The 135,304-nt window shown below is 39.2% G+C and overlaps 1 protein-coding gene across 6 annotated transcripts; it reads right to left on the bottom strand.

Annotated features, from left to right (window-relative positions):
* Nucleotides 1-23,544: 23,544 nt before the first annotated feature.
* On the bottom strand, nucleotides 23,545-100,236 carry LOC122632768 (discoidin domain-containing receptor 2-like). 6 transcript variants are annotated; one of them, XR_006327944.1, is made up of 11 exons: nucleotides 99,707-100,236; nucleotides 50,189-50,286; nucleotides 44,114-44,247; nucleotides 37,928-38,033; nucleotides 34,553-34,784; nucleotides 28,608-29,063; nucleotides 25,779-25,986; nucleotides 25,141-25,692; nucleotides 24,769-24,866; nucleotides 24,089-24,366; nucleotides 23,545-23,996 (listed from the first exon to the last, which is right to left on the bottom strand). XR_006327944.1 is itself a non-coding variant. In XM_043819935.1 (11 exons), the coding sequence occupies exons 4-11, from the start codon at nucleotides 44,223-44,225 to the stop codon at nucleotides 24,199-24,201; spliced, it is 1,932 nt and encodes a 643-aa protein (XP_043675870.1). In that variant the 5' UTR covers nucleotides 44,226-44,247; nucleotides 50,189-50,286; nucleotides 73,569-73,740; nucleotides 99,707-100,236; the 3' UTR covers nucleotides 23,545-24,198. The 6 variants fall into 6 exon arrangements, 5 of the variants coding, with proteins under 5 accessions (XP_043675870.1, XP_043675872.1, XP_043675873.1 ...); XM_043819935.1 differs by adding an exon at nucleotides 73,569-73,740 and having other exon boundaries at nucleotides 23,545-24,366; XM_043819937.1 differs by adding an exon at nucleotides 71,592-71,695 and having other exon boundaries at nucleotides 23,545-24,366.
* Between the last annotated feature and the right edge of the window lie 35,068 nt (nucleotides 100,237-135,304).

Below are 135,304 nucleotides of genomic sequence, written 5' to 3'. Positions count from 1 at the left end.
CTCTCTCTCTCTCTCTCTCTCTCTTTTGGACGATTTAAATTCAGTTAGCGTAACGCGTCTGATTTGATGCCGGCTGGCCACCTGCCGGTAAGTGGCCGCCGATTTTAAGAATGAAATTCTTAACAAGCCTGGAGTGCTCCACTTCGTTCCTTTCCTTTTATTCCTTCTTCTTCTTCTTCCTCTTCTTCTTCTGCTTCCTGCCACTTCGACAAAAACTCCCGTCGGATTCGTGACCCCTAAATTACCGAGTAAATTATACGCTCGAAAAGAGAAAGGAAAAGAAGGAGAAAGAAAGAAAGAGATAGTATCCTTTGGAAACGTATTTTTCTTTCCTGGGATTTCGCTGTCAGCATTCGTAATGCGGTTATATTTATTCGAAGCGCGTCTTTATATTAGTTAGAAAAGAAGAACGGAATGATGAGAGAGAGAAAGGAAAGGATAATTACGCTTGATACCATTCGCGTTTTTATCGATTGAAATTATTTTTAATACCAACGAAATATTGTGTTATATCTACTATTCGTTAAGGACTCAATCAATATGATTTTAATGAAGTTGACTATCAAGTTGCTCGTTAGTTACTGGGTATCGTTGCCTCTTGCAATGACGTATGTTGCATAAGGGCTGTTGAGTTAGCTCTTGGTATCCAATATCGTTGTCTTTCGATCATTATACATTTCAGAGTATTAATAAACGTTGATAAAGCAAGATGATGGGTATCCATTTTCTGAAGAGCCAAAGGGTCTGCATGTGTGGACTACCAATGTCCTCTTATCAAAGATCTAATTTATTATGGTGTGAACTGCAGATTATCGCAACCATTGATTTAAATATCTACTCATCATAAGATCTCATGTAAATTTTTATACGGAAATAAAAATTCCTTTAATAAATCTATTTGTCTGACATTAAAGATCTCTTCCGAATTCTTAAATATTTCTTCAAAAAGCAATATAAAAATAACAACGATTTAAGTGGATTTCGAGAGAATCGTAAAAATTGTGATAATCAGAGTCGAATGAAAATTGAATAGAAATTCTTAACGGCTTCTTATTTCACGATTTCTCGAAATGTTAAAAATAGTAAGGGTTGATTCTTGTTTACTGGTTGCGCATCATTGCGCGGCCGTATTCCTAGGAATAAATCTCCTATAAAACTGCCATTACGTCGATGCTTATTCCCCAAGTTCCGTCGTCTCAGACCGTTCTAAAATATACAGAAGTTTTCTCCAGTCGTACTTATTGTTTTGTCGATCGTAGTAAAATATCTCCGATCTACCCACCCTCGACTATCTCTCCCCTTTTCTCTTTGCCCACCCATCTCATTTTCTGTCCCTTTATTCTATTGACTTTGCGCTCTTACCATTTTTTTTTTCAACGTACCTACTCTTACTCGAAAATAGCATAATCGTTCATATCTTAAAAAGAAATACTCCGTGCAAACGTATTTAATCTTATTTATAAATTATCCTTTTCTGTGAAGTCTCACGTTGTAAATTTATTGATCCATTGCTTGGTGTAATTCTTTTTTAGCACATCATCTTCAAATCAGCTCTCCACTGTCCAAAATGAATATTACAAGAAAGTAGATGGACGTATGAACGTAAATCCCAGAGACTAAAAGTTCACAATGAAACGAAGAAAAAGATTCCCGTTCTTCTTTTCGCCGGCCCTTTTCTTCTGAATTCCCTTATCCCTTCTTGCCTTTCTTTTCTTCTACTCGAAGCCGTCATTGCAGCGATGTTGCTACTTCTGCTACTGCTGCTTGACTTACCCAACGTCGAAGTTCACTTTATATCTACGTTCAACAAAGCCTCTGGCCCCTCCGGGGCTTTATTAAAAATTGAGGATGCAATTTACCTCGCGGCCCACCACAGAGCTCGCGTTCTAAATAAAGGAGTGGGCGAATAGGCTGGTCTACCCATTCCCCTTCTCTCACTCTCTCTCTCTTTCTATTTCTCTCGCTTTCGTCATGGATCGTTGGTAACAACCCCCTGTGAAACATCGTGGAATGAATCCACGTTGTAAATGAACTCGTCGCAAATTTTATCCGCTCGTTTATCTTGTCTTCATTTGTTCTGAATGAAGACAGAAATGAAATATGCTTAAGGTTAATCAGTTTTAGATTGATAATAAGAAAATATACTTAAAACAATTTAGAAAAATATTTTTAAAAATGTCTCGAGATTCTTTATCAAATTATAGTATGCTATTTGCATTTTTAACAATCACATCTGATAATTCGATGTTAAGAATTATACTTTTTTTAGCTAAATATAGCATTAATATATATCTTAAAAATCAAAATTGTACATTTGACGTATCCGCAAATAATACCCAGGTAGGTAAATTAATATCTATCAAGATTAATTTATTAATATTCTTGATAAATCATCGAAGGCGGTTGTGGAGGTTAGCTTATCTGGCTGCACGACTTGATCCAATTATGCGAACGGGTTTGCTGTCTTCCCGTGTCTCTCTTTTAATTAGCTTATCGAGAAAAGCCCGAGGTAACGAACGATATCTGTCGGTTCTTTGCGAGTTTTGCGAACGTAACGATCTGTTCGCGTGCCGATGTAAACCAGCTGGAGCTTCCCTCTCACTTTTTTTTGCGAACGATATTCATTAGACGAACAAATGAACGAACGGTTTTAAAAGGGTGCAGGGTGAAGGCCATAGTTGGTTTTCGAAGCTGTCCGATGTGTATCACGATATCGAACTTCGATTTATGCCAGAAGATCTTCACGGACTCGCTTGTTTTAAAGCAGATGTGCGCGATAGGATAGTTAAGGAGAACGTTCGTATTATAACGAAATTTTAGTGTCACGAATGGATCGTAGATAATAAAAAATACATGGCAAATTTTATACTACTTTTATATCTGGCAAGCATTTTATAATATCCTTATGCGCGTTATATTTCATGTAAATGAATATTTTAAAGAGATTTTTTAATGACAGAAATATAAATGTATATAGTTTTACATTTTTAAAATAATATCTCGGGTATGTAAGTTGTTAGCTACGCGCGAGTAACTCTTTTATATATCATTTCGATATTTACCTGGCTCACGAATATGAATGCAAGAAACTTCATGCAAGTTCTCTCTCGTTTTTCTTTCTCTTCTTTCTTCCTGGTTTCGTCGCGTTAAATACATGTAATTGAGATCCTTTCAAAGCGTCTCGTGCGTGAGGTCGTTTTCTCCGTTTAGTACTGAATTAAAAAGCGAGAAATGATCCCAGTTGGCTAGATTTTTAATCCTTCTCAAAAAATAAGATTGCTAAATGTTGAAATGTTGAAAACTGACGAGAATAAATTAGAAATATTGTGTTGATTTTTCATCCTTTCCTATTCATTTTTTTATCTTTTCAACAAATTTTTACAATTTGTCATTTTAGAATAATTTCAGCGGATCGATCCTCAACATTTTTTTTAAATAATTATATCCAATTTTAGAGCAAGTTATAACGCGCGAAGACGAAAAGACAACTTATCTCGGATGACAGGCTTTGGATGTTTCCTTCTTGTTACACATCGCTCGTTGCTTTCTCCTTTCGTCTCTCATCCATATTGGAATTCCCCGCGGTGTTTCTAATTTACGATAAAGCTCGCACCGTCGTCGTCCTCGTCCTCCTCGTCGTTGTCGTCATCTTCTTAATCGTGTGGATGGCGAGCGTCGGTATTTTAAAAGATCGTCTATATCTTGCGATATCAAATTCACGGAACGCCGAACGACATTTTTGTCAAATTTTACGGAAAAATATCAAAGATTTGTAGTACACTCGTTACCGAAGAAACTTATTCAAATAAAAATGAAACTCCTCGTTTTCAAGACGTCTCTATGGTCATCTAAAAAGTTAGGCGATACAAACAAGTATCCCGAACGTTCGTTCTCATACCAATCTCTTCATCGTTTCTTTCTATTTTCTTTTCTAATAACACTCGCGATCTCCGGCCAACAAAATCTCAGTTGTTCGAGCACGAACTTGGGCATTCTCTTGGTAACGATATACTACGCAGAAGTTCAAGAACTCGGGACGTCAGCGTTAACTTCTTTTCGACGAGACGACGACAAAATCATTTCCCGTCATACGCTAGAAACTAGAAACTCGAAAATTGCTGGAATTCCATGAAGAGACATCGACTATCTCAGTCCATATTTTATGATTTTCTTCGAGGAGACCACGTAAATGTGTAGAAAATACAAAGAAGGAGGAAAGATGAGAAGGAACGAAATGGTTGATAGTTAAAAGGGTGAGTTGAAGATGGAGGAGAAAGAAAGGAAGAAATAGGATAAGAAACAATATGGTAAAGAAGGAAGTTCGGATTTTCCACAATGAAATCCAGACATTTTTGTAACGAACGTCGCGCCGAGCCATTTTTTACGAGGAAAAGGGCCGCGACGCATAAACGTTGGCCCATCTGTTAGTAATTTGTAAGACGAGTCGGGTAATTAAAAGTTTGATGCGCGCATTAAACTCGTCAGGTTATAAAACGAGGGGTGGTACTAGTGGTGGTGGTGTTGGTGGTGGTGTTGGTGCTTTCAGTTGGTGGAAGTGGGGGGAGGGTGGTAAAAGGGGGAGTGCGCACTGGAAGTAAAGCGCCTACCGTCAGCTTTTGCTGCACGAGAGAGGAAGAGAGAGAGAGAGAGAGAGAGAGAGAGAGCGACAAAGAAAGTCTCTCGATGCATACGTTGGCTCATAAGAGGTACGCTGCAACAGCCATAAACTGTTCTATAGTGCATCAATTTTTAAATATCTTTATTACATCCCGCGTTCTAGTCTATAAATATAGTAGAGATAATTAACTGGCAACGGGAAAATTTATCTTTTCTAGTGCTAATAATAATAATTATTTAACAGGATATTAATTACAAAAATAAGGGTTTATTTAGTGACAGAATAAATATAAAATTAATACTTCAACTTGCTACTCGAACTAATGCACATGTGATAATACATGCAAATAACATAATGCAAATGAATCCACACCCGTTTGGTATTCCCTCGCAATAGTATTTGACAATTAATACTATTTTTAAAGAGCTTACGCCTTCGTTACTTTCTATCGATATTACGTTTCTATATGTTGCTTTCGAATAATCGATATTTTGGACATTTGGTATCCGGGTAATCGGACCCTCGGTTAATCGACATTTACACAATTAACGCTTTACTGTATTCACAGTAAAATACACAAATACCTCTCGTAGTTTTCCGGTCGTTTATCGTTCGTTACCTATCTACTATAGCTTTTAAAATATATTTCGCTTAATTTCGATTCAACCGAGTAAATCTTTTTTTCGAGTAAATATTGTTTCGAAAACACGAATGCAGTTTTAATTACCTTTATGCGGATTTGTTCTATACATATTTCAATGCGCCCGCTTCGAAACCAAAAACGATATTATTGTTAAAAAAGTAGAGAGTGCAAAGCAATGTTTTTTTCTCCTCCCATCGAAATGATTGATATTCAACGAGTATTATTCGAAATAAAATTTTTCATTTTTTTACTCATATATGCGAGTAAAAGCAAAAATAAGCAAGAATTCATCTAAAACATAATAATGAAATATTGAAACAAATTGAAAAAAGTAATAAATTTACACTTTCTTCCTCAAATTTAAATGATTCTGATACATATATTAACACGAACAACATTTTTTCGATGCAGATTCTTAATGCATATGAAATCATTCTACCATGCTTTTACCGTAGAACTCGCAGCTATGGGCACCGATAACATCGTTAATTAACAACAAAATTCAATCGCGTAGAAACGTAATGAGAAGAAAATCGCGTCTCCCTCTGTCGACAGATAATTTGTTCTTTTGCACGCCAGAAATTGATAGTAAGATATTAGGAATATCAGATAAAAGAGAATTAATTGCGGCTCGAAATTGATAATTACGGTTTATTGATTACTATTTGTTCGATATTCGAAAATTCAATTTTCTATGACCGAGAAGCAAAATTTTTTTCTAGTTTGGCTTTTTTGTTTTATAGAAAAATCAATAATATTCAATATTCTTTTATTACATGAATATCATTTAGAATTAGTGCAATTAATTATATTTCATTTATCTAAGATATATTAATAAATTAACGGTACTTGTACTTTTGCCAATATCTGAATATAATAAATATCGATCGATTGCAGAATTAGCGAGGCATGAGAAAATTGAAAAATAAAATACTTTTAATCGACTCGAACGGTGGCGTAGTTATTAACCCTTAGACTAGTTGTTGGCGTTGCCACCCACTGAATCCCACCTTCGTTAATCAAAACGTTACGGCTTACTCCTGGGATCTCTACGAATCGAAGCGTTAAATTCACATATATTGAATCGATCTTAGTTTCGATTTTTTTCAATTCCCACGACTTTAATCGATCCCATAGATTTATCTAATTATTTCTAGTTCGATCATAGATTTAGTACCTTTAGTTAATCGTTTTAATCTCGTTCATATAATTTTGTTCGTAGATCAATTTTTTTCTAAAATTAAAAAACCAATTTCATCTAAAACTTTCGGACACAGGAGTGTTTCGATATTACAGGAGCATGATAAGAAGAAAAAAAAAATAAAGAAAGAGGAAGATATTTCATCGCGTTCAATCGTTTCGACGCTAATGAGATCGAATTTCAAGCAGGAAGTTTGTTTCGAAGTTTCGAAAGCGGCCTCCCTCGCAAGAGTACCCCGATTTGGCAGAGAGTAGCGTCTCTCGGTCTTTAAAGGATCTTTTTGAAAGCCGAAGAGGGCTCGACCGGTAACAAGCGGCTCCCTTTGTGTCTTCTGTCTTTCTTCTTCTTCTCAGAACAAAAAAACAAGATCGATCGTACTCCTCCCCTTCACGAAGAAAAATAATTCCCGCGGCTGTTTTAAGTAAATATTGAAATATTTCGACCTACGAAGAGAGTTCTCTCTTTCTTTTCTTTACACGTATATTCGAACACACTTCTACATCTACTCTCAGACACATACACACATATATCTAAAAGGAACTGAACGGCGCCAAGTTAGACAGAACGAAACGGGACTCGAAGTTTTCTACGAAGGATACTCCCCCGCGGCGACACTGCGCATAATCTAATTTGTACTTTGACGACCAACTGCTTCTCCCATAGAGGCTCCTTCGTTTCTTTAAATTTCTATCCCCCGTTCCTTTTCAACAAATTGATGTTATCAGTCTCATGTTATCCCATCGTATTTATCATACGTGCAACATATGAGCTCACACTAGTCATTTAATGACATCCTACGGTTCATGATGTATTCATATTAATTTTATGAATAATATGAATTAATTCATATTAATTACATGCTATATACTTACGATACTACAGAATGTATTGAAAGTTTCTAAGTGATTTTCAAAATCAATTACTTTTCTTCGGAACATTGTAGGATCACAATTTTACAATATAAAAAAAATGAAATCTAATTTATGGCTGATTATGACCGGGAATTATATTAAATAAACTCAATCTACTTTCTTATTTAATAAAATGAATTGATACTTGAAGATCATAAAATATCAAGAATAATACTTTGAATTAAATTATTCTGTTTAAGGCATCATTAACTTTTTGAAAAATTTTTGAAAACTTTAAAAATATGCAGCCATTCGCCCGGTAGTACTTACGTTATATAATCAAGATTTAAATTTATATATATCGCAAGTAATACCGACCCAGGTCTCACCACGTGGAGGTTGCTGCATCTGGAGACCCACGGGCTAACGGTGACTCTACTCTAAAATCTGCGTTCGCGAAGTGATATGAATTAGCCGAGAATTCAGGCCACAACGTTATCTGCAAGAGGGCCAGTCTTTTCTTACGGATAACACGACAGTTCAATGTTGTTGTTAAACACGACCGATCATTTATTCGTTTCGAGCAATCAAACAAAGTCCATTTATATTATAGACACGCGCGCGAGTGTTCTTCCTATCCTACCCGTATTCGCGTGTAAAAATCAAAAATGAATCGAACCATTCAACAATACATAGAACGCATATCGACACACCGAATCACTGGCCAAACACCCGATCACAAATTAATTCATCCCTCGATGATTGAGATTTGAAAAGAAGAGAAAGAAAAAAAGAGAAAGAGAAATATATGGCACATATTTAAGGAAGCTTACTTTATCCTCCTGTACACTACAATTACTATTTTATATTTGTTTCGTAATTTTAGAAAGCTCTAATTTAATGACTCTTATATTATTTGATTTTATAGGAAATGAAAGAAACAAGACAAGAAATGTGGAAAGAGAAACAGAATATGTATATATTTTGTGAGATAAAATTTATTGCTTGTTACTTATGTGAGATAAAATTTTGAATTTAATTTAATTTAAAGCGGAAAAAGCAAAAGTAAATGAAAAATTCTCGACCTTAATGTAAACAAATATTCATTCCCCTAACGTGTAGCAAAGGGAGAACTTAGTACACATTCCATCGTGTACCGTTTCAACTACAAATGTATCTCCAAGGTGCAATCTCAAAAATTGCTATATCTTATACGTTTCGCGACTATAACTTTAATATAGATTTTGATTTTATAAGAATAAAATTATGAATTTATTGAATCCTGAAAAATTATTTACTTAAAAATTCACTTACTACTTCAGAAGTTCTGCGATGGCTCCAAAACACTCGTCCGCGATGTAGGTCGAAATTGAGGGTGGATGATTTGTAGTTGGTTGAAAATGAGGTAGGTCGACATCGAAGTTGGTCGAGATCCTCTTCAATGATGCACTGACTCTAATTCGCAGTAGTTATTTATTAACGAACGGTCACTGAATTTATTTCGCGAAACTCTACTTTCTTATATAAATACAGTCTGTGCGACTGTTAAAAAAGCAAAAATCTGTACGAACAAACACTGACTCTAACGACTGCATTGTACTCAGTCGATGCAAATACACTTGTTTAAATCGCGAACGCGAACGAACAAACACTGCTTCTACTTCGCGATATTTTTATTTTAGCGATACAAACACTCGATTACTTCATTGCCACACGCGCGATTGCAATAAAGTTCTGAAACAGAAAAATATAAACAAAATAATTAATATCACTGTTAGAATAAAAAAGTGTACAAATTGTTCAAGAAATATATGATCGATAAATATATTTACTTTAAGTCTTCGTTGATACTTACAGGAAAGACATCCTAAGGGATCTTCGATGTTCACTCGTCGAAATATAAAGAAAGATTGATCCCTGTAACTGTGTCATAATCAATCGAAAGTCCAATTGTGTTGACGTCATATATAGCCAAGAATTGCCATTTAAAAATTGAAGTCTGAAACAAAATAATTTGTATAAATTATTACATTGTGTGAAATGTACTAATGAAATGTGTGATATAAATGAATAATAAATGAATATACTTGTTTTAACTCCTCGTTATTACTTACAGGAAAGAAATCCTGAGGGACCTCCGATGTGTACTCGTCGAAATCTAAAGGAGAACTATTGCTATAACAGTATAAAATCAATGAAAAGATTGTTTTTGTTGACGTAAAGACGCGACGACCTCGCGTTCGTACTACAATTCTATTTCAATATACATTTAATTTTAATTTATATAATTTATATTTAACGCGTGTATCGATCTAGTAAATGTTTAAATAAATGTGCTATTGTTTAAATATTAATTTTTTATACTCCGCGTACATTTTAAATTGTTTAAATAATTTTAAACTAATCGAAAATATAATTTATTTAAGCTTACCCATGTGGAAAGACTGCTTCGATCTTGACTCGTCGAAATCCAAAGGAGAACTATTCCGATAATAGTTAAAGTCAATGGAAAGGTTGTTTTTGTTGACGTAAAGACGCGACGACCTCGCGTTCGTACTACAATTCTTTTTCAATATACATTTAATTCTATTTTATATTTAACGCGTGTCGATCTAGTAAATGTTTAAATAAATGTGCTATTGTTTAAATATTAGTTTTTTATACCTCGCATATATCTCAAATTGTTTAAATAATTCTAAAATAATCGAAAGTACGATTTATTTAAGCTTATCCATCGGAAAAGAAGGTTACGATGTATATTACTCGTAATGCGAATATCGTGCAAGTCGTTTCGATAACTGTTCATGTCAATAAAAAGTTCATATGGTGAAGCAGCCATATATTACTTCTATAAAAACAATTTGTTGGCATGATAGTAAGATAAGAAATTATTAATCAACATGATGAATAATCTTCGTGTCTGTTCATTTAACTAGAAAGATGCACTGGTGAAAGTATAGTAACATTATTCTCTATATGTAGTATAATCATTCCATTAATAAAATAAGTTAAAAATTAAAGAAAGATTATTAACATATACCGTATTTAGAAATCGTCTTTGCAAGTGAAGACTACTTCTTTCTGAAATATCGATCGTTTAATAAATACGAAGATTTACATATCCATCGACGTTGGATCACACAAAGAGAATATTATATTCTTACTGTCGCTTCTTCTTCGGTCGCGAGAAATATGAATAAAACATAATAGAACGTATTTCGTTTTGCCTTTACGGTTCTAGAAAAACTAATGTTATGCGTTCGCATATACGAAGACGGATTTTCGCGTAGATACATGTATACGTACATACGTAGAACATCGCCGTGTCATATTCGTTACTAAAATATTCAATTACATCTCATATGCAAAGTCGAATTTAAAAGTTTTCTCCGAGTTTTCCCAATGAAAGCAGCTCCACAGATATTTGTAGAAATTATTACTATCATACGATCTTAACAATGTTATTGAAATACATACATACGTATAATACACGATGAATATTAAAGAGCCTCTATAAGTCTAATCACGTGCTTGTACATATCACCAAAAAAGGATTCTTACAGCTCTTAATTTGAAAATCGAGTGAACTCAAAAAAGAGAGCTATTAAACTCGACGAAAATACACGCGTATCAAAAGTTGAAGTATAAAAGTATATGCAACTATATAAGTATTTCATTCGTGATTATCGTCTACGAATTTCTAATTTACGATAATATTAGCGAATATAAATGAGAAGAAGAATAAAAACGCAAAAGAGTAAGATTCTTGACTGGTTAACATTTTCCTCCATTCGAATGAGAAATAACTTTAACGGTGGTAAATCTAGCGCGTTTAGTTATTCCCACGATTCATCTGCGTCTACCATAAAGTTCGATGGTCTGTAAAGCCTACTCTCTCTTTCTCTCTTTCTCCTTCAATTTCTCTCTTTCTCTCTCTCTCTCTCTCTCTCTCTCTCTCTCTCTCTCTCTCTCTCTCTATTGAGTCCTATTCCTACCCAACTCTTTCATCCTTTACCGATTTCACTCTTTGTCTTTATCCTCGCTGAAGCGTATGAAACGCGACGCTCGTTCGACTGCTCTTTCGTCTTCTCTTATGCGAAGGAAGTCCTTCGAAGAAGAAAAGAGAAGGGGAAAGATTAGAACGATTAGCCGGTTCTTCCGTAGTAGTTACCGTACGAATGTTTCTCCTTCGAGGGGATGAGTTTTCAATGTTTTCGACCCTCAAAAGTTGTCTGTTTCAGAAGATTTTCAGACGATGAACTCCGTCTATTTTCTGAGAACATACATGATCCTTTCGAAATTTTTCTCAAACGTAAAATATCCACGATCAATAGAATTTCATAGTAAAATAATACTATTCTTTCTTTCCTCTTTCAATTGAATTAATTCGAAAACTTCAGAATGGAAATAACCCAGTTATTACTTATTATTCCTAAGATATATTTTAGTCAGTCCTAAGTTATTAAAGAAATTTTAAAGAACTTCTTGAATGATTATTCGGAATTGACTGTCCATTGTGTACTCACTTTCTAAGATAAAAGGTTCTAAAAAGAATAAAAACTTTCGTGTACATGTTATTCTTTGATTTAGAAACAAAAATGAAATGAAAGTTCCAAGAATACCGAAGGGAACCAACGTCGAGTTAAAGACAGGATATACACGCTGATATCGAGCCGGGATCGTTCGTGGCTCGAAGTGACAACTTATTTCCTTCGCGCGTTAGCCACTATCCGAACGCGGGCTTTGTTCGATGAATAATATATGGCAATGGCTGTCTGCATTGTTTTGCGTAAAGGCATGCACACATTTACACTCGCTCGTGTACTTTAAATACATACACGCACACGCGCACGCATACGCAGGCACGCAAGCACGCACGCTCACATACGTTTTACACGCACCGGATGCTGAGCGTGTCCCCTCCGTCGTCTACGCGATTTCCCGCTACGTGTCGCGTACGTAACGACGTGTATTCGTCTCGTGCAAGGCAACGGGCTCTAACGCGTTGGAGATCAAAGGAGCCGACGATCTTGGCAAACGACTTCGAATTTCGTGAAAAATTCGCGGCCCTGCTCAAGCCGGTAGCTCTTATTCCGACGTTGACGATCGTTATCGTATTTATGGCGCGTTTTTGTGCTTTTAAAATTGCTTGGCGATGTTCCAAATGTTTTTTTTTTGTTCCCCTAAAGCGTTTCGAAAGACTCGAAAAGATTATGGTAATTTCGCTTGATTTATTCGTCACTTTTTGTCATATATTTCACAATGTGTGTGCGCGCGTGTATTTGCGACAAGAAAAGATCTTTAATTATTTGGATATGTATATTGATAGAAATGTTGAAACAATTTCACGAGATCGTTCGTATCATTTTTTAAACAATCCAAATATTGTCCTTTTTAGGACTTACACATTACGTGGCTTCCCAAATTAATCATAATTCAAAATTAAATTCAACATCGCTGTACTACCTTAGTGAAGCGAGGTAAAAGCCGGTGTGTTACGTTGAATTTTGCAAAGCGATGGGGTCGAACGAGCGAAACGAAATAAATTTTGCGTTTCCCTCTCCGCTCAAGTAAAATGCTTTTTCGCATTCCCTTCTCTTTACTCTTCCTATGTGAACCTACCCCTTACGTAAGTCGTAGACTGAAGAATTCATAAGACCCAAGTGAGCTTTCGTTTCCTCAGGAAGAATCGTAAAATTCAGGGCCCTTCTTGAATTCTTCGTTTCAAGCAGAAGTCTCTCAACGATTTCCTCTCTTTCTCACTCTTTCGAGCAACGTCTTAATCGTGTTCCATGACTTAAAGGTTCGTAAGATTTCATTTAACCCTTTTCGAGGAATCCTATAAAGCATAAGCGGTGCTAATTAACGTTGGCATATTAATGGGCCTGTAAAAGTCTTATCTCTATGACGGCGTTTCAACGTCGTCCCTCCTTCTCTGCGCTTTCTTCTTATTTCTTTCAATCGCTTACTGTCTATTATAAATATACAGAAAGAATGTCGAGAATGCCTTCAATGTGCGTTGGTAGATTTCAGACAAGTTCATCGCGACGTTATTTGCTATTGCCGCATTTTCTTATCGGTGATTTTATATTGTCTACTTAATCGTTTAAATCCTTCAGTAGATAAAATTCAAACGTATTCATGATTATTCTTGACAAGGATGGAGTATATTAAGAATAAATAAAATACGGATAAATTATCATATTTTATTAAATAAATATATGGAATATTAGTACAGGATCAAAGTGATTATCTCAAAGTCACAGATAAATCATCAATTCCACGCGATCGGGCCGCATTTCGCACTCGAGCCGTCATCGTTGTCAATCTTTCTCGCACGAGTTCGCCATCTTCGACGCAATACGTGCATAACAACGAGCTCGAATTGGTGATCGTTCATAGGCTGAATGAGCATCGAGTGGAAAGGGTTAATAGACGATTAAGCGGCCAGTGAAACGCGCAGGAAGTGATCGGAAGCAAGTGAATGGAAGGAAAGGCTTAAATGCTTGTATCAGAGAGAGAGAGAGAGAGAGAGAGAGAGAGAGAGAGAGAGAGAATGTGTGTGTATGCGAGAGAGAAAGAGAAGTACTCGTGATTGAACGAACGCTCATTGTCGCAGCAGTAGGTTTGACGATTGGCCAGTTAGATGCTCGAGAAGAGACCGCAAGTGCAACCACAGCCGCGCGACTTGCGGTTGTCGGATCGAAAGTACTCTTGGACTGATTCAACTTTGCTTGTCCATTTCAATGGCAGTCTCTTTGGAAGAGCCCAGCCCAACGAAGGGTGAGCGATTAACCACCAAGTTCTCGCTCCCACGCGAATCCGATCGGTCGATTAAAAGGATCAACGTCGTTTCCTCGATGCCTCTTCCTCCGTTTCAGGAAGAAACGAGTGTTCTCGCTTGAGAACACTTGAAATCTTTCCTTTCGTTTCCGAAGTAATTGTCAGGATTAGCAATACGAATAGTCTAACATAGCGGTACATTTTCTTTTAGATGTTTCTAACGCTTTAATGTTTGCAATAGGCTTAACGAACTTCGATCGAAAAAAAAGTGTAAAGAAAGAATATGATTCAAATATGAAACATTAAGACATTTTTTATAAAATATTGAACCCGTTAAGATCCATTTCTTTCCCAACAAACAAATTCAACGATTCACTTCCGGATGTACTAAATTCATCTTTTGGCTCGTGTTCAACCTCCGTTACGGACACGTTCTACGCCATCTTTCTCATCGTTTCGCTAACCATAAATGTATTTACGTTCTCATAATATTTTACATTTGCATGTTTTTCGTACAGGAATGATAATATAGGTAATAAAATGTATCCGCGATAAAACGATCTTCCTTCGATGATCTCAACGCGTTTCGCTTTTATGTTTCTGCCTTTTTACGATTATTGCATGTGTTCTTAGTTTCATATAAGTAAGAATGTTAATAACGACATGTATAGCGATAGTAATACAATCAAGTCATTGATTTACATCATTCATTAAAATACGAATAGTTGTAATTCATAAGAATAAATATATTATTCACTTGATACTTATTAAGAGATACCATAGACCATTTTGGTAAATCTCGACTGGTGGACAAAGCAAAAGAAATTACGTGCAATTAAAGAGACAGTTATTATGAATTTGCCGGATAATTTGACTCTCTTTGAGAACGTGACCGCATGCGTAGACCAGTGAAATATCGAAGCGGGAGATCTTACGGGCAACGCTGAGTAGTGGCTTCCTGCTGGCAATTAAGAGGGGAAGAAGCGCGAAAGTATGACTCGAAATAAGCCCGTCTCTTCCCCTTTTCTTTAACGACGAATCGTCGAGAAAGAGAAGAGGAGAGAAGCATGAACGTATGAACGCGAGCGAGTTTCTCGTCCGGTAGCATCGCGACAGAATTATTTGTCTTCGAGCGTTGCCCATTTGACATCCGATACCGGGTGACATCAGGACTCCAGAGGAATTACCAGAGTTTATGACGATACAACGTGCTCTACTTGAATGGCCATCCATTTCTTTCCTTCTCTCGAAACGTAAGCAACACGAGCGATATTTTATTTTTCTTTAAAAAAAGAACGGAAATGAATTGCTAACGCGATTTTTAGATCAACGGATTATTTTTTAAACAAAGGATTAATGAATACGCATGTTTCCCATAAGATATTCGTGCAATGATACAAGTGTATATGCAATACAAAAAATAAAATTGATAAAAAATAGGACTATACTAATTTGCAGATAAAATCAGTTCGTTTGGATAACGAGGTTTCATCAGGAATACATGAACTGCATAGATGTCATTCGAGAACAAAGTATTAATACTTCGTTAAAACTACATCGGCAACGAGATTAAATAAATGTGATTTGGAAATATATGAATAGAGAGATTTTATCGTCGATATACTCGATGTCGTCGGACTCTCGGATTTATGACGATTCTATCTGTTTTAAACGAATAAAATATGAAGTCCTGCATTCATTTCACGTGGACCGTAGCGTAGTAGCTATATATGTAAAAGCATTCGCTTACGCGGCTTTTACTTTTTGACGTACAACGTTTGCTTAACGATGTCGTCGTTCGATTGAATGTTCGAAAACGATTAAAAAATCCAAGGAATTAATCAACCAACTATATTTTCTACTTTTATAATTTACAATAAAAGAAATGTGAAATACGATAATTCTTTGGACTCACGAATATTTTAATTTGACATATTTTTTCGAGTTTAATATATGAATCATGTTATCGCGATAAACGAGGCCTCTATAAAAAGACGTGGCATTGGCGTTCTTTCAAATCATCTCTCTCTCTTTCTCTCTCTTTCTCGCGTTGAATGTATGTAGAAGTTCCATACTAACTTTCGTTAGTCGAAGCTTTTACACACTGATTTACCTTTATGTAGACAAGCATAACGCGATATCACGCGAATACGCGATCATTATACTCCGGACTTGACATCTGATTCTTGGAATACCGACATCGGCGTCGTCGACATTAGAAATGGTTATATTTCTAACGAGCTTTGTTATTTTCATGTTACTTTTATGTTACTTTCATGCAAGACTCTTTAACGATTACGATCGTTAAAAGATATTCTTTGTGTTTTTTATTATTTCTTCATGAAAAACCTTATCAATGTCGTTTAGTTCCGCCCAGAAAATAAAGTTACGTTCGCTAACGATTTTATGTCTCCATCCAGAAATTATATTATTTTCGAAAGAGATTTTTGATAATATAAAATCATAAACATTATCAATATCGTGTTAACCAGCATAAAATAACTCAAAGAAAATACTAGTACTAAAAAAACATTCTACCGTACAGTTATCCTCAATTCTCCTACTCTTCCTCACGTACTACGAAAATGACCGGACATCCTTTATATCCTAGAACAATGGACAACGAAAGGTGAGATAAATCGAATCGTTCATAAAATGTACTCACTGTAATATCCATCCTTAAATCAAATTCGTGTCGAGCTAGAAATTTGGCGAGGGACATGACCAGTGAGAAAGAGAAAGAGAAAGAGATAGATAAAGACAGAAACAGATAGAGAGAAAGAGATAGATAGAGAGAGAGAGAGAGAGAGAGAGAGAGAGAGAGAGAGAAAGAGAGAGAGAGAGAGCTAGGGCAGACAGCTAATCGTGGGCCGAATTAGGGCGGACGATAACTACCACAGTACGGGCCAAAAGCGGAACTCCAAAGCGACGTTGTACAAAGCAAGCCTCCGCACCCCAACTAACACACCACCTCACAACCATCCTCACAACGTTGGGATTCGACCGTAATTTCGGATGTGATGCGGCAACATTTTCAGAGGGTGAGATATATTTCCCGTGGCAACGGCGCTCACACGGCAGACCGACCGTGATGGATGGGAAACAATAATGGCACAGGTTAAAGGTTCTCGCAGGAAGCGCATTAGCTAGCCCACACCTTTCGCGTGTCGTTCCCTAAGAGGGTGGAAAATGGAATCTAGGACAATTCGTTAGACCCAACGCGATACCTTTCTCTTCCTTTTGACATACTCATGATCTTGACCATAGGATCAATTGATCAACTGATTATTAATTAGGAATGATCGTAGCAGTGGCTTTTCTTGTGTTAAACAAAGGATTTGGACGAATCTTTAATTAATATCGAAAGCAACGATATGTCAGATCGAAGAATCAAATTTAAATCTTTCAGCATTTTGGTAACTGACCGATTTTAATGGTAATATTACCATTTTACGTACCATTTTAATGTTAATATTTTTTTTATTTTAGACTAAGTATATTGTGTATAATAATCACGATCTTTAACAAAGAGAAAAAGTCAAGAGTTATAAATCCAATTTTAATTTAAACGCAAAAGCAGTTGACAGACGTCGGTCCATGGTTCCACGTGGAAACTTAAAGTGGTACAGAGAAAGTAACTCGTGGCATAGAAGATGGGAGCACAATAGGACTGTCTCGGTATGTCAAACTTTGAGTAATTTCGATAGAGCCGAGATTGGCGGGCCTAATGGATCGTGCCTGTCTAATGGAAGTCCGAATCGATGGGTGGGGTGAGGAAACATTTTAGAGAAGAAAACGTTCGAATGGTCGGGGTGGTTCTCCCGCGCCTTTGCATTAGCCTCCTTGAAAAGAAAATGGTGAACCGACCTTCTCAGGAAGAAAAAAGGGGGAAACGGACGATAGAACGTAAAGCACCGTGTCGAGGACAAATTAAAAGAGGAACTCGTGCAAAAAGGAGCCAGTGAGTGAATGAGAAAGAGAAAGAGAGAAAGAAAGGTATAGAGGGAAACTGAGAAAAAGAGATGAACGAGGGTACACTGGTTAGTGGGGGTAAAGGCTATGACGGTCTCAACCCTCGAGTCATTAAAAACGCGCTCGTCGTTCTGGCTATTAGAATGACAAATGACATCGTTGACGGCGCCAAATTAGTACGATGAAAGGACGACAGCCATCGCGAAAGCCAGCTTACGTTGGTACCACTCGTGAAAAGTCCATGCTAAAAGAGGCCGCATAGTCTACGTCGAGGTTCCCATTGGGACTACCGGTAGATTAATAATTCTTCTTAGTTGAGTTAAACAATTCCAAGTATTCTTGGTATTTCAATGTCCTCGATGAAAAAAGTCTGAACAGTATGACTCACTGTAATTGAGAAACTGGGAGCCTTTTTAAAAGGTTTTATAAAATAAATGAAACCGGTCGTTGCATTAATCAAATAATAAACGATGTCATTACTAATTAGGGACTTTGGATTCAACAGTGAAAAAAGATATCGTCAGGATCGTTTGATAAAAATTACCTACCTGAGGATTGAGTCTTGTACTCGGACAGCTTCTTAGCGATCTTGAATATCTTCCTTATGTTTCTTTTTCTCTTCTCAATTTTGATGACAAATGGGTATGGGAAGAACGATGAATATTGTTCTATGATTTCAAATAAAAAAGAAGAAAAAGGATTGTTCACTTCGCTAAAAGTTTTATTTTCGTCCATTTGGACAGAGATAGTCTTATGTCTGCATATGTATAACATGTGTACGTTTTGTGTTGCATGTCTTTATGTTTATGTATCCTGTGTATGTATACGTATATTTGCGTGTATTTGTGATACATTAGACCTCACACTCGCAATCTCCTACGTCCCAATAATATAATATAATATATATAGTAGTGTCTATCTCGGTAGCATACAAAAGAATACAGGCACACAGATATCAAATATGCTTCCGGTACTTGTTATTATATACTAGTCGACCAATATAATTACATTCATAGTGGTACCTCTCGTCCTTTACGATATAATTATTATTATTTTAATTATAATAATCATTATTATTATTATTATTATTATTATTATTATTATTATTATTATTGTTGTTGTTGTTGTTGTTGTTGTTGTATTATTATTATTATTATTAATATACAATTTATGTACAAATGGTCACTGTTCGCTTCTACCCCACGCGAACATATCAGCGATCTTTCACGTTTACATATATATTATGTATAAATTACAACGTTATGTACATAAAGAGAGAAAGAGAGAGAAAGAAAGAAAGAGAGAGACAGATCATATCATTTTCACGATAATTCTATTACAATAATGATAATATTCTAATAAACGAATTTAGCATAAGGGATGACAAAAATTTAACACGAATTTCGGAAACAATGGAACGAGTCCAACATCGAGCGAGCGTTAACGAAAAAAAGTTAATCTCCCCGACTGAATCTCTCGAGAGGTATTCGAGTGAGTGCGAGAGGGTTGGAGAGGGAAGCAGGGGGGAAGGGAGTAAATGGTGAAAGTGGTACGGCCGAAGGACTTAAAAAATGCAGACGGGTGTTCTTCGAAGCGAGGGCCACTAGAAGATCGCATGCAAAGAGTTTCGAGCGTGGCAGACATCGTGACTGCCTCGATACGGCCGGCTCGTTCTCTCTTTCTTCTTCTTCTTTTTTCTTTTTTATTCTTTTTCTTTTTGTCATTCTTTTTATATTTTTCACGTAAGCTCGCCCTCGGTACAGTGGCTCTCGTTATATTCCATCCGTCAGAAGCGTGCCGTATCGCTACGATATATCGCATTGTCGTAGACACGTCGCGTCGCTGAGGTCGACGCGATGTTTAACCCTTCCTCTAACCCTTCCTCTTCCCTCCCAGTCTCTCTCTCTCTCTTTCTGCGTTCCATTTTAAGGGTAGCATGCACGAAGTGCATACTCGCGAACAGATATGGCAAAACTCGAGCAAAGTGCCTTTCTTTATTTCGAGAGCTTAGATCACAAGTTCTCGACGTACAATTACAAGCTATATTTTTCGTTGTTTCTTTCTCCCTCTGTCTTTCATTGTTTTCTATTCTGTTCCCGCTCTCATTTTTTCTCTCACATTAACATTCGATAACACTTTATCATCGTTGGACCTTTAACATTTTTTCCCGATATATCATATAAACAATTGATGCGACAAATTTGTCTGAAAGAAATTAGTTGTCTTTTTTATTTTTTATTTTTTATTTTTTATTTTTTATTTTTTTTTAATAAAGATACAACTAATTTCAGTGTTAGAGATATAATACATGGAAAAATTTTGGAAAAAAAGAAAAGATAGAACAATAACGAGAAAGTCTTATGTAACATCTTCGCAAAATCTTATAGCTCGTTCTTAAATATAAATCGATGATTGTCGTCAGAGAGGAATCGACAGGTTTATTGGAAGTGCAGGAGAATAGTCCTGGAACGAATAGTCCTGGTGAAATTGATCCTTTCGATTCCTCGCCGTATCGAATCATGAAAAATGATATTCTTCGTTTCGTAACAAAGACACACGCTGTTATTGCGATTGAAATTATTTATTTGCTCGTGCCTCCTATGAACTTAAGGCGCTTGAGAAGATCTGTATATGTTTTTTGTTTGTCTGTTTGTCTGTCCGTATGTTTGTATGTATGCGTAATATATATGTATGTATTTATCTATGTATTACATTTACGCGTTTCCCTAACAATTAATATTTACATTCCGTCGAAGCACTTTGAAGCACTCTTATCATTATTTACCATTTTTTTCTTTTCCTAATACCTTTCCTTTATCCGATATATCCTATGAGGCGACGATGTCAACGATTATTATACACTAAAGATATACATTGCTAAGATTTTGATCGTTGTAAAACACTATATATATATATATATATATATATATATATATATATATATGTATATCCTATATATATACGCGTCTCTGTGCCTTCCCCTCCAAAACAAAAAAAGAAATAAAAAAATGTAAAATTAAAAATAAAGAAAAGAGATAAAAGAAAAAGAAAAGAAAACAAAAAATAAAATATAATGGACATACGCGTCCAAGGAACATAGAGTTTTTTCTTGATCTATAAAAATTGTATTACTTCGCGAGCATGGTTCTCACGATGGTTTCAAATTCATTAGAAGAATCCTGGCTACGTAGTAACAAAAACAATTTAATTACACATCGCTAAAATCCTTTCGTGTTCTCTTTTGTTTCTTTCTTTCTTCTATTTTTTTTTCTTCCTTTCCTCCACACCTTTGGACCACAAAAAATCGAGAAATAAAAAAAGAAAACTTCTCTCCGACGAGACGTGTTAAAGCACATACACGCGCGCGCGCTAAACGAAGAAATAGAGATAGAGGAAAAGAGTGTTAGAAAGAGAGAGGGAGAGTGCTATGCGCGAGAGCCGCAAGCTCTTTCTTTTTTTTTCTTTTTTTTTTCTATATCACAATAAAGTCGCGTTAACGTTCTCTTTTTCCTGTACTCAAGTCCTCTTTTCCTGTTCTTTTCACTTTTCTACTTCTTTCTTATCTTCTTTGTTAGTTACTTAATACACACGCAATTATTATTGTTGTCTCATCCTGTATTGTCTATTCCTTACGTCAGTATATTTTATTTTGTTTAATCTCGTTGCTTAAAGGCGTTTTGGTACAGATAGAGAAATAATCTTGGGTTTATATATATGTATATATGTATATATATATATATATGTACTATGTACGTTAGAGTCCGTTTTGGATAATATGCAATCATTTATTTAATCTTTATATATATATGTATATATATATATATATGCATACACATATTCATAGTTTCATTTCTCGTGAGCATACATATGTATATAAATAAAGAGGGTCTTTTAGGGACTTGAAAATGGGAGAAATATTGCTACGTACATTTAAAGGATTTTGCAAAAGAATATACAGCGTAATATCTATAATATGTATGTGTATATATATATATATATATATATATATATATATATATATACACATACACACTCACACACAGGGTGTCGCGCAAAAATGTCCACATTATTATATTTCAACCAGTACATCTTTCTCCTGTAATATTTGTCTATGCAAATGTTTAAATGTTCCGTTTTATATAGGACATCCTGTATATAACACGATAAAGGAAGCGCGCGCGCAAGCGTCTCAGCCCGTTGTGTCGGGAAGAGGATCGGATAAAGTTCATTATTTTAATATAATATACATATTCATTATTTTATCCCAACGTCAGTCTTAGCTAAGATTCGAGATCAAAGCTCGCTATATCGTGCCGACGCTTTTTCGATGGATCGAACTGGTCCACAACGCTCGTAAAAGCGCTCTAAACCGAGCGATTAATTATCCTTCGCTCGTGCCGACGTTCTTTCGAATAAATATTCGATTAATCAAGCTCGACATTACTTTTTTTACTCTCTTTCTCTCTCTTCTCTGTGTAATTGTAGACACATATATACACGTATTATACATATATGAATATATATGAATATGATATATATATATATATATATATATATATATATATATATATAAGCGTGTGTATATCCTTCAGTCGGACTCGAATCGATAGTGAGCTCGATCTTGTTGCACATGCGTGCCGAACAGAGCGAATCATTAGCTTTACTCGTTCTGGAAATCCGTCAGTTATTTCGCTTAGTTTTATTATTACGCGTAAAGGTTCTTTCTCCTTTGTTTTCTTTCTATTATTATTTTCTTTCTTATAAAGTAGATACGTAAAATATATACAAATGGCCTACGTCCTTCCTCGCATCTCTAATCAACGCGCTTATAGCGTTTAAAGCGAAAGATCAAGCGTATTCCGATCATCTTGATATTAAGATAAAGGAGAAAGAGGATTAGGAACAAAAGTAAGGATTTTATGATAATAAAACTGATCGTGTGATATTCGGAATACAATGGCAGTGAGCGAGAGAGAGATAGAGAGAGACAGAGAAAGAGAGAGAGAGAGAGAGAGATCTTCATGAGTAACGAGAAACGACGTAACCTTATAAAAAATCGAAGCAGACCGATATTACAATACGAGTATGTATTTTCATTCTACAAAAGATATGTTTTAAGTATTCGAATAACTCGAACGATTTACGTTCGATCTCGATTGGCTGTTCTTTGTTCGATCCGTCGATACTACGAGCATATCTATCATTATCTTATTCTCTTTCTCTTTTTCTTTTTCTTTCTTTTTCTTATACAAATGATTGGATTTTCTCTCAAAATCCATTTACAAAGGAAACCTGTCGCGACGCTGAATTTCCAGAAGAGTCAAGATCGGTAATTATCGCGATTATCATTATTAAAATCTGATATGCTAATTTCGTGTAATACAACCATGAGAATTAAGCCCGTTTTATCTAACTACATGTATAGTATGTATACACATATATATATACACTGTATAGTATGTATACACACATATATATACACACACATATATATATATATATATATATATATTTACATACATACTATATTCTTGAATATTAACTCTTAACTACGATTACATTGTTTATAGTGCGTCAATGGCAGTGCACGTCGAAGGAAAACGAAATAAATCAGAAATTTGTTAAATCTTTCATGCGAACACACGATTTCATGTGTTTCCCATGGATTCTTCCTGCGAAGACGCATTTGAGAAAGTAAAACGTATTGCTTGACCTTCATTGCTTTCGTCGTGTTATTATATGTTATATTTGCTCCATCCCAATTGTTTTCGTATCAGAATTTATATTTCAATAATAACTACGCAGTATTAATTAACTTATAATTAGAACGATTAGAAACTATAATAGTAAGTAAAAGATCAACGGGTCACTGATGTAGAATAGTATATACACATGTTTGTTTTTTCCTTATTAGAGATTGAACCATTACTTGAAAGTTAAAAAAGAAATAACTTTAATAAGTTGAAATAGAAAGAAGACGAAAGAGTAGTGTAATAAATCAAGTATAGCAATTAACGTACCTCTGTAACCTTCGACACGTTTTGCGTATGTCCCTGAAGAATGCGCGCGCGTGTGCTTCATGTTTTTATGTATATGTATGTGTGTGTGGATGAACGTGTGTTATGCGATTTTACGCATATCTATGAAGAGAGTGTTCTCTGCGTTTGCTTCCTCTGCGTTCACGTTCGCACACTGGCTCTGGACTCGGCGGATTGGAGTATGTCAGATTGTTCGAGCCGCGAGGTGGTGGAGCACTCATCGGTGGTGGGGGGGGTGGAAAAAAGCTCTGTAAACACGCCTAAGAAGACAACGGTGATTCATTAGAATTCTTTCTTCTGTTTGTTTTGAAACTTACATGATCTATACGACCGAAATATTCCGAGAAAAGTAAACGTAGTCCAAAAAAATGTTATCATTCGGATAATAACAAAGAAATAGAGAATGCGTACGTACGTGCGTGCATGTGTGTGTTTGTGTATGTGTAAATTGTTATTTTTAACAATACAAGTATCACAACAATACAAGTATTACAATACAAGTATCGATCTTTCAAATAAAATTGAACATTAAGATGAATTAATATATTTTAAGAAAATCTTATTTTTAAAGAAATTTTATTAAATTCTCTAGTATGCCTACACGATTTGATCGAACAACGTCGACTATTGTAAGGTTAAAATTCGGAAAGACCAATGCTTACCTTCGCACTGCCTCTGGATGACGACTTGGAAAATACGCTATCTTGATCGCTGCTCACGCTAGGCACAGGCATTGGTACCGCGTAATCGTAGGTGGCATCTGCACGATATAGACCACACGAATCTACTTTAATGACTCGAAAAGGAGTATCACGAATACGGTGAATTAATCGTTGGTGGTTATGAATATTATTAAGAAGGAAAGCAGTAGAATAAGAAATTATTTAAAGATTAAGATAAAAATGGGCAAATGTTAAGATAAATTTTTTTTTCACTTATTTGCAATATAATAATTGTAAATGTTGTAAATAAAATATAAAATTCTATTGGAGCCAGAAACGTATGTTTGCCAACGAAGAAAAGTTTCCACTCACCAGATTGTTCAACGCTGTCGTGAAGATCCTTGTTGTCTATAACGACGGTGCTGTATCCGTAATAAGCAGCATGAGGAGGCTCTCGATATTTGTTCTCGTGAAAGGGTTCCTGATACTCGTCCAACCTAACATCCCCCAATAACCGATCATTGAGATCACGTGGTAGGGTCGTTAATTTCGTTCCAGCATACCGATCGTCTAGTTCCTCCACTCTATACGTCATCAAAGAAGGATCCTTTTCCGTTGTTCCATAGGCTGATTCAGGTGATAAATGTTGATGGTTACTCGAAGGAATTGCACTTTTGGCACCCAAGGGACTGGCAAAGTTTTTTCTCTGTCGATGGCGCGACACTATGAGGAAAATAGCAACTGCTAAAAGCAAAATGACTGCTGCTAAAACTCCTATGATTACAGCCATGTATGTAGGATCGTCTTGTTTAGCGACGGGAACTTCGGCTTGCAAGGGATTGTCTCGAGCAGAATTTCGATCACGACTTCGTGGAGCTTCGGTTGTAGGTGGAACTTCTGGAGTAAAATTACCATGTGCGATATCTGCAACATTTGAGGTAGACGATAAAGTGATTAAAAGATTGTAAAAGTTTTGAAATTAGGCGAAGAATAGAATTTGAAAAGCTTACCGGAATCAAAAGTGATTTCACTGATCATTATCCACTTGGCAGCAAAGCTAAACCTTAACTTGACGAATTTTCCAATTCGATGATGAAGTTTGATCGTGATGTTTCTCGATTGTTCAAAGATTTTATCTTCCATATACGAATAGACGATTGGATCGCCAGTGTAATACTTGCCACCCACGCTGAACATGATGCTCACTTCGGAGAACACCTAAGCGAGAAAGAACAAAACGTTGGTGAGTTCTCTTATTCGCTTGTAATCCGCCTACGCCGCTCGCAAGGACGTTAGCAGTCTCGTCGCGTTAACGCAGTCAATCTCAACTCTCGTTAAATCGGCAAATATCGCTTATTAACGCTATTACGAGCGCTTAAAGCGCACTCGATTATGGATATAATCAAAGGCTATTATCGTTATCACCATCGAGCAAGAGAGGGAGCGAATGAGTGAGTGAGCGAGGGAGTGACTGAGAGAAAGAGGGAGAGAAAACGGATAACGACCTTAACGCTGATGCATCAGGATCGAAGAAGCGAATACGCGCGGAATGCTAATTCGGGTCTCTTACTAGTTGAAGAAGATCGTGAAGAGGAGGAACCGACGGATAAACGAAGAGAGATAGCACGAGAACTGGGGCTGGTACGTGGTACACGAAAGCGAAGATTACAAAACCCAGATTATCAAACTCCGTCTAAGATGAGGTTCATGGATTTTCGTCTTCTCCTCAGAAAGATAGAAACACGAACTCGAAGAAGAAAGAAAGACGAAGACAGAAGACTACTGACTACGCTTTGAAGTGCAGTGTCTTTCAGGAGACGTGTCCTATCCGTGCAAGTGGGCACTCGCTTGTTAATAGAAGGAGTTGTTCAGAAGTGGAATGGGTTGAGAAGGTTGCCAACTACTCTTCTCTCTCTCTCTCTCTCTCTCTTTTTACTCTAGGCTCTCCTATACATCTAAGTACTGCCGATTTGCCAGACTACCGGTATTGTATTCGAATACGTGGCGTATCTGTACTCTCCGGGTCGTTGCTTGCCACCATTGTGTATATGAGAGAGAGAGAGAGAGAGAGAGAGAGAGAGAGAGAGAGAGAGAGAGAGAGAGAGAGAGAGAGAGAAAGCTCTCGCGATGCTACCTTACTCCCTTCGAACCTACTCTTCCACCCTTCTTGAAGCCACGTTGCTGAGCGTTCCTACTGCCTACCCAACCTACTAGCTATCCTCCTCCCCTCTTCCACTCATCATGCTCGTTCCCTCTCGCTCGCTTGGTCGCGGCTATACAATCGGCTCCCGGGCTGGGTAATGAGGCGCTCCATTCAAATAAATCTTGATACCGGTAGAAGAGTGTTTCGCGGCCCATTATATAGAGAGATCCCAACGTGAGCTGGAAAATTTTCGCGGAAGGGCCAACCACCGTCGCGGAGAATCCCTACGCGTTAATGCCAACAAGCAAAAGAAGCTTTCTCCTAACTACGGCTCACCCTATCTCTCTCTTTCTGTCTGCCTCTCTCTCTCTCTCTCTCCCTTTCTATTTCGCTCTTTCTCTCTCGTTCTATCTCATTCCAGCTAGCAAAGCCAGAGGCTAACCGTTGTTGCGCCTCGTTAACCATCCTACAACCTCGACCTTGACTCCAACGTGAAAACTGGATTCTATGCCGTACATACCACCCTCGTCTTTTCCGGGCACGGATTAAAGCTCTGCTCTGGATATCTCCTTCCTTCGTATGGGTTTTCAACCCAAGTCTATATTTATGGTTCTTTCTCTTTTTTCTCTCTACCTTCTTCCTTTCCTCGAACTATCATTCTCGCGTAAGCTCCTCCTCCTATTCACGTTTTTCCTTTCTTTCTTTCTCTATTCTTTTCTCTCCCTAGTCCGTTTTCCTTTGGTCGCCATTTTGGTGCAAACGGAAAGTCGCCCGAGGGTCTTCCAATTTCCTCTTCGTCACGCGCATATTATATACTTCTACGTCTGCAGACATTTCTGAACCCGCTGTTATCCGGAAAGTTTCATCGTTCGAATTTTTCGATATTTCCAAGACTTCCGAGGATTGTTCGAAGCAACGACGACGAGCTAGGAACTTCGTCTAACGATAAAGTTTCGTGAAAGTCATGGAAATAATAGGTTCTCTGTGTACGGCGATGGTAAGACGGACGCAAGTAGTATCTTTAATAAGTTAGTAACCAGTGTGAGAATGTACGCGGGTGTTCATTGTTGAACGAGCAAAAAAATGTTGCGTTTGATAGAGAAGATTCGTAAAAAATATTAGAGAAAATACGACGACGTGGAGTTATACCGTTCGTTCTCGGTAAGCATAAAAAGTGGTGGGGAGAAACAGACAGTAAGTTGGTAATAGAAGGCAAAAGGCAAAATACATCAATGATCGTCACTATACGTTCAGGAATTCACTATACGTTCATGAGTCGCGTGTATATTATGCGCGATGTTATCGATCGAAAAGAAAGTTAGCGGGGCAGACATGCGAGAACTTGGAAAGAACGATGAAGTCATCGTGTATATTAACGCGACTAGGAAAATTTAATACATAGACAACCACTTTCGTAATATTTCATGGTTGCGCATGTGACATCATTAGACGTTTTGTTCCTAACTTTTCTTTAGAGTATTTCCCTAATTACACAACTTTGGGAAACATAATCCGATTATTAATTTAACGATAAAATTCATTAACGTTCTAATTAATGTTAACAAACAACTTGTTGTTTTGGGTATTAATTTATAGTATTTTCTATGTCGTGAGAAGTTACTAATATTTTATAATTTTTTGAATCTTATTAAAATTGAAGTTAATCTTCAAGCATGTAATATAGTTTTGAACTCACCTGTACTTCCTTGGTGAACTGATTATTGCAATAAATGTGAACGGCTGAAAACTCTCTGACGTGGTCGAATTCGAATTTGATTTCGAGCGGATGACCCGAACGAGTATCATTCCTCCAGCCGACCCAACCTTGACCACGATCGTAATCGTAGTAGCTCATCTTGAAATTATCCGGGCCGATCTTGCCGTCGGTTAGTTGACCTAATCCTCGTAGAAGCTGACCGTCCCAGTAACCATCGTAAGTAGCATCAAAGAACTCCCAGTTACTTCGCTTGTCTCCTTGAGGCATCGAGTATGAAACGATACCGTCGTTCCAAGGACAACCATATAACTCGACTCTCATGCAAACTGTACGACGATGATAACTATACGGTAGGAATCGCACTTTACTCGCCCACATTGGTGGGTCTAGCTCGTGCTTCGACTCCAGGTAGGTATTCGTGTTACCTTTTATCACCTAAAAAATAAACAACATTTCATCGTTTCACAGTCTTGAATCTATTTTCTGAATTCAATTGAAATTATTTTTCTCAATATTTGTATTTTCTGAATCTTTATAATTATGACTTATACTTGATTTGTTAAAATTTGGTCAATTATCCTTTTAATTTTTTATCTTACCCCAGACAATATTACTTATACCCTATCCTATACAAATTACTAATCACTTTAGTTCGATACAAGGGACGATCGAGTTACGATGTTGTGACAGGGGATTCGAGCAAAAAGATGAGACATATCTCATATATAAAAGAGAGACTCGGATCGGAGCGGCATCACAAAAGATTCTCTGAACTATGTCGGTTATTTCATTTTGAGGATAACGCATCGTTAGAAGAGACAAGACCCGTTCGTAATATTCTTTGAGCGTTCGCGACTTCCCCACTGTCTTCTTACAGAGGAGAAGGATGAAGAAGGAGGAAGGAGAAGGAGGAGAGGAGATTTGTCCAGTTGGCGGCGAGCTGCTTCGAAACAAGGCTCGTTCTATTCGACCGTTCGACCGCGAGCAACGACGAAAAGACTCGCCCTCGCACTACATGAGAAAGGGAGAGATAGAGAGAGAAAAAGAGAAAGATAGAGAATGAAAAAGAAAGAGATAGATAGAAAGAGAGATAAAAATAGTGATGGAAAGAGAGGGTTAGGGCAAGGAGGGAATATCGAGAATTTCTCGAAGAGCGAGAGACCCTTCGAAACAAAGGCTCTCTTATTTCCCACTTACGGTCGACTCGTCGACTCGCTTCTCAGCTCTCGCGTAATACCTACAACCTTCTCACGTATGGTTAATTACGTGAGCGTACTGCACATTACGAGGAGTATACAACCACGTACACGAGTGTCCTCCCTCTCGTTTTCTCTTTCTCTCTTCTTTTTTTTTGCTTTCTTTCCACCTACTCCTAGCACATCTTTCTGTCTATTTCTATCTCTTTCTTCTCTTTCTCTTTCTCTCTTTAGTTCGTATCTTCTCTTTCTCTTTGCCAGTGTTAACGACCCTATTATCGTCGTTCGCGAGACATCGGTATTTCTACCATTTCCTCTCTCTCCTTTTAACATTGCCATTCGTACTCGTACATGTAACACATTTCGATAAGATTCCAATTGAAACGTTTCGTACATTTACTTCAAAACATTATCGTTCTTTTTTCAAAATTCCTGTTTTTTATTTATTTTATTTGACTTTATCCAATGCAATCGAACACTTGTCTTATAAATTATTGGAAAATTGCAAGAATTTTAAATCATGATACGTTCGAGTTGATTTTTATCTTATTAGAAATAATGCTTATATTTAATTTAATATGAACGTAAAGAAAAAAAAATTATTGAAAAATCTACATCCCTAACGTTAAAAAAAGATCTTTATCCTTCTCCATAGCTCGATGTTCGCTTCTTGTAAGGTGTTTCGTGCTCACGAGACTGGTTCGTAGCAAATTCCGAACAAGTCGACGACAGGAGCTACCGTCAGCTACCTGTCCTCATCGATGCAGCAGAAACGCGAGGAAAACATTAACATAAAATGGGCGTTGGTCTTGAGCCACGCCTACCTCTTTGTCGCATCGGCACTCTTTTTCTCTGGAATTTGTCTACCGAAAATCTCGGCGAAGATGGAAAGAGAAAAAAAGAAGAATAAAAGATTCAAGAGGAGGAAGAAGAAGAAGAAGAAGAAGAAAAAGAAGAAGGAGGAGGAGGAGGAGAAGAAACGTCAAGAAACGCGAGGAGAGAAAGGGGAGGAAGAAATAATTTAAGAAGCGATATCAGAGGAAAGTCTTTTACTCTGAATCCGTTTGCGGCTTCCCTCTTTTCATCTCTTTCTTTCTTTCTTCTTCTGGCTCTCGCACTCCTTAGCGTGGGAGGGAAGATAAATATCGAGATTATTTATTTTTCCTGGCGGCCGCGCGAACGGCCCGACGACTCGTAAATGCCGTCGTATTTTTGCTCTCTCGTGCAAGTCCACCCTCTCCGAATTCGCGGTTGATATTTACGAAATTATCTTCCGGGAGAAAAAAGGAGAGAAGTAGAAAAAGAACGGAGAGTGTGTATGTGAAAGAGAGAGAGAGAGAGAGAGAGAGAGAGAGAGAGAGAGAGAGAGAGGCAGAGGAAAGAGAAAGGAAAAGAGAAGAAAAGAAAAGTGATACAGGGACAAGTGAAACTTCTCGATTGGTATCTTATCGAGATATCCCACAGGTACGAAGTAATGGCTCGAAAAGAATAAAACAAGTTAAACGTATCTCCGTTCTCTGAAGCACTCTCCTTTCACAGAATCCACTATCGATTCTCGTCTGATTCCAACCATGGATAAACATGTGAAACTAAAAATATGAAGGTGCAGTTGGGTCTCTAAATTGTGTAACCGACGAGAGGGACATTACATCGATTTTAAAAGAAATATCTATTAGTAAAAATATATGTTTCTTTAAGGGTAATGAAAAAATTAGATAAAAACTTTTAAAAAATCATTAACATTCTGGCTCTTCAGAGAAAACACACGAAAAAAGTACGTACAGTACCTACATCTAAACTTTTTTCATTGCAATTAATGGCAAAAACTACATTTTAAACTCAACCCTCTTTTTTCCCTTCATTTTTTATGTAATACATAAATCGAATTCATACGGGTTTCAATGGAAACGGCTCGTTTCTTTTGACACGTTTTTACTTGGTGTATGGATCGATATCGCGCGACATGAATGTACTCAGTCTGAATTAAGGTTTCAGAAGGTATTCGCTGACTGAAGACGCACACACAAAGTTTTTACTCGTGTCAGAAAATAATTACCGAATTGCCGTCTCGGACGCCTACATGCGGACCGCCAGGAATGAAGTCGTTTTCTGTATTTCTACTTTGCCTTCGTCGCACGTGTATGAGTATCCGCGTATGTAGGTATGTGCACAAGTACATACCCTTGCCTCGTAGATTTTTCTTAATTTCCTTTAATAGTCCGTGAACACGACTCGCTGACAGCCGTACCGGTTATATTCTACGAAGGTCGAGCGTCCTCGAAAGAACGCTCGACGATCGTACGTACGATAAGGACGAACGTCGTTCCGTAATTAAGCGACGAGAAACACGCACACACACTGAGAAGGATGTTTCTCTCAGCGGGAGGGAACGTACCGCGGGGACGCAAATTTCTGCGGATTTATACTCGTACTTTTCTCTCTCTCTCTCTCTCTTTCTTTCTTTCTTTCTTTCTTTCTCTCTCTCTCTTTCTCTCTTTCTTTCTTTCTCTCTCTTTTTCTTTCCCTCCCTCTTTCTGTTTCTCTCGTATCAACCACTTGGGTGGGCCCAACCTTCTTTTATCCTTTCGAACTGGTGTCCTCGAGAAAGCCATACGGACTCCTGCAGGTCGTATCGATCCTTGATAGAGACCGTGCCCCTAACTCCAAGAAAACATTTTACTATCTATCATGTAATAAAAAGAAGCAATCCCTATATTCTTGTTTTGAGGAAAGTATTTTCAATTATTGTCGAAAGTTTTTGCTTTTCATTCAAGCGTAATCGCGTCTTTATGATTAAAAATAAATTATTATTTACTATAAGATAGATACACAATAATTGGATCCTCGTTAATTGTTGCGCGATAGAATTCATTCATGGAAATGATCTGAAGTAATGTAACAAGAATATCAGATTTGAAAACGTTAACGATTCGAATCATTGAACATGTAAAATAATTATTGAGAGAAATATTGTTTAAATATAATTAGTACATAGTTACATGCTAATTAAAATTATTCGTCATTACTTAAGCTCGTAATTATTCTGCGAAATAATTAACAGATGATTTTAGAAATGAAAATAAATATGCTTAACTGAATCGACGGATGAAAGACCTTCACCGAGTTTATGAATAAATGAGAAAAAAAAAAAGGCGTGGAAACAAGGAAATCTATATCGAAGCATAAAGGGCATCTCTGGAGAGTCGTGATCCCTTTAGAATTTCGCAGTTCGTGAGATTCGTGGAGTACTTCGGTATGGCCTCGCCTATTCAGACAGGTACGTTCTATATAGGTGAGTTGAATATCGTCTGACCCGTGTGCACGCGACGACCTTCCCTTCCCTCGTTTTATTGATCCACCCTCCTATACAAATAAGCTCGAGGCAGCCCTCTTTCGTACTAACTCCCGAGGAAAACCTCTTCAACGATCGGACGCTTTACGTTTTTTTTTTCTTTTTTTCTTTTTCTTTCGATACGAATTTCGAGATATCTCATGAATTCTGCGCATGCGCAAAAAATAATTCCTTCCAGCATGAATCTAATCTAATAAAGTCTCTTTGTTATTTTACTGTTTGATAAGAAAACGTATGACATGAGAGTGCACAATAATGTTATTTCTATGTTGCGTGGATTATGAATAAAATACAACATGAATAATTTTCCAATTCATCCTCTGGTTTTGATATCGATGTATAAACTAAATTTTATCGATGTAATGGACGTATTTTGCTTCAACAAATATGGACACCGTAGAGCGAATATGTAGATTAAGCTCAGTGAGAATTGCGGAACAATCGGATCCATTTACAAGCTCGAGTAGAGCAAGATCGGCTCAGTGAGTCCACTACACTTCTACGAGATTGAAGCGTTGTCCAACCAAAAGCTGATAAGATCTCTTCTATATATTCATGATACATTGCAGACTTCCCACGAACAAATCGATACGAAGTATCGTTCCTTTGGTATTATAGAGAGTACAATAAGGAATCGTTATTTCTAGTACGATATAAAATCGTGGAAGAAGTTTTCAGCTTATTTGTCAGATAGTGCTTTTAAAATTGCTGGTAAAATCACGGGATATTGTATTGTCTACTTAATTAAGGAGCTAGTAGATTTCTAGTTACAAATCTATTCCAGTTAAATGTTGAAAAAAAGACAGAGAAAAAAAGAGTGAGAGAGAGGGAGAGACAGACAGACAGAGATAAAGGAAAAGCGTACATCTCTGGAAAATAGCGTATTACATTGAAGATTTACGTCTTGTTAATGTCACGCTTTAGTTGCTGCCCGTGGTCGGCCTTTAGACTCGTGGACAACGCTACAAATCATTCTCCATAATCCGCGCACACGTACGCACGCACAGCCATTTTATGCACATTGCCCTCGACTAAATTTAACCTCTATCGTACTCCCTCTCGCATTTAACGTGACTCTATTCGGATAAATTACTATAACTTCGCCGATCGATTTGAATTATTCGTTCGTCATAAAAGCTTGTGGTCACTTATTCGAAGTATGGCTACCGAATGGTCTCTAGAGGGACAACGATAGTAATGCTAATAGGATATAAAGAAGACGATAAATGTATTTGAAATATTCAACAAAATTATTCTTGAAATAAATATTTGATCGTACGAATAACAATGGTATGAAATTTAAACAATTTTTCTTAATGATCATCATAAACTATGATCTATTAAACAATAAGAAAAATATTTCACAAATGACTCACTTCCTCGCCACGAACATCCCTATAGCGGACCCATTTGCCAAGTTTAGGCCTCCAATATTCCAGAAGATAGGCTTCCGAATATTCCACGCCTTGTCCATTTCCAAATCGACCTTGAGTACCAGTACCCGTGATCATATGGACTGTGTGTAAATCGATTTCCAGCCATTCGCGTGGTTCAGTTGTGATCTGTTGCTTCGGGCACCAAGCACCACCGTGACTTTCTTGGCGTAACCTGGAAAAAGCAAATATTTTCTTTTAAGATCAAGATAACCTCTTATTTTCTCATCTCCTCTGTCTCCTTTTTACTTGTTCGACTTAAACGTTTGATCGATTGGTCTAAGACAATGTATCTTTTTGCGAGAAATCGTGGATAGAAAAATAAATAAAGAAAAAAGGTTGAATAAAAGAATTGCGAACGGAAGCGATGTGTGCATCATCGAGAAGAGGAAGTCGCATAAATACGTGATCGTCTTCCTGGCCGACGGATAACCGTCACCTTGCTGGATGAGGTGGAGTTGATACGGGGGAGTGAAATTATAATTTATCGATCGTGCCGAGCCACCGGATGACATGAATTAAAGATGAGGTGGCACCATCGCGAGAACGACGACGACGACGACAACGACTACGACGACGACGACGACGACGACGACGACGACGACGACGACGACGATGGTGAAGCCACTTCGAGCTGGCTAATAATTGTATTCGCACATACCTTTCACGACACTCAGACACTCAGAGGAGCGTGCTCTTTACCGAAGAATCCTTCGAACGATTCGAGTACCTTTGGAATAATCCTTTGACAAACGATTGGAATGTCCTTTGTGAAGTTAGCAGTGAATAATCAGCAGGTACTCATATGAAGTATCTCTTCGGAAGAATTTCACTATTCAAAATGAAAGAATACGTTTACAATTAGTTCGATAAGATTTATATACATATTGACAAATATATACTTATTCAATTTTGTGGAATTAATAAAGAAAATACAATGTGAAGACAAGAACGAATTAGACGAATTATTCACCGCAAAATTCTTTTGCTCTGAAGAAAATTAAGCATCATTCTTTCTGTTTCTTAAACTTTCTCTTCCTCTCCATCTCTCCGTCTCTCTGAAATGTAAGAACTTGAAATTTTGCTTTGACGAGAAGGGCAGTAAAAGCGAGTACACGGTGCGAAGTCGCGGAGTTGGAAAGGAAGGAAGAAAAAGGAAAAAAAAAGAGAGAAAAAAGTGAAGGAAAGCGGTGAAACGGGAGGGATGGTGGATAGAACGAAAAAGAGAGAGATACACAGAGGGAGAGAGAGAGAGAGAGAGAGAAAGTAAAAGTGAGGGGAGAGAGGAGATACAGGATAGAGAGTGAAAGAGAGATAGATAATATGCACCACCGTGAAGGACCATAACTCATAGCCCATTAAGAGAGCTCGAACTGTCTGGCTGCCACTTTGATACAGTCCAGGGCATCAAAGACATTCCGCGTACGCGGCACCCGCTCCACGATAAATCTCAGAACGGACGATTACGTTGCGAGTAGACTCTGCCTGGAGCTGCCACGTTGGCGAAATCGGTGCGAGAAGCTTTTGAGAGAACTAGAGAGAGAGAGAGAGAGAATGAGAAAGGGAGGGAGAGAGAGAGAGAGAGAGAGAGAGAGAGAGAGAGAGAAAGGGAGAAAGAGAGAGAAGAGTGGAGTGAGTTACTCGATTATCGGGAGAAACTGTTTGTCGAAAGCACGAACGTGCCAGAAGTCGAGCATACGCTAGGATATATAATGGACGTCGAAATCCAACGTGTTTCTCCACCAGTCGCGAAAACTTCGAATCCGTCTGACGAAGGAGAAGAGGAAGACAAGGTATGAGAGAGAACTTTCGAAAACAGAAGGTACGTTTCTAGCTGAAAGGATTTATATAGTATATAACGTCGAATCCTCGTGATTTCGTTTATTTGAATAAACGGAAAAGTTAGATCGAAGATTTTAATTTCTCTATTCTTTTTAGAATGTGTAACGTATCGTTTCATTCATGGATTGTCCCGTTTAACTAGAATACACCGAGCAGTATCACCACATGAATAATCCGGTCGTGATACAATAAGTATCGCTCGTTAACACGTTAAGTTTGCTCTCGTAGCATCATGTAACTTTAATGAAGACATCTTTCCTTATCATGAAAATCATTACCTTTATGGACTCGTTTAGGCTAAAAATGATGGGAGGAATGGAGGAGCGAGGTATTGGTAAAATGGTGTGGCGATCAAGAGATAGTATTAAAGTGTGTACAAACAAAGTTTAAATATGGGTATTTTAGGGTAAATGGAAGGCGTAGAGGTAAATAGGGTATTCACCGGGAAGCCTGTAGCATCGTAGAAGCCTTATAAGGGCTCGTTGAAGGAGGTCTAGACGGGTCTAGTAGGAAAAGACTGCGTAGGAGCGAACGATATCGGTATTGCATTCACGGGGCTTTCTTCGTGTCGCCAATACGAGTGCCACAAAAAACGTCTTGTCCTTCTTTTTCTAACGCTACCGCATAACCTACTAATGCGCTTTCGAGCTTTTCGAATAAAAATCGACGAGCTTTCCAACGATAGGATAAAAGTACTTCTCGTTTGCAAGAAAAAATTCAACGCGGATATGTGTAATAAAATGGACTTAGGAAGAGATTAAAATTTGATATATTACAACGTACAAATATATATACTCTTTTGAAAAACCGTATGAAAAAAAGAAAAAAAAAAGAAAAGTGACATCACACAATTAATACATATAATAAATTAAACTTCAGTAATAAAAAATGGTCAAATAAATGGTCGATGTAAATAAAAGTACGAGCCATTGAGAGAAAACACACCACACCGTAGGTGGTCCAAACGACCCTTTGTATCACGTAACGGACTTTGTTGCGTTCCTTCCTTTTTTTTCTTTCAATGGTAATTAACTCGCACGTATAATCAAAGGACTAGGTATGAGGAGGGTATAAGCATTTAGGGCGTCTAAAGAGCTTTGAAGCTGGCCGATACAAATGATTCAGCATGCGGGACTCAGCATCCCAGGCGTCATTAATCCTCATTGCTAGTTGACGGCCACAGTAGACGTGCAGTTTACTAGTATGTGATTGATATGATAACCGACTCTCAAGATAGATCCTTACCTATTTCGACGACGTTAGAAGGGTATGACGAACGTGTCATCGATGAAGCGACATCGTTTCTCACATATCTATACCGGCTAACTACCGACCAAGTAAGGAAAGAAGTGCTTCTTGACGGTCGATCGATAATACGATATTCTTTTTTTATATCTTATTGTATTGCTTCGAGCAACGTGAGCGTTCTATAAGAAAGTATCGAAGAGGGAAAAAAGAATATACTACTCTACTCACCGACCATGATGGGGTCCAACGTTTCCGCTATCAAAACTCGAGCTGGCTGTAATGTCGGCATCTGGGATCGCCCTGGACTCCATTCCTAAGGGTGCGATGCATTGTGCTGAAAACGAAAAAAAGGGAGATTCGGTTACGCACGCTTCCGCGACACTCCTCCTTTGATCAATATGATTTTCTGAAAGACTTTTATAACACGCGATACCTATGATCGATCTTGTTCTAAAAATAGTCACTATTTCTATAGAAGGTATCGTTCGAGAAGGATGAGAGAACTTTGATTCGTTAACGGTACTTTTAAATCGCCACTTATCCTAGCTCGAATTTTCAGTACATCAAAGAGACGTTGATTGCTCCGCACGTCGAGATTACCGCGCGAGAAAGTTCTCAGGAAAAACGGATAATATTGGTGGCGTCGGCTCAATTCGCTCTCGTAAACTCGATAAATTCAAGTAGGAAATCCAACTCCGACTGGCTGTAACGACAGCTGTTTCCTGAATCATCGCCAGGCACGTCAACGATTATCGAGCTCGTTTACTCGTGCAACGACCTTAAATCCACAAACTTTCTTCCCTCCCCTTCCCCGTGCACTTTCTCCTACTGAGTTTTCTGTCCCGTCACGGAAGGCTGCCGAGACCACGTAAATAAGTGAGCTTGTAAATGTCTTTTTTTTCTTCTTCCTCTAAGAGAGTCGCCAAAAACTTGGAATGCGAAGAAATAAAATTTCATTACCACTTATAACATTTCATCTTTTTTAAAAAAAAAAGTATCATCATTTAATAAAACCCTTTGAATTAGTTCTCTCTATTTTCCGACGTTTACTCTGCGGAGGAGGCTCTATTTACGGTTTACTTTAAACGACGCTGAAAAAATAAATCCAGTATTAAAATTCTTGACAAAGATGATGAAAAAGAAATAAGAACTTTGGTTCTCTTTGAAAGGCAACCAGTAAAAGTACAACTTCTGAAGTATCGTAGTACGACAGGAACATCACAAAATTGCTTGTTTAACGTAATTGAAATTATCCTGATGTATTTTACGGGGTTAAAAATTCCAGGGGAATACTACTTCTTAGACAATTTTCTTAAGCCTCCGTACAAAAATGGGATTTCGCTTAGGGATAACAAACGAACTTGTGTCTTCTTGTGGAAGGCAGGTTCGATTCCTGTATTTATAGACATCCTGGAAAGGAGGTAAAGAGAGAAGGGGAGAGAGAGAGAGAGAAAGTACTAGAAGGAAAAGAAAAAGAAGAAGTAAGTTATGCGACGTTTGGCCCGCCTCAGCCACTCGTTCGGTCACCATAACTCTCGAGAAGTGACAGCTCCGAACGGAAGGGTGGGCACCGCCCTCATCCATCCGCGAGAAGAGGGAAATTGAATGCCCTTGCAACCCTCTTCGCGAGATTCTTCTTCTTCCTCCTTCTCTTCTTCTCTTCTTCTCTACTTCTCTTCTTCTTCTTTTTCATCTTTTCTCTTCCGCTGTCAAACTGATAAGCGCTTCCCTCTGAAGAAGGCTTTTCGAATCTTCGTATGTTCTCGAAGAAGGCATTTTCTATGAGACAAGAGCACCCACTCTTTACTCCCTATTCTTTTTTTTCTGTTGTACAAAAAACTGATGTACAGAAAATCCTAGAGTAACAAAATATACCTACAATATTTTCGACAAGGTTCATTCAAATTTAATTGCTAAGTCAACCATTGCTAATTATTAAGTATATTTATTAAGTTGTTCGTTAAGCTCGAATCGATCGAATATTGAAAATAAATGATATAATTTTACTGATAAATTTTGAACTGAAAAATGTCTCGGGACAATATTTGTTTTCCTCCTGAACAAATTCAGAAATGACGAAGTCAGGAATGCGATATACTAAGAAAACGTTTATGAAGGTGCTAATTATTTGAAGCAACAGGATCGCCGGCTTTGCGTTTTCTATGCCACGAAGGAAGGTGCCCTTTTTCTGCCTGCGTCAGAGTAAAATGGCTGAAGGAAATGAAGTGAGGGAAAATTTTCACAACGCCCTGGGTTCTCTTTTCCTTTCTCTCTCTCTTTCTCTCTCTTTCTTTCTTCTATCTCAAGCGGATTTAATAATTTCGCCTTGGCCCCTTGCCTTTGTTAACTCGGTGATTATTATTAATGACTGTGTACGCGGTCCAGACCGTGGTCTTCGTTCTCCGTCTCTTTCACCCTTCCTCCTTTTACATGTTTTCCTCGTTCAACGGCGTGAATGTAAATTAATTACCTACTCTCTCGATCTTAGCGAAAAACATATTAAGCGGCCTGCCTTATTACGCCGTGATATTAACGTATAAATCATGTCTTGCTTTAAATACTACCCACAAATGTTTTCTCTTTCCTTTTTTGAGGTACAGAAGAAAGTTCCTCAGGCACGAAACGTGCACGATCGATCGGCTCTGTTCTTTGCGATAATGCGCTTTCACTGTTTCACAAAAATTCATTAAGATTAAAGATAACTTCAATTTTTTTCCATCTAGGGATAACATTTCTTAAATTCAAACTCTTAGGATATAATGTATTAGCACGAATTCAACAACGAGAAAGAATGGAAAAGTTCTTTCTTCGGAAACAAAGAATAAAATCGTTCGTTAAAAGAGACACGAATTTTTTTCTTCTCTAATATGAATAATAGACGTAATGGCTTTTCCTCGGTCGTATTATGCTACTGTCTAACACTTTATTCGCTTAACAAAATTAGCAGGTGCCCACCTGCTGCACTGTATTTTCCATCTCCCTTTCTATCTCTATCTCGTTCTGTTTCACCGAGAACACGGAACCCCTTTCGTGCGGGCCAGTGAAATTAGAATGAATGTTTGGAAGAGCGATGACCTCAAAAGAAGTTCATGCTTTCCCTCTGGGCAACGTGGTCGTGTTGTAGTGCTATCTCTCCCTCTCTCTCTCTCTCTCTCTCTCTTTCTCTCTTTCTCCGTGTGTCTCTTTCCCTCACTTTCTTTCTCTCCATTCGTGCCCATTGTCGAGGTCCAAGGGAGCCATTTTCGCCTCTTTCAGGAAAAACAAACAGCCTCGGCCGTAGGTTGTTGGAAGGGAAAGGTAGTAGTGGCGTTAGGTGGTGAACCGAAGGCGCATGCTCTTTGTCGTTTCTCTTTCTGGCGCCGCGACGGCTGGAAAAACGGAAGTACTACTTTTACGCGACCCTTCCGTCCCTCCTCAGGCGTCCTGCTGCCCGAGCCTTTTCTTCCATCGGTCCTTTTACACCCTTCTCCACAAGATCCCTTGGGCGAACCGACCCGCCCCTCGTCAGACTCGAAATCACCGTCTCGAGTTGCATGCGTTGCTTACCTCTCGAGGGGACGCGAGACGCCAACCCCTTTGTGCCGAGCGTACCATGTGTTTTGCGTTTGCCTTCGTGGCCTGGATTTATGAAAATACTCGCTCTACTCGCGACGTAAATCGTGCTTATTAAGAATACCGAGATATTGTATCTTCCTCTCGGGTATTCTCTTGAATATTTTTTTTTATTGAAATTGTTGAATTTATTTAGTCCCATAATATACGAAGAATAATAGTTGCGCTAAAATTGTGCTCATGGAAATACGGAGTTAATAGAAGTTCGAATTTAGTACGAAGGTAGTGCTAACAGTCAACTTTCACAATTAAATTAGGCCTACTGTTATCAGGTAATTACGTAAGAGTCTCGGGAGTCATCTAAATAGTAATCCAACTACTTGCTCTAGCTTGGAAACTTTCCTAATTATGATTACTGATAATATTCCCAGCGCAAGAAACTCAGCTAAAAGCTAAGATCGACCGGTTGACCCGGATCAAACTGCTATAATGTCAGAGCGAACGGTCGAACGATAACGCTATAATCGTCAGATTGTTATGTTAATGCGTCAAAGAGCAAGCTGATAATTTCGTATCCAACGGCTGCGGATCTAATGGATTTGCGAATAATTGAGGAAGGAGACTGGGGAGAGTTGGAATGAGAGGACGACGACTCGAGGGATGACAATAGCATAACGTGCGCGTGCGTACGTGCGAGAGAGAAAGAGAGATAGAGAAAGGGCTTTTCGCGTAACGGTTCTCCATCCAGGACACGCGCTCGTCATGTCAGTCCGACTGCGTGTCGTCGACGCGATGGAAACTCCTATGCACGTTCGTGCAATCATCCACCGCACCGTGCACAAGCAAACATAAGTATGTACGTGTATGAGTATTGTTAGCCCAAGTACATGCTCTGTCTCGGTCTAAACCCGTGCCTCATATCTAACCTACGCCTACATTGAGATTTACTTGGTTGTACCACGACACTAAACAAATACGCTTACGAATATGGATACCCATATCTACTTTAATATTTACCGTGCGTGCTCACACACCTATAAATCTATAAACAATATTCTGGAATCTAATGAATTTCTATTCATGTTTCATTGATTAACGAAGAGTAATAAGTACCATTGAATCTTCGTGTTTGAGTTTGATCCGATTAGAACTCCGCTTAAAGCTTTCCCTATTGTGAACCACCATAGTACTGGATTTGTGTTTCGTGTATAACTTCTCTCACATCTATATTTCTGATGGCGGACTCATTTTCTGATTTGATAAGAAAGATTTATCGAAGTATCGCGAAACATAAAGAATAATTTGTAACGCGGAAGATCAATGATAAATTACGAAAAATATCTACTGCCAATTATTCTGAAATCGAACACTCCATTGAAAGATTCACAACAGAGGATGATGAGTAATAAATTCATATTAGTGGAGCACGTAGAGGGAAGCAGTTCGTGTCCCCCGAAAGCAACAACCCCTCTGAAACGTTTCTGCACGATGTACATGCATAGCAGAACGCGTTCGCCGCTTGCAGACCGCAATCCAACCGACGGACAACATGTTTATGTATCGCCGGTAACATTAACATTGCAATTTATGCGCGCTTTAACTGCGTACCCTTCTACCCGAAACTCCTCCATTCTCCCGTCTCTCTCTCTCTCTCTCTCTCTCTCTCTCTCTCTCTCTCTTTCATGTATGCATAGGCGTACTCACTTTTGCTCGATTTCTTTCTGTCTCTTTCCGAACCGAGTTGCTTAACACGACCGCGAACTTACTATCGTGGTTCAACGTACAACTTTACTCGGCGTGGGTTGCTACGGGGGTGGGACAGAGGATGGAGGGTGAAAAGCGAGAATCACACTCTTTGGGTTGTCCGTAGTGTTTCGGTTCTTCTCGCAAAGCCTTTGAATTCGTTTCGTCGATGCTATTTATATTTCGGCATACGCGCGTGCCACAGAGAGTTCGTTTAATTCGTCTTCCACCCCCGCCCTCTTCTTGTCCGGTTAAGCGTTCGCCTCGACCGAAATACGCCGCCGGCGACGATAATCGTGACGCGTTTCGTTCGTCGCTGAACGAGGCTTTCAAAAGTATCTTTCTTTTATTTTCTTTACATTTCTTTCCTTTTCGTTTTTTCATTTGTGGAACTAATACTGAAAATATTTATAGGGATGTAAATTTCACGGAAGGATATCTTTACGAATAGACCTCGTTTTATGCTTATTTCAATAAATAATACTTATTCTTACATGTAAAGTTGGATGAGTAATGAAGCAAGAATAAATAATAAAAAAAGAATAATAAAGAAAGAATACTTCTTCTACATATTCAAATGAAATAATTTCGTTTCCTTTTTTAAAGCCCATCGGGGATGTAAATAATCGACATATGAAACATTTTCAGTCGTTCAAATTGTTCTTTCAAGAATGTTGCGCATATGGAACAACTTCAACTCGATCGATCTCCATACTCTTCGATATCTAAGTTTCCAGCACGATTTTGTGATGGAAAGAATCTAAAAAGCCTTTTTCACGTGCGACTTGACTGAATGCCCGTCGAATACTTTACAAGTTTCCCAGGTTGTTTGCTTAATGCGTACGAGGGTGGCTCAGCGAGAGGAAGGTTCTCGTTGCCCATGAAGTCAATGGAATGGAAAGCGTGTAAAAGCCCGAAGCTGAGGTTTAAACGCAACCCACAAGGATCACCCTACAACGAGCCACTTTTGCCTGTTTTTATCGTATCGAAGGAGAATGTTAAAGGCAGCTTCGGAATTATGACTTTAAAGATAAACACGGTGTTATAAATTTGGTTAAAAATGGAGAACTCTAGTAAAGATAGTGATCGCTCGTAAAATCTTTCGATTCCACTACTTACATATGTCTATAGATCGTCCAGGCGAACAGGATAAAATAAGAAGTAAAATCTGTAGGAGCCAGGTTCTCAGGTAACGCGAGTCCATATTGATGTCACTAAAACTCGTAGTCATCGAACCTTCATAACCGCTACTCCTGAAAAAGAAAAGTAAAGATTAAAAATATATAAGCTTATATAACATGAATATAGGTATGCGATCATTTTCCGTGCTCTGAGCAAGAAGTAGACTATGTATTTAATTTTTTCTTAATATCGTTACTACTCAAACTTATTTAAATTTTATTGAAAAATGTCATGTTCAATCTGATTTCGATTCAATACATATTGTCTATCGGCAATCTTTATTACTCGCAGGAACCAAGCACGATTAAACAAGTAAGATGCTTCTTCCTGTATAACTCAAAGGAAGAGGGAGAGTTTAGCAGTTTCTTGAGGTCAAAAAAAAAAAAGAGGTAAGGGGCCCCTTCGGCAGCCCTCGTACTTTTGCCAGGGTGAAATGGTACGCTCGGTATCGGACAGATATACGAGCGGCGTAGCAGCTATGGACAAAGAGCTACATTCACGCCAGCAGCCATTACGCATCATTATCGAGATTAGGATCACCAGTTCGAGAAAAGAAGAGAGAAAGAGAGAGAAAGAGTCGAAGAAGCGGGTTGCAGTAGAGCCTGAATTCTTCTACGAGCTTATATGTATTCGAACGGAAGAAGAAGGAGAAGGAGAAGAAGAAAAGAAGAAAGATGGAGAACTCAAGAAGGAAGGCCAAACTGTATTTTATTCTTGGTGGTGCCGTCTTGGCGCGGACTAAGAAAAAAGTCACAAAGTAGGAGAGTGAGTCAAGGGAGGTACCTTCAACGGGGAATGGAAGAGGTCTTACTTTTTGACCAATTAACTTGAGTTTCGTTGGCCACGTTCATTCCGATGCTTATCCACTGAGTTTAGGAAACCGCTTTCTATGTGTTTCTGTTACCTAACATGTCAAGAAAAACATGTCTCAGACGATGTGATCTTTCTTTTTTTGGATCGCGAATTCGTCGAAAGCAAAGATTTACGAGACACGTCCGGTAGTCAATCGAGGCAATTTCTCACGATCAAAATCAGACATCGTTAAGTGACAATAGTCAATTTGCACTTTTTGACAAGAATTTGTACGACGTGACTATTGGGATTTGCAGGAAATATCATATAATATTCTGAGACGGTCGATTGAGATATCGTTTTGCAGTGGTGGTTACTCGCGTCGGTACCAGTGTCGACGATGGCGCGATCACAATGCGAAGGAGATCGATTAGCCGACACGGTAATTAAGGTCCTAGGGTTCATCCAACCTAGAGGTCTACTCGAGTAGACTAGTCGCCTCTGTTGGAGACGTGCGTTCCACTTGGAACCGGTTGAATCAGCTCGCAGACGATCGATCCTTTGCTTCTGCGAATATCGTTCCTGTTATCCTAACGATACTACGACTGAATTACGACTCTTCTCTCTATCATTTTATCAAGATCGAAGAAACCAGTCGACAATTTTGCTTTGATGGAATTTTACCGAATACTATCACGATCGTGAACGTTAAAATGAGATTTTTACGATCGTTGAAATTGCTACGTCACATTGCCATTACTTATGTGTTCCATTCATTTCAACGAAAACACGACACTTTCAGAAATATCCAAGATCGAGTACTCGGAACAGAGAAAGAATTTTTCCTAATGCCACCTCTTGAAACGGCGGCGACGTTACGTCTAGCGTAAAACGTTCACGCGATATGCTTCAAGAGTGAGGAAGAAATTACGTGGATTTAGAGTCCCGTTTGTTCGAGCTTCGTAGCACGCTTCGTACGAAACGTACACCTCCATCTTTCATCCGCTCGAGCAAGTCTTACCGTTTGCTCTACCGCTTTACCACCATCGCGACTACCAACCAGCACTGGAGATTACAAAACCTTTTACCAAAAGGCTCTTACTTACATAGTAAAAACGCATAAAAGACTTTAGATGTATGTTTAAGTGAGCTTACTTAGACATTTTCAAAGAAAAAAAAAAAAGAAAGAAAAGAGAAAGAAAAATATCGACGTTGATAAACGGAAATAAAGTTTACTAGTATTCGTAATTTTTCAAGAATCCAAAGAGACGTAAAATAAAACCGCAAAGTCTAATTACGAGTGGTCCTTTGACTACCGTATGGCATAGGTGTGGATACTATGGTGTGGTACCGCTGCTGGCACTGATGTTTATCTTCAAGCACGAGCGATGGGATGGCCAAGATGGCAGAGCGTGTCTCTCCCATTTATTCCTCGCGCAAAACCGGTACGGCTTGTCCACCGGCAGGACGAAAAAATGAAAACGCAGTAGTCCATGATCCAGCCGGAGGATAGTAACTCCCTTTCTACCATCCCTCTTTCTAGATTCACACACCGTATGGTGCAGAGCGTTAGATCAAAGTCTCCTTCGTATTAATTTTCACGAAAGTCGGTACTTCGAGTTGTAGGTAATTTATCGAACAGACGTTCTCGACTAAATCGTTGGAAACTCTTTCATACGATCTCTCTCTTTCTCTCTTTACCTTAACGCCAGCATAGCCATTCCATAATTCAACCCAAATATTCGCCTACATTCCTTTGCACCCTTGCTTTTAGAAGGCTAGCTACAACGAGCGTGTATGTGTGCTTGTCTGTGAGCCAAACTTTATCACTATAGAAGTCTCTGTATTCTCCAGCATACTGTCTTTCTCTTTTCCCCTCTCTTACCAACACATGCTAGTCTACAGATGCGGGTTATAAGAACGTCGACGTACAATGCACGCGACTCCAAGGCTGACCCTGGAGAAGGAGAACGAAGAGAAGAAAGGTGGTGGTAGTGGTGGAGAGGTAACGAGGGTTGGGTGTTGGTGTCCCTCTGGAAGAGGGTCGGCTGGGGAGGCGGTCGGTGTAGTAGGGCCATGAATTATGCAGTTCGCCGCGGGCTAGAGCCTCGCAGGAGGATAGACCGAGGGATGGGGGGGCAGGTATGAGGCCGTGCTGTAGTGGTAGGGGTTGTTAGAAAGAGAGAAACGTTGAGAACGAGATAGAAGAGATAGAGGAAGAGAGAAGAGAGAGAGAGAGAGAGAGAGAGGAACAGAAAGCAAAAGGTTGGTACAAAGAGAGAGAAGGAAAAGAGAGAAAGAGAAAGATAGAAAAGTGGAGGCTATACTTACTCGGTCCAGAGCCACTTTACCCTTACCACTCTCCCTACTACCTTTCGGCTCTTTTACCCGACAAACTCCACCTGCGCCTCTAGCTTCCAACGCTTTCGACCACGTCCGACCCCATCATTCCCCCTTTTCCTTCTTCTCCAACCCGACACTTTGACTCGGCCGATTGAAATTTTCATACCGATACGTCTGCCGGCCCAGTTTATGTTCCGAATAGGGCTGAAATGCACGTCCGCAGACACTTATAGCAACTTCACGTACTCTTTTTCTTTTTCTTGCCTTCTTTTTCTATAGACTTCTTTTTCTATAGTTCTTACCTCCTTGCTTTGCACTTTCCTTGGATTGGTCTGTCTGCTTATCTCTCTCTCTTTCTTTCTCCTCCTTTCTTCCTCTCTCTCTCTCTCTCTCTATCTATCTATCTATTTCTTTTTCTTTCTTTATTCTTGTCTGTATTTTGTGTCTGTTTTTTTTTCCCGCCACGCTTTATTGTGCAGAATAAAAGAGATAGGGTTGAAGTTTGCATCCTAGAAAGTACACTCTCCTGCTTTTTAGACTCTACGCGAGAATCTTAGACTCTTCTTAGAATACTCGAGAGGTGTTCGTAGATACAAAGAGGAAAATGTGAGATGAAGAGAAAATATAGATTATTTCGACCATTCTTCCTGAAGTTTTATTTTTACGAACAAAAGTGTTATAGACGAAAAAAAAAGGGGGAAATGATTAGCATTCAAGTACTTCACCTATCTTATCGAGTGAAACCTTGGTTTGAGTATCAATTCTAAATATCTGCACATTAAGGTTGAAACGTTTTCTCTAGGAAAACAAAGATCAACCCTTACAGTTGAATGCCAATCGAAGTCGTGAAACCGACGTCGAAGGTAAACTGCATGGGCCCGACGAATCCCCCGTAGACGAAAATCAAACAATCCGGAGAAGCGAAACGGCCTAAGGGATTAATCCGTTATTCGGTGTTCCACCAGGAGAAACCAATCGATCGAAGCGAACCCAATGGAACGAGTTGCTCGTTCGCAACACCGATCGCCGAAGAGTTATTATCCGGTGCGATGACAAAGCGGAGATAGGAAGACTCGAAGAACTCGTTCGATTCTTGCTCCTGGCCGATTAATTATTGGCGAGTAATGAGCAAGGTGCGTCGATATCTCCAAAAGGAAATGAAAGAAAGAGACAGAGAAAAAGAGAAAGAGAGAAAGAGAGAGAAAGAAAGGGAGAGAAAAAATGAGAACCGGAGAAACTCGATATCTTTAGCGAGATCTTTTTTCTCTCTTCTTCGTTTTTTCTTCAACAATCTCTCTCTTTCTTCTGTCCTTAGAAATCGTTTATTCGTGTTTAACGGAGCCCCGACAGTTCGACGAAACTTTTCGAAGCTCTCAGACGAAAGGCGTTACCTTCGGAGAAAAACCGATGGGCGAAGCGCTGCAACTTCGTACAAGGGAATGCTTTTGCATTGCGACGCTTACAACGTCGTTGAAAAAAAAAAGAAAAGAAGAAAAAAGGGAAAGAAAGGAAGAAAGAAAGGAATGGAAGAGATCCGGAGAAAGAAGGAAAGAAAGAAAGAAAGAAAAGAAAAAAGACAGAAAGAAAGAAAGAGAAAGAGTTAGAGAGTTATATTTATATAATTCTTTTTCTCACACCCGAGCTCTTATTGAAAAGTAACGCGATTAAATTGCGATTAATGACTTTTTAATTACTATACAATTGGATTACACATTAACTGATTAAATTTCGAAACTTAAGAAATATCAATGAACGCCCGGTGTCTCTTTTAATGAAGTAAGAAATCAATCAGTACCTCAGAAACGCATCTATAACTAGATCGGATGCTTCTAAGATGATGAAAAATATCAAGAACCTACTGAAGCATAGAAATTATCGAGAGAAAAACAGAGAGAGAAAGAGGAAGAGAGAGAGAGAGAGAGAGAGAGAGAGAGAGAGAGAGAGAGAAAGAAAGAAAGAAAAGTACAGAAAGAGTTAAGCTAACCAGGATAAATTGGGTCGAAGTCTCACGGCCTCTTTAGCCGCGTGAATGGTAGAGCTGACTAAGCTGGTGGGAAAACTCTTGCCTTCCCTGAAAGATCGTGTCGACGACGTGTTCCGATCAACCTCGGCATCGACTTTGAATAAACGTGGAATAAATTACGATTGAGTCAGGAGTAAAAAATGAAATGAAAGGAAAAGGATGGAGAATGATTTCAACAAGACGTAGGATCATATCTTTGGAAAAGTTCGACTTATATCGGTCTTACGAGTACAGAATCGAAATGCTCATGGAATTGGAAGGAACGACCGATCTACCCCGTGTGCAAATACTGTGTGCAAGACTCTCGAAGGTATGGAAATTGAAGGAAGAGAAAAGGAAAAGAATAGAAAGAGGAAAAGAAAGAAAGAGGAAAAGAAGGAAATGCGCACGAGTGGCTCTAATCCGTCCTTCAGGGAAGCTTAAGCCCGTCTTCGTGTACCATTCTCGGAGAATACCGTTTAAGTGTCGTCCGTCTGGGGGTCCTCCACTCGAGTAAATATTTAGGAATTTTTCAAGAGCCCCGGAGTGCCTAAGAAAACAGTTTATTTCGTAGGAAAGAGGGATCCTTCCCTCTCGCCGTTGAGTACGTATACGCTTGGGAGTCCGACTCTTCGAAAGCTCGAATCCTTCCTCGTCATTGTCAAATGGCCACGATGTGTGCTACGCTACTATGCCGTTAGCAGTACGCCTTTGCGTGTAAAAAATATTTGAGAGTGAAGGATGAGCGAGGAGGGAAAGGGTGGAAGGAAGGGGAACAAGTAAAAAAGGGAACACACGTGGGGTGTGCTTCCTTCAAAGATTATCCTATCTCCTGACTCCCTATAAAGCTTTTGTAGATCAGCCTACGTTCCTACCTTTTTTATTTTTTCTAAAGCGCTTCGTGTTTATCGTTCCTCGGGCTCCTCCACTCGACTGATCTTTCAACGTGGAAAGGATCTCCAAACTGGCTTACCTGCAACAAACGAATTCCGTTTTTGTTACCGGAGTAGGTAGATATTTTTTTGCATTTGCAGTGCACGCCACAGTTGTTTCGTGATACGTTGCTTTTAAGGGGAGTATTATAAGGGAGTATCTATTTAATTTAACTTTTTTTTTTTCTTTTTATTTATTTATTTCTTTTCTTTAATTTTTTTTTGCTAGTCTATTCAGTGCTATCATCTTTTATGTTGAGACGTCGAATGAAATTTCGAAAATGCTGACCGATCGAATGGGATATAAATAGAGACGAGACAACCGGCAAATAGTTTAAAATTGACTCGATGTTTATGATCAAATCGATTTTCTATTCGCAGCTGCACCGTTTCGAGCTTTCGGTTGCGTACGAGAGAAAAGGGGAAAGGGAGAGATCGAATAGAAAGGGCGATAGAAAGGGAGAGAGAGAGAGGGAGAGACAGAGGGAAAGAGAGACAGAAAGAGAAATGGAGGAAGAGAGAGAGAAAGAGTGATAGGCTGATATAGAACATCGTCGCCGGTGTAAATCATCGAGAGCGATCCCAGAGTAACTGCAATAAACGCTTAATTACGTGCAATAAGTAATCAAAGCGATTAAGCTTTATAATGCCGTGCGTGCAATTAGTAACGCGCTCGTAATCTAAATTTAGTTTCACTGAGCGTCGAATGGTCACGCTTTCGTTCATGAAATTCACGAGCGACTAGACCGATACGGGTTTTCACATAGCTTTCATCGATTGCTCTTATTGCATTTTAATTGCAATAGCTTTTACGATTTTCCATTTGACCGCACTGTCGAGAAATTAAAATTAATAAATTACATCATAAATTCGTACCTAAAATTTAATAGCAAATTCTTATGCTAAATTGTAAAAAAAAAAGTTTAAAAAAGACTCGATGTCCTTGAATTCATCGGGTCGTATCTTTGGTACAAAACGATGAAGGATTCAATAAAAAGGAGTCTCCTTAGGAACAATTTTAGTGGCACTACAGGAGGTACTCTCTGTCTTCCAAGAAGCAACGTTTTTATCGTTGATTTCGAACGACTCCGAATCAGTCAATACGTGCGCGCATCCTCAATGAAAGTCGCGCGCCCGTTGAATAATGCCGAGAATTCGTGGAAGGGGAAAAAAGAAAGAAAAAGGAGGAGACTCGGAGAAGCCAAAAGAGTAACTGAGAGAAGAATAATAAAAAGAAGAAGAAGAAGCAAGACGGTTGCCAAAGCAGCCGGTGTCTCAATGAACTCCCCCGAGGAGTGGGTGTCTCGTTAAAATGGATCTCGCGACACCGTAGCGACCGCCATCTTTGTCCTTCGTCCTCATAGAAGCGCCAGCTGTTCGAGAAAGCGAAAAGACGCGACTTCTCTGAGCTTGAACTTACTAATCCTAACCACGCGCCTTCTCTCTCTCCCTCTCTCTCTCTCTCTCTCTCTCTCTCTCTCTCTCTCTTTTCTTTTCCTTCTTTTCCTTGTGCAAAGTCTCATACTATATTTACCAGCATAATAAATTTCAAGTTAGATTTCCGAGATGGAAAACTCGTGCAGATTTCCCGTCGTTGCTCCCTTATCGAAAGTCCAGTAAACAAGAGTAGGACCAGATTAGAAACGTGAGACGTAAGTGCTGTTTTCTCTGAACTCCATTCGTCTTCTGCTTCTTTCTCTCTCTCTCTCTCTCTCTCTTCTTTATCTTGCAAGAGAAAGACAGAAAAAAGATGTTACAACGAGGATGAGGAAGAGGTCTTGGAACCTATGAAGGTTCATCTTCTCAAGTAGAGTCGTTACTTTCTTTTCCTTCGCTTCCACGTTACGTTTCGGTCCACCCTTGTAAACATCCCTTCGCTCAAACACGTTATCTCGACGAATGAAGGATATTACCTTCGTACGGTGAACTCTCTATTCCCCGGACCGCTTTTGCTCGTTCAACCTTGGGCTTTGGGTTCACTTAATTCCTCTTTGCTCAAAGTGCGCATCGCCGATTGCTCGACCCTTTCCACTCTTTTCTCTTTTCTGTCTTTTTTGGACCGTTGCTTTTCATTGTGCCCTCGAGGAAAAAATCTCGAATATCTGCTCCCTTTCCCTCTCTCTTCCTTTGCTTTCATTTACGAATCGTAAACTCGATCGACGTGCGTCTCAGTACGTATCGTTTGAAATAATCTCTTTCCGTGGAGCGTAATATTTAAATACGAATGATTCTAACAAGTAAAACTCTATAAACACAGTATCCCAAGCGAAAACCTCAATTTCAGAACCAAGATAAATTATAGGTCTTACGATCTTCAGCAAAGCATTTAACCCACTAACCTATCGATAGTCCGATCACGAATTATCATAATTTCAAGCTTCAGCATCGTTGAAAGATTTTGATCTCGAAGGAACGAGAGTATTGGATGCGTTTGATGACTAATGCACGTTCTCGTTTACCAGGACGAAATCCTGGATGCATCGAGACTGGATGGAATCGCGGTTTGCGTGCGTGCTCGTACACACGCACTTATACACCAATTCCCTGAACAATGCGCGGATCCAGGAGGCCCGCCCGAGCCGGCCCGTAAGGCACGTTATATGCGCTGCTGAATGACGAGCATTCGAGCGAATGGGACCAATCAGGCTGATTGGCCGAGCGGTATTTACATTTCTGCGGGTGAGGGCCGCTTGAGGCTGCCACCAGGAGATTCGGAGAGAATGTTGAAACCTAGCATAGACGTAACGCATCGTGGTGTACATGGTGCTGTACAAATCCCAGAACGACGAAGGCTTCGAAGTAGATGAGATGCAGGAAAGCACTTCGACGAATATTACTGATGCGCATGCATTTCCCGATATCGCTCAACAAAAGCTGCTCTCGTTTTAGAGTTCTTTCTATCTTCTTTTTTGCTCCTAACATCCGTTCTCTTGTTTTTAATTTTTATCGCATATGCTGAATAGCTTCGAATGCTCTCGTCGATGTCACTCGAGTCGCGTTCGACAACCCCAAGTTTACCGAGTACCAAAAAGCGGCTAATTAATAACCCCGGGTAACAAGGAACAGATGGAACGGTAGAAAGTCGACTAGCGACAGACGCTCCGTACTATGCTTGATCGGTGGACCGATGTACAAGCGTAGGTACACGTGTATGTGTGTCTGTTTGCACGTGTACAAGTTCTCTACTCAAACGTCGTTCCTATTATTGCGCACGTGTGGTCCGGATGGTCGCGTGCATGCTATTAGCGAAAAGGAGTGTCTAGAGGGTAACCGGTCCATCTACCGAAACGTCTGCTATAAATGACATCTCGTCGTGGTTAAACGGAGGAATCTTCCTTAGTCAATGATGTTTCGTTTCCGGTTGACTAACCTTTAGTCAAATTTTATATTTCATTTTCCAATTGGCTGATATATGACGTATTTTTTATTCACTTTGTTTAATACAATATATTAGTCATGCGGAAAGAAAAAAATTTGTTTTGATTTTATTGAGACGAAAGTAGAAGGATTAAAGTGATCGTGACTCTGGATGTTGCAAAGCAACAAATGCCCGACCCATCTCAGCTCAGTAGGATGCCGAAACTGGTCCGTTCGGATCATCGTCTTTTCAACAAAAAAAAGAGCGTCACATCTATTGTATTCGCGTTCCAATTTTGTGTCACGATTAACGTTCATCCGTGATATCTTCACCACATAAGCCCCGGGCATTGTGTTGAAATAATTCTTTTACCTCTTCTTCTTCTTCTTCTTCTTCTTTTTCTTCTTAATCTTCTTCTTCTTATTCCTATTCCTTTTACTTTCAGAGCTGACGGTTTATTACGTGTCAGAAAAGATCACACAGCTTTTTTATTCTTGATACGGTCTCGTGCTCTCGTCGAATTTCATTTATCCGATCGGTGATTTTAATAGATGTATATTTTAAATTGACTTCAGGTATTATAAGTATATATATCTTTATATAAAATTAAAAACAAAAATGTGACTTCATTAGACTTAATTTAAGTGTAACTATTTTTTAAAAAACCTTATATAAGAGATTTGATCTGCCCAATCAAATGTTATTGAATTTTTTTGTTTGAAATTTACGTAACGGTTGAAAGAAACATTTCAAAGAAATTCAAAGTCGGTAAAATAAGAAGAGTAAGTCAAGAACTCTGCTGATGTATTCGAAATGATCTTACGCGGCGTTTTTTCATGATACTTATCAAGTGCAAATCCTACTTTATCGCAAGTAGCATTCTTATTAGGAGACTCCGGTTTTCCTTACTCTGCCTCTATTTCCTCATTTTCCGTCTGCCCTTGTCTTCCTCGTTCCATTTCACCATATATAAGAGGATTTAGAAAAGTGCTACCATCGTTAGAATAACAGATCATGTTCATTAATGCAAAACCCTCTTCTTGTGATATGCTCGACTATAGTATCTCACTCTACTCCCTTTATCAACCATCTAACTTTCCATGCTGACCTGAAAAAAACTTTGGAACAAAACCGATAACGGAAGAGACACCAGGAAAGTTCGTTGGCACGAGAAACGTCGTATCGAGGAATCAAGTTTCAATTCGGTGGTGAGAGAAACAGATAGAGACCAGAAGATTTTGCAGATTTCGAACACAGTTACTCGAGTTCGTACACGTTAATAATCCGTTTATAGTATCGATCGTAAGGGGAGAGTTATAATAATCTGTGTGACGGGGAGTCTCTCATAGAGAGAGAAAGAGAAAGAGAGAGAGACAGAGACAGAGACAGAGACAGAGACAGAGACAGACAGACAGACGCTTTTTGGAGGCTGTATCCAACTGGAATTTCAGTCCTGCCAACCCCTGCCGTCCTTTCGTCGGTTGGAGAAAGAGAAGTAAAAGAGACGAAGAGAGGAGAAAGGGCTAGCGCTAGCAGAGACAGAGGGGTTGTTTTCGTGCAATGGCACGACGTGTCTACTACGGTGTGTATGGGTTGGTGCTCTCGGTATCAAACCCTCCGCGTGCCTAGAATTCCCTCGGTAATTGCATCGCGTGGCGCCACGCCAGAACGATTGCATTTTCCGTAAGCGCGTCACACTATAAATGGTAAAAAGATCGTATTTCTATTCTTCTTCTCATTTACTCTTTCTCGATATCCATTCTTCCTTTCTTCATTTTAACTTTTATATTTATTTTCAGGTAGAATTTTACGAGGCCTTTAGCGAGGCCTGATATGGAACCAAAATGTCTGTTTAAATAATTGTGATGATATCTTTCAATAAAAATAATATTTCTTAAAGTCAGAAAGATAATTAGTAGATTTTAAGAATGATGACAATGTTTTTATCCGTAAGACGTAAACTTTCAAGTAGCAGAAATCATTTGAAGATCTAAAATCTTTCCAATCCTAACTAACCATTCGTCTACTAACAACTTGTGAATTTTCTGGTACTTAAAGTATATTTGAACGATCTATAATCGTAAGCGACTTAAAGACACCTTGAATGCACTCCTGAGAGCTGTTTGTGGAAGGAGTACTTTTAAAAGTATCTCTTGTTATTTACAACTTCACATTGAGCGTTTAAAGGAAACGTCGAATTAGAAAGTAGGTGTGACTTGGAACGACGTTTTACAACTTCTAATCTTTAGAATTCTCACGAGTTCGTGTATATTGTCAAATTAAATTTATACCTCTGAGTTCATAAAATCGTTAAAATTCTTAACGTCGCATTAAGCGTTATTTATTACGTAATAAGTATATATTAATTTATCTACTTGTCTTTAACTTGTGTGCTTTATTTTTCTTTTGGCACAGCTTTGGAAAGACGAATCCTGTCGATCTCACGTTACTACTCTATATAAAGGAAAGAAACACTTTGAACGTGAAATGTCTAGGGGTTCTGTCGAGGGATAAAGCGACGAGTTTCGAGTTACTAGACAAGCGCAGTAGTTTGCCAGACTGACGAACTTCGAGGTGTCGATGTATTACTGCGATTTCGATGGACAATACCGTTCGATCTCCTGAAATATTATACGGACGATTGTCTGAAAGAAAAACGAGAACGCCAGGGTCTTTTCGAAGTTACGAAGGGTTCGAAAAACTCCCCATTAAAAACTTTTCTATCAACGTATTTTCTTTCCCGATTAAAAAATGTAAATCGGTAGAGAGACAAGAAGATTCTCCTCTTTGTTAATAGTTCTCTCCATTCCGAATGAGGTACACTCGGTGACTATTAAAATCGAGCAGTAACCGTTTCTAGTTAAATAAGGCAAATCCTCGACGATGGTAGAATTCTTTTCCATGCCAAGGAAAGCCATAAAATAGAAGAAAAGGAAAATCGTAATTTGTAGAAAATTACTTTCTCTGTCGTACTTTTCAATTTCCCTTAAGACTAGGAAAATTGAAAAATCTCTTATTCGAGCAAAGAAAACATTCGCATTATTTCGTTGAAACAATATCGAGCATTGTTCGAAATGATTATATAATAAATATATAAATATTAGCTTATATGAATGCGTGCGATGAATTAATGTTATCGTTAGAAAATTTATGTTACGTTATTTTTACTCGTACAACTATTTCATATTCATTGCTAAAAGGATCCGAAAAATGATGGTGGTGGGGATGACGAGTCCAGCACAGACGGAAACAAACGTTTGCGATTCGTTTGACGCGGGGCTCACCTTGCAGGGATATTGCGAGCCGCGGAGAGCTCGACGAGCGGTTGCAATAAAAATGCCTCGTGCAATAGAAAAGGGAGGATACAATGGGAACACAATGGGCACGAGTGGATGGTGGCTATGCGACGTGGGGGATGAGAGTAAAAAGGTGTGGGCCACGCTCCTCGACGTTGCAACAATTGGCGGTGTTCCTGTACCAGCTACGGTGCAATCTCATTCGCGTTCTCTCGCATGAACGAACACAGAGAGGGTGAAAAGGAAAGGAAAGGTGGTGAGGGAGAGATTTAGGACAGACAATTCTTGCCCGTTTCTTTATTGATTTTACTTTTACTTCGTCGTTGAATCGTCATAATCTTATCGTCATTTTTAGCATAGCCGACTCACTCCTATTTATCAATAGTCGAGAACAAGATCTTTCGTATTCAATCATTTTCTGAATATTAAATATCAGTTTATCATAGAAATAATTCCATTAAATATCAGTTCATATCACTTGCACAGTAACAGTCCGTTTTTGAAAGAAATGCGATTTTAAATAGCAAAGGGTCGAAATTAGAGGGTTGGGAATGCGATAAGCACTCGATCAAAGGCTCGTTGAACGCGTCAGAGACGTAAACTCGAGAGACGAATAGATATCTCGCGGGGAGGAAACTGGAGCATAGATAAGCCGGCCGTCAACCGCAGAGGAGTGAGAGGGAGAGAAACGGAGATAGAAGCAGAAGAGAAGGAGAGAGAGAGAGAGAGAGAGAGGAAGAGGGAGAGACAGCAAGCGTTCGCGGTTGTCGGTACTCGTGCGAACCGTCTGCCCGTGAATGTTACGCTATGTCGAGGGCTTTCTCTGTCGTTTACATGAAACACAGCAGTAAATTTAGATCAGAGTCAGCACACTCGTCGCAAGCCCTACGTCCTCCTACAAAGATTCGTCCGTTTCGGCGAATTTTTCAAAAGTAATTTTAGATGTAATAAATATCTCGAGGTTGTTCCCTCCAACACTTTCGCTAATCGTTTCAGGCAAATGTTTTCTTCGAATTCGTAGTCGAAACTACCAGAGTCTACGACGACTGTACCAGCGAAGGAGTAAGATAATTGGCAAGCCGACTCGGCAGAAGCTTGAAAACGATATTCCCTAATCCGACAGGGGACAATTATCTGGTCCGTCAGAGCAAGACTCACGAATACACGTAAGACAAGCGTGTAAACTTGAGGAACGGTGAGTGACGGTGCATACTTAAATTTAGTAACAACTTGCTAATGCCGGCTTTTCCGACATGACCTTGGCTCGAACCCATGAACCGTCCCAGCTATCTGTCCGTCTGAATAAATAGTATAACAGTGGCGCCGACGAATTATTCTGATTTAGTAACTGTGCTGACTTTTTCTCAAAGTCAACGAAATACAGAATTATTTGTACGCGATATTAATACAGAGATATTCAATTGAGATAAAATAATTAATACGCTACTGAACAGAAATATGCGAATCAGAAACTAATACATTTATGATTCAATAGATCAATTTCTAATGAAATTTGTATATCCTATAAATAACCAAGAGATACCTCCACGCCTAGATTATGAGTACGATACAAGTAGAAGATGAATCTAGTATGAAGCTGTTAGTGCGTATACCGATCACCTGAACTCGATCGACAGATCGATAGACTAAGGGACAAACGATCGCGTCTAGACGCACGATCAATTAGTCTCGAGAGCCGGCCGATGCCGTAGGAACACGTCAGTTTCGCGGCATGTCTCGTGATCGGAACATAAACGACGCGTCGAACACACATCTTGCCAAGACGTAGAGTAGCATCGACATCTCGCTCGAATACCGCACCTTGTAAAAGTCAGGATCATATTTTTTTATCTTCACATCTATCAAGAAGACACGGGAAAAATAAAATGAAATGGTATATCAATCCCATCTAAAACGATTTACAAAAGCTACAATTAAGTCCAATCAATCTTCATAACTTATTTTTTTTGTGACTAGTGATATCCTTTGATATAGAATTGGTGTAATTAAATTTTATATTTTTATTAAGCCCTAATTCTCAAACAATTCTGAACGTTCCTCTGATATTAAAATATTTGACAGAACATATCTCTGCTGTTTCATTCAGTTTTCAATTTTAACCACTATGACAGTTCGTGCTATCCAATTAAAAGTTGACAATTAAATTTTTCGGATGAATAAGTAAAGATAGAGAGAAAAAAGAAGAAGAGGTAGAAAGAGAAAAAGACACGTCTGACCACATTCTTCCAGCTTAGTTAATGTACTTTATTAAATGCCGTTTTTCGAGCCTATTAATTAAAGTTCATGCGCGTGGCAAGAAGAGCAGGTGGCATCGTTTTTCCCCGCTCGTTATGGAACGAGGGAGAGATATTTTCTCTCCCTCGTCACTTCCCATACAACAAGCTCGAAGATATATATTTAGAGCAGAGCTATATCTCGTCTCTCCTCCCCATCTTCACTTTCTATCTCTCTCTTTACCTCTTGGCTCCAATCGTCCCTAGTTTTCGTATTATCTCTATCCTACTGCCTAGAAAGACTACTTTCGCCTTGTTAGTAAAGTAAATATCGCGTCGAACGGTTTGGCATTAGTGCATCTGCTTCTCACGATGCTAACAAAAGTGGTTCGTCATTGAACAAGTCGAAGGAAGAAAGCTTGTGAACCTGGCCAATGGGGACGTCAGGTTGCTGCAACTTTGAAACACACGTTGCTCCAGACAATTAGACGACGATCTAAGCTCGTGACCGTTCCGATCCTAAACAAATAGGCTTACGATGATCCGTAATGGGATGACGGCATGTCACATGGTGTCTCCTATAAATCCTTTTACGTTACGTTTCCTTGTCGTAGAAGGGACTGCAGCAGGTAGGAGGAAACTGGAGCGTAACGAACCGAGATCGAAAATAAATCCGAAGGAAGCCGATAGAGTCGTCAGTGTCATCGCGAAAAATCCCAAGTTGAAGGAAGGTCTGATGTTTTGGGCTTACTTGTTGTTTCCGTCGAAGAAAAGTATTACCTTGAGACATTGACTTTTATATATTTTAACCTTCAGGTTGATTAATGGATACGAAAAGAAGTATGAATTTACAAAAAATATATAATTCCACGATATATATATCTATTTTTTTTTAATTATATATTTTAGTACAATTATACTTCCAGGTTAAGGCGATGGAATGGTATTTTACAAAAGATATCAATAACAGATCGATTATCTACAGAGCAAAGAATATCTAAGATTGACGAACAAGTTTGTACACTACAATTCTATTCGTTCAATCTCAAGTTACAAGTTCAACGTTGGAGATTATAGGAATTCCCGTTGGCGAGACATTTACGTTCAGTGTATGTGTATAAAGGATTTGGAGAACGATGTATCTTACAACTTGATTCACAAGCAAAACCGGAACATACAGCTCGCTTTAATTGGCTACGTGTTTCATTCGGCTTGCACGGACGCGGAGCACCAAACAGCTTACATGTACCAACTCGCGGAAAGAACGAGAAAAGAGAGATAGAAGAGAAAGAGAAGATAAAGTGACAAAGAAACATAACGGAGTACGTAGTTGAGTTCGTCCGAACTTTATTATCTCTTTCTCTGTTTCCTCCCTAGTCTTCCACCCACATCTCTCTCTCTCTCTCTCTCTGACTCTCTCCTAGAACGATATAATAGTCTCTCCTCTAGCCGTCAGTTGGCTTATGTCACTCGGGATTAGTGCTGTTTGGACGGAGGAAATTAACTGCTACACCCCGGGCGCACCATCTGCGTAGGCGTGCACGACATTCAATGTTGTAGTCAACCCCCTTAAGATTTTGGGGCCAATGTAATTCAGTGCCGAAACTGATCCATTGGGGCCCCTGTCTCATCCTCTCGCTTTCACTCGCGTCCAAACGGACGTTCACATTTCCGTGATTAGAATCGATCCTTAGGGTCATTAAACTTTGCTCTCAGCTTATGACGATATTTTTCTTTCGTACTCATAGCAGGACGCTGTTTGAATTACGAGAGATACCTGCAGGTAGAGACGGACCCTCTGCTCTGCAGTCATAAATAACGATCACGTTTAACGGGCTGATCGATTTTGTAAATAAAGATCCTGGCTGGTTCATGAGGAAGCCCAGTGGTGGATCTTGCTCGATTATCATCGAGCACGCAGGTAGGCACTCGAGGAATCTTCGAGGTGGAAAAAACAGAGGAGAAAGCAAAAAAGGATGAGGAGGGAGATGTAGAAAAAGAGAATACAGGAAAGCGAAGAGAGAAAGAGAGAGAAAGAGAAATAGAAAAAGAAAGAAAGAGAGAAATCGAAGAAGACACAGGTCGGGGCCGTAGTGCCCCGGGTAAGATTTTCGCACCCGGCGGTAAGCTCGTTAGCGAGAGATTGCGATCAATGACCGAAGACGAACGCGTGGACGCGAGAACGAGAAGGCTACGCTCGTGGGCCTGACGCTGGTGGGCCCAATGTTACTACAGTGGGGGCTAGCCGTTCCTTCACCAGCCAGTATCACGCCTTGCTCGTTAGTCCCAGCCTCTCGACTTTACCACCACTACCACGTATTCCACCTAACCTTCCTTTTCTCTCTTTCTCCTTCGCGAACACTTTCCTCTCTCCTCTTCGGCCTCGCTTAATACGTGTTATTCGATACCACCGTAGGTGGTTACGTTGGTAATTGCGTTCACACTTAAGCACCTCGTACGATCGAATACTGTAGCCACGTATTGCCTCTTTTTCTCGCGCCACCGAACATTCCCACTAAGTACACGTTACGCATTCTGCATGATGAAATCTTCCTGATATTTTTCTCTTTGCTAGAAAATTCTTCAAAGCGAAAAGATTCGTGATCGATTCGTTTTTGATATAAAGATGACTTGAATATAACTCTAGTCGTTCGTCTCTATAATCGATGACACACCTGACAACAGATATGTTGCTGGAAGAAATAAATTAATTCGTGGAGCAGAGTGTTCAAACGACCTTTATACGTTTATGGGCGATAACCCTTCTTAAGATTACTATCATATGAACTCAAATATAAGAGATAGTTTATGAAACGTCGAATATTTCTAGCCATCCGTACGAGTGCTCTCGAATGCCTCTAGCTGCACACCGTTAAGAAATAATTTCTTTTAACGATCATCAGTCTCCGTATCCGCTTCGACGCGTATTATTATAGCGTGAAGATATAATCGGAAAGATAATTCTCCATCGCGATAAGAGCGAATAAGAAGACTAGAGTGGAGTTACGATTTCCGCTCTCTCTGCTAAAGCTAAAAGAAGAAAAAGGATTCGTAGGAATAAACTCGTCCGAAGAGGATGCTGCGTAATCCCTATTCCAGCTTTTTGCCACTTTTATTTCCGGCATGAACGCTGGTCATCCTGTATACGTATCACAGTTAGAAAGAAAGCTTCGTCGATACCACCGAACGAAAGTAGCTATTCCGTTTAGACTGAGACAGCCTAAGGTATTTGTCCTCTATGGGAGGAAAAGAGAGAGAGAGAGAGAGAGAGAGAGAGAGAGAGAGAGAGAGAGAGAGACAGAGAGCACATCGCAAAATGATAAATAAAATATAGGCAAATGCAAGTATCCCGGAGAGTGGCCCAAAGGGAGTAGAAGTGTAAAGGTCGTTCGGGTAACACCATCAGAAATTCAATTTGGCAGAGCAGGATGTGTCGTCGTGCGCCTCCTACGAAGATCTATGCAAATAGCAAAGGTAGAGCAAGCACACATATATACTGAAGGGAAAAACAAGCGGCGAAAGTAGGGTTTCGTTCAGTATAGGAGTTTGCCATGCGATACCAATGTTTTACCAAACTAGTGGAAATGTATTCGTTGGGCGGTAGTTCTTGGCCTTTGGGGCTTTAAATCGAAAAACGTGATGCGGTTGGTTTTGAGATAGCCTCGTTCAGAAAATACGTGCTGGAACACAAGTAAGAATACTATCTATCGTTCTCTTCGCAAGAAAAATACCAAGTGAATGTAAAGAAGTTTGAAATCGTTTTATAAAAACGCTGTATTTATTTCAAGAACCGTGTATTACCACTTTCATAGTACGTAGGTATTTGAATTTAAGTATACCTACGTTTATAATTGATTTTTTTACGGTACGACGATGACCTGAGGTAATAAATTGAAAAAAGGGTGTGTTCCCCTATTGTGCTTCTAGTTCTTATTTTTTCCGCACCCGTTGCTGAAACCTAAACACGATCCGAACGGAAGGTGGTGAACAACCTTAACCACGGCAAGCAAATACTATGTTGGGTCCAGCAAGAAACCGTTCGCCCCACATGAAACTCACTCGACTGTAAGAATACCCTGAGGAAACTGACTGGATATCTACATAATCCAATATATATACCCAATACCCTGTGGCGGAGTACAGTTAGTGAATTCGTACGGATACCAATCGTTTGTTAATCCCGAACATCGCCTAACTTCATCCCGAACCACTTTTTTTATTGCGTCTACGGGGAAATCTTCCCTCACAATTTGGTCCACGAAGAAAGCAACGAGAAGACATCTGGTAAACGCTATACCACCTACTACCAGGAAGTAGTAGTAGTTGATTGTAGTTACAGTAGTAGTCATAGTAAACAAAACCGTTCCAGCTCCAATTAGCGCTCGTTTACTTTGCGTTCTCCTTCCGCTCCTTCGAACACTTTCACCCTGCAACCCACCCCAGTAATCACCTTCTCCCTTGATGCCGCTTCTATTCTCTTACCCATCTCGATTAAAACTCACGAGGGATTCTTCTATCGATATTGCGTGTTCGCTTCACTTCTTCCTACGGCATGGACTCGTATTTCTTTCTATTAATTCGTCGAACCAAAAGAATTCAAAGTAAGTTCTACGACTAAAAATGTACTTCCTGTTTCCTTCGATAACATCTTTTTTTGTTAAAAGAATGAGCAGTTCTTATAGTTTCACTAGAGACGTTTAATTTAGACAACTCAAGTATAATGTTTCGTTGTAAACATTGACTGATGAACTTCGATGTATAAGTCACAGTTATAAATGTATGCATTTACATTTTAAGGAGAGTTAACATAGCTAACTTTTTTGTTACTTTTCTTGGTATTCGTAAAAAGATAGACCGAAACTACTTTACTAGAAAAGACCTCGGCAAAAGCGAAAACATTAGAGCTAGTGGAACGACTTGTTTTTGATAGGTACTGTAACTTTTTCGCATCCTTCCGGAAGAATCTTCTTTAGAGGGTTGGTGGATCGATCGGTAAAAGGAATCGTTGGTTCCACGTCACATGCATCGCGAGACTCAGTCTAGGGAAAGAAATTTGAATGTAAATGCCTCGGTCTCGTCGCGGTGCTCGCATGTTTTCTCAGAGTAAACCGACGGGGAGCACGCAACGACGTCGAATGGAAATCACGGCCGGTCATTGCGGATTGCCGCAGAAATATGAGGGACTATGTTGATGTTGGAAAACATTGTATACACGTACACAAGAATATCTCAGCTCGTGCACGATTACAATAAACCTTCGTGATAGTTGCTTAGAATAAAACTGAATGCATAGAGTTATAGAGCATAAGATAGTTAGAGAATATAATCCTTCAGCTTACAAGCATGCATGAAAGTTTTAGTAATTTGAAATGAAATCTGGATGAAGTCGGGACTTATCGAAATCGGATTAATAATATGGATGATATTCATGGAAATTTGAACATAAGTAGTAATGTTCCGATATTATTATGAAGATAAAATTCCTTTTATTCGGATTAAAAATATTTATAATAAATATGCTTCTTTATATCCTTAATCCAGTAGTTTCTTATATGTCACCGACTCGCCATCATCCATTAAATGTTACCTTACGTGATCCCATTAAGAAACTACAGTTCTACCGAAGCTTTCACGGAAGGACCAATTATATTCCTGATACAGGAGGAACAAGCCAAAAGGGTCTTCGTCGATCGAAGCTATTCGCGGAACGAAACCCCGAAGCGATTTCATTCTAGCCGAAAGAAACTCAGGGCGATGTTTAAGGGCTGGATCGTTGGTTGGAGCGGCTTATCACCGAGTGGCACGAAATCCAAGGCACGACGTCTACGAAGGGTGCTCATAGGAGTTAGGCTTTCCTTTTCTCACCACCCTATACGTTCACCTCGAACTTCTTTCGAAGTAGTATCGATAGCCACAGATCGATAATGGATCCTCTTCGGTCCGTTCCACGCGCATCTTTTGACACCCGATAAACGCGAGAAGAGTCGGTAGAGAAGAGGGCAGGACGAATTGAATGGATAGAAATCACTGGCATTGTCGAGTCCACGGTTGTACGAAGCGACGGAAAATGAGAGGGCTCTGAGGCACTCTACTAGGAAAAGAAGAAAAATTCTTCTAGGTGATCGAAATCCTCGAAAGCCGTGAGGAAACCGTCCAAAGCTTCTTCCCATTCGTCTTTTCTTACCAAGGAAGGGTCAAACTTCCCTTCCTTTCCCTTCGTCTGCTTCTCGATATAACGGACGGCTTGATGCGTTTCGACGTCTGCCAAATCCTCGCAAAAATATCTTCTCCGATATTCATTTCAGTTTTTTTTTTTCATTTCTCCTTTTTTGCTTCTAGTTGAAAATGAACGCTTGCAAGCACGGAATCTCGAAATTCTATACAAGACTTTCGTAGCATTGAAAGCAGTGTTCAAGAACAACAATCATTTCTCGACCAATTGCAATACGTACTTCTCTTTAAATTGTTATCTTCTTCGGGTCTGATCTTGCAGGAATTTCATGAAATTATCTTTGTTTTTATTGTTTTGTCTATGAGCGATCGTTGGAGAATCAATTTATCATGTCTTTGATACGAAGATATAATGAAAATATGAAGATGAAGAATGAGAGAGAAAGAGAAACAGACAGATAGAGATAGTTCGAAGATATCAAGGGACGTACATACGTTCGAGATATTATACGTGTGGGACCCACGTAGAAGGGTAAAATGATTTATAAACGTGCTAGAATGATCGCGAATGCTTTCCCATGTTCCCGCTGGTACTCGTAACTTCCAATTAGGAGTCTGAGTTTCGACACGTATCCCTCGACTTTCACGCTAAATGGAAAGATTAGAATCGCCTAAGACTTCGGCTATAATTCTTGAATCGTATCGGTGCAAAACGAACACGTCCTGATTTTTTTTATCACGTCAAATTTTCTTTGGAATTTTCTTAAGAAGAGGAGAAAAGAGGCGACGTGCCGTTGCAATAAGTGCCACCTGTCGACGTCGAGGAATATGGAAGAATTCAAAATAGAAGTTTTGGACTCCTTCGCGTTATCTTGAGATAGAAAATAGTCTTCGTTTCTTGGTGGATGCTTTGTCTCCGTGTGTCCCACCTTGTATTCTATCGGTGATTCCACAAAAAGCACGGATAGCTTCGTGAACGAAGGAAAGCAGTTCCAGACATCTGTTGCTTGATTTTATCTCTCTCTCTCTCTCTCCCCCTCTCTCTCTCTCTCTCTCTTTCTTCTTGTATATCGCTTGTGTTAGTACGTACTTGCTTGTGCAGGACATAGCTATTTGCATAATTATTATCTTGCTTCGTCCATCGAAAACGGCTGCCCTAGCTCGGATCGAACATCGCCTGGACTAACATCAAGACTTACTTTTAAACGAATTAGTTCAACAAGCACATCCACGCATTTTGATTGCGTTTCTCTTACTTTTCCAATTTTCGATGCACTACTTGTTCTTCGGGAAGTCCGTTCACTTGGACTATAATAAACTGCATTCTCTTATTTCTCTCTTCTAGTTACTCGCTATGATCCGCAGAAGCCAAAGGAACTCTTTCGAAGAAAAAAGATAGGACAGATCTTTTATCGCACTCTTACTTGGAACTCCTACGAAGAATTCTTATTACTTGAAAAGAGAGAGACAGAGAGAAAGATAGAGAAAAGAGAGACAGAGAGAGAGAAAAAAGAACGAAGAATCAAAGAAATCTCATTACCTCTGTCGGGTGGGTTTGGAAAGGAGGAGGTTAAGGGTGTAGAATTGCGTTGACGAAAAGTTCGAAGAAAAAGTAGTAAGGTGTTAAAGGTTCGCTGAAAAGAAAGGAAAAGAGAAAAGCAGAGGAGACAAAGTCCGCTCATACATAGCCGGCGCGTACACGAGGACAGAAAACAAAACTCAATTTTCTCCCGCAGATAATAAAAAAGAAAGCGTTACGATGGCTAAAGGAAACGTCTGCTTCGAGAGAGAATCGGGTTTTCCGTCAGTCGCAATCTTCCCATTTCCCTCACTCCTTTCCTCGCCTATTCCCACTCCACCAGCTCGTTTTTCTTCTAGCACACCGAACGAACGCACTACTTTACTCGCGTTACCTCGTTAATTTACTCTTTCCGAATGCACTTTACCGGAATTAGACAAAATTACGACCGCTGAGCCTACTTTCCCGATCGTAATAATGGCCCAAGTAATACTTTTTTACGAATTCCCATTCGTGAGAGAATTGATACCGCACTTTTATGCTCCTCACGAATTATTGGAAGGCTCGTTAAGGGAATCTAGAGCTTTATATTGCACTATCTACGTTCGGTTATTTTTTTCTTTTATTTTTTTTTTTATCGGACTCTGAAAAGTAAAGGGGCCGAATAAAATATTAAATCATTTTCATCGTTTCCAATTAAAAATAATTCTCACTATCGATATCGAAGCTATTATCGGGGATATTATTCAACGAAAAATCATGACAATGGTATTGTATTATTATATTATTCCGTATAAAATATGATCCCTTATACCACGCTGAAATAAATTACAAAAACTTACAGTGAGATAAAAAAAACATAATTTAGGATGTCAAGCGGAGAACAAAGATGTCTTTTTCATTTCGTCGAAGGATACAGAAAAGAGAAAGAGAAGAGCGTTTCACGAGAGGGAAAACGAGATTACATTAAATTCACGTGTACCATGTAAAAAAGATTAATGATCCCACGATTCGTATCGCCGTTGTCTATGCGCGTCGCGTCGTTCATTCGTCACCGAGCTCTCACAGATCGACCCTTTGCGTTCCTTTCGTTCTGAAAGCTGGTTATTTATTACCCCAAAAAGCATCACGCGCATAGCTATATACCAACCAACTATTTGTATTGCATTCTTTTCTTCGGGTGTAACTCGCGAACGTCAAAGCAAATAAAAGAGTTCATATAAATGTGCATCCTGTAGCGCATACAATTCCGAAACCTCCCACATATTGCTCGGGTTATCTAAAATTAGGACCTTAAAAGACTCCTTCCTTTTTGATTTATGAAAAAGTATTTTATGAAAAACGCTATTTTACGATTCGCCAAAAAGAAGAAATGAGAAGATAAAATCAAAAAAAAAATCTTAATTCCAGTTTTTTCGAATGTCAAAAAATACAGAATGTATATTAGTCTTAATGACTATTATCGCGAACTGATTATGGGAATGTAACTCCCTTGATTATAAGTACACTTTATAATTATCATTAAGCCTACCATAATTTAATGTAGTGATACATACCATAAAGTCCATAAAAAGATTCACCCGATATTATCGAGTTTTTTTTTTTCGGTAGCACCAACGTCGATTATATCGCCGAGAACCGAGCTCGATTCGCTATCTACATGTGTATGTACATATATACGTGTGTGCACGCAGCCATACAAGAGGATAATTATGCTAAGTGGCTGCATAATCGAGCTGCAACGGGAGTAACGAGCATCGTCGTGTGAAGCTACATACGCCCACGCCTTCGTACGAAGCGGTAGGTAAAGCTATGAGTAGAAACGATTTTTGCTGGCTCGCACGGCAGCTCGATAAAGGGCAAAGGGCTCGATTTAAGCGAGAAACCTTGACGCACGAACGCGCATTGAGATTGAACGCTGATCGAGTAACCGAAGCTACTAGTAACCGAAGCTACGGAACGATTAGTATCCTTTCTTCTTAGTCTTAGAATAACTGGACCAATGACTGTGAAATGAATAAATAAACTTCATTTTTTATATAGTAACATACGAGGAATGTTAAATTCGATTTTATTTTTTATTTATTTATTTTTCTTTTTTTTTTTTTGATCAATTTTTGATCAAGTCAATCAGTCAAAAGGAAAATTGATGAAAAACTTCTATTTCAAAATTATCGATAAGTAATTTTTAGCTTACTCCTCTCTTTCTCTTTTCCTCTCTCTCGCGTTACTAGATATATTTCAATAGATAATCACGTGATTTCAAGTTCAGGAATATGTCATATTTATATCGTTGACGTTGACATGCTATTTCGAACGAGGGGATGCATATTCCATTTATAAATGACCTTGAATCTCGATACGTTTCGATGCTCTGAACACGTTATCCGCATCGCTCGATAATCATTTACGCTTGACGATCAAAAAACAGATAAAATTGAAGCATAGGCTGTGCGAATCTCGTCATCCATATACCGGTAAAACAATGTAATTAGCATTCAAGCAAAACACGTTTCACATAGCTTATTCGATGAAACATGTACCTAAAGACTAATCTAGCAATAAAATCGAAATAAACAGTACCATTAATAATAATAATAATCGGGAAGAGATATAAAACATACATGAAATCGGATTTTGTCATCGTTTCTACCATATTTCCAATGGATAAATCATAGACATGTCAATAATCTCAGTTATTTATAAAATACAACATTTATATGTAAAATGAAATCAGATAATAAGAAATAATAAATAGTACAATTTTACGTGCTATCAAATTTTACAAAAACATATTGCATTATATACCCAACCAAACCGAGTTTAATCTGGTGAAAGTATTTTAAGGTCCACTACTTCCTGTCCCATAACGTCACCGCGTCTTGTCATCAACAGACTCTCGACGAGCTTGGAATACGTGAGTATTAACATATGCGTAGAAGTAGTTGGAAACGCCTCGTCGTTTCGGGTAGGTAGAAACGCTGGAAACAAGGGTGGAAAAAGGGGTTAAGGGGGGCGGGTTGAAGAGGATGAACGATACATCGCCGAAAGACGGAAATCCACGGGAACGAAGCGAGGTGCGGAGTAGCGATAGAAGTGTGTGGGCTGAGACGGATGAGAAGAGTGGAGATAGGGAAGAAGGGATGAGGAGAGATGGAACTGAGGAGGGAGAAAGAGAGAGAGAGAGAGAGAGAGAGAGAGAGATAGAGAGAGGGATAGAAAGATCTAGGACCGAAACTTGGATGTAATTACTCCCGTCTACCGTGTAAACTCTCGTCTTGTCATAGCTATCTACCCTGCCGAGTTCAGCCGCGCCAACAGGCTCGAAATTACTCCTGCTTCCTTCTGCCGACTAATCAGCCACAGGGCTTCTACGATAAAACAAGAATCCTGTTAACGGGTAAGGTAGCGCTGCTCGTATCGCGCTAAGTCTTGGACTTGATACGCTACGTCCGCTAAGAAAAGTACTAATTACCGAAAATCGGTGATGACTTCAGAAAATTGAATACAGAACTTCCAATAGAGTTTTTTACTGGTAATAGTAGTTGCAATTGTTGAAGAAATATTTGGATAGGTCTCAGATGGCACCGAATCCATTCTATCTCCTCGGTTTTTTTTTCGTAGATATATTTTTCATAAAGAATACCAGTATTCGGTTGTGGGACGAGGAGAGGTGATTACACCTTCGTTCCATCGATCAAGTCGCGCGGCTAACGCAGGTGTATAAAGCAGAAGTATATAAGCGGGAGAATAGCCGCGTTGATCGATGAGTCAGCATGCAGGTAAGAGAGAGAGAGAGAGAGAGAGAGAGAGAGAGAGAGAGAGAGAAAGAGTGAGAGAAAGCGTACAGAGGAAATGCAAGGGAGAATGTACAAGAGAAATAGAGATAGAGATACATAGGTTGAGAGATAGAGTAAGAGAGAAATATATAGAGAGAGGGAGATACAGAGACACGCCCGAAACACGTCTATATTTTAACGGGAAGCTCGACGGAGCGTTAAAACGATCCGTCAACGCGCCTCCCCGCGTGAGTATTAATTACAAAACAATGGACACCGTGCACGACGATCCATTGCGGAATGCGCGCGAAGCGTAATCGACGAAAGGGCCGGTCCTACTGTAGGATTAACTCGGCAGCACAAACTCGAGCACCCTACATTTGATAGCCCTTTATGGATTTTCACGATTTCCTTTTTTATCGGATTTGTCTTATTCTCGAGTAAAGTAAATCGACATTGATAAACCATAAAGATTTCGATTCTATATAAATTCCTATTCTTATTTGCAAAGAGAAAAAAGACAAATTACAAAATATTAACTAATGGAAAAGAAAAATATTCGATTCTATATCTGTTTTTTGGAGGTACGGAATTCAGTTATTACTTCATGGTCTTTTTTTTTTTATTACAGAACGTTGCAAGAATCGTTAAAGGAATCGTGCTGCGAAAGCTTTTTTCCCCCCCAGGATAGGAGATTTCACAGCAATGGTGGAGGATTATCGGTATATATCACTGGCTCGTAGTAAACTCCAATTTAGCGAGAGGCGATGGCAAACAATTAAAACGAGTGCTACATATACATGTGTGTGCATATATGTGAGTGTGTGTATATTCGTTTGCGTGTATACTATGTATAGATATAAAATGAACGATGAAGCGGAGCATCTGCGGAATAGCCTTTGGAATATCACCACATCGCGGAACTAATAACATCGAGTACCGATAAACGAGAGTTACGACATCTGGTTAACATTCCTCGGGCGATTTACCTCACCCGCGGTTATGTTCTTCCTTCGTCAATCTGTTCTGGCACGGGATCAAGATGCTGCGTGGACCGAAGTGTAAGTTGTCGCACTTTAAGCACGTCCATGTTCTATAAAACGATCTGAGTGTTAAGCAAACTGTAACATAGCGGCTCTTAAAGATATATGATAGTTGATGTTAAAGATATTTTTAACTAAAATGATGTACTTCACTTTTCACGTTCTATCGTATATATATATATATATATATATATATATATATATATATATATGTATGTATAATATAATATAATATATAGACATCGTTTTATCAATGAACGAACCTAAAGCTCTATCGTACTATTATTTAAAGTAAAAGTATTAAAAAAGCATTGGATCATAAAGATTGAAGGGTTGAGTTAAAAGGATGGGACGTTATAAATAGTCAATTTTTGCACTAAAAGAGGTAAAATAAATGAAGGTAGAGGTTTATTGGTCCACAAGATGAAGAGAGAGAGGAAGGGAGAGAGAGTTAAATCGATCAAAAAGATGATTTCCACGAGAGACGATAAAAGCGATGGATAGTTATAGTCTCATATAGAAGCGAACACGATTAACGTTGGATTAAGTCGAACGTCATTTCCATACTTTATGCTCTCCCAAACGAACGAGGAAAGGCCCATCCGATTCGAGAACAGCCTCGTTCAAAGAAAACGCTTTAGTTAGGAAAAGTGAAGTGAGATGAAAATGAGTGGTAAAGTATAATAATAGAGCTAGAGCAATCGTTTTACAAGCACAAAAACATTCAATCCTCTTCGCTTACAAATTTTGCTCCATTTGTTTTCATTTAGGTGATATTCAATCGCAAGTATTTCTAATTCTACAAGTTTCGTTTAGAAATTCTATAGATTCGGAAAAATGAACAATTCTTGCATTCTTGATTCTACGATGTCTTTAGCGTTGAACAATATGCACTCTAGTTAATGACATGACTTTCATACAACGAGAAAGAAGATAGATCTTTGATTTTAAACAAGAGATATTGTTATTAGCATTTAAACAACTACAATAGCGAAAAAAATATTGTGATCAACTACGGTATAAGTTGATCTATACTCTCAAATTTTATTTTCTATTTTCTATTTCTTTTTTTGCTTATTTAAATATGTAATATAACCATCAAATCAATCGTGCAATTTAACTCATTTTTCAGTAAGTTCAGTAGCTACTAAAACTCGTTAGCTGCGCTTCAAGTTGAACTAACATTTTCACCAGTTACGATTTCATCAACATCCAAACTTACAATCAAGAACGAAGTAGCGAACGAGAGTTCGTAAGTTCTTCGTCTCTTATCTCCATCTAAATAGGAATCATCAGGTATAGCGGACAAAACTTAATGAAGAAAAAAAAGGAAAAAGAAAAGAAAACAAATGATCAACAAGCTTGGACAGAGAGAAAAAACGAAAAAGTGATTAAATTGTAAGCAGGAAAGGTCGGGAGTTCACGTGACGAGTAAACGAAACGTTGTCAGCGAGCGAAACAGAGAAAGAGAAATTCGTAGGAATCGGATTGGTTAGAAACGGACGAGATATCCTTCCCTAGACTCACGTAGTGCGGTCATTTATTTCCCTAGGGTAAGCCGAGTACGTACAGTGTGCGCTCTTAACGAGATTATTGTCGCCTCGACGTGGATGCTCTGAGCTACACGTCGATATGCCAATCACGATTTCGAGCTATGTACCAGTTGAACCTTCCTCCCTCTTTCTCTTTCGCTCTTTCTCTTTTTTCTTTCTCTCCGTCTGTCTCTTTCTTTCCTCCCGCGAATGAATGAGTTTTTTGAGTACAAGGGAAAGAAGAACTTTCGTAATTTCTTTTTACTTTCTTTTTCCCCCTAGGATGATCTTTGAAACATCTCGTAAGCATCTTCTTCAAGACTGGTAAGACAGTCTAGCAAGAGAGAGTGAGAGATAGAGAAAGAAATAAAAAGAAAATCGTGCTACGCACCGGACAGAGGCAACATTAAGGCCAATTGTGGCCCCAACGTGAGAAACGGGGCCCGCTCGCGCCTTCGTGTCCATGCGAGAGATTTCAATTACGCCTCGTTATACCGACAGATGGGAATAATGGTCCTTCTAACATCGCCGACACTCGCCTCTCGTTCCGTAGAAAGAGACGCCTACGAGAAGAGGCAGAGAAAAAGAGAGAATTTATTGTAACAAGAGCTGGGGTATGTTGATACAAATAATATGATTAGAATAATTGAAATTAAATATCTGATAACATGCAATGAGATACGTATAGTGTTTCGATTAGTCAGCAAGTAATTAGATTGAAAGTATATACGTACTGCTAACTTAAACTAATTCACAAATAAACTTATCTACTTGCGATATAAAAAAAAAAGATGCGAGTTGGAGAATTCGATCTCAAATGAAAATAAATTTTTCAGATAAAACGGTAAATATTTTCAGAGCTTCATCGTAAATCTAAACTCGTTAAATGTGTTTCCATTAATTTAACTCGTATTCAGAGAATTCCTGTGATTAAATCGTGAGTTCTATTAATAAGCTGAAAATAGTTAGATCAGTCGAGGGGAAGAAAAAATACAGAGAAAGAGAGGTCTATGTTATAATGTACCTCCGACGCGAACGAAATCGCAAAATATGAGTTTGCTCGGGAGGCGTTCGTCGTCCTCCTCGGAGCGTGCAACGAAATATAAATCGCAAACAGAACGGGGGAGCTACAGGTTGAAGCGTCCATAGTTGAGGACGAGAGACGAGAGAAGAAGGGACGCGATGAAGGTAGGAATGAAAATAAACTTGGCTTCCTCGCTGCGTTATCACTATAACTCCGCTTTCGGGAAAAGGTTTCTCCTTCCTTTTCTCCTGCTTTTCCCTTTTCCTTTTTTCTTTTTTATTTTTTTCTTTCTTTTTTTTCTTTTTTTTCCTTTACTTTCTTTCTCCATCTCCGTCCTTTTTACCTTACCCCTCACCTTTATACCAATCTACGTGCTTCATACCGCGAACGTAAAAATTTACCGCCCTCCAACTCCTTCTTTTTACTTAGAAGCTAGCGATTCCTGGTACAAGAGAAAATGAAATGGAGTTCTCTTTCGAACGATTGTAGTATATTGCTCGTGTTATAAAGAGTATTTCTCCCAATGGTGGTTTAAGTGTTCTTCTGAAAATCTCTCTTGGTTGTTTCAGATAAATATTTAATCTTTTCTACAAATCAACTTCTCCGATTTAAGATATTTTATTATCCGATCATCGTTGCTAGCAAAACAGGATTGTACTATTCCGTACTTGTTTTGATACTTTGGAATTTCATGATATTTTTAATTTATTTCTAACGGGATATATTTCATAGAAAGACTCTTTATATCTATTTTATGTGAAATAAAGGAGAAATGAAAGTTATTAATCGAAGTTGGGTGGTAGCCGACCTGTAGACGTCTCGCGATAAAGGAATTTTCCCGCGAGGTTCCCTGTCCTACGTCGACTTCCCGCTTCGAAAGTCGACTACTCGATTTTGCGAGCGTGCGAATCGACAAATCGAATTTTCGATGTTTGTTCGACGAGGCTGCCTCAAGCATCGTACCTCCGTGTGCACAGAAATTCCCTTGATACGACTTGCCTCTCCAAGCCAACTCGCGTTCTCTCTCTCTCTCTCTCTCTCTCTCTTTCTCTTTCTCTTTCTCGTTGTACGCGTATAGGTAAACGTATTTCTCGACATTCGAACGGTAACGTGAGAAAGAGAACGCGATTCGATTGAATTTACAAAACGAAAAGACCAAAAATTCCTATCGCCTCATACAAACGATATTTCTGTTGATAAAAAAGAACAAATCGTATTCAGTTTATCAGCAGATCAAATAATCTATTTAATATATATATAAACTTTTGAAATATTAGAAATTAGGCAAATAAATGATTCTTTTATAGTTCTAATATCAATGATCATTCGTATTCGTTTATATACGGCTATACGTATTATTTGCTCGTTCATTATATATATATATATATATATATATATATATATATATGCCTCAAAGAAGGGAATAGAATCGTTAGGGAAAATCATGGCAAAGCGTTTTATTGTTTGATCGATAATCCCATGGGACTCGGTTAATTCGACTTGGAAGTCGTCGAAGGTAGAATGTGAGTTCCCTCGCGCCTCTGCGACTTATCCAGAGACAGGATCGATATCGGGTCGTCGATATCGACCTGCCGTACGTGTACTTCGAGACTGCACCCATGAGGCACTGGCTCGGTCACGCCCTCAGAAGTTAAAGTACCTTCAAGCAAACCAGAAATGATCGAAGTTTACGAACATTTTTATTTGTTTCGATGGTAGGTATAGTTTTGTTTCTTGGTAGAGGAACGAACTGAACAATTAGAAGACATAACAGGAGCTATAACAAAAAAAAAGTTCACATGCAATCTAATATTAATGACTAATGATGCTAATGAACGATGAATAATTTTTCAAACGTCAATTTCAATTGTAGACATTTTTTTCTGGTAATACGTCAATCGAAGCAAATTGTCCTAACGATTTCTATTCGACGCGATCGAAAATCTGTCCGCCGTAGTGATTAAAGTTTCATTTTGCCATCTTCCACACAATCAATGTCAGGTTCAACGAACCAATATTTAATCACCAGAAATGCTACCACCTTGACGGTCGATATCCTGAAAATCAATAATTCAGACATCTCTCGACTTATCGTTACCTTCTCGCGTCAACTTGACGAATCAGACGAGTCACGCTTTTTAACCATCGATCTTAACGATCAACAGCCTTCTAGGAGTTCATGTTATATGTAAGAAATAAATCTGATCATCAAATTTAAATCGGATAATTCTGTTACTATATAATCATTTTGGGAAAACGTCTAAACTACTTATTTCATCATCCTGAAGAATGCTAATAAGCTAACAAATATAATCAAAAGAGACAGGATATTGAACTCTTCCTAAATTTCTTATCCACTTGTTTTTTTCTATATCCTGTTTCTTTTTAATTTTATTTTCACTGACCTATCAAAAGTCAAGGCAACCTATCACGAAGATCTTCGCACGTGACCAGCATTTATCCGTTCACTTTTTCGTCAACCAAGGCCAATTTTCCAAAGTCCACGAGGCATTAATCATGAAAGCGTCGGAGCTAATAATCCAACGGTGTCATTGTATCGGAGGAAGACAGAAGAAAAACTAAGGGGGTGAGATGAAAAGGGAGACGAAGAAGAAGATGAAGAAGAAAAGAAATAGAAAATAAAAGGCATAGTCACGTCTGGGAAATGCCAAAAGAATTTACTGGACGTCCCATGCCCGTATCGTTCTTCCAGTTGTGTTAATCAAAAAGTCTCATAAAGCCACGACAAACGGCCATGTTCGCAATGTTTTACGATGCCGTTGCAACGACTAACCTAACGAAACTTCTTTCGGCGAACTTTATATAGCTATATATTTATATAGTGTGCGTTTGCTTGCAGCGTTATTAATCGATTTATTTCACTCGGACCTTCAAATTAATACGTACCTACACGTTACGTTCAATGCTTAATGAAAACTTAGTGGTTGTTTCGATACCTAGATATTATTTATAGGCTGTATAAAAAAAAAAAGTAAATCAATTGAGAATCATCGATGCATTAAAATTATGTTCGTGTTATCATGTCACGGAATATTATGCATTAATATTAAATAAAAAATAAAGAAAACAAGAAACTCTTTATGGTAGAGAGTATTCTTCTCAACGGGACGAGCCTTGAAACATTCTTTGATGGCCCTTCGAAGTCAATGAGCGCGTCGAAGATCGTATTATGCTGGAGAGTCGAATTTCAGCCGCATTGCACACATGCACGTGAGGAGCACGTCGTCTCGATTATTCCGCCTCGTTCTCAAAATCCTTCGAGAAAGTCCTCGATCGCCTTGGTAGATTCGATTTACTTTCGAGAAACCGAGAAGGTTCGCTTGGAGTCTATCACGTTCCGAAAATAAATTTATGCCGAAGAGGAACAAGACCAATAATTGTTACTTTAGCCTTATGTTAATTTTCTAAATGGTAATTTGTTCGCACGCCATAACGATGCAATTATTCAACGAATAAATTGCTGTTTGTAAACGTTTTAAAATTAAATTCGGTATTCGTATAGTCAATTGTCACTCTTGAAGGAATAAATGGGCGTGCTGTTCAGAAACGTATAGGTAACAGAATGATACGTATAGTCGTTCAAGTTTGTTTCTCTGCATCGGACAATTTTATGAACCACACGGCTGGCACTCCTCGAATCGTCGAAGAATCGACGACGGCGCCGAGATTCGTGATTCAAATGCGGAAGAATACATCTCGAGAAAGTGCGCGCTCGAGCGAGCGGACGAGAAGGTATACACACATTCGCGCTTAGCTGAATCAATCCGATCGTAAATAACATACTCCACTCGTAAAGCCATCCGTACTGGTCAGTAAAATCTCTCTACTCTTTCTCTCTTTCTCTATCGCTTTCTGCGAACCTTTTTAAGTACATTTTAGACTGATAAATGTGCCGGTCGATCGATGTAAATAAAAAGCAATAAACGATAAATTACGAACAAGCCGCTCTTTAATGTCGACGCTGTTTCATACTTCGCGATAACGTTCCCGTTCGAAAAGTCAGAAGCATTAGCTTCTCTTTAATCTACGTATATTAATGGACGGCACCGAGCGAAAACTCTAACACTACGATCCATCTCCTCGAAATCCTTTTGGCTCAAATACAAAAAGTCACGCTTTATCTTCCGGTAAGATAGTTACAACATAGTTATAATTATTGATTTTTGTGGGATAATTTAAAGAACGGAGGATAAAATGAATGCTCTTAAAAACAAAATGACAGTCAATACATTATTCTCTCGCGTCTCAGTTATGAAAACATTTTCTATCCGTTCGACATAACAAACGGACTCGAATGACTTTTCATTAAAGCCACGAATAGTACTGAAACTTTTGAATTTTCTGAATATAAATATGACGTGGCTCACTAGCCCGTGAATTTTCGAATCGAGCTCGCGTTTCTTTTGCGTCGCAAGCAAGAATAAATATGGCGGATCTTTCAAACAGCCGACTTTCATATGCTTCACATTTTTCTTTCTTTTTCTCTTCTTTCTCTCTCGACATTTTTCTGATTGCGGAGCAACTCGTCGGCGGTGTTCGGTTTCTGATTATTGGAAATCGATCCACAGCACGTCGTTAAGGGCACGCTTGTATCGTTGGATCTGTTCGCGAAAGTGGCGGGGGACTAAGAGAAACAGAGAAAAAGAGAGAAAGAAAGAGAGAGAGAGAACGAGAGAGAGGAAGATAGGAAGAGAGAAAGAGAGAAAGAGAGAGTAATAAAACTTGAGTGAACATACTATCAGCACTTGTCGCATCAACTCGGTTAAAACCTTCTGGCTAAAAGAATTGTACTCCCTTTGCCTGTTATTTGTACTAAATGAATAATGGTCTCTGACGTATCATTGGTTATAATGGTTAAATACATAGAAATAAAATACAAACAAATATTTACTTTTAATACGATGAGCGAAGTGCAAATAGCCATTAAATATAATTCTGTTTCCTCGAAGGATCATTATTTAGAACGAAATGGTTAACATGAGTTAAAAAGAGATAAAGCTGGAGAGAAGAGAAACGCGAAAGGCCATTTCCATTATGTGCACGAAACATATGGGCACGATACACTATCCTAGACAGAGCCTGGTTGAATGAAGTCGTTTCGACTTGGCTGGGAAAGCGTGCTTGCACAAGCATCGATAAACAAACGTTTGACTCTTGTCGTTCGTGACATGAAACCGCGACTGTTTTGTTGACGTACTTCGTACACGCTGTTTTGTTGAATATCAAATATAACAAGTAGCAATGTTTTATGTTTGCTAAAATGATCCAGACTTTGATAGGAAAATTGAAGGATATTGTATTCATTTTTCTTTTTCCATTCTTATCATTGACTTTGATGAATTTTTTATTCGTACCTTTGACAAAAACAAAATTGGTTTCAAAATAAATTGACGCAGGTACCTGTCCTTAATTAAAAACAGAAACTAATTGACGTATCAGTGTGGTTGTCTAGCTCCTTTACCTAACTTCTTTCCTGTTAGTGATCACGAGTAATCCTCGATAGCAGTGTTCGCTTTCCGATTATTGGAAATCGATCCTGGGTACACGGAACCGGTCGAGGGTACGCTCGAACGACTCCGTGGCTACGTTTACAGTCTAACTTGGCCCCCAGACGCACGCGAGCGATCGTCTGAACCATCCCCTTGCCGAACCGTACTGATGAATATCTTGCGATCGGTCGTTCACATATAAATATCACTGCGATAGAGCTGGAACTTGGGTTATTGCTATTTTGAAGGTTACCAAACTAGCTAAAAATGTTATCAATTAATACGTCTACTTGAGACAATTGGAGAATAAAGTAAATCCGATTATCGCTTCATCAGACTCTAGAATCCTTATATTATCACTTCAACGGATTAATTCGTTAAAATCAGGACGTCCGAATTCGTCAACGTCAATGTCACTTGGTCGGAGTAAGATTCTTGATGAGGATGCAAATTCTTGACGTGATCATAAAGGCAATCTACTTGGCAGAGGAACAAAAAAAATTCGAAGAACGGGGCACTTAGGCGACGTACGAAAAAGAGGAAGTCGTTCCCGCGAACGACAACTACTACGAAGAATAAGAAGAAGAAGAGGGGAAGAAAAGGGTAGAGAAGTGAAGGGGAGGAGTCGAAAATTGAGCACCGCGGGCGAGCGCTGTAAATTAAATTTGGCTGCCAAGGAAGTCATAACGGTCGGCACGTGCTTGCTGTACGGCGTGCGCGTATATACGTCATGGTATTATAAGAAAAAGAAAAAGAGAAGGAAGAAGGAGAATAATAAAAAAAGAAAGAAAGAAGAATATAGAAAAAGATCTTTCTTCCTACCTTCTTTGTTTTCGTCGTTTTTCTTTTCGTCAGGAAGCGTGGCCGATACGTGACGCGAATGCGAAAATCGAATTCGTTTAAATCGACGTTAAAGCGCCGACGTGACATAATGTCGGCTTGACGATCGGCATTCCAGTGGATTCAACGAAATTCACCTTTCGTCAATGTTATTTCGCCATTTGTATCGCGATTTAATGCGTTCGATTGGAATAAACTCAAGCAGGTTGGCACGTGTCATCGGGAATAGAAATGCATTGTTGCAAACGAACAGCGGACTCGGGAAGCGTGACTGATACGTGTTCAGATTTTCGATTATTTTATTATGTAAAAGCAAACGATAGGAAAAGTTAAATAATTACAACGATTATGTTTTTAATATCGAAAAAGTACGGTTAAATGCTTGCCGTTTGTAATAAATGGATTTCGGTTCATCACGAAGCTTCGTCGTGAATCAAATCGATTTCTTCTGCAAATTCAAAACGCGAAAAATTGGTTCGTTTCACTGAACGCGCAAATTTTTCTCATTCAACTCTCTCATTGTCTCGCTCAATCATCCCATGAAATGATATTTTCCATAGAAAGCGCTGCAAAACGTTTCGTACAGACGATGCTACGCTTTTAGCAGCGGAAACAATCGTCTAATGAAACAAGTACAATGTTACCGCTCGACCGATGGAGTCCAGTTTATACGCTAGTCCAGAAGAGCCTCCCGTCCTACTCGAATTTCCATTTGAAACCTATGCGAGTCGACGAAGATTACGCATAAGGCTAATTAAATTCGTTCGCACACAATGCATGTTTAATTAACCATCATCATTGAGTACTGGTCTCCCCTAACTAACGTCTACCTTCTCTTCAATTCCTCATCCCTCAGTCTCTTTTTATATGAAAGCTCATAATGCGCGAGCAAATAATAAGGGATGATCGACCCTCTTGTAAAAGTGCACTTTGCATTTCGCCCATACGGTGCCCTTTGTGAACAGAGGAAAACAGAAGGCACGTTTTTTTTTACCCTCTTATCTTGTAAATTTGTCCAACAATGATACGTTCTAACGACCTCAGGTAGGAAAGATCGATGGTTCAGAAAAGAAGTATTTAAAAGAACGAAGACTAGAAAAGCAACGATTAATTCTCCAAAGTTTTATTTCCTATATTTGGTTTTAACAAAGATACTTGAAAGAGGGATGCTTTCGGTATACCATGAACATTCTCCCCGCCCTCATTCTCTACCTAGTATCATCCCCTTCCGATCGATTGCAGCTGAGCAAGCGAAACCTTCAAATTACCAGACTATTACGAATTCAAATGGCGCAATAATCGTGCGAACTATCACCAAACAGGAATATTTCGTGATGACATAACGTCAAATAGGGGATGATACCAAGCCAATTTATTTCTCGAGCTACTCAGACTCTATCAACATTTTGACTTAGTCAAAAATACGACTCATTCGTGATTAATGACTCGAAATGATTCTTGCGGTGTATGCGTTTGTATGCCTATTTAAAATACACGTTGATAGCGTGTTAGTGATCGATTTGTTCCTTGTGCTTCTCGTCCTTCTCTCGAGTTTATCTCTTTCTCTCATCGACGTACACTTGACCGAGTAGTTCGAAGCACTTGGCAAGACACACAAACATACAGACAGCTACGTACAAGTGCGCTTCCACGAGTAGGTCGTGTCTCGGGCGATCTCTCCAAGAGTGGCGCCAGCGTGTAAACGAGCCGAGAGAAAGAGAAAGAGAGAGAGAGAGAGAGAGAGAGAGAGAGAGAGAGAGAGAGAGAGAGAAAGAGACCGGATGAAGGAAGAAAACAACCTGTATAGGGAAAGTTCTCCGCTCAGGACGTTCAAGAACCGATACAAGAATACTAAACGAATAGCGATAAATAGATCGAGAGGATCGATTAAAAGCTCGTTAAGCTCCTTGTAATCATTTTTTTTGCTACTTTAATCGGTACTTCAAACTTTAGATATCTACAGGTATAAGACATGCTTTCTCATCTCATCGATGGATTTTAGCTGCTTGGTGAAGAGTTCCTCTAGCCGTTATTGGCTAATGTCCGTTCTTTTCTCTACATGTTACTACATATAAGTTTTCTTAAGGATGGTTTATTTAAACAATGATGACATTATGTTTGCTTTCTCAGAAATGTTATTTCCAACGAACGAACCAACTTTACGATCGAGAAACGTGAAGGAGCCGTCAAGTGGATCATTAACAGACCAAACTTCTTTTACCGAAACCTCGACCAAACGCTCGTCACATATTTATAGAAACACCAAATCCACCAAAGGAGTTTTCCCTTTAAACATCGCGCAAACAGATTCTTTATCCTATCGAGCTGACTCGACAAGATGGTAAGAAACTCGAAAATATTCTGGAAATATTCTTCGTCTATGGAGTTATCCAGTTTTAGAATATATTCCATGTCATAAATATATTGAATAAAGTATCAACTTATACATAGCCTTTATACTCTTATATTTATGATCGACGATTTCGTACGCGATCCTTTTTTACGGTAGCACGTTAGCTCAACGGTTCGGTGCCCAATGGTTCGATCGTTTTATGAAAGGACACTGAGAGATTGAAGCCTAAAGGGAGAGAGAAAGGTAAAAAATAAAAAAAAGAAGGAAGAATCGGGATGCTAGGAAGCATTGTCATTCGACGGATGTAAGAAAAAAAATAGAATATCGAAGGTTCGAAATTATAGGCAACATACGCTTCGATATGACGTAAAGTTCGGTACTGTTAAATAATGGCTATGGCATAAATCAAAGTTACACTCGCTTCTTTATTGCTCTATTAAATGGGACAGCTGCTGGGACGCGCGGTTGGAAGAAAGAAGAAAGTACTGTGAACTCGAAATCGAGCTCGTACATACGAGCCTGCTGGTACATTCATCTCCCTCCTTCGAAAAGCTGGAATAGAGGGACTTACCGGTGGGAAGGGGAACGAAGAGAAGGAAGGGTGCAAAATGTCGTGAACGGTTCGTCGAGTGGCTAGCCTGTATCAATTCATATGCCCTCTGCCAGCGGTATTGTATTAATATCGTTCATTTCCGTCGACGATTTTGTCAGCCGTCCAGCAACGCTCATAACTTCAAGCTCGATACGCCGGATAATTGGAGTGCGCGATAGCTTATTAAAATTGCGGCCGAGTAACGTTGTTTCGAACTAATCAAAGTGCCAATAATCTGTAGGCTGATGGCATGTAGCAGTGAAGCAATTGCATGGTTCGTTGAATGAGAGACAGATAGAGAGAAAGGAGAGAGAGAGAGAAAGTGAGAAAGAGAGAGAGAGAGAAGGAGGACAGTAATAGTTTTCTCCTCGTGAGTTAGTACGTAAAACAAAGTAAGCGTCGGCTTAACTCGGGATTCGGGCTAAAAATACTTCGTTAAGAAGGAAGAAACATTCCTACTTCCGTAAAATAATTCATCTTCCATATAATGGTCATTCCATGGACGGTGATAAACAGGAACATCCATCATCGTTAGAGAAACGTAGTTCTATCGGTTTTACTATTTGATGCATCTTTCTTTCTATTCTTTCTTTCTTATGACCATACGATTCTGTAACTACTAATCATTCTGAACTCACAATACCACCATTTTTCTTTTTAAAATCAGTACAATTTTTTAATAATTTCGATGTTAAACTAACTAGTATTGTAATTTGTCCAGAATGAAGAGTTTGACTTCTAGATAAATGAAAGAATAAAACTATTCATTGTAGTTACTTGTTTGAGCCTCAACGATGATATTAAAGTTCTAAAAGACAATATCCAAAAAAAGTAAGTCAAACTATAGATCCATTCGTTAAGAATTCATTAAATGCAACGACGAAATTATACCAATCGACATTCCCATACCATCCTATCGAACTGATAATATTAATTTCCGCTAACGACTCGACCAAATGTCCCTCGTACTCTCCCTGTCAGCCTCCAACAACGCATTGCCTCTCGCTCTTCCATCCTCTTTCCTTGTAGCTTCGTAGAGAGATGGATCGAAGGCTGTTTACATAGAATTCCTACCGTGAAACCGCATCCAAGCAGGCCACAGTTAATTTTCGAGTAACACTGTGCCGCACGGCATCGAATACGGGTTCGGCTCGCTCAGACTTTGATAATGGACTCAGAATTTCGACGTCATTTCGACGCAAGCTGCGTTCAACCGCACGAGTTTAAACGAGCTTCAACTTGTTTCGCCGTCGTTGACAGAACAATTCGATACAAGCGAAATCACGCACCGACAAAATTGAACCAGAACTAGTCTGCTATTATTCATGACTTCGTTTAAATAGGGAAAATTTTATTCTCGCGTTTAAGACATTCTTTTCTTTTTTTTTTCTTTTTTTTTTTAATACAACAACACGCGATGCCAAATGTCGTCGATATAATTTTAATACTGTGAACAAAGAAATAACAAATGATTCTATGAATAGATAAAAAAAGACCAAGATAAGCCGCTTGCACAAAATTGAACAAAGACATTATTTCATATTTATAAAAATATCTCAAGCAATTTTTTTTTTTTTTTTAGTTAAGCTCTCATAAAATAGAAAAACTTGTTTTCTATGGTACTTTCTATGTCAGCGATTTTCAATCGGCGAACGTAGCCTGAAGGATCAAGGTGTACGTCATCGTGTCTTGTAGACTGATTCCGAAGGTCGTGTGTACGCGAATAGGATATGAACAGGAAGAAGAATAAAAAAAGTGGACTAAACGAGGACAGAACTAGATGCTACGCTCGCTTTAATTCTAATAATAGGCTAGGGATCCCATATCGACTCGATTCACGGGGTACGCTTTTCATGGATCTATTCAAAGGCAGATGCCTACTAGTCGAGTACCTATGCGTATCCTTCCATACACATACACATATCTACACATAATACGTACATACACATAAAATTGTACACGCGGCTTTGGAAATCTCTTCGTGGACCCTTCGATTTTGCAGTGCTGGCTCGAGATGTTAGACACACTTCGGGGAGCATTAGAGTCTCTAGCTCTCTTCGAACCAGAACGAGAAAATGAGGGGAAGAGAGAGGGAGGGATTTCCCATGAGAAAAACTTCTGTATCTTCTTTCGACCTCGTTACACATTTGTCGATAAAATCGTTGCCCTGTACAACGATCCTTTTCTTGAACTCTAACTTGAAACGTAAGATTTCCTTCTACGACGATCGAGAACTGATGCTACGATTGTAAATGGAAGATAAAGAGAAAAAGAAAGAGAAAGGGAGAGAGAGAGAGAGAGAGAGAGAGAGAGAGAGAGAGAGAGAGAGAGACAAACAGAGAAAGTAAACTTGGATTTCTATCGTTTAAACTACGTATGGAGACAAGACTGGAATTTAACTGCGGAGTGGAAACCTTTATACTTAGATCGATAGAAATCACGTTGCCTTAGTTTCTGAGCAGACACTGAAACTCCAGTTCGTTTTTATCTCTAGTTTGAAGGAAACACAGTAACATGCTCTTTGTTTCTCATGAACATTTAGATGGACATCGGATTGGGATAACTTGTATCCTTTCTAAGAAATGATCTTTATATTGATAGCAATCCTGCAATATGCACTAACTTATGATCACAGAAATATGAAGAAAGAATCTTTAACAAAGTAGACATTCTAACTGATTTATTCGAAACGAGAAAGTATTATCAATATTATTAATAGTTCGTATGAAAAAACGATAACCTTAAGAATTATTATGCAAAATTGAAAAGAAGAAAATATATCCTCACCCTTCTTTAGCCAATATACAAATAAGGTAACTAAAATAACTATTTATGATTATCGTTTCTATTCGAAGTCCGGCCAAGCTGATTTCCATTTCTCTTTAGCCGCAAGAGATCCCATCACGATTTTTGGAGCGAACCGATTCGATACGAACGGTACCTACGTTATGGCGATCTTGCACGTTCGTGATATGAAAACACGGCGGGTCCAATCGGCGTGGAATCGTTTCGATCACGAATATTCCTCCCTCTATCTCGATATCCACCTAACTCGTGATCTCTAGGTAGGTATAACCGAGTATAACCAAGTATAACTGAGTCACGCTCTCTCGACTAGGATCCATTTCTTTATCCCCCGATGTCCGTGCGCTCGATGGAGGACAAAGAAAGCACGCTGCGAATTAATAAGCAGCCTTTAAGAACGGTAAAGAGATTTCCCGTGGTATAGGTATTACGTGCAGCGAAGGAAACCGTTGGCTCGTTTATAATTCGGCGCAGCTGAAAGGACTAAAGGTAGGATCGAGAGGCGTTTCAACGCCATTGTTAAAGCCCCTGGGGCCTTTGGACCCACACACTGTTCTTTCTGACTTTTGGGCATCAACGATTTTCTAGGGGGGCTGAGGGGGAAGAGGGGCCAAAAGAGAAAAAAAGACAAGAGTGGAGTTAGTAAAGGAAGGAAGGAAGGAAAGGAAGGAAAAAAACTTCTTACAGTTTATTCCAAGCGACCGATGCGAGCTCACGCTTCGTCGGGTTTCGGCATAGAGCGCCATTTGCGCGTTTCAAATCCCTCTCCGCGGGAGACCCTATTATCCTTCCGCACCGCATCTCTCTATCTCTCTCTCTCTCTTTCTCTCTCTTTCAATCTCACCCTCTTTTACTTCCTTAGGCTGCCTACTTCCAGTAAGTGGATTATCTTAGATATCCGTTTGATCTCTTCACCCCGGGATAGGACTACAGGTACAAGAATGAGTAGCTGATCAACTCCAACACGTCTTGTATCAGCTTTACAGGTGTTCTATTTTCTTCTCGACCACCTAGTACGATCTTTAGCACATTGATTTTAACATTGAGAAAATTTATCGATTTGCCAGACAGATATTTTTAACTATTCGATGACCTACCAATAAAATGTAGTTTTTGTCCAAATGCTTTCGATATGTCTGTTGCTCCTGACGTTTATAACTTAAAAGAAAATGTTATAGTACAATCTTTATTATGTCAAATCTAACCATATTCATTTCGCAAAATTTCCTTACCCCAGACACCTAAATAAACGCCTGTTAAATATGCACCGCGTACTTATTCACGGCAAAGTCAACGCGTTAGGTCGCTGAACACTTTTAGAAGTAGCAACGATGACTCTTCCTTCTTGACTTTTTCGTTTCCATTCACTGCTCGGCACGATCAGACAATGGGACATCACGGAGTACTGGACGAGGGTGTAGAAACTTTAGGAAGAGCTTTTCTAGAGGGTTCCACGATGTAATAACGAGCAGCGGCTCGCTTCACCGTTCTCCCTTTTTCTCGAGCAAAGTGAAAAGAAGGCGAGACGCGATCTTGCACAGAGTCCTTTCCGTTGAGGGATAAAACACGCTTCTTCCTTTCGCGATACGACGGACAATGACAACTCTCCATTCATTCTCTCTCTCTCTCTCTCTCTCTCTCTCTCTCTCTCTCTCTCTCTCACTCTCTCTCTCTCTCGTGCGCGCTCATTGGATTCTTTTTATACACGAAATGCGTCGTGGTAAGGAGAAACAGAAATATACACTTTTTCTCTTCCACATCTTTTCCGTTTCGTTCACCGAAACCGCTCACAGTGGTCGTCGCAAAAAGCAGTTAAAACGATTAAAGATCTCGAAAGCTTGGCAAAAGGAGAGATATCAGAGACATCGAGTAAAAGAGGGAGTGAAATGGAAAGCTTTTCGAGTTCTTTGCCATAGCGTTGATTCTTGGTAAGAGAGGAAAAGAAAGAAAGAGAGAGAAAGAAAAAAGGGAGAGAGAGAATGAGTGAGTGAGTGAGTGAGTGAGTGAGTGAGTGAGTGCGTGAGTGAAAAAGAGAAAGAGGAAGAGAGAAAGAGAGAAAGAGAGAGAGCGAAGACCGGGATATTGCGAGTCGCGCTGAAATTGCCCCGGGCAATTGCACTGGAATCCAACTTCCATTCGGACTTATTATTTGAACAGGGGTAGCCCGGCCCCTTCAAGGGCTTAACGCTCCTCCGCTTCCGCTTCCTCCTCTTTCGTTTTCTTCTCTCTTTCGTCGCTATCTCCGCAGCTTGCGATCGCGATGAAAGGTAGAAACTGATCGAGCGTGAAGAGGACGGCACTGCTGTTCGTAAAAGCGCGTTCATTCTGACTCCGAATAATGTCAGGCGAAACTTTCGATAGTTGATGAAAAAGCAACGGAGATAGCTAGGAATGTCTGTCGCTTTGATTACCGATGACTTGGAAAAGAAAAAGGAATCAAGGTCGTTCACCGTTTTGACCCATAACCCGTGCCATTTACTTGCGGACTTTGGAATTAACATCGAAAATGAAGAGTCAAGAGTCAAGTTTTCATCTGAATAAGGAATTTTCCAACTGGAAAAGCAATTACTATTGATTGACTCATAGGTAACTTATCCGAACATCAAGGATTGACGGGACTAATAAACCATCGAGAAATCATGACGACGGATCGCTAACGATCTACATCACATTGTTAGTTCTTTCGAAAATTCTTTTTTCTCAGCTAATTAATCTATTCACTGACATGCGGGCTATGAAATAATTCAATTTTCCTATCGAACACACCGCGTTAATTAGCCGATGTTGTAAAAGGAAATAGATCCCTGGTTGTTCTTAGCAAAACATAAACGAATAATCCGCTCGGTTTACAATCGAGTTCAATCCGGCAAGCGAATTCGTCGTCGATACGCCGGAGGGAACGTTAATTACTCGTAAAACAATGGCCCTGAAATCGTACTACTCGTCGCAGTACGTCGGCCAATTTACTGCACGCGCAGCTTGACAAAAGTCGTAGAAAATCGGATCGATACGTCGCGTCGATTACTTCCGATCGAGCGACTCTTTCGAAACGGCGACGACGTTGCTTTCAAGCGCTTTATCGTACCCAAACGCTTGAACGTTTTGCAAATGCTTCGTGATCTTGAAAGTTTCACATCAGGTAAGCCGTCGTTCGTCGTAAGCTATCGATTTCCGAAACGTCGTGTACGGCTTAGAAAGCACGAGAAAAGGAGAAAGAAAAACAGAGAAGTACTTTTTATCTTTTTAATCTTCCTTGATGGATGTAAAAAAGAAAGAGACGAAGAAAGATAGTGAGTCTATAAGCTGACGTAATTGAATTCGTAAGCAGTTTGTTGATTGATTTCTTTCACCTTCCCTACCCCATTCCACATTCACTTTGCACAAAACAGTATTGTGAACCGAAAAAACTATTTTACGATCATTTCCTATCTTATATTATTTATCACAGATATTAATATCTTCCTATATCTCGATTAACGACAAAGCAATAATTGTAAATCTTGTTTCAAAGGAAAGGACTAGATCACAGAAGAACAAGTAGTATTAGCAATTTTCGAGTACTCTACAACCTACTAGACCCTCTTTCACTATCCTGCAAAGCGCATAATGGGGAGAAATAAGCTCGAGAAAGGGAGTCGTCCGGTTGAACCGCAAGATAAAACTGTCCGACTAAGCGACGATTTCAGCGCGACCTCCGAGTAAAATCCGGAGTTGAAAGGGTATGGTGTATGTTCTCTCCTCCTCTCGTCTTTCTCTTCCTCCCTATCTCTTTCTCTCCGTGCCTCGACCGTTTCCTCTTGCCTCGCTGAACGCACGAGAAGCGAATGAAAACGTTCGCCCCGACGAAATAATTCATTGTCCTCGAGGAAAAAGCGGTGATGTTTCACGCTCCTGTTGGGGAGCAGATTCTTCGCAAGTGAACGCAATTTCGAAGATTCGTCGGTTAATTCCACTGTGATACGAGTATCCTACGAGAGAATTAAATTAACCTATCTACTCTACACGCGTATGAGAACTCATATTGAAGTACCCTGTTCACACATAGTTCTTGCCATTATGTAAATTGACTAACCTATCAAATCTTTTAGCCACGAGAAACTAGTACGATACGTATGAGCATAAGGGGGGGGAAAAAAAAAGAAAAAGAAAAGGGACGATGGCCATCATTAATCTACGCTTTAACATCGAAATAAGAAAAAAAGTTTTAGTGAAATAAAAGTGGTAAGGCTAGCACCGCTATAGGAAATTCGAACAAAGGACGATGAGCGAGGTAAAAGAGAATAGGAGAGTGAAATGGAATACGAAATGAAGGGTGGCTCTTCTGTGTCCATCGTTACATGGCGTTTGTCATGACGGTGGTTTCCACCTCCTACGACGAAGTCCGTAGACGATACCTGGGATCCTTCTCCCCTCTCTGTACAATATTCTCTACTACTTTGATACACGCACACACGTACACACGTACACACACGTACAATCTCTTTCTCTCTTTTTTGGTGTAGGAATCGGCACGCGTAGCCTGGACGTCCCTCTACTTTGTATTTTTGTATGTGAGAGGAGCCATCCCTAGATAGAGACACCAATACGAAAAGGGTCCAAGGATTTGAGGTGTAACCAGAATGAGAGAGATGGAAGAGGACAGTAGCCAAAGGCACAAAGGACACCCGCATGCATTAAAGGGTAACTATTGCTTCGTGTTGGAAGCCCATTCTCCTCTCTTTCTACCGTTTCGAAGTTGGTGAACGTACCGCCACGCGACTGACCTTCCCTTTACCTCTTACTCCTCTTCATCCTCCACAATGTTTTACTTAACGCACGCGGCGTATACGACCGGACGTTGGCTCCTGCATGCTAATTCTTCTCTCAAAGAAAAAAGGACTCCTCTTTCTTTCCTCCCTTCTTTCTTTTTTCCCTTTTTGTCTTCAACTCTTTCTTTTTCTTATCCTCTCTCAGACTCCGACATTCCAATTTGCCCCCTCGCCGTCACACTAATTAACCTCACTCCTGTTATTTCCATCCCCTTATCAAATGTAACGACATACTACATCGAACGTGTTATCTCTCTCTCTCTCTCTCTCTCTCCAACTTTTCTCTCAGTGAAGACTTAATACTTGTAACCTTAAGATTCAGACGTAAGAAGTTAATTGGACAACTCTTTTTTTATATGTTCGAATATATGCTGTTAACGCGACTTAATATCTTGATCTAAACTTGTACTTAAAGTTAATGAAGGTAATACTTTCTTTTTTTACTTTCAAGCCGGATTATCTGGCAATCGAAAAAAAATATCAGTTATAAGTTATAACAAAAGATGCTGATGTATCGCGAACATGTTACGATATAACGTTAAATCGCAGATGCGCGGGCAGCTTCAAACACCGGAAAGGTGTACACGATACGTACTTACTTCGATCGTCGTGCTCGTTAAAGCGAGAAAATACATTTCGCGCGTTCGGCACCATTAATTCGCTACACCGGCCTTTATTAATCGTTCACGCGATTTACGTTCCATTAAGGCACACGTAAACTCCGCGAGAGCGACTCCGTTGATATTGAATTAATGAATCCACGACTGTCTCCTCTTTGAACGATAAAGTACGATCAAAGATGCCGCTTGAGCGTCGCTGCTAATTGCCTTTCCAACCGAAGAAGAGACAGAACGAGCAAAGATGAGAGCGACGAGTCGTTCAGCATTCGTCGGAAAGAAGAACGGGTTCGCGGCTCGTTAAATGATCCTCCTTGTCTCGTCTTCCTTTAAATTAATCCATCGCGTTTTGGTGAATTCAAGGGAAAAAAAAGCCAACCTGAATTGTTTCAGTTACAGATTACGATGGATATTCAATTCATTCTTTTGTAAAAGTCGAAATGAAGAAAATTTTATATATTACTTCGATATGTTATATATTTGAAACGAACAGTTTGTTAGGCCCGAACAAATTTATCAAAGTTCATACAATGTACCTTTGATTAACTTACCCGAGTTACCTCGCTCGAGTTTCTAACCAACAAATTATACGCTTAATTATAAATCCTGTTTCATAAAAATACATCACATACGCAGAAGTTTTACACTCGAAGCCAATCTGTGGTATTTCAAAAGGCTCACGACCCGAGTTCCATCTTCTTTTTCCTCGTCTCTTAAGCCGTTCGGTGCTTATACGACACCAAACGCGGAATTGATTACGGTTTACGGCTAACGTTTAGAGTGCGTATTTGCGTTACCGAAGCAAAAGACCGACCAGTTCTATAAAGTCGCCATTGCGGAAATTATAACTCGTGTGCCATGCTGAGGCGTGTAAAACGCCCCTTTACAAAATAATTTACCGGCCGAACTCGTTAGTGTGACATTCAAAGCGTGGCGAGGAGGAGGGTGGGAGGGCGGAGATTGGAGAAGAAGAGGGGAGAGAACGGGGAACGTAACAAGAAGAAGAGAAAGAGTCCGGTTAAATCCTGCGGTTGCGATCGTATTGCCACCAATTTTTTTTCTCTATTTTTGTCCTTTAGTTTTTTTTCTGGAGAAACAGGAAGAGCAAAAAACCAGAAAGAAACAGATAGAATCGAAAGATCCAATTTTGGTACCTTTGTCTCTTTCTCTCTTTCTCTCTTCTTCCTACCAGTCCTACGCAAGAAACGTTAAGATCGAGATCGCTATTGCATGCGGGTATCAAACTCAATGTTTTATCTGATTTTCGAACGGTCGAACGAAATCCTTTCTTTCTCTTGACTCGAGACCCGTGAGATCGTTTACGTTAAAACGCCACGAATGAGATCTGTTCCCGAGAGTTCGTACGTTTCACGATCAATTTATTTCCTTATTCTCTTTGGTTCTCTCGAACTTGGATAACAATAATGGGAGAGAAGAGGGAACGTTGCTAAAAGCTTTCCGCAATTTTCAAAGTGATTATTATTTCGTGGCCACGGCAACACATTCGGTCATGATTACGTGCTCGATAACTTACTCGGTTTTCGACGGACAAATCAAAATTTTCTAATTGATTTCGCGAAACGACTTTCCCTTGTTATAACGTGTATCGTCATGAGTCCACGAATAATCTTTTTAAAATGCTCGATCATTGATTTCGCGTTGGAATATTAGGAATATTAAAAAATTTCCAAATATATTGCTGTCGATTAACTTTCATCCGAATAATACCAGTTCTCTAAAATATGATCTTTGTTAAAATAAAAACATCGATTTGCATGTTACCTGTCATTCCGAGTAGTTTCGAGAATATATTTTTCATTCCTCTCATCCCACGTGAATTCCCATTGACTTCGGAACGTATGAATATTCAACGAAAAAGTAAAAAAAAAAAAAAAAACGAGAAAAAGACAAAAAAGAAAAAACACAAAAACAAAAAGAAGGAAAAGAATTCCAAATAAATTTCGCAATAATATCCTCTTACTTCGTGAAAGCTAGCGGAACGCGTTCGATTAATACTCCAACATTTCACGACGTTAGAAATATGAATAATCATGCTCGGCTTGAGAGCATGAGAGGGAACCGAAGAACGAACATCGAAAACGTTGAAAAATATTCCTGTGCTTTGGGTGAGACTACGGAGCAGGTAACCGCGGCACAGCGGGTCGTCATCTCGACCTGCCTGTTGATATATCATCTCCACTTTGCAACAGTTCTCATCGCCCTAGTACCTCGACTCCCTTTTTCTTGTGCCGAAAGAAGAAAGAATAAAAGAAGGAAAGGTACAATCGCCTACCGGTGGTCCATTCCCAGGAAGTTTGTCGCAGGAGAAAAATTCAAACAAAATTCAAGAAAGAGTAAACCTTGGACATATAAAGAACAACCTCGTTATTCGTAATATACGGAATGAATCAGTCATACAAATCTCGTAATTAATAATTTCCTTTAATAGAAAATAATGAATGTAAAGAATTGATCCATAATGGGCGAATCGAATGAATAAGATATTAATTAGAAAAGATTAGTGTAAAACTGGATAGATTTATAGTTGATAGAAGAGAAATGGTGCAAGTCGAAGAGAATGTTAAAAAAAGAGAAAAAAGAGATACGGGGAAAGTAAAAGAGAGGGACTACAACAACGAAAGGGAAGAGAGCAAGAGGAACACCTGGGGAATAGTAAATTTCTGTTGCAACGTAGCGCCGTTATTAGCATACGAGTATTTAGAATGAATTATGGGCGAGACCGCTTATCCTCGAGGGTGGATATATTCGGTACAGGGTTCTCGCGACTCTCCCATGTCAGGTGTATCCCTAAGGAGGTAGCATTATGTCCTCCCGCATATTTTATTTTCGCAGACTTGCTTGTGTCGAGAGAAGGAAGACGAAAAGAGTTCGAGCGAAAAAAGAAGGGATAAAAATCGATGAGGTTGGAATAAAAGGAAGAATATATTCTTGTTTCCTTGACATTTATGATTTGAAACCTAAGGATATATGCTATATCATATAAATATGTATACACCTAATGAAAAGACATCAATGAGGAGCTCTCATAGAGTCTAACCGTTATCTTCTCTCAAGAACTTTGAATATGATAATTAATACAAGCCGTTTGCTCTTTAATAGGAGTTCCAATAAAATCTTTTTGTTAAAAACGATACAGAGAAAAATGTATTCCTTTCTGTTAAAAAATAATAGTCAGATAAAAATGCCAGATTTAAATGGACGTTCCACTCAAAGGTCCTTTTCAATCTTTCAATTTGCTTTTTTAACCGATATCAAAACTGACTTGGAAAAGCGGAAGTGAAGTGAGGGACCACCAATTACAGAAAATCAAACCACTTTCAGGTATGCTTTTATTGAACGAACGCTTGAATATCGAATTTATTGGGATTCACAAAACAATTACCGGCTTCATCCCCCTTCCCGATTCTATCAATTATCCGAACTTCATGATGGTGATGTTGAATAGTAGCAGGGGAGAGGGCGGGAGGAGAAGGGAGAGCTTGATCATTATTGCCCGGGGATTTTAACCGTGAATCGTGGTAAAAAAGAAAGAAAAAAAAAATATTGGATGGTGCTACACGTTATCCATGAGAGAATAAGAGAATGAGTGAGAGAAAGATAATAAGCGATCTCGAAGCGTCGTCGTCACTATAGCGTCGTTTGTTATTAAAGGGAAAGGATCCTAAGCGTAAGATCTACTCTTTGACGTCGTAATTTTCCGAGTCGCTGCGTTCGCACGATGCACACTTACACAGAGATAAACGCGTACGAACATACACGGAAAACTATCACGTATAACATGGCGCTTCTATTTTTCGCGAGAACTGGATTTTTATTCCCATACCAATGACCTTTTCCTTGACGCTAACGAACCCCTCGTTAACCATTTCCCTTATTATCCTATGGTTAACTCGACTTCATCATTTTCCTACGTTATTATGAACTCTACTGAGTTATCTCGATCTAATCTTTTTTCACGTTGAATTACGTCAAGAGAAATTGGTTTCTTTTTCCTTATTTCGATCTTCTTTTCAAATAAAATATCGACGATTCATACGTTTAATAGCTCGAACAAGCTCGTCAGCTGTTTATGCCAGTTAGAAGTTTGAAAGTGAAGGTGCTTATTACCTAGCCGGAAACCGATTAACTCATGCATGTCCAATGCACCTGTTAAAAATTATAAAAGTGATTTTAATCTTTCGATATCTTATTACGAAATGAGTTATTTATTTATGTTAGCTATTGTATGGAATGTCGTATGGCGGAGCTATACAGAGATAATGAAAATTAGATAACGATGAGTAATCAATAATTTGACGACAATAAAACCCAATTAATATCATTGGTTTCTCTATGCCCATTGCAATTATCTTTCTCATTTATCTGACTTTAATCTTATACTTTTCTTTATTCGCAATATTGCTTGCTAACTTGTCTTCTGAGGAAAGAAAAATCTGACACAATAATGAGTACTCTTTCAACAATCTCACATTAACTATACAAGTATCTACATTATAGTTTTTCTTCGAGTAATATTCCTTTTTTTTTTTTTTTTTTTTTCTTAATACTCCTATACTGTCGCGCGCGGTAAATAACACTCGACATGTACCTGACCAGATCGTCTTGTCCACACGGAGCAATTAGAAAGCCATTACTTTTCGGTCATGCGCAGTGAAGCATGTCTGGTGCAGGGTAGAAAAGCGGTAAGCTTCCCACAGAGTTTCTACACCTTTTGAAGAAAAGGATAGCCAAGGGGTAGAGATGGATGTCCGGCGATCAGGTGCAGTGAGATACCCACTGACTTTGAATTCGTCGGCAGTAGAGACCGATGTATCCTCTCTCATTCTCTCTTTCTCTCTTTCGTTGACGTCGAGTTGTCATCGTGCCGGTACTCGGACACCCGCTGTTTCGTTTTCGTGTTTTGAAAGAGCGTGGATAAACGACACTCGAAGGGGAGTCCAAAATTCGATGTCAAGGATTTTCTGGCATAAAGATAGAATGTGTAATAATGTTAAAGAAATATCGATATACTTTTCTTATCTTCGTCCATCGAAATTTTTAAAAATGTAAATATACAAAGTAGTAGGTATAGATATTAAAAAAAAAAAAATAAGTAAATGGATATATAAATAAAAACCAATATAAAGAAAGAATAATTAATATTCCCATCTTACGAATATTCTAAAATCCTTAGACGTGCTAAAGATCGTAAAACAGCGAACGAAATGACTGACAATGGGATCGGTTCGCATGAGAAATGTGTTCGGTCCCTTTGTGAAAGCGCTGTTCAGTGTCGGTCACGTTAAACTTCAGCGTTTCTATTCGACTCCATCCCCACGCACACGTTCATTTCCGAGAAGTTAATATTCAAAATGAACATCAGCGATCTACGTTCGGTCGCGCTGCCGTTAATCTTCGATGGCATATGGGAGTAGAGCTCGCTTTATTGCGTCCGCGTTAATTATGCAAACGAATAATTAATATTTCGATTACTTCGATGACATCGTACGCCTACGCGGGAATGATGATACCTATTTATTATTCGTATGAGGATATTGTTGGAATTTGATGCAATAGGTAGGGGAAGAAACTGTGGAGGGAGAAAGAGAAAAAGAAAAAGAGAGAAAGAGAGAAGGAGAGAGGGAGAGAGAGAGAGAGAGAGAGAGAGAGAGAGAGATGATACAAAGAAATCTTGATCATAAAGCAAGAATAATTAAAAATTAGCGAGAAAATAAATGCAAAGAAATAATGTACAATTAATAATCAATAACGGATAATTGTAGAATGAAATTACAATTACTTACAAAAGAAAAAATTATTGACAACTTATTGACAATTATTGACAAAATTATTGACAACAATCATACTAATCTATTCAATTAATTAATAATTCATACAATTTCTTTATATTTTTTCACTTTGCACGACGATCTTTTTAACTGTTACTTTTCATTATTTCATTACACGATTCGTATAAAGAGAAAGAAAAAAATTGATGGCACTTATGGAATAATTCGGCACTTCCGCTTACTCTCACTCTCTCTCTCTTTTCTCTCTTTCTCTCTAATTCCTTTCTCCATTCTCGATGAGTTTCAACTACGTGAGAAAGAGAGGAAAAAGAAAGGAAAAAAAAAGGAAGGAAAGAGAAGGGTAAGAGATCGTCGAGGGGCTATAAAGGATCGTTCGCGAGGACTCGCTCGTCGTTGCGCGGATTAATAATAACTAGACGATAATTTACGACGGCAGTCTTTCGACGGGCCAGTCCTCAGGCAGGTAAGACTTTCTGATGGGGACTGCGAGTCCAAGAGACGTCGTAAAACTCGTACACCGTCTTTCTTTCATAATGAAGATATTATACGGAACCGAGAGTGAAGAATCTCTCGAAGAATATTCGCTCGTAATCGAGATGAGTATCGCATTGACTCTCTTTCTTGGATCAATTTGCGACTAACCGGTGGATCACGATCTTCCACCTACCACTTCGTTGGATAACGAATAGCTAGCTCATCGTGATGATTAACTCGCTTAAATTTATCTTTCAAAAAGAAAAATAAAAGAGGGAAGTATCCTTTCCCTATAAAAAAAAAAGAATCTACACGAGAAAAGGATTGTTCTTTCTACCACAGAAATAAACTGTTAGACTCATGAATATATTCATGATATTTTCATCAATATTCAGGATCTACTTTTCCTGTCGCTCGCGTATCCTACCCGAAATAACGAATATGTCATGGACCGTATTTGCGACCGGACCACCCTGATTTATCAAAAGGAAACGCCGCGTTATAACGTTGTTAGAAGCTATTCGCTTATATTATTTATTTGTTTACGTAAGATTTTTCTACGAGATAATATCAATACATCTATTCTTACTTCACTTTGCGTCTTATTCCGAACACTTAGTCTAGTTGAAATGGATACTAGGAAATTCTAGGGTAACTTAAAGATACTAATCCAATGAGTTTCTTTGGATTATCCCAAGGAGTCGTCCGAGTGAAGTAAAAAAGATCACTCGGAATGTCAAACGAAGTAATCCGTTTAACCGTGCGACCCAGACCAGGGCCATGAAGAAACTCAAGGAAAATTCAAAGGTTCTCTTCTCGAGTACCACTATCACGTCTATCGTCCTAGAAAATCGTCAGACTCACATCCGGAGATACGCTTGGAGCATTTCCAGTTCTCACCACGCTCTATCTCTTTCTCTCTCGTTCGCTCTTCCTTTTCCGTTTCGCATTCGTCATTGCCTGTTGCGTTATTTTGCCCGTCTGGCCGTATACCTATACTTCCGCGGGAAAGCAAGAATAATATTCATCTTTAGGGGAGAAAGATTTAAAGGAGGGTATACACGTAATGTCCTACAGCTCGTTTCCCACTAATAGATGGCCTCTTCCTTTTCCACATGACCTCACCGATTTTCCTCTAGTAGCAGGAAATTAGCAAGTCTTAGGAACAGATCCCAACTACTAATCGCCAACGTGCTTCTCCCTCTACGATCCCTCTGGGACACCTCGACTGGCCTTTCCAAACAAACTCCATTTCCCTTTCCTTCTTTTTTCCGACTTTCTTCTTCCGTCTCTCCTCAATCACCTTCTGCCAGGAAGGGTGACTCGTAGGATACTTTGACGTTACCCAACTCATAAAATCGTCGCTTTATCAGAACGATCTCTTCTTCATCGGAGGATTAAGATATACGTTTGGTTATTTCGTAGCACTTTCGACGAATTTCAGAGTCAGAGGATTAAGGGGATACTATTTTATAACTGGGGTTGTGCGAATTTATGAGGAAGGATTTCAGCATCCGTAGACTGAATTTTTTGCAAACTCGTTAATAGGAAGAAGGAATAACTTTCATCGTATTTCCCACCCCAAAAAGTAATCACTATGAAAGATAATAAAAACGAAGGCTTAAACAATTCTAAGAGTATTTCTCCAATTATCACTCGTAGCACTTTCGTTTATAACGCAATTCTGTATGCTCACCTTGTTAACTGTTATCCACATGAGCCGTCAGCAAAAGCACGCGTAACACACACGATCGGACACGAACTCGTAGATCATCGGAACACACGAGCGTTTTCTTTTTATTTGTTTCTTTTTTTTTTTACTTTCTCTCTTTCGTTCGATGTAATGTAAAAAAAATTCACTTTCTGCAAGTAGAATAAAACACTTACGCTAATCACAATTATTTTTTATTATACACTGGTTAAAGTTTTTCCAAAAAAGATAACTGCACAGTACTAGCTTGTTCTCCATAAGTAGGTGCAAAAATTGATAGAAAAATAAATCACAGTACGATAATCTTGCTTGTTATTTGTTTGTTTTCTTTTTTTTTATCTTTTTTTCTCTCCGAGCAGCTGTCCGTTTCCCCTTCCACCGATTTTTTTTTTCGAAAATTTTTTCGGCGCGACGGCACGAGATCGATGATCAACGCGATGGAAGAAGAAAGATTGCAAAGAACAACACGCAAAAGGTCACCATACCGTCACGGCGCCACGGCACTAACTGACAGTCCGTCGAGAATCTCCGGTTGGTCGAAGCGACCTCGGAGGAGAGACTCGTGCCGTGAGGAGTAGGGATAACGCCAGTAGAGGGGAGCAAACCTCACTCTCTGGCACGAGACCTTCTCTTTTTCTCTCTTTAACGCACGCATACACGCGGACACACCAATTTCATCGCGTGCTTTATTAATCTAAAAACATAAATATAATCGAAACATTTTTTAAACAATATTAATGCACTGTGATCGTAAATTCTGTTACTTTTACTCGTTATATTTTACATATTTTATTATTATCATTGTTATTATTGTTATTGTTATTATTATTGTTATTACCATGATCGTCAATAAATTTAACATTATTATTATTTTATTATTATTTATTACCCGTTTATTAATTTTATTCCATACCGATTAATAAGCTTTCGTTTCTCACTCCTCTCCCCTCGGTTACTCTTTTTTTACTTTAGTTTTTATCTTTCTCTGGCATCGGCAAACGACACTCGCACAGCATCATCCCCTCTACTCAACGTTTCTCCAACTGTTCGTCCGAGAATAGAGGGGTGGAAGTGAGCACGTGGGCACAGGACGTATAGAAAGGGAATGGGGAAGAGGCGACGAGGGAGAAGCGCGGCCCGAAATGGGGTGAGGTTGCAAAATATGTTGTAGAAATGGGGTGGCCGATGAATGCGGTCGCCCGTAGACTAGGGATTTTATTGATCTTTTTTCCACCCCAGGAGAGCGTATACGCGCGCCCGCTTAATTAAGCGACCGCTGGCACGAGACGAACCTCTCCCACCTTCTTTCGCTCCTTCGAATTTTGAGAACGCTTTCTGAGGTTATGCAAATTTTTCAAATATTTATATATTTAATCAAAAATATTTGTCAAAATATATCAAAAACTTCCAAAATAATTAATTAATTGTAATCAACTTTAATAGCGCGATTATAAATTCTAAGAATCGACATTCACGTTTATGAAAGAATATTTTATGAATGGATGATTCATAATTTCTACAAACAAATATGTAATTCCCTACAAAAGTTATTCGGAATTCCTTCGCTTCTTTTAGGCGGACTACATGTAATCAGATATTCTTTTTAATCTCACTTGTTCGGTATCTGTTTTTCGTCTCTTCCATTCCCATCAGACTCAGGGCAGAGAACTTTTTTCTTTTTTTTATCGTATAGGCAAATTTTTTTGTGTAATTTCTACTCACGATTCGTTCGAGAATTTTGCCGATGACGTTAACAAAGCAACGCCCAAGTTAATAAAAGTGTCGCGTTAACGAGTTTTTTCCGAATTACAATCCATGTATGGAACATTGGCGAAAAGTCTGACTCCGTTTTTAGCAGGACTGCCGAAGTAACGATAAATATCGGCCAAGTGTAAAGTCAATGGAGAAAAATGACAACCCGTTGGTTCTTAATATTTATCAGCTTGTCGTATCCCCTAGGCACGTAAGGATAGCTCGGTATACCCTGGGCGCCATAAACATTAATCCGAATGTGGATGGTATATAGCAGCTCGACGCGATCGAACGATTCGATGCTTCAAAGTGACGAGCCGCGATATCTCACGATTTTCGCGACTTACCAACTTTGCTCTCTTGCTTTCAACGGGATAATGATAAATCATGCTGAGAAGAACTCGATTAATGTCGGTGGATGACTGGATAACGCTTTTTCAATCAATATTTCTATCGTTAGTAATGAAATTTCCTTTGAGACAAAGCGATCTGACAATAATATCGATTTGATTACATTAATTTTCGATTTACGATGATCAATACGATTTATTATTTTTATAGTAGAAACAGATGTATACTTTTTATAATCCACGTGATCATCCACCGACTGCAAAAGTATTCGATATTGTAACGTTAAAAAATGCTTTTGTAAGCTCTTGTGAAGGGATCGATGAAAATGTGTAAGAAATAAGAAGAGGCAAAAGTCAAGACAAGTTTTTCATCTCAAAGTATGCTAGAGTAGTACCCTCTGAACTTTGCAAATGCAACTCCGACCTTCTTTCATTCTTCGTCTTCTCATTTTAACACTCGATTTCTACCTTCATCGTCTCTTTGACTTTTCCTTTGTCTATCCTTTTCATTTCCTTTTTTTTATCTTTCTCATTGATGAAACACCCTTGGACTCGACGCGAGTGGTGCTTAAAGGAAACCTCAGATCTCTCTGTCTCTCTTTCAAGGCCACAGACAAGAGATCTAATATACCCGTCGGTTACATTAGCCGGATTTAATTTAAGTCTCGAACAGGGGCTCGTAGGTATACGTTTATCTTACCCACCGTAGGCGAGAACACGTCGAACGAAGAGAAAGAGGCTGCACAAGAGGGTAGAAGGCGAAGGTGTAGGTTGGGGTGAAATAAGGGAAGAGAAAACGGAAGTTGGTAGCAAAGGTAGCAAAGCGACGCTGGTTTATCGTAATCGTACTACTCGTGTTACGGCACGACAAAGAGAGAGGGAGAGAGAGAAAGAGGGAGAGGAAGAGGGAGAGGGTATGTGAGTTCTATGACCGACCACAAATTCGCCAACGTCGGACCACTTTGCGGCTCTGCCATGACGTAGGTTTCATCAACCGACAGCCTCATTAACGACAGAAACCGACAGCGACGGCACTCGAGAAATTTTGCCCTTTCCTCGAATTTAACGCCTTCCACTTCGACCGCGGTAACTTTCCTACGCGAGTAACGACTAGTAAAAAAACAAAAAGAAAACCAAAAAAAGTATTTTTAATTACTTTCACGGTTTAGTTTGACTCGCGTTGCTTCCTTTATTTCGTGGGTTTTGATTCTTATTGATTTATACAACAGTAGCAAGTGAGATTTACATTCTGAAGTGGACTTCAAAAAAAAAACTTGAGAAAAAGTCCAGAGGATCGTAGAAGAATTCGAGAACAATTCTTTCGACATTTCTTTTTGAAGATAGATAACCTTTCTTTATTACTTTATGGTCCTTCATAAATCTTCCATGGTTGAAGAAAATGTTGTCATCCTTCGTAAAGTTCACTGGGTCACTGTGTCGTCCTAACGTCGTTGCTAGTTTTCGCAAATCTCGATATCTCCATTCTTTCATCGCAAAGGAACCTTTCTTGAACGGGTCACGTTCCAGCTATAAAGACATGGCAGGAGAGAAATCGGTTGGAAGAAAACTGTGCCTTAACGGCGAAGAGATTTTATGATGGACCAAACACGCTGGCTGAGCTTCTACGCAAAGGTCGTTCCATTATCTTTTACTTGAAATTGTTAACACGTAGGCTAGCTAAAATGGCAGCTTTTCGACTACCTATGTCATATTAAGCCGTACAAGCTGTTGTCCTCACACCCCAAGTGCACAACTTGTTTCATCGTTTAACAATACTCGTAAATCTTCTCTTTGCCAAGAAAAAGGCGAAATATGCTACGAAGATAAACCGTACGGATTCTTCTCTGGGTCACCGAATCGAACAATGCTATTCTTGGTTTTTTCAAAGAAAAAAAAGACTATGAATCTTCGAAGAAAATCCTTCCGTAGATAATTGGCTTTTCTGGATGTAGAAAGTGTGTCAGTAGGACTTATCCTGAAACGTTTATTGTTATACTTATGGCTTCTATTCACCGACATTCTTCAGTTTTCCTTTTGAAAACGAACTAGTCGTATGCTTAAAACTCGAACACAGATACAATAGCAGTAGTAATATTGCAGTATCATTAAATGATTATTACTTTCCGGCTTCAACTTTTATATTTAGGTATTATACATTACTTATTTCTTTAATGCAACTTCATATCACTCAAATTTTTTTATCACCGATCTTCTGATATTACCTTTCTTCTCAATCACAAAAACTGAATTTGATTTGGTTTATAGTCTTGCACCATATAAGACGCGGAACGCTATTTACCGACACTACATGAATCTAGATTTTATTGGAAAACGGAAATCTGCTCTCGTGTGGATGCCATGGAGAGAGGATTCGAATAAATTGCGCATCTTATGGAGCACTCCACCAGTGAAGATTTTACGAAAGAATTTATCTTTTAAATCTCTTTACACGTAGCAAGAGAAAATCAGAAATATTACTAAATATCTTAACAAAAATTTCAACAATTATAAACGAATTATAAACCATCGAGATCTCATCTTCCACATATTTTTTATTCCTATGCTTATATATTGAAAACATTTTTTCACTATAAAAATGTTTTATTATATTTTTTTGCAATCGACTACGCAACATACTGACAGATGTAAGCTAGGGAAGAAAAAGAGAGACAGGCAGATAGACAGAGTAATATTCGAGTGAAAGATTAGTCACTCCGGACTAGTTTCAGTCGGATAACAATGATAGGTTGTCCGGAATTTTGTTCGAAACTGACGTAAGTTACGACCGGCTGAGTATGGGCTACGAAAAGCATCGTTCACTGTGAAACTGGCCACGGTTGTTATTACGAATCAAGGCAAACCGGTGGCGTTAGAATTTAGCCGGAGGATCCTTTTCGGTGGGGTCGGAACGTTATTTATTCGACAGGAAGGTTCTCGTACTCGCGTCTCTCCGAACATCGACGACATTGCTAACTAGATTTCACGGTGATACATATCCGAGACGTCCGATAGCCATGCCAATTATCACGATTGTCGCTCGAACCGAAGTGATCGTCTTCTAAGCAGTTCTCGTGTTTGCTCGCTAACTTCACGAGAGAGTTAACTCCGAGAGATTTAATCTATCTTTCTATCGATCATTACGATCTTTCAACCAAGCTGAAAGTCAAAATGGGCCGATCTGGTTATTAAGGTCAATCCAAAAAAATAGTCAGGATGTTAGAGTTAGAAGAACAAAGCGAACAAGTTCCGGATAATTGTAGGCTATCAAAAACGTTACCTTTTTACCATAGTGACCATAGCAATTTATCAAAGAAATCCTACGAATTACCACTAGCTCTTTCCGATTCGGTATAAACATAGATAATCGTATATCTCACGTGATATTCCCTGAATCATCATCCTCTATATAACGTTCGACCGGTTTATCCTCTCAGAGCAGATTCACGTTCCCAAACGGTATCGCTTGTTCCATCGGCAAGGCGTGACGAATTTGTGACGTATGCACAGAATCCCTCGCTTCGTTGCACCCACGACGTCACTGGCAGCGGTTTCATTCGATTCTCCCCTTAGCACCACCCCGCCCCCCTCAAACGTCATTCGAAACCCAGAACGAAACAAATGTGAACAATACATTCGTACTGGGAGTACTCGATCCTCCTAAGCTCACACGCACGTGCGTGTCGATCCTCCATTGTCCGAATTGGCTTATTGAAATTTCTCGACCCTCTTGGATATATAGAAAAGGAGATAGAAATTCGGACGGACTTACGCTAGCGGACTTACAAATAAAAGCGACTACTACTTTTCTTTGTTTTCTCTCTCTCTCTCTCTCTCTCTCTCTTCTTCTCCTGCTCGTCCATTTTGGCTCTTTCTCTCATTTATGTCGAACCTGGTAGCCCGTTTAATTTCGTTGTCGACGTAAGAGTTACGGTCGCGCCGTTAAAATTCTACTCTTGGACAAGTCGAAGGGTTGCTCGGCTTTTCTCACTGAAGAGCTAGCTGCTCTGCTCCTCGTCAGGAACGAGCATAAATACTCGGATATTTGTTTGCTCGTTGCTAAGGAGAGAAGCCAGAAGTCTTCCATATCCGAATAAGCCTGACTTCTCTTCTTGACGTGGGTTTACGTTCGAATCATAATTCTTTTTAAAGGTAAGATAAATTGCCGTTTCTCTTAGTATCTTTTAGATAAATGTTTTCGAAAAACGAAAACGTTTTAATGATCCGAATCTTTTCCTTTTGTCTTGCCGAATACCACCAACTATTACGCCAAAAGAACACAAAGTCTCTTTCAAAAACTTCTTTACTTTTTATAATAATATAATCATGAGATTCTTATAACACAAACAGACAAACAGAATTCAAGGAAACGGGCGAGATAAAACGCGGTAAGAAAGAACGTCGAAGACGAGCCGAGCTAGTATACGCGTGTCGTTTTTTCGTCGAGAATCCGTGGCACCCCATGTATCCAGAGCTCGTAAATAATAGCACTCTGTATATTTGAATGCCCCTGACGGATCCCGCATGCCACTTGGGAAAGTTGGAGCGAGACGGTTCCAACGCTTACACTGCTACCTAACGGACATGTATTATACATATATATCTCTACACGCATATACGCGTAAGCGTGTAATGCACATGTGAACGAGTTAACGTGGTGTAGTGGAAGAGAAAAAGAGACAGAAGTACAGAGAAACAGTGAGAGAGAGAGAGAGAGAGAGAGAGAGAGAGAGACCCTCGAATTCTTCCCCTTTTGTTTATGCCCCGCAATGTCAAATTTTAACGTCCAACGTCCCTCGGACACGTGGAACGCGAGGAGATATGAGAGAAACGCTGTGTGGGAGACACGAAAACTCGTCGTTGCTCGTGTGCACTTGAGAGTACGGAATTTGAAGATACGAGAGCGAGAGAGAAAGAGTTAGAGTAACGTTGTCCACGATAATAATTCACCCGTGCTACCTGTCCTATACGGCGAGCTTAGCTATACACACGCGTGTTTTATTTTCGCGAGAGCCTATCCACTAGCACCCTTTCTCGCGTAATCCCTTTATTAATGAGGACGATAATCGTGTGTACGGCATGGATGAAAAAAGAAGACACGGACGAAGGATGGTGAGATAAAACGTGTTTTTCCTATTTCGTGGTCGATCGTTGGTGTACTCGAGGTTTTTACCTTTTTTACCGCGTTGTCCCTTTTTTCTTTCTTTTTTGTCTCGCGATCGAATCTTTTGTTTACAATTGATCACGTACCGTATGTTATAGTGGGCTGTTTGTTTTCATTGATTTCGTTAATGTTGTAACGTTGATTGAAAGTTCTTCTTTTTTTTTTTATTCGCTCGAATCAATGGCGTTTGCGTCGGGCATCCGCTGATGTGTACAGGAAAGGACACATGTTATAAAATGCACATGTTACAAGATCAACGTGTGTTTATATACATACAGACATATGTATATTGTTTGTAGTCTGTGACAGTGTCATCGCAAAAGAACCTTGAGATTTATATTCCGTACGGCGTCCAATGTATACCGTTACATCCACGCACTTGTATAAGTACATTCGTGCTCCGATTCAAATGCTCGCAGAATTAAAATGGTTCGACATACCTCCTCTTTTTGGTTGTGTTAGCGATACATCCTATGAAAAATTCATTAACGCAGAATGAACGCGTAATTTCATTACCCTAATTATTTGTTATATTACATTTATTATACATCTTCATTATTTATGTAATACTCGTTCGCGCATTTGTTATTAATTGCTTTCGTCAAAATATATCAAGTAAGATTGACTAATGATAAATATTATCGAATAATTTTCGATCATCGAGTTATATGAATTAAAAAAAAGTACACGTACGTAAGTTTCTTAGTCGATGAATACCCACAAGGTCATCCGTCATCCCAGCATGCTTTCTCAGCTCTAGAGTCTGATACTTAGGAAGAGTAGAAGGCAAAAATCATATTTCACTGGTTCTCGATGGGAGATTAATAACGCACGAATGCTTTTCGATTTCCCAGAAGTGACCATCGAATCGAAGAAATGCTATGGACCCTATTTCTCTCTTTCTCTCTCTCTCTCTCTCTCTCTCTCTCTCTCTTTCTCTCTTTTGACCATTATTATATGAGAAACGCAGAAAGGCACACGTAGGAATCGAATGTCCCTGTTTTCTGGAAGGACGCGAGGACCCTTCCACGAAGACGAGGGTTGCTTTCGCAACCCAAAACAGCCCGTTGTTTTAATTACCACCACTGAAGTTTCCTCGCAGGAGAGAGCTATACAACTACGATTCCGATGATTTTTCACGAGGCACACAGCGAATCTGCCATAAACACCCTACCGCGATAATAGCGATCGCGATAAAGTGAACAACGTCGAGTGCCTTTTAACGTTTCTCCGGACCCCATTGTCTCGAGTCCCTTCGCGAGAATTCTACTTCTTCTTTCGCGATCTTCCTTTAGGCACATCGTGCGAACCCTTATTCATCCATCCTTTCTTCTTCCTTCCTGAGAATGATCTTCTCGTCTCGGTACACGAGTACTCGACTTCGCGGACACGCTTCCTGTGATTTGCATTCGAATAATTTGCGCGCTTTAATTGAATCTCTTCTTTGAATTTCTGTTCTAGCGAAAATTATTTTGTCATTCTTGTTTTATTGTGGACATAACAATAAATTGCTTTTCGGTTGGATGTCTTTCCATGCTCGACGAGTATATCGATTTTGACGTACTTTATACGATGCAGATATATGTTTCAAAAGATGGTTAATTTTTTTTTTTATATTTACTACTTCTAGGTTTGACTCGCATTAATTTCTTTCAAAATAAAGCGTGACCACGACCTACATGGAACACTCCAAAGTCCCAGAAAAAAATTCGAAGTAAAAAACTACTTTACTGTGTCTCGTGCCAAGTCAAAAGAATCGTTCTCGAGTGTGTTAAACAAGAAAAAAAAGAAGTCTTACGATACGTAAGTCTCGTAAATCAAATTTCCTATTCCGGCAGAGAAATCGGTCGAGGCTTTGGCAGAGAGAAAAAAGAGAAAGAAGTAGGAAAAGAGGAAGGAGAAGAAGAGGAGAATTCGAGCGGTGTTTGGCCAAGGCACAGCAGGGTGTCTCGAGGGTGCAAATGGCCCGGTGCCGGTATACAAAAGCTAAACGAGAAGGAAGCGGTTCTCGTTAGCTGCTGACAGGAAGCTGCGCTTATAGCTCATCGCCTCGGAAAGGTCTTCCGGTTCTCTCGAAGACTACGTTCTCGAAGAAGGATACGAAAGAGAGCCTTTGGTTCAGCCTTTGGTGGTCGCCGAGAAAATAAATGTTAAAACATCGATCGGTTTTTAAGGGTCTAAACGAGAGACACGTGTGAATTATTACGAATTCTTGAAATGTCCTCTAACATGGTATGATAATATTAACGATAAATATAAAATATAAATCGCTCGCAATACAGTAAAACGCCAAATTTTTCGTCTGACTACGTCATCGCAAACTACTTAAGAAAATTAAGAAAAAAAAAGATGTTCCTATTATTGCGTCGTATCGTTTTGTCTACGCTTTTATGGAGATTTGAAAAAAAAAATTTTCCCTACTCTTCTTAAATAAATATAATATATAAATCGCTCGCAATAAAATAAAACACCAAATTTTTCGTCTGATTACGTCATCACTAACTTCTTAAGAAAATTAAAAAAAATGCTTCTATTGCATCGTATCGTTTCGTCTACGCTTTTATGAAGACTTGAAAACAAAAATCTTCCGTACACTTCTCGTGCACATCTTCTTACCTTTATCCTTCGTAACAGTAGGATTATGAGAGTCACAAAGTTTTCTTGAAGACTTTCTTCTTGAAAAATACGGAAGAGAGCCTTTGGTTCTGTATTACGTGGTGGTCGACGAGAAAATAAATATTAAAATATCGATCGGTTATTAGGAGTTTAAACGAGAGACACATGTGAATTGTTACGAATCCTTGAAATGTCCTCTAACGTTATACGATAATATTAACGATAAATATAATATATAAATCGCTCCCAATAATGACTTAAAAAAAAAATCTTCCGTGCACTTCTCGTGCACATCTACTTACCTTTATCCTTCGTAACATAAGGATTATGGGAATCATGGAGCTTTCTTGAAGACTGCTTTCTCGAAATATACTGAAGAGAATCTTTGGTTCCGTCCTTTGTGGTGGTCGACGAGAAACTGAACGTTAGAATATCGATCGGTTATTAGGAGTGTAAAGGAGAGACACGTGTGAATTGTTACGAATCCTTGAAATGTCCTCTAACGTTGTACGATATTATTAACGATAAATATAATATATAAGTCGCTTGCAATAAAGTAAAACGCCAAATTTTTCGTCTGATTACGTCATCGCAAACTACTTAAGAAAATTGAGAAAAAAAAAGGTCCTATTATTGCATCGTATCGTTTTGTCTACGCTTTTATGAAGGCTTAAAAAAAAATCTTCCGTGCACTTCGCGTGCACATCTACTTACCTTTATCCTTCGTAAGGATTATGGGAATCACGTAAGGATTATGGGAGTTTTCTTGACGACTGTTTTCTCGAAATATACGGAAGAGGATCTTTGCTTCCGTCCTTCGTGGTGGTCGACGAGAGACTGAATGTTAGAATATCGATCGGTTTTTCAAGGTCTAAACGAGGGACACGTGTGAATTGTTACGAATCCTTGAAATATCCTCTAACATGGTACAACAATATAAACAATAAATATAATATATAAATCGCTTGGAATGAAATAAAATGTCAACAACTTTTTTGTCTATTCATGTTATCGGAAACTTCTTAAGAAAATTAAAAAAAAAAAGAAAATAGTTTTATTACATCCGTATCGTTTTGTCTATGCTTTTATGAAAACTTGAAAAGAAAAATTTTTCGTGCACCCCTTCTCGTACACATCCCCCTACTTTTATCCTTTGTAACATTGGGATTATGGGAGTCACGGAGATCTCTTCGTAAACACGCGGACTTGCCGGCGCGCGTTTGTGCTTAGCAGATCACATGGTGTGAGCTCTGACAGGGGTTCGAAGACGGCTTCATTCTTGAATGGGATTAAAGTCGACAGCAAGAATTTCGGAAAAAAAAGCAATCCTTGACGGCTTAATACCCGATCGAAATCTAAAAAGCGGCAGTTTAAGTCTTGAAATCGGACAGGCAGAATATTTACATGTTCTTTATGAATATACATAGATATATACATGGTATATATGAAGGTATACCTGATAGATACATATATATATAATACTCACATTTGTATTTATATCTCCGTGTGCGTTTGTACGATAGAGCCGATTTTCACGCTAGTCTCGTAGAAATCTCCTTTGAAGCTTTCCATCCCTTATACTTCCCGTTTCTTTCATGTCGCCTTGAAGTCGTGCCGACTTATTCACGAACCCCAAGAAATGTTGTTTACTTCCCTCGAAAAGGGCATTGTGCGTACTTAGAAGAAAAGAGACTTTACCCTTCCGAAATGGCTGACCTTTCTTCGGAAGGCCCCGTGAGAACGAAAAATTCGAACATAGACGAATAGAGAAAGAGAGAGAAAGAGAGAGAGAGACGGGTAAGACTACTTGCTAACACAGGGGAATTATTTATCTGTTATGAAAGCATTTCGGATTATCTTTTCCTCTACTTGTACGACTATAAATCCATCGAACTTGGTAAGTTTGTACAAGAATGATATCGTTATCGTTGAGTTTCTTCTTTGTTGCATGGGATCGTTGTCCCCATGACGTGGCCTCCACATATTCCTATCTATCTATCTATCTTGAAGTTAAAATCACAGAAACGAAATTCGAGCGGCAAACGATCGCTTTCAAGTTTAGGATTCGCTTTATTCACTTTGAACGTGATCATCAGCCATGCCAGAATATTTTCTTAGGAAAAACTTAACTTCCGTGGTCAACGTCACAGATGGACGACGATTATGGGTTTTGAAAACATCGAAACAAGGCGAGACTCGTATTCGCGGAATAGTACGAGAACGTCCTGTGGGATTTGACGAGGGATGACCAGGATACGAAGGGCTAGGCAACCTTCAGTACCGCCCATCCAGAAGGTCGACCAGGTCCTGGATCTAGAAAATACGGGCCGTCGATCTTCCAACGCCGTGGCAAAGCCCGCGAGCTTAACGTCGTAAGCTGCTCTCACCGAGCGAACTCCCACTGGCCAGCTCGTACTTGCCTCGTCTTCTCGTTCTAACGTCCGACAAGGATTTCGCCAAAATCTCTGGACCGCAGCTGCGTTTCTCATATTCTCATCTGTCTTTGTATTCTTGTTTCTGTATACGTTCGTTCATCGTGTGCGTTTCCTCTTATACGGAAACCGACGATCCGCTCCAATAAGCGTGTTCGTGCGTTCGAAAAATAAAGAAAAAAAAGAAATAAAAAAAAAAGAGAAAGAGAGAAAGAGAGTGAGAGAAAGAAAAATGAGCGAAAAAAAGAGCGAATATGAAAGGACGCATTCGCTGGACAAACAGGGACCTCGTTTCTGCGTGAGTACTCATTCGTTGCGTGAATATGTATACCGGGTGAGTTTCCAGTGATAACGTGTGTAGCCGGATCGCTTGTCAGATCGATAATGGGCAGACTTTACTTTTCTCTTTTATGTTTTATATATATATATATATATATATATATATATATATATATATATATATACATATATATAACATATATATATGTGTGGATGTATATATATGGATAATGACGATATCGATAAAATTCAAAATAAATAGGACTTGACGATAACTATTAGAGAACAATCTTTGAAATACATAAATATAAAAAAGCTCACCGGGTATAACACACATTGAATTCTTTGTGCCTTCACGCATGAAACTCCAAAGCAAAGAAAAAACTCATTTTGAAAAGCTCATAAACACACAGCCTGGATAGGCTTTCCACGCGAAATAATTCTTGGCCACTTCGTAATTTAATGCTCGTAATTCATCGGCGCGTGATTTTTTTTCGATCGGCCGATTTCTACTTCAGAAAAAGAAAAAAAAAAAGGAAATTTATTCTTTCTTTCCTTTGCTCTTATTCGCAATTTCGAAATCAAAACGTTATTCTTTCTCACCGTTTTCTACATTTCTGTATTTCAACTTTTCCATTATTCTTTCCAATAAAAACTGTGAAAGAGGAACTTCTCGTGGAACTTAAAATTACACGTTGTTATCGAGCTATTTATCGAGCTTTGTGAGTCACGCAAGAAAGAGAGATAAAAAGTGAAGAAGAGAGAAGGAAAGATGTTTCGTAGAGAGTTTATTTTCGAAAAATGTTTCCTCAGGTATGCATGGCGCTTTCCACGATAAGATATTTCAATATTGACACCCTGCCAGTATTTGCCGGGCGGCACCGTGAGATTAGACGAGGAAGAGAGCAGTCTGTACATATTTGTACGAATTTCACTTTAGGCGATTCCACTTTCCGATAATCGTCTATGAGCGACAAAGAGACGCGCGAGCGAGTTGCGTCAACTTTGGTAAACAGGATCCAACGAGTCTTCTTTTCGTTCTTTCTCTGTTTTCCATTCCTCTTTTCTCTCCACTTAGTGCGACTAACTAGAGAAATTATCAGTGATGATCATCAAGGGTCAACGTCCTAAAGAATTTCGGTCGTTGTTTAATCTTAACTGATCCAAGAGTCGATAAATATATCGTTAAAACTAATTAAAATTTTTTACAATAGAAAATAATGTGAAAAATATTCAAAATAAAAATAATCTCACAATCAGGGTATAATAATTTTCAGGTTTAAGATTAATCTTTTTTCTACTTGTTCTACCAAACAACTTTGGATTTAGACTTTACCTCTATTTGCGAGCTGACATGATACAAACTCTATGTAATGAGGATTTGTCTCTCTCTCTCTCTCTCTGTTTCTCTCTCTCTCGTGGGTAATGCAATCTACGTTTACAGGTTTTCCTACGGAATTCTAGCGAAGAAACCGTTGACGCGTGCACGTTCCGTAGTTCAAATAGCTCGAGTCTGTGACGATTCGTGAGTTTGCTTGACCTCTGGATAGACTAGGAAAGGTGATATTATGCAATTCGAAATTTTCGGTAAGTTGTAGTAATCCAATCTATAGTATGAATTCTCGTGATCTTGCTGACTAGCAGAGTTGCTATCCAGCAACCATTTGATTAACATTTTAGGATGTAACTGGAATCGAATCATTGTCGTGAAGCAAAAGAAAAGAGTAGAGTAGAAAAGAAAAAAGAAGAGAAGAGAAGAGAAGAGAAGAGAAGAGAAGAGAAGAGAAGAGAAGAGAAGAGAAGAGAAGAGAAGAGAAGAGAAGAGAAGAAAAGAGAAGAGAAGAGATTGGACGATAGAAAGAGAGAAGGAAGATAGGAACGAAGAGAAATGTTGTAGTAAGTAAGAAGACCTCTTTGTGAGAGGTCGTCTCTCCAAGAACTAAAGATGCAACGAGCTCGGTAGCGTTCCGTGGAAGACGATGCAATATGTATGCCCGCATTATCTATCCTAGACTACGGGAGTCTCCAAAGACGACCATCTCTCCTCTCTCTCTCTCTCTCTCTCTCTCTCTCTAAGTCTACCTTGTCACGGGCCAAAGGTCGTAACCCCTCGGAGAGTTAAACTTTGATTATAGTTTCAGATTTCTACGGGGAAAATCGTCAAGTGGAATAAAACATAGTTCGCGAAACTTCGTTACGTTGAGCCTTGGCAATATCCAGATAGTTATCGTCGAGTTTATCGTGGAAATATACCGGGAAGAGACGGAAAATTGTAGGAGAGAAGATAAAATGTTGCCGCGGAGGCGTTAAGAACAAAGAACGGAAGTCGCTCGTGCGCTTCTTCCTGATCGTACGGTACGTACTAGAACGTCGTACGCGCACACAAACTGTTCCTATATTCGCGCCTGCGTTGATGTCATGATCACGTGCCATATTCTTTGAGCGCGCGAAACACGAAACGGAAATCCTTGTGCGACGGCAAACATCGCATGCTTATTTATGTTAAACGACGATGTGACCTTTTGTTTCTTCTTTTTCTTTTTTTCTTCCCGTTTTTTTTTCTTTTCTCGTGAGAAAGTTTTGCGACCGAACGAATCGACGATAGTGAAAATGTAACTTCGATTTGATTATTTTTCATAAAGAAATAAATGTAATAAATTTCACCGGTTACTTAGGTATCTACGTAGAAATGTGTGTATCCATTCCTTGATGGTAAAATTTAAAAACTAAAAGATACGAACAATGACATATTTCTTGAAAATAAGTACCTTCAGTCTGCTCAACGATTCAATTACATAAGGTTGTACGTACAGTCTCATTCGTTCGATAGTCCGTTAAATATTAAATTCGTAGAGGCGTAAGATGAGTGAGACGGGTAGAAAAGCGGTAGCGCGGAACCCCGACCGCTATGGCTTGTTCCAAATTAGTTGCAGACGTTTCATTTATAATGCTGCCACTATTATGCCAGCCGGCAGCTACAATGGCATTGTCGAGGGCACGCCTGCTAGTAGCACGCGCGTACCTCGTGCTCGCATACCGAGGAAGAACAATCGGAAATGCCGACGTGTCCCAACCCGAGAGAGAAGAGCGAGTGAGTAAAATAGAATGGTGGGGAGAAGGGTAACATAATGTGGACACACGAAAGGTTCCTATGCATTCGTCCAACTTGGACGAATATTGCCAATGAAAATTTCGTGCCTCGTGGTCTCCTTTAATCGTTACACCCTGTACGATTATTGAATCGGTCGATCGTCATGAGAAGCGATTTTCTAGGATGAATCATGCGTTATGACCTTCTGAGAAAGAGCTTGTCTCATCGTCAACCACCATTATTAACTTTGAAACCGTGTCTAATCGACCCTTACAATTTTGGACCAATCGGTTATTGAAGTTTTTCTCGAAATTTATCATTAGCTAGATAGGTATATGTACTTGGTCTTTTTATTGTGTTACGTACAAAAGGAGATATTTACTTTGGGAGGGAATTTGTGGCAAGCTTGTGCGGCATCTAATTTAAGAGGTTTGGATCCTTATTATATTCGCGATACGTCACGCATACAAGGAACTTCTTCCAATTGGTCCCAGCCGGTCGACAATTAAAATGCTCGAGATACCAAAAAACTCGAAGAACTCTACATGTTCTCTTTTTCTCTCATTCTAATTCCTACTCTCTCTCTTTCTCTCTCTCTCTCTCTCTCTCTCTCTCTCTCTCTCTCTCTCTCTCTCTCTCTTACACAGCGTTGATAAATTTCGTCCGGTCCGTGACAGATTTCCGCAAAAAAATGCGCGAGCACGTGTTCGTGTTCGTTCGTCGTTCGTGCCACATCATCGTCCAGGCCGTGCAAACTCAGTTTTCTTCGGTCTTCCTTTTTTTCTTTTTTCTTTAGGAGGGTCAGGACCAACCCGGATAATAATCGCGCGGAGAGCGAAAAAAGCATTCTTCGTTCCTTTCTTTTTTTTTCTTTTTTTCTTTTTCTTTTTTTACTTCCCTTGCGAGCGGAGAACGCTTTGGAAAAAAAGTGAGAGCGTGCGAGTAGTAACGTTCATCCGCGAGTTTACGCGATTCGACTGTGAACGAAATTGTTTTTCCACCCTCTGTAGTCTCGCCGCGCGAAGAAGGCGAAAAGCGTAGGGAGGAAGATTGAGAGAAAAAAGGGAAGAGAGAGAAAGAGAGAGAAGTAGGAACGACGTTTATTTTCCGCGTTCGTCGTGATGCAGTGCTTACCGCGGATTCGTACTCGTGGATTTAGAATCTTGCTGGAAAAAGCAACCACGCATACTTGGGGAGGAAAGGAGTTGAAGAAAAAAAAGAAAATAAAAAAGGTGAGAGAGAGAGAGAGAAAGAGAGATGGAATAAAAATAGTAGAAAGGGAGAACAGAGGAAGGAGAAAAGGTAGCAGAGCGACAGAAGTGGACTTGCGAAAGAAAAGGGTGGGGGTTGGAAAAGAAGGAGAAAGATTTTACGGGGGGTTGAAGCAGGGTAAAAAGACTCGGCGTTTCGCTGAGAGTTACGAGGTTCAGGTGTGCGAGTGTACATTATTACAAAAAGAAGACCGCATCGTTTTTCCGAACTCTCTCTCTCTCTCTCTCTCTCTGTTTCTCTCCCTCGCTTCTTGTTTTTCATCCTTATTGATTTCATTCTTATATTACATTGTTTATGTTTCTCACACCTTTCTTTCCGAAATATTTGATTTTCTATCGTTTCTTTCGATCTATTTAAATAAAAATAATTCAATAAGATAATGTGAATTGTAATAATTCACAGTCTCGATTATAGTTTACGTAGACTCATCGGTACTTATTAAATTAATCTGTAGGAGGATCGAGATGAGAGTTGTACTCGCGACGATAGATCTCGTTCCTTTGATTATTATCAATGGGTTTATCAATGGGTCGATGAGTACTTGAAGAGTTGAGGAGTACGTCGGCAGATCGGAGTACATGGTAGGACTCCTAGCATGTTTAAAAAATTGCTGATCATAACAAATTTTAAGTACCGCCGTGCTGCATCTCGAGTGTTACCGGGGACAAACGAAAGATGTGGGATGCTGAACAATATCTCTAATGAGGAAAAATACGGTGTCTGCGGTAGGCTGAGAGACTTTTTCAATGGATTCGTAAAGAAAAGAGAAAAAGATAAAGAAAGAGAGAGAGAGAGAGAGAGAGAGAGGGAGAGAGAAAGAAACACGTTTGTCGCGACGAACTCCTCAGAGGGATATGAGGATTTGTACATTTATGCGGAAAACGATACACGAAAAATCTCGTTAAGAGGCATCGCACCACGACGACGAAGAAAAGAGGTGGTTGTAATGCGGGTCGAGATAAAGAGAGGGGTAAGTTCTCGTTCTGTTCCGCTTTTAAAATACCGTAGCTGTCTGAAGAAAGAAGGATACTAGCGTATATATTTTGTTGGGCTTACGGGATCTCGTCTGATACGTGGGACAAGAGAAAAAATATGCATTTCTTGCTAGCAGTCCTCTTCTCTTTCCCTTCTGTCTCTTTCTGTTTCTTTCTCTTTCTCTTTCTCTGAACAGCTCAGCCGTTTTCTTTAAAATGGTTCCCATATAACAGGCAGACTGATCGTTCTATGCAAGTGAAGAAAAATCCGATTTCGATGATCGGGAAATTCTACCTACTTTGTATGATCTTCTTTTACAACGAACGATTTTCTTCAAAAGAATTATGTTATGTTTCCACGTCACGTCACAAACACAAGGAAGATACGCTATTGTTCGACAAGTAGTAGGTAAGTTTATGATCGATCTGATACAAGCCCAGTTTCTCGTCGATCTTCTTCGAGTCTCAACATAGAAGAAGAAGAAGAAGAAGACGAAGAAGAGGAGAGAGAGATGGATAGAGAGAAAGAGAGGAGGAGAAAGGGAGAGAGAGTAAGGTAAAGTGGTAATAAGGGCCAGTCGCACCCTAAGTGACCGGAATGGCGCAATAATTCGTGGCTCTCGTGACGTTAAGAGGTCTGCCCTTTGCGCCCATAGGCCTTACCGCCGAGGTGGTACCTTCGGCGGGCGGCCTCCCATACGGTTTTGCGGGCGTTCTCCTAAATATAGACCCCCTTACAACCTGACGTCCAATTATAGCGCTTTGATGCCTCGCGAGTGCTCCCATCGCGGTCTCCTTCGCCTCTTTATCCTTACGCGAGACCCTTTCGGACGATAATTTTATCGTCCGTGCCGGCCACACTCTAACTCTCCTCTCATTCTCCTTGTTCTTTCTCTCTCTCTCTCTCTCTCTCTCTCTCTCTCTCTCTCTCTCTCTCTCTCTCTCTCTCTTTCCTTCTTTCTTTCTGTCTTCCTCACACATGCACCCTGTCTGTCTCTCTTTCTTGATTTTAAGCGACGGCCGTGTCCATCTCGTCTTTGTCGCTTTTTAACGTCTTTTGAAGAAAATCGGCGAGAATCTTTTGATACAAAGCGAGTTCAATCCTTTAAATGAAACATTTGGTCTAACTTTTGCAATACGAATTATCTCTAGTCGTTTCTCAAGAATTCTCGACAATATCGGAAACACAAACGTTCCTTTTCTTGTAAGAATTGAACGATCTTGAACGATCCTATCACGATAAAACGAAGTAGTCGATGATAGTTCCCTCAGGCAAGTTCGATTACGTTAGTTCGATGATCGTTCTCGATCTCCGACAAAAGAGAGCTAAAGTAAAAAAAGAAAAAATAGCTCTCCGCTCGTCTACCTGGCGCTAAGCGACGACAGAATGTCCCTCGAGTTCTCCAGCATGCGTATCTCTTTTTCGAGATCGCGAAAGAACGGTCTGAAACGACGACGTGACACCTGCTACCTGCTATACCCGCTCGTTGAACCTAATGTTGAATCCACACTGATTTTCACGAAGAAAATTTTTGTCTGAATAATATCCGATGGATATTTTTACTAAATAAATTCTAATAGCTATTTAGTATTATATTCGGTTTAATTTAATTAACTAAGTTTAGAATAAGATCCACTTTCTCTTTTTTTTCAACAAAAAATGTCCAAGTATTTTCTAAGTTAGAGAACTAATACCGATTAAAAAAAAATGCAAAATCAACGAACGAAGATCACAACGAAGTAGAAGCGAATAACTTTGCAAATACTTGTATCATGCTCGCCAAATGTTCGCTAACTTCTTAATTAGTGCGTTCACGATTAGCTTATGAACTATTTGCAAACAATTTCGGTTAATGTGGATCAACCATAAGCTTTAGGAGAAACAGGCTTGCGTTCTTGATGCCTGTGAGTATTCGCGTCACGCCTACGTTCTTAGGTACTACCTGCTACTTTCTCTCTTATGGAGGGAAAAGTGGGGAAGGGGAGAAGACTTCCGACGATCAGATAAAGTATCCGATGGATATTCACCTTTACCAACGACGTTGGATACCTACGAAGGAATATCGTTGTCGGCCTGTCAAAGCTCTCGCTCTCGTCTCGTCGATGGATATTAGTTTTATATAACCCCGAAAAGCCATTGCTCCTTCGGTTTGATAAAATTCGAAGGAATTTAAAAGAGTAATTTTCTTTTTCTCTCCAGTAACATATTTCAAGACGTTTAAAATAATATATCTGTTATATCAACATATTGGTATGGTGTTAAAAGTCAATTGAATACAACTTATTGCATAATACATGATGAATAAACATAGAAATTTTTACTAACCTCAAGTATAGTAAGATACAAGACAGGATCGTGTCTCTAGAGAATTCCATTTCGTCCTACGTATCATAGATATCTAAAAGAAAATGACATATTCAGATGGAATCCATATTCCTCGTCTTACATTACACGAGGACTACGTAACCGAACACTGTAAAACCTCAATAAACATTCCAGTGAAAGAGGGAATAAAAATGGCGATATCAAATGCGAAAAGTTCCTGACGATAAAACCCAACCCCTCTTTGTTATTATTACATATACTTATCGAGAAAAAATTTTTTAGCGATAGAAAAATAAAAGGAAGAAGAGAGACAACCAAAAGCAGGATCAAATCTAAAAGAGGTAGATGTAGACAAAAGAGGGTGGTAGGGAGTGAGTCGTCGGGTAACGCACCTGAGCCCCCCTTCCTTTCGAGCATGCTAATTCCCGCAGACGGGACTCTCTTTAAAGCCAAGTATACCTTCGCGAAATAGCAGAAGCGCTTACAGCGGGACGGAAATGCAAGAACTGTAAGAGGTGGAAGTAAAAAGGTGAAAAAGGCGGAAAGTCTCTTTTTCTTCTCATTCTTTTTCCCTCTATCTTTCTGTCTTTTTCTTTCTCTCTCTTCCTCTCTCCCTTCCTCTCTCTGCTTCTCTCTCTCTCCATCTTGTTCTCTCCCTTTATCTATCTATCTATCTATCTATCTATCTATCTCTCTATCTCTCTATCTATCTTTCTCTCACCCTTTCTTCCTCTTTTTCATTCTTCTGGATATCGAGAAAATTCCGCCCGTGATAAGCGATTATGATGGAGTGTTCCTCGGCTGATGTTGGAATCCCAAGGTCATATTGGCGAAGAAATCGAAGCTAGAGATTTTCATGGCTTTAAGAGAACAAGTATTACCATAAATACATATACCTATGAATAAAATAATACATTATAATTGAATGTATATGTATTTAAGTAAATAAAATCACAATCCAATCTGTTGGAATAAGTGAAATTATTGATAAATATAATGTAGAATCTATGTTGTTCATTTTTTGAGCTTGTTAATTATTTAGAAAAGTGAAAGAAGAATAAAGTGACACAAGTAAAAGAAAACTATTTATAAAATAACCGCTGAACGTTTTACATGAATATTCTGAGGTGGCACGAACGATCGAAGCTACCCACCATTCTTCCCGTTTCTCTACTCTTAATCTTCGATTTTATAAAATTTTCTAGAAACTCTAGGAGAGGCACACGCTGGAGTCAGGATTAATCACTTATTACGCCCTTCGGTGGCAAGGCGTTGTTTTTTTCGTAAGCCCTAAGAGAACTTCTCGTAGACTTTTAACAAGATGGAATCTTGTTAAACTTGTTCAAACTTCCACGACATCGCCAAAACGGACTTCTTTTTTTCATGAATCGCTTTTTAAACGGACATCAGCAGACTCGTAAAATATGAAAAGTCGAGAGACAAAAATGATTCAGGAGATTAAGCAACAACGTTTATCGCTTGAAGCTCAGAACGTTTTCCATGATCCAGCGAGAAGGAATAAACAAGAAAAAAGCTTTGTCTTCTATTCTTCCTTTATCGAAGTAAGCAACTATTTAAATCGAGCTTCTTGAAAAACGAGAAAAGAACTGTCTCCTTCCCACAGACAAAGGGCTCGCCGAATTCATAATCTTGAAAGAGACTTTTTAAATATACGGCTCGTTAAACCGGAAGCTTATGATTCATGATCGGCTTTGCTATCTGTGTGTTCCTTTCAGTCGAAAAAGAGGAACACCGTAGGGATTCGATTCGCCGAAGAAGGGAGATAGAAAAATTGTCGAAAGTGGTTAGCCCCTTTCGAGTCTTCTTTCCGACTAGGATAATTAAAGGTTTTCGCGAAATCGATATTGAAAGGTCGAACGAAAGAGAAAACGAGAGGGACATAAAGAAATTCTTTGGCTCATAATACCGGGTATACGAAATATAATTAAGGGGACGACTTTTCAATTTAACTCCGATATTTTAAGGGATATAATTAAGGTTCAACCTACCTCTCAACAAGGAGCCCACTAATTATACGAGGGGAAGGGGAGAATCCCGTTGGGAAAGGCACGCTTTCCTTTACTGGTATAGGTGTGGATGGTTATAGTACCTATAGTATCGGTTGTTGCGTGGGAGGGAATTTTGCGTGGTCGCTAACGCGTTCGTGAAGCTGCGTGTATCCTCTAACCCCCTCATCTATAAGCGCATGCTCAATACATGGATATATATGTATGTACATAATGCGTGTAGTGGCGGCATTCGTGTAACCGTGTGCATCGTACGACACGAAACACACTATGGACACGTCCTGCGGCACGCCATGGTACACGTCTATTATCCTGGACGTCCCACGGGATCGTTTCATTCTCAACCTCCAACACCCCATATAACCTCATCCCATCTTGCATCTCTAGCTCTTGTTTTCATGTTTTCACGGTATCTTCATCTTATTTTCCCGTTTCCTTTCTTTTAAGAAATCTGCTTGCTGCTTATTCTTCTTATCTATCTATCTTAATAGGACTTGCCTTTTTTCCTATTATCATTACAACAATACCAACTAAATATTTTACGAAGTTTAAAATATTGAGTACAAATGGAACCTAATACTGTAGAAAAATATTAACTATAAATTAATTATTTCGATAAATCTTCGACAAACGTTTGCATCATTATTGCGTTAAGTTGACACTTTTATTTTATGTATCGTATTCATGATATAGTCGTGTATTGTGAACGTGGCTTAAGGCGGCAAAGTCACGACGCGTCTGGACCTCTCCTTCGCACAATGTCGTAATCAAAGCCACCACTGTCTTCCCTCGAGTCGACACAATAGAAGCGTCGTCGTCGTTCGAGGGGGACGGATCGCCTCGTCGTTGTTGGCACTCAAACCTAAAACGACACTAATCTTCAAGCTCGAGCGGCGAAGCGACTCGGGTGGATCGATGGACGTCTTTGCTGTTTTCTAAAAAGATATAGCGAAATAGTAAAAAAAAAAAAAGAAAAAAAACAGAGATACTTGCATTATTCAACATAAATAATTTCTATTAAAAAACGATGAAAAAAAATCTTTAAATGTTTTCCACTTGATTAATTAAAAAGACATAACGATACCAAGGTTGTTAATGACATACTACAATTTATTTCTACTTGTTCATTTCCAGAAGTTCTTTCATTAAGAAACTTTAAAACGATAAATCTATTATATCCTTCAGCCTACGATGGATCGGACTTTGGTGGAAGAATTTTCTTTGAATAGAACCGCAGTTTGATTGGCATCGATTTCCTCGAGTCACTGTCAAACGTTTCCCGGTAAGAGCTGAAAGAAATTTTGACCGAGCCAAAGTATAAGGTGGATCGACCTCTCAGAAGATCAAAGAAACGTGTCGGTGAGATCGATCGAGCTAAACGTACCATTCGATTTATCCTTAGAGATTTTATCGTCATCGACGACACCCCTAGCTAGAACCTTAAAGACCCTTCCCTTTGCTTCCCTTTTCAACCTTGAGAATCTTGCATTATCGAGGATCGCCACGGAAGAGAAACTTCTTCGAAGAGTCAAAGCGACAATTATCCCTGGTAAAGCAGCAAAACCAAGATTAGATCCTTCTTCCTTGGCTATCTCGAAATAGGGTGGATGGGTGCTAAGGGATTTCGTAAAGTGAACGAGACGGGAGAGTGCAAATTCTCGAGCCGCCGATACGCCTGGTGATTTCATTCGCGAACAAAACGAAGGGGTTGGCCGGATAGTATAAATCTCTTTGAATCTACCAGAAACGACTGATCGACGATCGAAACGCTCGTATAAACTCTCCCCACCATTGGCCATAGCCATTATCATTCACAAAAGTTTATGCCGAAGTTTTGCATTAGAAGAAGGAAAGAGGCGTGTCCCACAGCGGTTTTCCAAGCGGTTTATGAAATTCAACTGACTCTGGAGCCTTGGTAAGAAATAAATTGTGGAATAATACCTAGACTCTTGGGATCGGTTAAGAAAAGCCAGCCTATAAATTCGGATGCTTGAACTTTGGCGGATGAATATTTAATCAAGGGAAATACTGTTCTTTCGATATATTCTACTATGCTACAGTCATCTCAGTATAAAATAAACAATTCAATATGGCCACTCATCTTTATGTAAAAATTCTGATACATTAAGGATTGTCTTCCTTGTTTTATCATTTATTTTAACTGTTCCTGACGCTGTTACATTTTAAGAATTATTTTATTAAAATGAAACAAAAAACATTCTCCACGGAGAGACGTCATGATATAATTTCACGCAATAAGAGGGGTTAGGATACGAACGACGCGAGAAACCTCGAGAGACGATCGTAGCCGATCGAGAGGGAAGCTTAGAGAATGAGAGAGGAGCTGGTTCGAAGTGAAGATAGGGTGATGCCGTTAGGGGAACAGAGAGAGGTCACAAAGGAGCTCCGAGTAGAGCGATTAGCACGGCCCATTGCCCGATGGCAGTGGCACACAACGGCGACCCTGTTCAACTTGGACCATTTCCAAATGTCCACGGCCATCCTTTATACCTTGGCTCGGATCGTCCTCCGCTACTCGCTGACACGAAATTGGGATGAAAGTATTTCTCTTCGATGTATACCAGTTCGTAACCGTAGCAGTCTTCCTAATGGTAGATCACGAAATTCACTACGACGTAGTGCCACGAGGCACGTACGTGCTATGCTTGGCACGAGAGGTGTTTTTTCGTTTTTTTCTATTTATTTCTGCCAAAGAATATGACCTCTTAAGTTGTTTCCAGGAATGTTATAACTCTCTTGATACGTTGCCCTTGTACTTGTGTAGAGAGGACAAATAGAAAAACAATATGAATTGAAATGGATTTATCGTTCGAACGTAAATGTTATTCTACTACATTCGCGAGTGTAGTGAGAGCAAACTACAACCTATATATATATGATACTTTTCTTTTTATATATATATATAGACATATGTATAGGTACTTTCGAGGATTGTCACGAAATTTTCTTTAACTCCAAATTCTTTTCCGAACGTGGAAAAGAGTACGGAAAAGTAGAGTGAGTGGTCGATAATCGTGAAAGAGAAGAAGAAAAACCGTAAAGGAGAACTTTTATTTTTGATCGGGAAGGTTGGAGAAAGAAGGGTCCGTTCGTGGATGGAATTTCTCATCGAGGGTGCAAGGCTATCGCTGCTAACACTGCTAAAGGGAGCTCGTTGAAAACAAGATGCATTTAGCAAGAATCGACGAAGGAAAAGTAGATCTAGAAAGGGTAATATAAAGTTTAAAGTAATATGGAGCAATTTAAAAATACTGGAACGGTAATATTACGTCGTGCAATACAATAAGCAATATCATATAAAACAATTCTCTTTTTTTATATAAATGTTTCAATGAAAGTGTCGCTGAATAGACGTTACTCAATTAATAAAATATTAACTTAATTACATTTAATGGAATACTATCCTTCGTTACATCAACGAATGTTCAAGCTATCCGCGTTGAATATAATCGCATCATGTTTCATGCACCAGCAATGCATGGTTGATTACTTGATGCAGTCCATAGTAATTGGAGTCATAAAACGCGTAAAAGTCAACGATCGTTGATTCATCAAGCAATTTCAAGGAGACAAATATGATCCAGAATTGTCTGTTAAATATTACACGAAAGGGATGAAAGGATACTCCGAAGAAAAATTAGTTCGAACGGAATGATTTCAGCAGATTTTTCGGGCTCTATCTTTTCGTTTCTATAAAATGCACGTGGCACTTTTCGCGGCTCGCGAATCTTGAAAAGAACCTCTCACGTTGCTTCTTCGATCCTTACCTTCTCGGCACGCCAAAGGAATTAATATCGGTCGCTATTGCCCCGCGAGGGTCTTGCCCTCAGTGCACTCGACGTAACGCGCTCGATTACCTCGTATTCGACGGTGATTTATGACGCGAATGTGATATCGCCGTTTCTCCTGCTCACCGGTAATCGATTTGCGAGATTTTTGAACCTACCCTCTCTCTCTCTCTCTCTCTTTTCTCTTTCTCTTTTTTCTCTTTCTCTCTCGCTCTTCCCCTTCTCTAACTCTCTGGATCGAACGACGTCGCTACAACGCGGCGTTATAAATCGCGCGCGAGCCATGAGATTTCTGGCCGAGTCGTTCGGGCTTTGCGGTCTCTCCATTTTTTTTATATCTCTTTTTTTTCGTATTGCTTTGTTTTGTTTTATTTCGTTTGGTTTTGTTTTGTTTTGTTTTAACCTTGCGGCAAAACTCGCCCGCGTTTATTCCACGTTGTAAGGGATTTCGCAGGATGTCCGAGCGATCGGTTTTAGTCCGAAAAAATATGTTTTTTCTCTATTTGTTTATCCGATAACTGGAAACATCTATTCTATAGTCGAAGTAATTGGAAGTTTGATGTCTGTTAAAAGTCGATTGGAAAGATCTTAAAAATAGAACCCTGAATTACTAGAAGGTAAATGACTGGAAAGACATTAATAAATAAATAAGCATGCAAGTATTACGGATGAAAAAGGAAATGATAAATGTGAAGATAAGCACGCAATGGATTTTTCTGTCCTGTGTGTTATCTGTTCGATATAATCCTAGCTAATAACGAGCTCTCATATTCAGCACAATGGTCAGTAACCATAAATGAATGTAATTACGTCTGGTAAAACACCACCGGGACTACGTCTCGTGCATGATTTATAATCGCTTCTCCCGCTCTACCACCCCCTCATCCCAAAAAAAAACCCTTTTTTTACGATCGCGCTTGGCGATATATTTTTGCATTATACCAGTCTATCAGAACAATGGAAATACCCGTGAGCATATGAATTTGGAAGTATATGTATTCAGTATTGCCCAGAGAAGAGAACTTTTCGTTCGGCGAGCGACAAATTTTCCAATGATGGAACTTCGTTATACATATTCCTAGCGTTATAACGAAGCCTTTTGTCAGTGCTTTTAATGGTTCAAACTCATTCCTCTGCTTCTAACTCTCTCGTTCTTTTTTCTGTTTCCTTTTTTTCTTTTCTTCTTTTTTTTTTCTTTATTCTTCTTTCCTTTCTCGCGACAAGAGATGCCCATTAATAATCGTAGCCACTTCTGTGATTTGCCGTACCTACACAAATGCGCATCGCGTCGACGAGCACATTTACGTAATTGGTGAAGTGGTTGGCGGGTCAGTGGAACTTGGAAATTAATTAAGATCCAAGAGAGAATGAGAGATGGAGTGAGAGAGAGAAAGAGAAAGAGAGAGAGAGAGAGAGAGGGTGGTAGAGAGGATGAGCGATACAATCTGCTAATGGCACAAGGACAAGTTCGATCGACGTGAATTCGAATCGTCGTCGTCGTCGTCGTCGTTGATGATGACGACGGTACCCCTTGAATGTTCTTGTATGTTACGACATATTTACAGCTGGCTGAATCGAGTCTTTCGACGAACCGCGTTGCCTCTCTGCCTTACTCCCCCTCGCCATCTCGTTTTCCATTTGAAAAGGAAGAAGAGGAATGGTAGGGTCTCGGATGATCGCTGTTATACGAACGGCCAAAATGTACTACTCGAAAACCCCTCGCGAGTCCATAGAAGTACTTTCGTCGATGTCCTTTTAGAATCCAGATCAAGTTTCTATGCCGATTGTATTCGCAAGGGAAAAAAATTTCGGGGATAAAAAATTTCGGTAATCTTTTGAAACAGAATTTTTGATAACGTCTAATTGTTGATATATAAAAAAAAAATTAATGTGATTTAACGATTAACCAACAGGTCCATACGTTTTGTAGGTAATTTATAATTTCTTAATCTTCTTAGTTCCTGCTATTAATCATCTCATGATGTCTAATACGATCAACACGGAATTTAGTATGTCCTATTTTATCATCGCATATAGAAAAATAACGAGTTCTACTTTCGTGTCTCATTAGAATTTTCCTAAAATATGTATCTGCATTAAAACTTTTTAATGACAAACGAACAAATATCGAAAAGAAAGAGCACTCGAAAGTCCGCGTTACGAGGAGGAGGAACTCTTTCAAGAGAGTCGAGTAATAACGAGTTCTCGCTCATCTAATACGAATTTGCGTTATGGAGGACACTGATTTGAGAGATGTACACGCGAGAGCAATTTAAAATTTCGCTCGTCGTAAAACTAACGTTGATGAGGATAACATCCAAGTTGAATTTTCCGACCAGAAATTGGATTACTTTCATCAGCTGAAACAGCAATTAAGATTACTTCGCGGAATGGTCATGTTTAATCTAACGCAATTCTTTGTGAATGGCAAAATAACTTATGAAAATGATTACAATAATATTGTTCCATGTTGAGGGTAAAAAAGAAATTCAGACTTTCAACTCAAATCGAAAATTGTTATTAATAAATAATCAGATCGTTAGATAAAATACAATTAATATGTAATAAGTATCAACTTCCATACACATGTCTCAATCATTAAAACCACACAAAATTTATTCTCACACCATAAAAGGATCGACATTCGAGAGAAGACAAAAAAGTTTAAAGAGATATCGCCTGTGCTTGCATAGTTGTAATTCTTTTGAAAAGGATAACTCTTTAAAAGGACTTACGACGAAGTGTCAGGGACTGGATATGATGGATTAACTTTTGATAGGTAAAAACAAGGGATGAGAAAGAACCTTTCTTATTTTACTGATAAAACATTACCTGATTTCACGGGCAAAACATAAAGGAGTCCTATCTTCCTCACCATCCACGTACGTCTCTCTCTCTCTCTATCTATCTTTATCTATCCAACAACCCTTATCACGAGCATAGACTCTATTCGCATTATTACGGTATCAAGGACGAAATGTAATTTCCGGTGTTTGGTAGGAGGGCGATCCTGAACAGGGCGTTGTTGGCAGAGAGGTCCTATTCGCGGGTCGGCATTGGCGGATATGCGGTCATCCTCGTCCTCCGCGATGTTCACCGCGTCCAGCGCGCGTGGCGCCTCGAGGGACGATGACGCACGACCGAGAGCTACCTATTAATCACTCCTTGTTTATTAAGCCGCGTACACACCTGCTTCCGTAATTTCCTGAATCCGCCGCTGGTAGAGAAGCTAACGTTCTCAGGGCTGTTCTATGGACCCCTTCTGAACGGATGGTCCAGGTGGTATAGAGATAAACTTGAGAGTTATGCGCTTGGATTAAGCCTACAATGGACAAATTTTTCATTTCCACCCCTAACTGTGATAGTACCAGTTACGGAAATATCTTCGTTAGTCGATTTATTGATCTGATGGAAACGTTTCTTAATGAATGCTGTATAAATTTAGAGGCAGGTTAGTAGATCAGTTATATGGTATATATCTTAGAAGTAGGTTATCAATATTTATTTAGACAATCTCAAATAGATACGTAGAAAAAGTCTGGATATATCGGATCTATTCAATTAAGTCTATAAAAATATGTTTGATACAAGTTTTTACTTTCATCATTTACATTAGCAAAGAATAAGTACTAAAAACAGTTAATTCGATTGTACGCCACATCACGTGGTCCATTGATCTAACGAAAGGATGACTCCATAAAAGCCATGTCATTTTCAGGCAGCTCCTTTCACTTTCCTACATTATAATCCCTTACCTTCCCCCTTGCGTTTTAGGCCATTAAAACTATTCAGACATGGCAATAATTAATTATCCCCAATTATATGTCACCCTTTTGCTCTCGTCTTCCTTCCCAAACAATTTTAACTCGAATGTTCAAAACGATAGAGCTTTCCTTTTATAAACCATGACGTTCGTTGGCGTATTATTTGACATTTCTCTCGATCGGAAACTCTTTTCTACGAAAGAAACCAAGCGATCCGAAGAAAATCTAAAGACGAGCCATCTTCGTGTCGCCTTTGATACGTGGACAATACCCGCGGAAGATCGCGATTGCGGAAGAAAAACCAAGAGATCCGTTCGCTTTGCTCGATCTGATAAGAATCGGATGGTTTACTCGCGTGGAAGTACATCCTGGTCAAGATCGATCCTACGTCTAGACTTTTTTATCATCTCGGAACCGTTTAGTTGATCTCTACCAGAAACAATAACCTCATCCTCAATTTCATAAAAGCGTGGTAGAACGAGCTTCATCGAATACAATCAATATTAACGTTAAAAAATTTTTCGACAAGAAAGATAACAAATTCAAAGCAGGGCAATGAAAATATTATATAATTAGCAAAGGAAGCTATTAAATGAACATAGCCCACGAAAAATAGGATTATCCATTTAAAATGAGGACTTATCTAAGCGCTTACAATCCAATCCCAAAAGAGATCTTAAAAACATCTAGTTTTGTTTGTAAGAGATCTCATTCATTGCATTTATCTTTTTGGCTCTATTTATTAGCAAAGATATATATATATCAGGCAACTGTTCTGATCCAAGAGCTATCGTAGAACTCAGGAAAAATCTCTTTCTCTTCGAGTTCTCTATTCAGGCCCTTTTATGACTGGTGGGCATGAAATGTTCAAACATACACGTATACAAATAAAGGCTCCCAAGGAAGAAAGAGATAGAAAGCAGGTCGTATTCAACTCGATTCTCTAGGTACGTTTGTCTTTGAATGGCATATTGTTCGTAAGCTTTGTACGTTTGCGATCGCGATTCTCGATTTGGTTCACCGAATTTTCGAGTAGATCTCACCGGGTGCACACGTTGCGATCTCGTTCTTCGAGTGCACCGCTTTTATGTCAACGCACGCCTTACCTTTTCTTCTCACTTTTCTTTGGTCTCCTTAGGAGTTCGTTCGCATTGTTTAGACTTCATGGGGATCATCCGGTCGTGGACAATTCGTTGAAGGGCCGATTTCAAATGCATGTCGAGTGATTATTAGAATGGTACGTATTTCGTTTGTAACGGTCGTGAGAATCGGTCCTTTCGATGTCCCTAGAATCGTTAGTTAAAAAAAACATGCAAGGTATACCTACACAGATTAAGAAAGAAACCATTCACGATCATATCGTTTACCGTCTGAAAAGCATCTGATCTACAACATTAACAATTTAAAAAAAATGTATGTTCACTATTAATATGCATTTAACACCGTTTGCTCACTTCCAGATCAGAATCCCAGTAACTGTTCATTCCTAAACATTACCATATCCCCATCGAGTGATAACAGTTTTACGGTCAAAGTCTCCCAATGAGACCGTGCACTCGTGCACATGCACCTTAGACGATTCGGCATCAGCAAAAGGGACTTACTCCGTTAGAAAAACATGCTGATGCGAGCCCCGGCGTTCAGTTCTTACGATTATTTCGAATCGCAGGCTGCCAGTAACATGCAGCGTGCTTCAATTGCAATGCATCTCCTGTCGGAGGATCATGCGATAGTGCGGAGCTAGGTGCCTTCGGAGAGAAGCACAAGGGGGTGGAGACAAGAAGAGAAGGAGAGAGAAAGAGAGAGTTAGAGGGTAGGTGGGGATGAGGGGGAAGGAATCGTACGTGATAGTGTATGGAGGCTGGATCGGCGAACAGATGCGCAGCACGATCGCGAAGCCCGATGTATTGCGTTTGCTAATCCCCGACATGGCTGACAGTATAATACACCGCTTTGCAAACAGCAGCAGCAACATCGGTGCTCCCGGCACTGGTGCTGCTGATGCTGCTTCCCTCTCGCAGCACACTCTCTCTTGCTTTCTGTCTCTCTCTCTTGCTCTTTCTCTTTCTCTCTCTCTCTCTCTCTCTCTCTCTCTCGCTTACTCTCTAGCCTACCACCTATACCGCTAGGTAAGTATGCAAGCTTGTACGCGAACTTGCCCGACACGCATGTACGTGGCTCTGTACGGGTCGCGTCGTGCCATCGGGGAACCCAACGAGACGATGTTTAACCTCCCATCGACGACCTCTCCAACGAGAGTTCCTTTTCTCTTACTCTCTATCCCCCTTCCTCTTCATTTCTCTTCCTCCCCATCTCACTCTTTGTTCTTTCGAGTCTATATCGTGCAACGATCTCGAGACCGATTGTCTACCAGCACCATGTTCAATGTAGATGCTTTTCTCTGCTTAGATTTCTGTTTCTTATTTTTATTTTTCTTGTCACGTTTTTTCTTTTTTCCTTTTCTTTCTGTTGTTTTTTCTTTTAATTCAACCCGCGGCTTGATATCTATCAATGATTATCTGTTTCCATGGGAATCGAGATTCCTTAAGTTAATTAGTAAACAAAACTGATTATCGGAATGAGTAACATCATCGTCAATTCATCATTTTTAATATCAAAACAATTTTTGTAGTCTATACGAAAAATACAAATGAATGACAATACTTAAAATAAATTGAAGCTTTGAAAATTTTAGAAACATACGCGAAACTGCGAACAATTAACACTGTTATCGCGAACGCATAACAGCCTGGCAAGAGTTTATTTAACAGGAATTCTATCGTAAATAATCTGAAAGTTCGTGACACTTTTCCCTTCTCTACGAGGTATAAGCTACACGCGTGCGCACGTTCACACACATAGTACATCTACAAGGAAAAACAAGCACACATGCACATTGAGTTCGTGACAGGCGGTGCGAAAGTTGCAAACTTCCCAAGCGAATATCGTCGATTAACTCCTTCCGCGCGCATAGCACTCGCTACCACGCTAGCTTTCAATGGAGTCATAACGCAGAGGCGCACTCAAGGGCCTAAGAGCAAATGGCGCAATCCTCGTCCTATACTCGATATCTCAGGAAATAACTTTTTTATGCTTTAGAATTCTCAAGGACCTCAACCTGCGTGAACGTTCACTTAATTACCACATTTTTTTATTTTATAACCCAATTTACATTTTGCGATTTTGATAGTCAATGTATTCCGCAAGATGGTGCATTGCCTTTCTTGATATTCTCTTATTTCTTTTAATTTTCCCCCTCTCCCTCTCTCTCTTTTAGCTTAATCCAACTCTAATATTTCAAGGGGCAGCAACCTTCGTTTAACTAAGCACGACGCGTCCGTTTTATAAGGCTCGAAAGAATCAAGAATAAAAAAGGGATGAAAAGGTAAAAGAACTCGGGTTCGATCACGTTCGTGACGTCGACACGTTGTCAACAGGAAAAAGAATATTTTTAATGGAAAAACGAGTGTTCGGGTAATAAGGCTATGTCATCGACCCTATGTAATTGTACGTAGGCGTTTATCCGGTCGGTATATTGCTTAGTAATTTCGATCGATTAAGGGGTTTTAAGATTTGAACATGACGACGCGAGGGTGCGTTAATAACAATTTTCTATCAAATCGATTTTCTTACGTTTCAATAAAAACATAAAAGGAATCTCGATATTTCCAGATGATTACAGGTAAAAGGACAAGGATTTTTCACACTCCGTTAAAACTTCGACTTTTGCTGATGTACGTGTTCGAGTTTCAGTAACATATCGCGACATGTGTCATCCGCGCTTTTTCGCAATACGTCAGTGACAAAGTATCGCGGCCATGTGCGATTCACGGTTTGTACGAGCTAAAATGCGACGGCAAAAAGGGGTTTATCGTTTAAGTCCCTTCCATATGCACCGCTGGTATTGATCCTTTTGTATAGCGTAACGTAAAAGATGGATGGACAGATGGACAGATAGATAAATATATTTTCAATTGTGTCGGTAATAATTTTTACCGAGGAAATATGTTTCCAAAATGAAAACTGAATCTACTGGAAAACTTTTTCAATTTCTTTTTTGATCAGTCTATAGTTTTCGAAAAACGTTCGCAGAGGAATAATCCTGTATATTCGATGTGTGTTTTATATTAATAGCACACAAAAAAAATATATATATATAAACTTCGATTCGTATCGTCCTTAAATTTATCGATGTCAAATCGGTGTAAAAAAAAAAAGAAAGAAAAAAAGAAACGTTTATTAAAAAAAGAAGAAAAAAAAAATAAAAAAAAAAGGGAAGAGAGAAGGACGAACGAAAATCGGAGATACGTCCCGACTTGCTAGTGACGCCTTCATTTTAGACGTCTCGTTAAGTCGCCGGACGTTTTGGCATTTTTTCCTCCTGCTGCTACCCCGGCGGCGGTCAGTAGCACCCCTTTCCGTACCACTAATAAAAGCGTCGACGGGATTTTCGTGTCGGTCCGACGCCTAAATAAACTTCTGAACGGCGCGGTGTCGCTGAACGGTATACGTGAGCAGACTTTTTTGTCCGTCCTTCTGTACACACGCACGCGCTCTCGCAGGACGTGTTGGGAGATAAAATGACGTGCGTCTGCATCGTCATTCGTGATAATGGCGACAGCCCGTGTAAATTTTGATGGCCGCAGAGGGAGAGAAGATCATGATTCATTTTCGGTCAAAGATTACTAATGTTATTACTTTTCTAGTCGTATAAGATGAACAGTTTTCAATTTGAACGGTTTTCCCTGATCTATAAAATTTCTTTAAAAATTGACACATAGTGGTGCATAGTTGAAAACAGTTCTTACATTTTACCTTAATGCTATAAGTTTTCTGTACCTGCAGGACAATCAATACCTTCTAGCAGGTCACGTACCGCTTGCGACGACCTCCTTTTTAAAAATTTACCTCGGTCATTCCCGAGCGAATTGGAGAACCCTTTGCAAAAATCACGCGAAAGCTAAGAGAGAACTTGCTCAAGATCGGCCACGAAAGCTTTTATTTCGGTTGCTGAACAAAGTTTTGCCTTTGTGGAGCAAACCAAGGGTTTCTTCAATTGTTAATTCTCTTCGTAGGAAGAAAGACGAGATTGGAGGATATTTGGGATTTTATTGCACTCTTTTCTAACGATTATGTTCTTTTCTCTACTTTATTACCAGAGGTTTTACTTCCTCTTTATCTTTATTTGTACAAACGTATCGATCATTATTATTTGGAATTTTATAAATGAATTAAATATATACATGATTAAAAACAATTATATTATACATTTGCAATTTACGATATATTGATTAAAAGTAATTTTCATTCGTTTTGATATCTAAAGAACATTCAAAATACAATGTACTTTATGTTAGTTCTAAATTACCAATTATATGGGGTCCTAAATCGAATCAACGAATTGAATATTCGTCCTTGTCTTCATCAAACTAGTATCGAGAGAACCCTGTCCACTCTCTGAACAAGACCGAAAGGTTTCTCCAGTCCCTTCGAGTATTCACGTTTCCAGTATCTATGTTTGCAGTTTAAAGTGCATGCTGGTTGTGGCGAGGTAATAGGGTTTCGAAGACGGGTCAGACGGGCCGATTGAAAGGGTTAGAGACAGGCGAAGAGCAACCCCTTGCATGGAGATAAGTAGGATACCATATTGATTGCGTCTGACTCTACCGTGGTGCTTGACTATTTAAAAGTGAAGAAGTAAGTACTTGGACTTGTGAGTAGGACAAAGAA

This window comes from Vespula pensylvanica, chromosome 11 (assembly GCF_014466175.1).
Source record: "Vespula pensylvanica isolate Volc-1 chromosome 11, ASM1446617v1, whole genome shotgun sequence".
NCBI classification, from domain to species: Eukaryota; Metazoa; Arthropoda; class Insecta; order Hymenoptera; family Vespidae; genus Vespula; species Vespula pensylvanica.
The sequence above is the reverse complement of the archived record's forward strand: the minus strand, read 5'-3'. Positions and strand labels throughout refer to the sequence as shown.

What these genes read in the sequence shown, in the direction of transcription:
- LOC122632768 (XM_043819935.1), bottom strand. Translation starts at nt 44,225, where the DNA reads ATGACTACGAGTTTTAGTGACATCAATATGGACTCGCGTTACCTGAGA. An exon ending in GTTGGACCCCATCATGGTCG is followed by an intron (nt 34,785 to 37,927) that starts GTGAGTAGAGTA and finishes TGCTTTTTCCAG; the next exon opens with GTTACGCCAAGAAAGTCACG. An exon ending in GGGATGTTCGTGGCGAGGAA is followed by an intron (nt 29,064 to 34,552) that starts GTGAGTCATTTG and finishes TTTATTTTTTAG; the next exon opens with GTGATAAAAGGTAACACGAA.